The sequence below is a fragment of the Corapipo altera genome, unplaced genomic scaffold, assembly GCF_003945725.1.
Source record: "Corapipo altera isolate COAL_440 unplaced genomic scaffold, ASM394572v1 1, whole genome shotgun sequence".
Taxonomy (NCBI): Eukaryota; Metazoa; Chordata; class Aves; order Passeriformes; family Pipridae; genus Corapipo; species Corapipo altera.
This window is the reverse complement of record NW_020884873.1, coordinates 31,151,083-31,295,261: the sequence shown is the minus strand read 5'-3', so window position 1 is coordinate 31,295,261 and position 144,179 is coordinate 31,151,083. Positions and strand designations below refer to the sequence as shown.

The 144,179-nt window shown below is 39.2% G+C and overlaps 2 protein-coding genes across 4 annotated transcripts in view; both read left to right on the top strand.

The window, feature by feature from the left end:
• The window catches only part of TBC1D15 (TBC1 domain family member 15), a 39,182-nt gene extending 17,902 nt beyond the window's left edge, over window positions 1–21,280 (top strand). Inside the window, exons 6-17 of the mRNA XM_027654825.1 lie at window positions 2,813–2,912; window positions 4,505–4,702; window positions 6,244–6,372; window positions 8,184–8,287; window positions 8,572–8,666; window positions 10,084–10,200; window positions 12,910–13,010; window positions 13,711–13,810; window positions 14,090–14,187; window positions 18,379–18,495; window positions 19,106–19,192; window positions 19,870–21,280. Of these exons, the coding sequence (XP_027510626.1) occupies window positions 2,813–2,912; window positions 4,505–4,702; window positions 6,244–6,372; window positions 8,184–8,287; window positions 8,572–8,666; window positions 10,084–10,200; window positions 12,910–13,010; window positions 13,711–13,810; window positions 14,090–14,187; window positions 18,379–18,495; window positions 19,106–19,192; window positions 19,870–20,076 (1,453 nt within the window). The 3' untranslated portion in view covers window positions 20,077–21,280. The remainder of the gene's footprint in view (window positions 1–2,812; window positions 2,913–4,504; window positions 4,703–6,243; window positions 6,373–8,183; window positions 8,288–8,571; window positions 8,667–10,083; window positions 10,201–12,909; window positions 13,011–13,710; window positions 13,811–14,089; window positions 14,188–18,378; window positions 18,496–19,105; window positions 19,193–19,869) is intronic.
• Window positions 21,281–31,466: 10,186 nt separating this feature from the next.
• TPH2 (tryptophan hydroxylase 2) lies at window positions 31,467–117,912 on the top strand. 3 transcript variants are annotated; one of them, XM_027667600.1, is made up of 12 exons: window positions 31,485–31,603; window positions 34,513–34,665; window positions 37,020–37,203; window positions 37,312–37,412; window positions 40,203–40,270; window positions 46,230–46,426; window positions 48,681–48,816; window positions 53,751–53,877; window positions 74,668–74,763; window positions 82,800–82,933; window positions 83,022–83,151; window positions 117,863–117,912. In XM_027667600.1, the coding sequence occupies exons 1-12, from the start codon at window positions 31,499–31,501 to the stop codon at window positions 117,866–117,868; spliced, it is 1,437 nt and encodes a 478-aa protein (XP_027523401.1). In that variant the 5' UTR covers window positions 31,485–31,498; the 3' UTR covers window positions 117,869–117,912. The 3 variants fall into 3 exon arrangements, with proteins under 3 accessions (XP_027523390.1, XP_027523401.1, XP_027523409.1); XM_027667589.1 differs by lacking the exon at window positions 117,863–117,912 and having other exon boundaries at window positions 31,467–31,603; window positions 83,022–83,908; XM_027667608.1 differs by lacking the exons at window positions 74,668–74,763; window positions 82,800–82,933; window positions 83,022–83,151; window positions 117,863–117,912 and adding an exon at window positions 63,720–64,011.
• The last annotated feature ends 26,267 nt before the right edge of the window (window positions 117,913–144,179 follow it).

Genomic DNA, 144,179 nt, shown 5'->3' with positions numbered 1-144,179 from the left:
CTGGGGTGGCAGGATGAACTTTTAAATAAGAATATTCTCTGTACAGCTGTAGATTAAAAAATTCAGGATGACAACTTCATTTTAAATCCTGAGGGTTTTTTCTTTAGGTTCCAAATTAATTCTTCCTTAAGCCTCCTTTCACTTAGTTTCATAATTTCACAGCTTTGCAGGCACAGGGAAATACTGTCGTTGTGCCACCCCCCACCTCTCTCCCTTTCCTCCAGAGGAAATTGTTCCTTTTTGAGCAGACTGCTCTGTGTTTACTTATTTGTGGATACCTTCTGACCAGTTGCTGGTAGGCTGGGGCAGGTTTTTGAGGCAAGTGGTGTATAGCAACCTCTTGAAAAACACCTGTGTTGTATGGTGAGTCACTGAAAGCTTTATATCAGATCTGTGTGATCTGTTGCCTATGTACTGCAGCAACATATTTCAGATTTTCTAACCCAATTGCTAAAATGAGACAGGGAAACTTGAGGTGTTATTCAAGCTTGCAGGGTGTGCTGAGCTGCTTAGTTTAGTATTGTCACCTTGAACAGTTCTAAGCATTAATGAATGCAAGAGCAGATACTTCAGGAACTGTAAAGCAGAAAGCAGTGGCAGTATGGAAAATACATGAACTTCAGCATTGAGCTGAGCAGGAACTTCCAGTTTTAGTTTTCTTATCCAGTTAAAGTCTGCTTCTGGCACCAAATTCTTTTCTGGGGTCTAGTCATGAATTATGATGATAATTTTTTCTGAGGAAGGAGAAAAGAACCGAAGTTGTGATAATAACAAACTTAATCTGCATATTTCTGTTGTTTCCTAATGTTTATTCATTCTTTAGTGCATAATGCATCTAAGCTCACAATCTCATTTAGGAAAAGATGTTTACTCAGCTTCTTGGATGCCACAAGCAAATACTTGGCAGCATAATTACTTGTTATCCCAATTTCTAGTTTACAGTATCTGGGATATTGATATTAAGGCCAAAATTTTAGCTTATCTCTAAATTATCTTTCTATCATAGGTATTTTCTTATGTTCCTATTACCTCAAAAGTTTTTGCCCTTCTCTAACACCAGTCCTTATAAAATGTCACATCATTGATGAAATTAGTGGTTATGAAGTGGCTAAACTCACACAAAATATTTGTAATTTGTTGCTTTAAGGATTATGTGCCTCCTAATTTGGTTGCACTGGTCTAATATTGAGAAAACACTATGTGTATGGGTGACATTTTCTAACTCACAGGATTATGAGTAAGTTTAAGAAAGTGTCTAGCTCACAAATTTTTGAACATTACCAAAGTAGCTGTTGATGCCCACCTGACTGTCCAGAAAGAGTGTTTAATTAAAAAGGAGGTATGCTATAAAGTTTTCGTTCTTTTAGTTAAGGCAAACATAATACATGACTTGTCCTTGCCCCTGTGCTGCTTTTTAGCAAAAGCCAGTTCAGCTTCATTAACCGTTGCTGCCTCAGAACTATGACTGTGATGTCTGGCTGTCTCAAAATGAGATCTCTTGTTGCATTTCATATCCGTCAGTGTTAACAGTGTCCTGTCCTGTTGGAACAGGAGAGAGATAAGGCTTATTAAAGTTCTTATCTTTGACTTTAATAACATGGTAGATGATGCAGGTGCTAATAAAAAGAAAAGTAATTTTTCTTTCAAAGACTAGAAGTAGTGGATTTAAACTTTGGGAGAGAGCAGTAGAGAGGTATTTTATAAATGTAAGTCTGTGTGATGGATTAGAGTCAGATGGCAAAGTGCTTGGCTTTCTCGTGTCTGACTTCAAACTCCAAGGCTTGAATGTCAGCCTGCTTTCTGAGATGTTCTGTCTTCTGTCACCTATTGAGCAGTAAATTTGTGATTGAGGAGCTGGTTGAGGAAGTGATGGGGTGCCTGTGCTGAAGAAGGAGACAAAATAGGATATTGCACTGGGAGAGGGTGTGAGAACAAAAGAACAGATTAAATACCAGGAGCACCGTGGTTCCATTGTCTTTATTATTGTTTTCATCTGCCTGTGCAAGCCTGTCGAGAAGTAAATGTTGTATTGAATGAGAGTGAGCAAATACAGTGTTAGGCCAAATCAGGTTTGTGTTCCTTTAGCTTTTGGAATCTACACAAAAATACATTTGTACTGAGATGGTTCTGTTTCACAATACAATGGCTCTGGTGTTTTTTAAGCTCCTATCGGTATGAATCTTAGAATTATTCTGACAGTGTCTGTTGTAATACTTTTGTTTGGAAAGGCATAGATGTGTTTCCATACATTGAAATGCAGTTTGTATTCCTTGATGTAATGTAATTCCTTAATGTAAGATTGACTAACTAGTAGAAAGAATTCCTTAACTGTATAGGATGAGATAGGCTCTTTTCACTTCCTCTGTTACTTTAAAGGAGTTTCAGCATATATTGTGTTGGGGCTGACTGTGTCTCACTATATTTCCTGTGTCACATCTTCTTTTTGTCCATTGTCAAAAATAGAAAACTATCATTGAAGAAAACTTCTGTCACTTACAGAGTGACAGAATGGAGTTATCTTCCAGAGTAATTTCTCAAAAGCTTTTAAAAGCTTCATTTTTAAAAGAACAAAAAAGTACAATTCATAATGAATATGGCAAAGACTAATCTTTTGAAAAATTGAATTCCTGTTCTGTGTAGCATTAGCTTGTTAACCTGTGCTAAGGACTAAGAGTGATCTTGCATGAAATCTACCTTTTTTTTTTTTTTTTGCACAAAGCCTGAAATGTGACTTCAAAAGCAGTAAATGTTCTAAAAATATATTCAGAAAATAAAGGTGGTGCCCAGACAACGTTTTTTAATTTTATTGCAGATCTCCAGATCATGAACAGGTTCTTCTTGTGAAGACTCAGAAGTCTCTGTCTCAGTCTTTTGAAAATCTCCTTGATGAACCATCGTATGGTTTATTACAAGTATGTATTATCTTGCAATTTTTTATTCTGAAGATGCGTTAAAAAAATCCACCCTACCATGTCGCAGAAATATTCCCTGAATAATGATTTAATACCATTATTGAAGTAACAATGCCATTTATGGCATTATTATTGTTGCCGTGGGATTTAGGTGCTGAAAAAAATCTCCGTAGCAGTAAATTAGGGGTGAGGTAAGAAGGGGTTTATTTGCCAAGGCTAAGATGTTACAAGATGCGCGCGCGTGTGTTCCTGTGCCCGAGAGGTTACATTTTATAACACCATCCATCCAATCCCAGATGTGTCCACCCTGTGGCCTTTGCTCTGGACCGCCCCGGGTCCACCCCCTTAAAATGGGTCTGGGATGTATTTCAGGACCCCTCATTCATCCCATCTTCACCATCATCAGAGCACAAAGGGTACATAGTTACCTAATTCCTGACTTCATTCTGTGGTTTAGGCCCTGATATGCTGTTCTGTCAACTGTCTAGGCCTTGCCTTGACAAAAGACTAAACATTTCTGCTGTATTCAGAAACAGGATTGATATGGGGAGCATAGAATGGGGTAAGAGGGTTAAGGAATGTATAAACAAGGGTGCTGCAGGGAAAGGGATAGGGACAAGGGACAAGGGGTGCTGCTTTTAGAGTCTACCTATAAAACTTACAAGGCTTACCAATATTAGAAAAATAAAAAAAAACTATTAGGGGCTTAAGGCATCATTATTATTGCCAATAATAATGCCATTGTAGAAGCATTGACTGTATCCTAAACCAAATGCCTACTATAGAAAGTACACTTAATTATAAGTTGTTTTCTATGATCTAATAACTTCTCATTTCCCTCTGTCGCTATTTCAGACCTACTCATGTTCCCTGTGATTCTATACACTTGGGTAGAGAAAATTTTAGAGGAAAAAGGAAAAATTTTAGTTGTTACCAAAACATATTAATTATAATTTTTTAAGTTTTCTTTGACTAAATATTTTTTCATTGATATTTTCTGACACTTTTGAAAACATGCTGGAAATACAGCAGCAAAGAGGACAATACTGACTAAAAAAAGGCGCTTTTTAATGCTAAAACTGCTTATCATTTGGTGGGGTCTATTGACTTCTGAAAGTCAGCAGCAAAACTTTCAGTGACTTCAATGAGGCTGGAGTTTTGACCCAGTGACCTATTTAGTTAAAGAAAATCTTCATGAGTGAATTACATTACTTTCTGGATTTAGTTGTCAAAGCAGATTTTATGTGAGATTCCTAGCAGAGTACATGATGGCTCAAAGTGTTTTTTCTATGAAGGTAGGGAGACTGGGCGTAAGGATGATGTTTTGTGCCATTAATCACTGGAAAGTAAACAGGAAATCTGATCCAGTCCTATACATAGCTCAGGCTTACCAAGAACACTGGTATCCAATCTTCATACTTAAGATATGTTTTTTTTAATCATGTGATGACTGCTCTGTGTTACTACTGATACATGAAACTTCAGTAACTTTGAGACCTATGGGACTTTCCCTGATGCTTTGCTTTGAGTGCAAGAATTACAAATAGTCTGAGGCTTTTTGTGTTTTGCTTGTTTTTTTTGTTATAACACAGAAATTGAAGAGAGATCCATACACCGTAACAATGGGAAGATTTTCCAAAGTCACAAACTATATTTTTGACAGTTTCCGCTTAAGTGACCCATCAAATCAAAGGCGACCACCATCAGAGATGGCAGACCTTATCCATGATACTATTCCAGGGCTGAAGATAAATCAGCAGGAAGAACCAGGTTTTGAAGTCATTACTCGAGTGAGTGTATAAATGCACGATACAGAGGCATTGATTGTTTTTATGCACTCCTTTAAAGGAATGGTAGGACTTGAAGCATGGTGAGTTATACTGTTTATGCAATTGTGGTACATGCTGCATTGCCATTTATTCACAAGAGTTAGGATCATCATCAGTTACTTCTGAATACGTCATTTTTATTCATGCAAGTCCAAGTTTTGCTTTGAAAGGAGGTTTGTAACTAAGGAAATGGTGACTATAGTTATCTTAGAGTCACTCCCTTAAAAAGTGTCTGATTTTATGTTTTATATTTACTCTGATGTCAGAGCTAGGTTAAATAAGATTGGGAAATGCAGATTAATAACTAACTTTTTTACCTAATCACTTTTAACGTTTCAGTTTTTTTTAAGAGGACTAAGATTAAAACAAAGTATTTAATTGGATGATTAATGTCTAGGGTGTATAAATTACAGATTTATATATGATTTGAACCAAAGCTGGAATGAACTTATAATTGGATCATGAATCACTGTGGGCTCCTGTTGGTCTTCTACAGATAGGTGGAAAAGGTTTATTTTTAAATGCTTGTGATTATTATTTAAGCGGCTGACATATTTTCAAAGCATTATCTGTTTTATGCTTTTTTTTTTTCTTGAGTTCAGGGTAGTGTTAATATCTTAGCAGTAGCTGTTTGAACTAGGTAATTCTAGGAAGTTGCTGCCTAGCACTTAATTGGTTAATTTATCCATGAGAAAAAGTATAAGGAATGTTACATATGGAAAATAACACTGACCTATATATCTTAATCTGACAAATTTCTTGGACTTATGAAGAAAGAGTTGGAACACAAATTCATTTGGGGCTTGCTGTCATAAAAATATTTGTAGGAAGTAAGGAATTACTGTCTGCTGAATTCTGCTGTGCTTAAACATGCAATTTGGGATCTGAGAGAGACTAACCACAAACTGAAACTTTGGATGGGTGTTAGAAGTTCTGAAAGTACAGACAGTCTTGCGGTTTCTCACGAGGCCTTTAAGTGTACTGAAATGGATCTCTCAGTCACACTGTGCGGTCTGTGTGGGGACAACATCTCTGAGCACAAGTTGTTTTTCAGTTCTCTCAAGATGCACTAGTGTGTATCAGGAATGTGTTTTTGAAGTGAAGTTCTCTATTGTCCTTGTTTGCTGAGTTGCACATACCTAATACATTTCCACTTGCATAGAGGCTTTTAGTTTATGAGAAGCTAACTCAGAGGTTTTTGGGGATAGAAGGTTATTTAAAACACACATACATCCTCCAAAATCTGAAATATTAACATGTATAGCTAGGTCTTCAGTACAGAGTATCTTACTCTAAAGATCTGTTTGTGTTGGTCCACACTCCTGCTCATGTGGACACAGCCTTAGATCCTTAGAGTTGCTCCTGAGGTATGTGCATGTGAAAATGTTGTTGCACTGAATATAGGAAATTGACAAGCTTACTGCTGTTTGGGCAGTTTTCTGCAGTTGTTTGTAACTACCCAAGCACGTTGTTGGGATTAATATAATGTGTTTGTGTTTCAGATCGATCTAGGAAAACAGCCTGAAGTTAGTAGAAGAGAGCCTGTGTCAGCTGAAGAGTGGGCTAAGAATATGGATTCTGAAGGAAGAATTTTAGATGTCGACTACATAAAGCAATCAATATTCAAAGGGGTAACTTGTTTTTCGAAATTTCAGAAAGACCTATGTTATGATTCTGGCTCCTTTTACTTTCCTTCCCAAACCGTGGTTATGCTGTTTTCATTATGCTTGCAGTGCTTTATGCAGGACTTTGAGCATGACTCGGTCAGTATTGTTAGAGACTTCATAAAGCATGATTTCATGCTAACCTGTACCTCAACAGTCTTGCAGACATACAAAGTGCTCTACGAGGAGAGGGATTTTGTGGTGGCTAGCTGAAGTGAGTGACTTGAAAACACAGAGGCTTAAGTGATAAAGAAAAGAAAGCAAAGTGGCTTTCCAGAAAAGACCAGTGCTTTAGTGCTAGGATATTTGGTTTATTCTTTTCTTTTTAAAGTTTGTTTTTTTTTTCTTCTCCAGCAAAAACTTCTCTTTTTGCCCAGGAGTGTGCCTGGATTTGACCCTCATCAGAGCAGTCCTAAACACTTTTGCTGATATTTTTAATTGAACTGAGGGTTTTGCAATATGAATGTGAATTTAGTCTCAGTGATGGAAATTTTGAAAACCGTAGTTATGTCCTGTGGCTTTTCTACCTAATGTTTCTTTAATATTTCTATTTTTTGGTGGGAATCCAGCTGCCTTAGTGCATTCATTGTGTGTGTGTTGATGCATATTTGCAAGCATGCAGTCTGTTTGAACAGAAGTAGAGAATTATAGTGTTGATATTAGAGGTTTTTAAAAGACCTATATATATTAAGTAATGTATTGTAAAGGGGGTAGAGTGAAAAGGAGGCCCTTTTTGGTTTCTGTGACTGTTTCTTAATATTCATGTGCCTCAAGTACCCAGTTAAGGCCCTTCCACAATCATGAGAATTACTACAAATCTGTTCTTCCTGTAGCCCATTTTCCCATTATCTCTGCCCTTGCCAGAGGAGTGAGTGCTCTATTTTATTTGTGACTTAAGATCACAGTAACTTCCAGTACATTAAGTGCACATCCTGACTAAAGAAAAAAAAAAAAGAAAGAAGTTAAAGTGCATCTCTTAAGCTGTTGGCCTGTTACTGGAAAAGTTCTAGTTTCTACTTAGTTTTGCATTGGATGATGCTATTGGTAAATGAAGAAATATAGTGAGGAATCAAACCAGCCTTGGTCTGGTAAACTGGGGACTCTCATAGCAAAAGTACCTCATTCTTACGACTGTACTACATGAGTTGAAAGAAACTCCTTTGATGAGAGCGGGCTGTGATTAGCCAGTACATCTACAGCTTTGTTATCTACAAATATTGAGCATTAATTGGAGAGATTCCTGACAAACACTGTTCTTGAGTGGACACTGGTAGCTTTAAATGGAAGATTGGTCTGAAGGTTGGCCATGTCTTGTTAGGTGAAAATATTTATTTAAAAAAATAAATATATGGAAGCCTAGTCCTCATGATCAGTTTGTGGCAAGACCAGAAATTTGGCAGTTAAGCAGCGTGATACTTAAATATACACATTTTAAAGGTACTTTTTTTTTTCTTTTTAAAGTCTGTGCTGCCTGTAAGTTTTTTATTCCTATCAGTGAAGCAAAAACATAGGGGGAAAATTATTTTCCAAGGTTGCTTTCTTATCTGAGTATGAATCCAGTGCTTCTACAGTTTTTGCTCAATCATACTCTCTTCTGTCCATTTTGTCCAGATGTGATACCTAGTTAGCACATGAGATTTGGCTACACTGTAAGAAGAAACCAACATATCAAAATTCTATGAAGTTGTTACTTTGAGAAGTGTTGTATAGCTTTAGGAACTTTTCCTCACAATATGAAAATAGTCTTTTGTTGATATTTCCTATCCATTTTCCCCTAGGGTCTCTGTCATACTTTAAGAAAGGAGGCATGGAAATTTCTCTTGGGGTATTTTCCTTGGAATAGCTCTAAAGAAGAGAGAGCAAATCTGCAGAAAAGGAAAACGTAAGTACAGTGATTTTTTTGTTACAAAATAAATTTAAAAGCTGCATCTTAAGATAAAAAGCTTTTTGGAATGTTGAAAGAAGCTGCTAAAATTGTTGACTGCAAGAAGCATGTGAGACTTTCTTAAGAATTATTGTTATATTAAAGTAAAAATATTATATAACCAGGGTGATGTTATTCCATTTATGTCAAAGAACAAATGGAATGAATGCTTAAATTAAAAAAAATCAAAGAAATGTAATAATTGACAATGTTTTGGTTTCAAAATTATCTTTCTTCTTCAGGGATGAATATTTCAGGATGAAACTGCAGTGGAAATCTGTCAGTGAGGAACAGGAAAAGAGAAATTCAAGATTAAGAGATTACCGAAGTCTTATAGGTAAATTTGGATTCCCAAATATACCTAACTGGACAAATTCACACACTTCTGCAGTTTAATATGAAGTTGAAAAAATGTACCCTTTTGAGGAACCTGTATGTAGAAACACTAAAAACTAACATGTTTCTCTTTCCAGAGGTGTCCAAACTTTGTTATATACTTAATACTAAATCTTTTTTAACTAGAGTAATTCAGAGCTTTACACATTAGTGTTACAAAATGGCTGGATTTTTAAACTTCCTTTACTTGATAACAAAAGGCTCTTCATTTCCTGTTATGTTATTATTTGTTTTTACCAGAAATGTTGTTAAAATAATGACATCCAATAAGACAGTGAAAATGTGTCTGTCCATATTTTATAATTTCTTACAGGGATTTGTGTGTGTGCATTCTGACTTGCAGGGTTTTATATCTACTTGAAAAAATTTCATGAAATTATGCTGACTAATAGCAGTTTGTATCCTCAGTTCTCTTTGGTAGTGAGATCTGGGCACCAGTGTTTAGGATTACTAAATAGTTACTTCAGGAGGCAGGACAAGATTTTTGTGTTATTCTGAGATACAGACTAAATTTATTTCAGGTAGTTATTCAACAGGCAAGCGGAAAGGGTCAGAGTCTTGGTAGGTTAGTAAACTACATTTTCAGAGAGTTATAACAGAAAAAAATAATATTCAGAGTTGAAAAAAGGCCAGTTGCTTGTTTCTGTTGAAGCAATTTTTTTGCTTTTTAAGTATTTGAAATGTAGGTGATAATATTAGGCTTATATTGTAAAATAGATCCAAAACTACAAAATACTCCTTTTATCAAAGTGCATTCAAAATTTTACTGATTTCATGACATCAGTTTTGAATTTCAGATTATTAAAGAGTATACTGTGTGCTTGGTATGTTTGAGGCATCAAAACTGCCTGATGAAAGAGCAGTTTCATCTCGCTGTGAGTTATAGGAACTTGTTAAACAGGATTTGTTAACAATGCTGTCATGAACTATCACAGTGTCTTTGAGCTGATCGTATTGTAGTTTTCCAGCTATGGCTTATGCTGCATTGCATTAAGTATTCATAATTGGCATTGTATAGCTAGCTCACATCAAATTTTTCTTAATCCTCATAAATGTAAAACATTTTTGCTGAATTATAATCAGGAATTTTGCCATAAAATGTATTAACAAAAATAAAGGCAGAAAACTTTAAAATATGTTTATAAGAAAATCCTTTTATTGCAGATAGGAAGGATTTTCTTTCTTTTAAAATATTCTTTATTTTGCAATGATATTCAATTATGCAGTTGTCTCAAACACTTCAAAGCTTTGCAACACTTTGAGGAAGAAATCAGCAGCTTAAACATTCTGAATTCATTTGGTACTGGCTTTGTAGAACTGGTTTTGAAAATGTTTTTAAATCTGGACTGTTTTCTTAGAAAAAGATGTCAACAGGACAGATCGAACAAATAAATTCTATGAAGGTGAAGATAATCCAGGACTGATTTTACTTCACGATATTTTGATGACCTATTGCATGTATGACTTTGACTTAGGTAAGTTGTGTCCATCTGAATGTAAAAGCCTTTTTGATTTCTGATGGGCAACTTTGCTTATGTTAAGTCCTCTTAATAAAATTGGACTTGTATTGATTACAATGGTTTTTGTAAATGCCAAGAGTTGTATTTAATAATGTAGATAACTTTGTTCAGCTTTTCTTCCTCTCTTCCATTTGATGCTTATTGCAGATATCTGAATTCATCAGCTGAGATGGGATTGGAAATTAAGTGGCAGTTTGTCTTCGCCATAGACCTACTGTTGTGGGGGTTTTTTTGTTGGTTTTCTTGGTTTTGCTTGGGTTTTTTCCTTATTTCTTTTTTCAGAGTTTTAAATGGGTTTGGGTCTTTGGAGCTTGAGTGTTATATTCATTTTTAAGACTGATATATCAGTATAAATTATAAACAAGCTACCACTGCTGTAATTAAAGCTCAGCATGCTGAACCAGCTGTTTATAAACATGGTGTCATTTTGAATATTTTAAAAGCTGGTTCTTGAGGATTGCACTTAGCAATCTGTCAAAAATTACGCTTTAGTGCATGCATCTGTTGCAGAGGGAAGAGCATATAACATCTTGCTTTAATCATAGTGTTAATGTGATACCTAAATCTTGCTTTTTGTTAACTGTCTTGGGAGGGAGGGAAAACATACTTCTAGCTGGTTCCCCCTCCACTCATGGCATGACATTTTGCTGTTGTATACTTGGGAGGTTTTTTTGGTATTCTGTCTCAGAAAACTTTTGGTGTTCAAAAAGCCCACTTTGTGCCAGATTTTGAAGACAGAAAGTAGGAATAAATCTTTAACTGCTAGTAAACATGCTGCAGAGCTTGTTAGCTTTTGTCCTTTCTGAAAGTCTTTAGAGTGTCTTGATCTTTGACTGGAAAAAGGAGAAAACCGAAACTGATTGAGATGGTTTAAACATGTATCTCTGTTCCACATCTTTCCACATTTCAACCTGCATTAATGCACAGTGACATTTTAAGTGAAATTAAAGCAGATTCGCCACCCACTCTATTAAAAACAGCTTAAATGTGGGTATTTTGTTTTATGAGCAAGCAAGAATAATAATAATGGAAATATAGTAAATTTGGCATAGTAACCATCCAAGGCTTCTAAGCTACTCAAGTGCTGATGCAGTACTGCACTTAATCTTTTGACAGCAGATGTAGAGAGATCTATATAATGCCACAAACTGTGCCAGATAGGGAAGGGGACAGAACAGCTTTTGATACAATATTTTTCTGAATAAATTCCTTAAGTCTGCATTAATTGAGTTGTTTTTATTACGTAAGAGACTTTTCAACTGTCTTGAACAGAATTTTCTCTGAATTTATTTTTAGTTGGCCATAGTATTAAATGTGTGGGGAATAAAACTTTTTGAAATTTTGACCTTTCAGTTATTTATCTTTTTGCTGTTACTTGTTCTATTCTCACACTTGCTCTTCTCACACCTGCTCCATATTTTCAGTCATTAACTCTAATCCTCTTTTCAGTTACTCAGTTACCATTACTTCATTAAGAAATGGAGTCAGCCAACTGAGAAATGTCACGTTGAACCAACCACTGATGATAGGCATACACATTAATTGTCTTCTCTTACTTAGGGAGGTCAGCAGTAAGGCAGTAGATAAGCTGACACTAGCATCAGTGATAAGGTAATTGGAAGAGTCATGAAGAAGGGGAAAAATGATCTGTAAAAATCATTGTCTTCTCCTGGTCTTAATTGGACTGTTAATTCAAAACAAGAAAGCTGGAAGAGGCACTAAAAAGCTATAAAATCGTGAATTTTTACATACAACTAAAATGTTACAGGTGTTTGCAAAAATTATATGCTTTATTGGGCATTTCCTTCTTCTGTTAAGTGGAAGCTTTTTCTTATAAGGCATGCAAGTGCTTTTTAGGGGGTATGAACTTGATTGACCACTTCTAGGCATAGAAACGTAAAAGCACATCCTTGAATCAGGTCTATATAATTTGTGCTTCTTGCAAACAATACTTTGCTATTAATTCCCTTCCTTGCTTTGATACATAGTATTCTTTGTTGTTGTCATTACACAAATGGTCTTAGGCTTGGGTGTAAAGTACCATCCAAGCAGAACAGTCCCTACTTCCCTAAATAAAGGAATCCTTAAAGCATATTCAGTGCCAAAAAAAAAAAAAAGGCGTAAAGTGTGAAATTTTCTTCATAAAAGCTGTTGCATTTTGTATTCCTGGAATTGAAACTCAACATCTCTTTAAATTAATTTGAGATGAAAATCTTCAGTTGGGAGTGGGTGGAGGAGTGGGAAGACAGTAGGAAGTTTTAAATGTCTTGAAGAAGGCAACCAATTACAGATAGAAAGGAAACTATTTACAAGTTTGTATTTGTGATGGTGAAAGGTATATATTTAATCTTCTTAAAAATATCAATATATGTTCCTGAGCTCTAAATGGGAACTTGTTTGCTAAAAATCTATTGTGATGTCAGCTCAGTTTGTACATATTTTAACTACTACTAGAACAATGTGTTTGCTTCATGTTCTTTTTAGATTGGCAGAAATGGCTAATAAATGTTATTAGATCTTCTGGATTACAAAATCATTGTAGAATTACAGTATCTGTACAAACTTGGAATGCTTAGCAGTCATTGATCACACTTGAAAAATTACTATTTAACTGCTGATTTTAAATTCCTATCTGCTTTTTCCTCCTCCTTTTTCTCCATCAAGGTTATGTGCAGGGGATGAGCGACTTGCTGTCACCTGTCTTGTATGTTATGGAGAATGAAGTAGATGCCTTTTGGTGCTTCGTGTCATATATGGATCAAATGGTAAAATAAGGCTTTTTTAGTCCACATAAACACCTAAGCTACAGATACCATTTGGACTTGTAATTTATAAATTGCATTGGGTTTTTTGAATTCTTTTAAAGCAGTCATTTTTATGTTTGGAGTCAACATACTTCTTCTGATTGTTACAGACTGCAGTGGGTTTGCAATACTATTGCTGTGCAATACAAACTTGTCTCCTTAAGAATTCTGAAGTAACTCAGAGCCATCACAGACAAAGTTGTATTTATCGGGAGTCTTAAGCAGGATTTTGTTCAGGATAATTGTTCCCTGTCATACCTGCGTTTTGGTATTTATTAGATGCAATTTAGACTTTCCACAAACTGAAGCTTATATGTGCATGTGGCAAAACAATGTGACTGTAAAAAAACAAGTTGTCTTTTTGGTTTGAGTGCAGTCGTGCTGCTTGGAAGTACAGAGCTTGGACTGATTTAAACTAACATTTATTACATACAAAAGGGCTAGCAAAGAAAGAGAGTTCATTGCTTTAGTTAAACTTCTCAGTAAAAGGCAGACATTTCATTAGATAGAAGTATGGTTAAATATCCATATGTTAAATACCAAAAGGATGAGAATCACTGTTGCAATAACAAAACTTTTTTAAAATTTAAAAATAACTGCAAATCTCAAAATTATCATAGAGTTAATAAAAATGACAGTGCTAATATTTTATTCCATACAGCATCAGAATTTTGAAGAACAGATGCAGGGTATGAAGACACAACTAATTCAACTGAGTACTTTGCTTCGTTTGCTAGACAGTGGATTTTGCAGTTATTTAGGTAGGTGTATTATTCATGCACAATAACTGAAACAGCTTACTGCATTCTGTGTGCATTGATAGCACAATTAATAGCTCCATGCCTATTGAAAAACAGGGTCAATTTTAAAAATATGCCATCCTCCAGCAAATATCTTTGGTTTTGAAAAGGGGCTACCATCTTTAAAATAAGTGGTATGAATGTATACCTGTAAAGTGGGAGGGGTTTTTGTTTATTTTTTTTTCACCTGTTGTCTTAACCAAATTTGGTGCTTATGAAATGTAACACTCTTATTCCTAGAATCTCAAGACTCAGGCTACCTTTATTTTTGCTTCCGGTGGCTTCTCATCAGATTCAAAAGGGAATTTAGCTTTCAAGATATTCTTCGACTCTGGGAGGTAAGGAGATGTTTCATCACACAAACTCCAGCAGTTTTTTGACTTTAGAACAAAAAGTGTGTATCACTGTGAAGTGTTTAATACTCTGTTAGATTTTAAAAAAAATTCAAATATTTAGTGCAATGATCTGAGGACAAATGAGCATATTTTATGACTTTTTAGCCAAAAGAACAACTTGGGAAGTTAATTAAAAAATACTTATTGGAGCTGGTGGGGATAAATTGGCTTTTTCAAAGAGGTTTGGACAGGATCCTTCACATCAGACTCTTGAGTGTAAGTAGTAAGTGGAGAGTACCAGTTCACTGTTAATGGAAAACAGTCCATGCTAGAAGAAAGAGCATTTGTGTATGTGTGTTTGATTAATTCCTTGGTATTGGTAGGACTTTATTAGATTAAGTGGAGTAAAGCACTGTCAGGGTAGTTTGTGTTAGCCAAAACCATAAGGAGGATGATGTCAGAAGGTCTAGGTAATCTTGATGATAAGGCCCTATGATGCCAAAAAACATGATGTAAAACATGAAAATGTTGAAGTTCCAGTAAATCCAGGTTACTGAGATCCTTTTTGATTTAGGCAATATTGGGATAGGATGGAATAATTAAGATGAACTAATATTTTTGTTGAACACTTTTTAATTCTTTGTTCCAAGAAAATTGAGAAGTCTTGTCAGCAGTACAGGTTTATTGTTTAAGATGCATTTAGCAAGGGCACTGCGTCCACTGAAAACTCAAACAAGAGAATAAATGTTCAGATGAGTGGAAGGAGTATTTTCCAGGACATAACATCACACGTGTTGGGGAACAGAAGGGTAATGAAAAGAACAGGGCTCAGATGCATAAAGTTTGTAATATAATGAAAAATAATGTTGTTTCTGGTGGGATGAGAAATAATGTTGATGCTTTTATTCACTTTTTCCACTAATGAAAAAGGAGTCACATAAAGAGGAGGACCAGTATTTAAAACTGTCTAAAGTAAATATTTTTTTAGGTTTTTATCATCAGTTGGGGGAATTTACTATCATAGAATATTGAGGTGGTATTTTAACCAGATGGTGGAAAAGTTTACGAATAACATTCATAAATAAGGAAACCAGTATGTACCAAAAGAATTCTCATATGCCAGGGTATAAAGGATAATGATTCGGTGGGGAAATTTACTCATCCTTTATCCCCAGTATTATGTTATCTTCTCAGTATTTTTTTAAACAGTAATTTTTCTTTTTAAGTTGATGACAACAGTATTTTTATTTACAGTTTATAGTCCCAGGCTGGTTTGGTTTTATCACCTCTGTTTTATTGTGTGTATATGTGTGCATAGAGAAAAGAAACACACTACATTTTTCTCTCAAGCGTTTTTTTTCCTCTCTTAGGAAGATGATGGAAACCTATTGATATGATAGTCGTGTAGGTTCCTTCCTGCACATCATGTTTACTACAAGTGTTAAATTTCTGTGCTAGGAGATATAGAATGGGAAGGGGAATATCTTCTTTTCCTTTTTAAAGCAAACTAATTAAGACATTATGTTGATATTTTTATGTAAAAGCTAGTGTCACCTTTATCACAGTTGAAGTCCAGCTTACAGTGGGTTGTTTTTTTCCTGTGCGTAGCCATGCAGCTTCACTGGTATCAGGGATATGTATAAGTGGGATATATGCAAGCTATAGGCACAGGAGGCATTTTCGCATTGTAATCAGTAGGTATCTCAGTATTTTTTTGGTATCTCACTCTGAGCAAAACTCATGTTCTCTTTTGTAACAGCACGTGTATTGAGGGAATCCATTTAAAGGCGATATTATCCTGTGGCGTACTCATTTGTGAAGGGTAGAAATGGGAAGGAGAGGTACCATCTGAGGTTCCAGAACTTCTGGGGCTTTTTCTGTCTAATCTGGTAATTTCAGGGTGTTCTTGTGGACCTCCGTTTCTGTCCTCTGACTCGTATGTCCACATTGGACAGTTTTTCCCTGTTCCCACTGGCTTCATGACTTCCAGTGTTTTATCTCAAAAACGAATGAAAATGATTCTTCACTAGACTGGTTATTAGACATTCACCCTGGAGATGGGAGATACCAGTCCTCATCAGCTGGAGTAGAGGCTAAATCCAAGCTCTCCCGCTTGATGAGCAAGAGCCATAGTCAGATTGTGGTAGGAAATGTGGGTGGTTGTAGCAGCGCTCTGTGACAGAGTTGCACGCGATAGAGAGGTGGCATTCTACCTTGTGTGGATAAGCTGCGACGTGTTATGTGATTGCAGTTATTTGCAATGTTACGTGCAATGCCTTCTTACAGAAATATGAAGGTGGGTTCAACTGCTGTGTCCATGGGTGGGTTTACATTTTAGCATTGTCTCTCAAACTCAGCCCAGACAGACAGCATACTGACCTGCTGCTTAGATGTCCCAAGATTGAGAGCAGTTCAGTCCCTTCTTGACACTGGAGAGGCAGGCAATATCACCTGGTAATTCCAGCCAGCTCTTAAATCTTTAGATTGCACAGGGGGTTGCTTCATTCTCAAGATGGTGCAGGAAGGCTGGGTGGAAAAAGAAGAATCCCAAAAGAAAAATTCTGTAACAGAATGACTCAGCTAGCTCACACCTACCTCCAGTGTTATTCTAGTACTGTTCATAGTATAAAGCCAGAATGACCTGGTGGTGAGTTACTTTACATACATGCTAGTATTGATTACAAATATTCATGGATGCTGAGGTAGCTCTAGAACAAATGCATCCTTACTTGTACAGCTTTATCAGAAAGAAATAATAAGAAAAGAGTTATCACTCTTAAGTGGTATGTTTTGATATTATTTTATATTTATAATTTAAATGCTGCTTTTCTTCCATTCTTTCAGCACACTGTAATGCTGCTGTTATGTATTTATATGCTTAAGTGCATGCTCTGCACCAGACTTCAAAAGCTTTATCAAAAATGGTAGAAAAAAGTATGGATTTTTTTTTTTGGCAGCAATTTCATGTTGAACCAAATCAATGTACACCTGTCAATATTTCCTTATGAAGTAGAAGTTAAAAAACCCCAACACAATAGTGTGTAGACAGGCTGAAGTTGGTAGACTATAGGCATTTTTGTTCAATTGTTATTGTTAATCAGCCTATTTGCATTCCAGTCTTTTTGCTGGAGTGAGAATGCTTTAAGAGAATATTGGATGTCTGAAAAAGATGGAAAATTTAATTCTGGACCAAGGGAACTGAATCTTAATTGAAACATTCAGGATTAATTGCACCTTATTTTGGGTGAACCTGGTTTGGATGTCTTTCATATTGATGCAGTTCTGTTTACAGGCTACATAGTTCAAGTAGAAGTAAGCTCTTGCTCAGCTTTAAGGCTGTACTCCATCAATAATGATGAAAAAAGAGTTTTACTAATTAAGTAAAACTGAATCCTCATGAGTCTACTTTCTTATCTGCCTTTTTTGAGACTAAATCCATTGTCTTAAATCCTGCATCTGTTTGTCAGAGTGATTTGTGCAAACAGATTTTTGCTTCTTTCTGGTTTTGTTGTCAAAACTGTTTTCCAGCTTTCTGCCCACCACACACATTCTCTTCAAATACTTTTTAAAAAAAATTTTCCTGAATTTGCTAAAATAGGGTATTAGTACTGAGGTTGCACATTTTAGTCCCAGTGAACTTGAGAATGGTTATTTGTGTCCTTCACGGGACCAAAAGCTAGTGTGTCTGCAGTCAGCAAGTAACACCCACCCACCCCTAAATACCTGCATGTACATATCTTTAGGTTCTTCTAGTGGGGGGATTGGGAACAACTTTATCACCTTATCTATAACACATAGGAACTTTTTTAAGGCATTGCTGAGCATGACACACTTCTACTAATTCACACTTGCAGACACTAATAATTTTTTAGTTTTAATTACTTCTGTTTCACATGAGCTGAGGCAGAACACACATTCACAAGACCACAAGCTCAAGCAGCTTAATAGCATTATAGTGGACAATGTGGTAGACACAGAAGTCTTAAAGAACCAGATAAGCATTTGATGACTCAGACTTGCAGTTATCGCTAATGGGCCAAAACAAAAATTCCAAATAATTGTACAAATGCTTAATTGCTTTCAAAAACAGTTTATTGTTAGTTAAGCAACTCGACTTGAGGACTTATTTATTTTCTAAGAACTGCTTTTCTCAGAAGTATAAGCATTTCAGATGTGTTTTGTTTGTTTCAACAGGTCATGTGGACAGACTTGCCTTGTCAAAATTTTCATCTTCTCCTTTGTTGTGCTATCTTAGAGTCTGAAAAACAGCAAATAATGGACAAGCATTATGACTTTAATGACATATTAAAGGTACTGAATTCTTATGCATTATTGTGCTGGTTTTGGCTGGGGTAGCGTTAATTGTCTTACTAGTGGCTAGTCTGGGGCTGTGTTTCAAATATTAAGTTAAATATTAATTAACATTTTGCAGTTAATGCAGTATGATTGTGGTTTATGTCGGGGGAGGAAAAGATGCATACTATTTTCCGAGGGGTTGAATGTCAACTGATTGTCTATCCTCCATGCTTTCAAAATGATTTATTGGATGTCTGTTTAGTGATGAGATCATTAAATGGTTCTTCCCCTCAGACTACTGCTTAGTATGTTTAATCTTAACTTCTACTTTTTCTTCTGTCATCTAATTTGTCCCTGAAAATGTGAACTGGGGGAAGTATGTAGGAGGCCTAGATAGTTTGTCACATTTAGAAGTACCATGGATTCCTCTTGCAGATCTTGGATACTGGTGAAAGCCAGCTGTTGCAGACTATATCTTTGAGTAGCCATTTCTTAAAGCAAATAGACTATGTCTATCATTTCATAGCTTAAGGGCAGGCTTATGAGGTGATACTTATATGCAGTGTATTTTGCAGTAAAGCATACTTACCATTTATCTCACTATCCTTTGTGAATGAATTTTTAGCATATCAATGAACTGTCAATGAAAATTGATGTGGAATATATACTCTGCAAAGCAGAAGCAATTTCCATGCAGATGATGAATTGCAAGGTAAAGATATTTTGAATATATCTACTGTGACTATTTATAGACAGTAAAAGTATGTAGTTAGCTGTAAGTGTTCATGTATGACTTGTGAAATAACTAAATGCCTAAATAAAGGATGTTCTGTAGCTATGCAGCACCTGTATTCTGAAAGTCTGTAAGCAAGAGTGATTGATTTTTATAGACTAATACTGTTCACTGGTGGAAAGCTGGATTGTGCATTTTGGTTGTGATTTCTCAACTCTCACTAGATAACCTCATTGCAAGAAATTTGATGTTCAGTGTACTCGAGAAAACGAGTTCGAAGGTGCATTGGTGACTCATTAGGCGTACCAGACTTATTAGGCAGAAACTAATGGGTAACCTGATAAAACTAATTTCAATAACATGAAGTGTAATTATAATAGTTGATTAGACTTTTATTTTTGTAATGAAGATAATACTGTTAAGTGGGAATTGATTCTTGAGCCTGTTCCCTTTGCTGTCTTTTTGAAAAGCAGCTACAGAAGATGGTAACTGTAATGCAAGTAATACTGAGAGAGTAGCTTTCAGTACAGCTAAATTGAGATGAATGATTAGTTACTGGGGGTGCAGGACAGACAGAGGGGGACCTTGTCGTTATTAACTTTTTTTCATTTTATTACAGTGATTTTTAATATTTTCTCCTGCCTCCTCCTTTCCAGGAATTGCCTCAAGCAGTCAGTGAGATTCTGGGGATAGAAAGCAGTTCTGTAACACCGGATTCAGATACTGGAGAGGACGAAAGTGGAGCTGAGTTGAGTTGTCCAACGTCGTTATATCAGAATATCTCAACACCTGTAATTGCTGCCAATGGAACACAAGACAGCACTCAGCAGATGTCTGAGACGCAGAGCCTGACACCTGCGTAACTTCAGTTGGTTACATTGAAGAAAGACTTTTACTGAGCACATTTTTTCAAGCACTTGAGAGATGGATATTTAAATTTGGTGTTGATTAAGCTTTAAGGTTGTAAAGAAAATCTGTACTGTAATGCTCTTGCATTAAAGCTTTACAACATGACTCAACTTAACTATTTTTGTAGTTTCTTCTACCAAGATAGCCTTTTGTTTTCAATAACATTCCTTAATATTTTTGTAGCCAAGTGCATTTTGTTTTTGCTGGAAAACTGGAAATGGATGGTGATTAAGAATGGATTTGAAAATTCTGCATTTGCTGAGCTTTCACACATATTGATCTAAAGGCAGTGTGAGCTCTTTGATTTGAGCAGATTCACAATATGCCATCTGAAGCTGCTGTACAAAATTTTCAAGCTGAAGAGATGCTGATGTGCTAAAGGAAGATTGTTTTGTAAATGGATTTTCCCTATCTCAAATGTTTACAAAAATACTTCTAAGTATTTGTTGCTGGTTGAATGTAGATTTGAAATGGACATTCATACTTACACAGTTTAATGTCCAAATACCGAATTTTGTGTAATTGGGAGCGATGAACAGTATATTTTTACATTAACATATCTTCACTTTATATATACCTATATATATTTACACACATACACACACTATATACACAAATGTTTGTGAATAATAAAAAGGATAGTCATATTTTCAATATCTGAATAAACTTGACTGTTCATTCATATGAATCAGTTTGACCAAATTAATGCACAGCTCCAACCTGGGCTCTTTTTCAAAATTTTTCTAACTGCAGGTAACTTTCACGTGAATACATTTAGTTCTACACTTGAGGTAATTTTGCAATTGATTTCTTGCAAACTTTACAAATGTTCATATTTGCTAATATATTAACTGATTAATTAAATACTTACACTGTTTTGTATGGCAACATAATTTGGAGAATTAATAAGCAGGTTATAAAAAAAACAACCAACAAACCACAAACCAAAATAATAATCACAGTTAACATTAATGCTTTTTTTTTTGTATCTGCAAAAGGCATTGAGCTTATTCCATGCCATGCTGATGTCCTTTGATGTTATGTGAAATTTAACATAATTGATTAAGTGTATTCATTATTTGGTAACTATTGTACATATATAAAATAAAAGTCAAAGCTGATTTAGTGTTTTTAATTAAATCATATTTAGAGAAAAAAATCTAGTTGTCTGGTTGTTGATATAAGAACATGAGATAGAGGGGAGAGCTAATGGTTAGTCCATGGATATTATATATTTTGTTAGTAATGAAGGGCAGTGGGAGTATGTTATGGAGTGGAACACACCTTTCCTCTCTAGGCGGTTGATGTGTGGGACATGGCGGAGCTTTCTTTTCTTCTGAAGCAGTTTACTTTTACAAATGTTATTTGTGCCATCTTAAGCAAATATAAGTAATACAAAAAGGCTTTAATAGATAAATCAACTTGTTACAATAATTTGGGAGCTGATTAAACTCTTACCAGTTGTGAACAAACTGGACAGCTGAATCGGTACAGATTTTGGTTTTAATATTGTCAATGTGCTATCTCTCATCAGTTAATAAGAACTTGAATCTTATGCAGTGAAAGTCAGGGATTCACAGCTCAGCATTATCTGTAGCCTTTCATTTCCTGTTCAGGAAATTACTGTGAAGCATCATGCCTTTGTTCACTGGTAAGCATTGTACTTCTTGGCAGTTAAATTTAATATGGCATACAATACAGAAAGGCATTAGAACTTGGATATTCAACACTTTGGTTCAAAGACAGCAAGCAAGTTAGTTTCAGTATTTTTTGGAGCACCTAGTTTGCTTTGAAGTGTACTTGCAAAACGTTTTTATCAAAAATTATGTTAAACAAAACTATGGAAGGAGGAGGGAAATATCTACAACAGAAATGCAGTGGGCAAGCCTGTCAGCTAATTATGCATGGTTCTTTCTTATTCAGGATATGCAGCTATAAAAAACTATATGCAAGACACTAAGATCTTGAAGAAAACCATAACTGACTGAACATGAATATTCAAATGTTTAGGAAAAGCTTATTTAAGTGGAACTCTGTCATTTGTTAGAATTACAGCTATGGCTGCTAAGAAAGACTACCAGCCCTTAAAGTAAAGGTTACCTTTCTTTTTGGGGTATAATTGTTGATCTTTTCCCTTTGTATTAAGCACTCTGATGTCAAGATGAGAAAGTTGCTCCTGAATTAAGAGTGAGCAGCAGCTGCTGTGAAAGGCTTGGGTAGGTAGGCTTGTTCTGCTTCCCAACAATAAGATTCAATGCCCCTTGCAGCATTCCTTATCTGTAGTTTTCTTCCTGCTGACAAGCAGCCTTGCCAAGAGTTGCAAAAGGAACCTCATTGTCCACCAAATTATTCCTGATTGTTAGGGATGGTTTTAGTCTAAATGGAGACTACAAATGCTGTGAGAGGCCTTAATGAGGATCATGATGGCTGAAATGTCATGGGTTCAGGAAGGTTCAGGATGTGCAAATTTCTTTTGTATGTGAATGATCTAGATTACAATTGATACATATGAACCAGTTCTGAACACAGTTTTTGTTACAGTTGTCAGGCTATAAAAGAGGGAATACTTGTATAGTTCCTGCAAACCTGTTTTACTTTTTAATGCTTGACTTCAAGATAATTATCTTTTGGGGGCAAGTATTTAAAATTTAATACTTTTCAGGCATAGCAGTTTTCCAGTGTTATCTGTTCCAAGGGGAAAATAACATTGATGTAAGTTCTTTTTAAGACAGACCTTTTTCTTTTGTCTGTTTGGACAATTTTATTTGTTTTGAAAATACACTCTTGATGTTTTCTTCTGTTTGTGGGCAAGATGATAGCTTACAAAAAGGTGAATAGCTGGAGGTTTTTGCAAGTTTAGACTAATATTAATGTTTATGGAATGGTTTTGATACTGGGAGGTTGAAAACTATGAAAAGATGATTCTAAGTTGCCCACAGTAATCACTTAGGACTTCAGTTATGTTGAGTAAATGCCAGTCCTGTTCACCTGCAGTGACTGTGTGTGCACAGAGTGAATGTCAGAGCCAGGGGCCTTCAAACCTGTGTTGAGTGTGGAGGTTTCGTGTTGGTTGTTGTGGGTAATCTTCCTAAGGAATTTAAGACTATATATGTTTTATATATATATATACACGTCACAATGGGTCCTGATTGCTTTCAGAATCAGATGTAGAGATACTGTGATGTTTATTGTATTAGCAATGTGTTTGTTTTGATCTGTAGATTAATTACAATTAAGGTGTTGATGTTCAACAAAGCCCAATTTTGTTGCTAACAAGATTTTTCCTAAAATCTTTGCATTATTCTAGTGGACAATTTTAAGATGCTGATGGTGCCTCATAAATAATTCTCTCCAGTTTTTCCTCACATATTAATAGAAAAAATTCTTTGGCCCCCTTTAGCTAAAACAACGAGGAACCAGATTCCTCATTACTTTCAAGTATATTCTTAAGCACCAAATTAAAACTATGTTGATGAAACTTTTCAGAAACCCATAAAAAGTATTCTTCTAGCTTCCAGTTTTTGAAGTAATGTTTTAGTTCAAAATAGGTGAGGCACTTTTTCCTCGCTTTTCTAGATAATTTTCTGTTCCAAGACACTTGCCTAACTTGAAAAAAAGATTTTATGGGGAATGATTTATCATTCACAATTTGGATTGTGAACTAGTTTTGGTATTGCTAGCATGATTTGTGCATCCTGCTGTGGTGCAGATGAAGCCTTACCAAGTATGGGATTGAATTTCTGTACGTAGAAGCTATGTTTTCCTCAAACTTCCCTTCTGGACAACAGAAATGACAGTGCTGAAGAGGTTAGTGATACTTTAAAAATGCATCTGCATTACAGGATTCGAAAAAAGTAATTAAGTGGGCTATATTAAAACTGAATTTTGGTCTGTGGGCTGCAGAAGAGTAGTTAGTAACAATAATTCTATGTGTGCCTGTCAAAATACCTTAAAATATATTTTTCAAATCTATTGCCTGTTTTCTGAACATTTGGTCAGTGGCTGATGCTATCTCTGTATGACAGAAGTATGGCAGAGAGATCAGTGCTTGTTCTTAAAAGAAAAATTCCATGAGCTGCCCTATGGTGGCTGGGATTAATGCAGAAAATTCTAATCTTTGGTTCTCTCTGTGCAATTACGTAACTATGTCTGGCTCAATAGTTGATGTAATATGAGCATTGATAAGGTGACAAGACACAGATACATAACTGAGCACTTAACAGACAGATTTCATATATATGTGATACTGTTTTTGATTTAAAGATGCTTTCAAGTGTTTTTTTATGGTTTTAAAAGATGAGTTGTGCTTCATGTTTAGTGGGACTTGAAAATGTGCTATTCAATTAAATGATATTATTGCAGTGCAGGCCTTGTATAAATTAAGCTTGAATTTATTTCTTGTTCAAGTGAGGATTTTATTCTTAAACATTTTTTAGAGAATGTGTGCTATTTTTTCATGTTAAATGAGAATATCTTTGGCACATATTGAATTTTCTGATGAATGGCAAACAAAAAATATATTGTAGGATGTCACTTTTTTGCCTCATCCAAAATGAATTTCACAGTTGAATCAAATATATATTTCAAACTGTCTATGTAATTCAAATAAATGAAGTCTTCTAGATGGGTTTTGTTTTGAAAGAATTCAATTATAGTATATATTTTTGATTATACAGGCTCATGTGTACCCTACCTTAACATTAGTTCTTAGACTGTTTCTACAGATGTATCTTGTTATTAACCAACTAACTGCAGAGCCCCATTGTTCAGAGTTTAAACTGCTGCCCAGGCTCTGGCAGTCCAGCAAAAGGCAGTTTCCTCTTGGTATGCTGTAGTTGACACTGGCCAGCAGCCAAGCACCCACCCAGCCCCTCGCCCATTCCCCTCTCCCATGGGATGGGGAGAAAATAGCAGGAAGGCAGGAAGGTTCATGGATTGAGGCAATGACAGTTTAACAGGGAAAGCAAATGCTGGTCCCAGAAGCAAAGCACAAAGGATTTCATCCACTACTGCCCATTGGCAGGCAGGTGTCCAGGCACTTCCTGGAAAGCAAGACCTCACCACAGGTTCCTTGGAAAGATAAACACTATGACCATGAATGTCCCTGCTTCTTCCTCCTCCCTTCTGTGAGCGTTTATGGCTGAGGACAATGGCACATGGTATGGTATGGGCAATGAAAAAATGAGGCTGCATACACACCATTCAGTTTTCGGGATTCTCCGCAGATCTCTCTCTGCATTTCCCTTTTATTAGAGTTCTCTGGTAAACAGCACCTGGTAGTGTCATTCAGTTAACTAGAATTCCCAGGATCTTGCTAAACTGGTGTTTTGATTCCACACATTCACACTCGTATCATGTCGTGACTGTTTTCAGCCACGGGAAAAAACCATGCACGCTGTTATGCAGACCATTACGTGGTTTTCCACTTTGAGAACATGGCACTCTCTTTGTCAAAACACCTGTCAAGGTTGAAAGACTCCTTTAACTGAATGCAGGTGCAGCTTGACTCAGCTTGTTCCCACAAGTATGGAGTATCCCTTTGGTCAGTTTAGGTCAGCTGTCCTGGCTGTGTTTGCTCTCAGCTTCATGCCCAACCCCAGGGGAAGCAGCAAGAGAAGCCTCAATGCTGTGCAGACACTTCAGCAACAGCCAAAACCCTGGTGTGGTATCAACACTGATCTAGGCACAAACTCCAAAGCACATCACCATATGTCCTACTATGCAGAAAGTGAACTTCATCCCAGACTGACCCAGTTTGGTGTGATGACAGCCATTCTTGATGATGTCTGAGATCATAGTAGGAAAAAAATCCTTCCTGTATTGAAGATGACACATTTTATGTGCCCATCTAGACCTGGTGCAAAAAATAGTTGCATTACATGTAAGCGACTGGTATTCAGATATTCTGCTTTGCTTGCTGTAACTCAATGAGACGCAACACCAGAAACTTTTCTAAAACACTCTTGGGTGTATAAGTTGGTCCAGATGACTTTTAAGTTACATGAGTGCATGCTGCCTTTGGGCATTGGTCTTGGAGAGCTTCAACACACTCTTCTGGTTTTACTGTTAGAGTAACTCATGCAAGACACCAAGAAAACCCTTAAGGCACAAGTATTTGGGTTCAAGGACTTGATAATTCCCCAAGCTACAAAGCAGTACAACTACTGTGACCAAAAGTGGCAGTTCTGGTTCTATGGACTCTGCCCTGGGCTGCTACACCTTTTATGCTGTTATGGTTAATTTGTGCAGCGTATGGTGAACAACAGAAAGGAGCTGCAAAATTGTACAATCTATTTGTTTCATCTGTACCTGGTTTCCTTCTATCTCTTGTGAGAATGTTATGACAGACCATGCCAAATGCTTCCCTACCATCAAGATGAATGATGTGTATTGTTTTGCCTTGGTCCACAGGACTGTCATAGGAGGAAATGAGATTTGCTTGACTCAATTTGTTCCCAGCAAATCTGTCTTGACTGTTTAATCATCTGTTATCTTCTGGATCTTTACAAATAATTTTGGTACGTCTGTTTTCTCAAACAAATGAAATTAGACTGGTCCATAATTCTTCATCCCTTCTTTCTCCCTATTATCTTCTTGAAAAGTGACATTATTTTAGCCTTTCCCCAGTCTTTTGTCACTTGTCCATCCCCTGAGTTCTTAAAATAGTTATTGATGGCAGAGGTTGAGTGAGCCTACTCTGGAAGTGTGGTTACTGTGCTGTCATTTACTATGGTCAGACTTATCCCAAGTATTCTCCAACATTGCTTCACCTTGTTAAAAGAGCTTACCTCTCTGCCATTGCTATTAATTAGGATAGCTGGTCACAGATGATTCTTTAGCAAAGAATGATGTAAAAAGGGTGCATTAAATACTTAATTAATTTCAAGTTTATTTTCTGTTTTATCCTTTACTTATATTCAGTAGTTGTCTGATAGTTCAATTCTTCTGACTGCTGCTGTATTTATATTTTTAAAATAGATGGTTTTGATGTCCTGTACTAATTACTTTGAATTTTGTTCTACAGCCTTTGTATATGTGTTGCCCTGCCTGCATTTACTAGCTTGGTCCTGTAAGTACCTCTTTTGAACTGAAGGTAATGACAAACTAATGACTTTCGATACTACTAGTAAAAGTGTATTGGAAGACCACAACTCCTCTATAATGAAATAGTTTCCTGATGAAACTACTTTTTTTCCTGAAGCAAGGAAAGAACTGTCTTTCTGCTCTAGGTTTCATTTCCTTGGGACTTGTAATAACTGAATTTACTGAAGTTCTTTTTTTCTGAAATTGTCAGTTTTTGCTTCCTTCTCAGAACCTTTCTTTATCCAAAGATTGTGAATCCACTTTATGTTCTTCATATCATCTGTATTTCCAGGTCTTCCTAGACAGTCTATCATTTGGTAGATATCCTTTCCCAATAGTTGTTAATTGTGCTACTAGAGATTGGGATGGTTTTGCCGGCTGCTTGAAAATCTGTGCTTCCCATATCTTCATGACTTAAAAATTAAGTGTACATTCTTATCACAGATTTTTCAAGGCATCACTCAGAGAAATGGACTTTGAAGTTGATGTGGGTATGTTTGATAAACAGGAACAGATTGTATAACTTTCTTTCCTTATTGAAAAAGCTCCTTTGGATAGTCTATTTGTCAATTGTTTCACAAAGTTGTCATTTTGCCAACTAAGTTATGGTTTGATTAGGTATTGAAACTTCTATTTTCTGCTTGTGTTAGCATCTCTTACATTAATAATAAGCCCATCTGTTCTCCACCTTGTCTTTTTGACCTTACATTGAATAATGTTGTTGTTTTCACTTAAGATCCTTGTGGAGTCCATCTTTCTTTATGTTTTGTTTGTTTGTTTGTTTGTTTGTTTTAAATATCTTTTCATAGCTTTGTTTCTTTCTCTGTCCTGCCACATGATAACTTTAGAGTTCTCCTTCCTGCTGTAGTGCTTCTGGACAAAGACTTGGTGGTGATTTGGGAGAGCCAGAGGCAAATTCAGATAGTTTCCTGGTCAATACTAGCTGCTCTGCACTGCAAATTTAATCCTTCTGTTAAACTACAGTAAATGCTACAAATGGTTTTAAGGAAAACTATGCTGAAATGGGCCACCAGTATCTCCACAAGGGGAAATGACTCAAACATTGAAAACGTCTCATAGGTTTGCTTTAGATTTAAATTTTCACTTGAGAATTCAGCAATTTTTTAAGCTTAAAAAGTGCATAGCTAAGGATTTCAGGCAACAGTGACTCTACTGTTTGTGAGAAGATAGGAAAATATGTGTGTAAAGAGGACCTTGCAGTTTTTGAATTCTTATTATAGGTGAATAAGGTGCCTTTTAGTAATAAAAGTAAGCTTATCTCTTTCTTTTTACCAACATTAGCTCTGTTTCCCAAGGTGACAAAACATTGCTGTGTGCCACCCTGACATGTTCTAGAACACATATTTTTGAATTGCTTCAATACACTTCTAATTTTTTGCGTTTTGTTTTGTGATTTTAAGTGTTCATTTGTTTTACATATACAGCACTGTTAACTATAGAAAAAGGAGTTGAGCTCCAAACAAAATCTGTAGTTTAACAGTATTCCCAGAGCCATATACCAGCTCTATTGTACAGCAGCTAGAACAAAGAAGAAATAAACTCTCAGTCCATAAATGTTCTTTGATGTGACACTGATATGGAAAAGTCCACCTATAAAATACTTGCAATACTTCTCCAAGGAGAAGCAATCTCCCTGTGGGATACATAGGCAGACAGCATGGTTAAAATAGTTGAAGCACTTGAGTCTTCCCTGCCTGTTACATAGCACCTGCTGACACAATGTACCTTTGTTTGTTTTGCATTCATGAGTCATCCTGAAGGGGTTGAGAGAGACAGAAAACCTTCGTTGTGCTCCGGTTACTGCACAGAGCTGTGATAGTAGCAAGGCTACCGAGTAGTAGGGTCGTTGAGTTGTGTGATGTTCCAGCTGCAGAGCCAGCATCTAGGAGTAGATAAAATCATGCTCTGTCATGCCAGTAGGTGAAAAGTTAGCTCAGTAGTGTTCAGTTTTGTCACTGGAGCATTTGAAGAGTGCTAAGCAATCTTACTCTCATAAATTGTTCAACTGCTGGAATGGTGTCTATGTATCTCATGCATAGCAGGTACGAATATCAAAATCCAGACACTCCAACTTGCTTTCCTATTATCAAAAGTAATGAAAAAACAGGACAGGGAACGTATCTCGATAACTTAGGATACGACACAGAACTAATAATACATGAAGACATGCTTTTCTCTGACTGGGAAAATGAAGTAAAACTTTGTGGGCTAGCATAACAAAAATTATTGATTTGCACTAAAGGCAAATCATTTGGTTAGAGGAACCAAATATTATTACAAACTTAGTATCAACCAGACGAAAGGATCCTTATTGCATGCTACACTTGGGAAGCTCTGGAAAGGTGAGTCTAAAAGGGTTTACTTCAGGTCTCCCAGGAGTTCTGAGGCATCTGTGAACCTGGCCTGGTCCTGAACATCAAGCATGACCATCTGTTTTTAGAAGGGGGGCGTCTGACTGACAGCAGTCAGTTTAGTCTGGAAACTTTTGCTGGTTTTTCTTTGTTATGATAAAATATAAGATTCAATGCTACTCCATGGGAGAAACAGTCTCAAATCTTCTGTTGTGCCTCTGTCTTGGCTTGCAGAAGAACAACACAGATTCCCTGCTGATGCTGATATGTAAATTCTAGTTCTAAGGTGCTGTCTTGCAAAAGTAAGGGCTTTGAGGTTGTGAAGGAAGGCTTGTGAAGGAAGATGTGACATGAAGCTTCGTACTGTCAGTGACACTTCCTGCTACTTGCCTTGTGCAGCTCTCTGCTCAGTGTCCCACCTTCGGTGGATCTGATTTCAACTTTTCCTGCCTAATCTGTGTGATCTGTATGCAATACCAATTCAGGGCCATGTGAAGCCAGCTGTTGCATTCAGCTGAGCTGCCCCTCTTTGGGCAGGCTGCAGGGTGAGTCATGGATGGTGCTTTTCAAGTGGAAGTGGTGACAGTGTCCCCCACCTGGAGCATTGGAACAAAGAAAACTGTATGTATTTGAAGGAAACTGGCATAGTGCTCCCAATCCAGATGTGCTGTTCAGTGCTACATGCTGTAAGGTTTATTTAAAGGATGTAGTGGAGAAGTTTTGGAAAATGGCAGAAGTGAGAAGGAAGTGGGAGAGCAAGTGACAGTGGCAGGTCACAAAATGAGCATTGCCCTCAGAATGTAAGAGAGGTTAAAAATCCTAAATTTCACAAGTAGTTTTGAGAGACTGAGTACCTTTAACACTGCAGTCAAGTTCTTATTTCAATGGTTGCCTTCTGTTCACTTAAAATTTCTGAGCCAGTACTAATCTAAAATTAAGGAGTAAACAAATTCTTAACCTCAATAAATACATCTTTACCCCAAGACACGAGTATTTTAGAGACAAGTAAAGTTGTCATACATATAAAAGACCTTCAGGAGTGCTATGGGATTGTTTTACCTTCACAAGTAATTAATTGTTTTACTGATATTGTGGTTAGAAGAGAGTCTCATGATGAGCATCTGGCCCTTGCACAGCTCAGGCATAAACCACAGCCATTGCTGCCTCGGTTAAACAGCTTTCTCCAGTGAAGTGCTTCTTGCAGTCAGACTTAACCTACCGTTGATATATAAGGCACGTTAAGTCCTCCTTACAAGAGATTCTTACAAGATCTTTAGATCCTTACAAGATCTAATTTCTATCCCTTAATATATCTTTCAAAGCATTACTCTATAAAATGGAGAGAGATGAATTTCTGCATCGAAGAATTTCTCACATCACTATCTCTGCACAACTTCCCTGTGCAGAAGCTCAGCTCCCGCAGTGCTCTGCCCTGCTGGGCCCTGTCCCAGCGCCCCCATGCTGTGAGCCCTGCGTGGCCCTGCCCCGCTGCCCACCCTGCCCGCGCCGGGGCACAGGGCGGGCCGGCGCCGCTGCAGCCGCGCCGGGCATCGGTGTGAGGGGAAAGGAAGGCACCGCCCAGGGCAGACCCGGGGGCGGGCGGGGGCAGCCGCTCCGCAGCGGGACCTCCGCGGCTGCTGTGGGCACAGCTTCCCCCGGGTGCTCCCGCCGGCGTGGGGCGGCGGCGCCGGGCAGCGCCCGGGGCGGCTTCGCTTCCCGCGCTGTGCTGTGCCGTGCTGTCCCGTCCCGGCGGCGGAGGTTAGCGGGGACCGTGGGCGTCCGCCTGCCAGCGGCTCTCGTCACCCGGAGACGGGTGTCCCCTAATCGTGTTTCCATCAGCCGCGGCGGGGGCGTATAAAAGGAGCGGCCGCGGGCGAGGCGGGCAGAGCGCGGCGCTGCCCCCGTCCCGCCCGCCGGCCCCATGCAGCCCGCCATGATGATGTTCTCCAGTAAGTACTGGGCGCGGAGGGGCTTCTCGCTGGACTCGGCGCTGCCGGAGGAGCGCCCCGCCGCCGGCAGCCTCACCGTAAGTGGCGGGGCTGGGAGCGGGGCAGCCCCGACCCCGGCGGGGACGGGAGGGAGCCGCCGAGTGGGTCGAGGTCGGGTCCGCTGGCGCCTCCGGGACGCGATGCCGGGCGCTGTGTGTCCCCCGTCCGCTTCTTTTCGTGGTCAAGTCAGTAGTTTTTCAGTAGTTGCAGGGCCCGGTGAAATTAACTTTGCCTCGTTCAGAACACTGCCTTAAAAGTGTCTGTAAATAACAGAAAGAGTTTCATTAGTAATACAAGCCTTACTACAGAAAGGAACCATATTGCTACTGGAACAACAGAAAAGCAACGGGGTTTTAAATGCTTGGACTTTGGAAGTCTGTGGTAAATCCTGCGGGCTATTTGCATCAGAGAATCTGCCTTTTCAAGGCACTCGTAAACCTCACAGGACGATATATAAAGCTTTTTTGGTAAAATAGAAGTCGCCTGCACTCACACTGCATTGGTGCCGATGGCTGTGCTGCTGTGTTCCCAGCCTCTGCCTGCTGGCAGGGGTGCAGGGACAACTGGGAGCATCATGCAGAGACTGCTGAAAACCCTGTCAGGAGGTAGAAATAGTTCTCTGTAAGGTGATGGTATGGGTGCAACAGGTGCTTGGGTCATTTCAAGCATGGGATAAATTTCTGTATGCTTACAGGTAAATATATGTATGCCTGAATAAGAATAAAGAATGTTAATAGGGGCTAATAAGGCAACCTGATCTGAATGTGTGAAATATTTAGGATTACGAAGATTTTGCCTCCTATAGAATTTTGCAACATATGAAGATTTGGGTCAATTGAGTAGAACCAACGGAATGCACCAGTTTCTACCAGTTGTGAACTGGCATATTGTCTTTATATTGAAATGTGAAACATTGCTATTTGTACATGCTTTACTTCTATTGGAAGTATTGAATTAAACGGAATAAATCTGTTTTACTGTCTTTATATTTGAGTTACTTTCTTCACTGAGTTCCACTGTAGATGACTTTTTTTCCTGAGTACTTGCCCTTGCCCCAGATAATTAATTTTCATTAGGGAAGTTGATCTTTTACTTGTTATTTAATTATGAAATGTACTGATTAGCAGGGCTAATAAGATTTGAGTTCAGCCTCTTCTACTGGGCTCATAACAAATAGGTGTTATAGGTTTCAAATGCTTGAGAGGGTTTTGTCATCACTTTAGTTAATGATTTCATCAGAGTATTAGGGAACCTGTGACAGTCTTGGAAGGTGCCAAGTACCCTTGTTTTCCAGAGGAATTGGTGATATTGAGATTCTCAGACACTCAGTTGACTCCATGATCATCTGTATGTAGCTTCTAGAAAGCAGCACACATGGAAAAAACACAGATGCTATAAAAATGGCACCTTTGTCGCTTCATGTGGGTGTTGTGTGCCTGATGTATATGAAAAGGACTTAACCAAATCCCAGATATTACTGAAGTTGAAAGTGACCTTCTCCATAACTGTCCCTGGGCAAATCTACTGAGCAGAATCATATAAGCTCAATTGCTAAAACATAAACGTGTGAAACCACTCATATATCATTCTGCAAACTTAATTACTTTTCCAGATTGTTTCCATGTAGTCTAATAAATGGTGAGAAAAGACCACGGAGGCTTCTTAGCATGTCCCATAACTAGTTTAAATGTGGCTGGTTTAACCTGTGCCATTTAAAGGGTGTTCTAAGACCCGTTTGAAAAACTTCATTTTCAGGTTATTTTCTGTAAGCTGCTTTATAAATTAGTAAAATTAGTAAAAGACAGTTCAATCAATGTGAAATAGTTGTATATGATTTTAAATTTCTGTATTTGTATTTTTAGTGACTGTATTATGGATTATGAAAAAGCAGCATCTCACTGGAGATTTAATTTCTTCAGGAGTCACAACTCCTGAAGTTGTGACAGAGTATTGGAAAATGCAGGCTGTTTTTTGAAAATCACGGTCAATCTTATAAAAATTATCTATAAAAGCTGTACTATTGGCATCTCAACAAGATCTAAGCTGATAAAATTGCATTTTTTTTTTGAAAATGCTGGCTGAAGATTGGCTTAAAGCAGTCTTTGACTCCCAAATTGTGAGAAGAATGTAGGAGTCACCAAGGATGGTGTAATTTTCTGTATTTTTTTTTGAGTTCCTCAGCTAATTCCTCTTTTATGGGATGTACAGTTTTTCACAATGAGAACACTCAACTATTGAAATAATCTTCCCAAGGGAATGGTGGATCCCCCACATTGGACAATTTTAAGATTCAGCTGGGTAGGGTGCTGGGGGCTTCTTGTATAGACTGTACTTTTGTTGTGAAAGGTTGGACCAGATGATCCTTGAGGTCCTGTCCAACTTGATATTCTGTGGTGCAGTCTGAGCTTGTATTTCCACCTTGTTTGTATAATGAACAGATGTTTTGTTTTCTCAGGAAAAGTTACATGACAGCAAATTGTACTGCAACAGAGACCGTAAAATTTATGTTTTAAATTTAATGGTTAATACAAACGTACAGACCAATACAAATCTTCGTAAATTGACTGGTACAGGTTAGAATAGCATCCCTGCAATTTTGCAGCAATAGTCAGGTTAGAATAACAGAGCTGCTGGCTTTTCCAGTAAATTAGAGTGTCTTCATTTACTTCATATTTGTTACTAATTATAGTATTGCCCTAGTAATGCCATCATATTTGTATCCTATTTATATACTTTTCCTTAAACTTTTTTTTTAATGGAATGGCCTCTTACACAATCGTCTCTAGCAGCTGCCTTTGATCTGTGATTCTGATTTTAAGTAAACACACTACCTTTTGAATAAGTAAAGTCTGGATGAGTTCTGTTCAGTTATTTTCTAACAAAAATTTCTCTTTGTGGGAAATGCCCAATTTCATCTGAAGTGATCATGTTCTTTATCCATTTGTAGCTAAACAGATCGAGTTCTGGGAAAAATGAGGAAAAGAAAGGGAATAAGGGAAATGGGAAAAATGAATCTGTTTCTGAAGGTGGAAAGACAGCTGTGGTGTTTTCCCTGAAGAATGAAGTTGGTGGATTGGTGAAAGCTCTCCGACTCTTCCAGGTAAAGCTTACAAATCTCTACACTGACTGAACTGATGAAGGCTACTGAGGTCAGGCTCTTTGTTGGTATAAATCTAATGGACTGTGGCGGAAGGAATAGAGTGCCGTTACGCTCACTCTGCAGAACTGAATGAAAGTAACTTAAAATTTTATGGACCATTCAACAAAGCATTTTGGGCTGGTGGAGGGTTTTCTGGAATGAAGTTTTAACAGTGATGCTGATGTTTACACCATTCGCTTTAGGTTTCCGATGTGTGACTCTCAACACCGGGAATTAGATTTGCAGACTGTGCAGGCCACAATGAAAGGAGGCACTTGCAGAGAGCACTTTGAAACCTAAATTACACACAATCAGGTGGTGGTGGCGGCAGCCTTGCTGCAGGACAGTATTTGGTCACAAAGTTAAAGAGACCTTTCAGTACGTGCAGGGTAGGGGATGTACGTGTCTAACTGGAAGGTAAATTGTGAAGTGTTGTTTCCCCATAGATCCCAATGCAGTTGATACTTTTCAGTCAGACTGCTTGTTAGTACTGCATGTAGTCTGCTTGCCATGTTAATGAATGGAAGAGGGCTTGGAAGCACGTCTGAGCATAGCTAAAGCAGTATGATGAAAGTCTTAGGTTGTTCAGTCTGTGCAGTGTTGTGAAGAGAAAGTTAGGAGGTGGCCTGGAGCCTGCCTCTAAGGCCAAACCATCAGAGGGATGTAAGTGGAGGGGCACTGGATGTTGCCAGTCCTCACTCAGAGTTGCTGTCTCTGGGAGCAGATTCTCAAGGCTGTTGTAGATTAGATACTTCTATTCCCCAGCCTGGGAAAAGGGGTGAATAAGACCCATAGGAGGGAGGCTGCCAGGAAGCAGGGTATTTCATAGGAAGAGGGGAAGCCTAAGGGAGTGAACAGAAGTTTCAGAAGGAGTCATGTTTTCAATGCAGTTTCTTTGCAAGGGTTAAGTGTCTGACTGCAGCTCTGGCTTAATTGCTTGTGTGAGTTTGTATCTGAAATTTTGGATTTGCACATCAACTACCCCTTCGTGGGAATAGGTGTGTAAGTCACTCTGGTCTCTCAAAATATGGTTGGAAGATGTAGCAGAGATATCACCCCCATTCATGTAGTCACAACAATTTGAGTTTGCAGGGGGGAGTGTGGGGTTTTGTTCTCCACTTAACCTAGGGTAGATCAGAGTGAATTTGTTATGTGATTGAGTTAGCTACACTGTATACATATGTTATGGAGCATGCCAGTGAAAGAATTATGTATGTACAGCCGGAGGTGTAAAAGCAGAGACTGCTAGTTGGCGGTGCCAGAGGAGACCTTCACCTGAAATGATATTTATGTAAATTTATGTAAAATTGTATTAACCATTTTTGCAAAATACAGCAGGCAAGTGGAAGTACAAGAACAAAGTTCGTCCCATTTGGATATCAAAAAATGTTTTATTGGCTTCACTGAGTAAGTGAAAGGACAGTTGTGAAAAGTAACAGATAGTTTCTGTCTGACCAAAAAAAAGGAAAAAATCAGAGTCAATAGAAGTATTGTTTGAAAGCAGTCATCTAATCCAACTTCTGTTTAGAAGCAAGGCTGTCATAGCACTAGATCAGGACAGCCATAGCACATTATGGTTATCTGTATTACAGATATGGTTATGTGTATTACACCCTTGGCAGACCAGTAGTTGTGGTTGAGAGATACCCCAAAGGAAAGTTTTCATGCTAGAAGTACTTACACTCTCATCTTTGATGTATGATTTGTGTTTGCTGGGGACATTGTAATAGAAAATAAATTGAATTACATTTTAATTTTAATACACTTTTATTACTGTTAATGCTTTTTGCTGTCAATAATTGCTGCACAATAGATAGGTGAGGCTGATACACATTCTCACAAAAATATTTTCTTCCTCAGATGTTTATAAGAGAGACTAAAGTAATACATGTTTAATAGCATCTATTTAAAGAAGCACACTCAAGTCTATTTAAATTAACATTATTATTATGCACATTGTCTAGTAAAATTGCATTAGAATTTAATATAGCAACATAAAAGTAATAAAAAAATTGCATTGTTAAAAAAATTATGTTATATTGTCCTCTGTAAGAGACTGTCTTTGTAGATAAAATGAAATCATTAGTTTGTTTTCTTCATTAACTATATAATAATTTTATTTTTACTTTCTGTACACATTTTTTTTTCATCAGTATTTCTTATGTGTCACTAACTGATTCTATAAATACAAAAAGGGACTACTTTCAATAAAAAGGTCTTTTAATAACTGGAAAAACTTTCCTGAAGAATATGCTATCAATATTGTCCTTCTGCTGGTATGTCTGTATTTCATCTGTTATTTCATCTTTCCACAGGAAAAACATGTGAGTATGGTTCATATTGAATCACGAAAGTCAAAGAGAAGGAATTCGGAGGTGGAAATTTTTGTGGACTGTGACTGCAGTAAGAAGGAATTTAATGAACTAATCCAGTTGCTCAAGTTTCAAACTAATATTGTATCTCTCAACCCACCAGAAAACATCTGGACTGACGAAGAAGGCAAGGCTGTTTTCGTATCACTTGGTTTAGGCACTGACAAACGTTTTGCACAGGTATCTCCATAATCTTACTCTCCAGGACGTTCAACTTGCATTCTGTCTTCTACAGATCTCGACTGTGTCCCTTGGTTCCCCAGGAAGATATCTGAATTGGACAAATGCTCCCAGAGAGTTTTGATGTATGGATCTGAGCTGGATGCAGATCACCCTGTAAGTCTAACACAAAATTGTCCCGTAGATAATTTGTTCAGGTTATTTGCCAGTCAGATTAAAAGTCTGTTGACTGCTGATTGTTTTCAGAATGTGGGGACTACTCTCTCTTCAGTAGTTTCAGTAAATTAATTTTCCTTTTCTGTAGAAGGATACACAAGATGGAGGTCCTCCAGGAAACTTATTCTTTGTTTAACAAGTATGTCCCCTTTTGTAATGCTTGGTTTCAAACTTTAAAGAGTTTAGATCAATGCAACCTTCAGTTATGCCACGAGTAGCTCTTAGATAAGAACTGATATTGTCAATAATTGTCAGAGAAGAAAGAATTATGAAGGAATAATGAAGGAAATATGAAGGAAAGAATTGTGAAGGAATAATTTGTCACTCAGGAGGTAACTACAAAATAAAACAGAGCAATATGTTCCTGCTTCTGATGAATGCAGCAGGTGGGAAGGAGTCTCACATTGTTTCCTGACTGGTGGCAGGAGATGAGCCTGCATTTCACACAGGCTGTGTTTGAAGTGTTGCCAAATGCTCAGTGCAAAAGACAGAAAAATGGTTTTGTTATTGTTTTATTTCTTTCAACTAATTTCCATAAACGCTTAGCCTCTGAGTCTTTAGATGGCAGATGATTGAAAGCATTTGTGTTAAAGTATTTTCCCTTTTTATAAATCCCAGTTTCTACCTCTGCACGACTTGACTGAAAGATACTGGTGGTAGCTAGTTGTATTAATTCCTAAAATAGGCTGGATTAAACAAGTATTGTAGGAAACTTCCAGCTGAAAGGAAGTAGGCAGCAAACTAAGATATCTGACCATAAGACTGTTTTGTAATACAGTCAGATTAAACTGCAGCTGTAGGTGATAGTCTCCTTTGTTTTTTGTTGCACACAGTCTGTGGTCCAGTGAGAGTTTAGGCACAGATTCTCACGCCTTTGCACTCATACCAGGAGAATGCCATCACAATGTCTCCTGGTAGCTCCATTTCCCTGTCTGGTGTCACTTGCCCATGTATCAAACACAATAATAATCATCATCTCGCTTCATTCACAGCTACTTCTGCCATATGTGAGCCCTTCCCACATTTGTGGGCCCACAGTCAGGGAGCGTGTTTGAGGATCCTGGTTTCTGCCATGTGCTTCTTGATGACAAACTAGGATTTGCTTCACATTTTCTCAGAAAGGAAAAGCCTGTTGATTATCTTCATCCACTAACCATAATTTGGTTCAAACAGAGGTTGTAGTGACAGCTCATTCCAACTTTGAGTTTATGACTGTGACAGACTATTGGATACTGTTTATATTTTGAGCTGGTACCTTCATTAAGTACTGTAACACTGTGCTGAAAATTTGCCTTCAGTTTTACTGAAAATGAAAAATAGACATTTGCATTTTATGAATACATATTTTACCCTTGGGGGAACTCTTACAAACATAATTTACACACCATACAGTATGCTAGGTGTTAGAAATGGGGTAAAAACCTGTAAATCTGTGACTGGCTTTTAAAAATATCTGCCCTTTTCCTTAGTGGTGGCATTTGGTGCCAGAGGACCAAAGAGAATTTTCCTAGTACAGAACCTGTAAGGATAGTACTGCTTCAGCAGCATAGCCCTAACTCACTCCGTACTGGCTAATGATTTCAGTCTCAGTTTCACTACACTTGACAGGCATTTAAGTCCCCTGTGCTGTCTTCCATGACTTTCCAGGTCTTGAATGGTCTTCACCTGAGTAACTCATCATTTGTGTCAAAAGGTATTAAGGAGACAAGGAGACTCCCCCAGATTACAGCAAACAAGCTTCTTTGTGTAGGAAGGTTTTCTGCAGTCCTCTGAAATCCTCACTTACTCTCTCCCAGCAGCACAGCTTTGGTATTGGGCAGTAAAATGTCTTCTGAGGTTTATGGAACCTCATACAAATATTTCAAATCTAGCCATGTTATCTTTTCATTCCGTTCAGTGATTGCATTTGTATATGTGAGCAATAAGGAAAAAAGACATTTTAATTTTCAGCTTTGAATAAGGGAAACTTAAATGCACTTTGTGGGCCACTAACTGGGGAACTTAGATAAGTTTTTATCCTTTTTATCTTCAAGAGATTGACAGTTCTACCTTGAAAAAAGTTAACTCTTCTTGTAATGCAAAACCTGAAGCGTCTGCATATTTTATATGTGTAGAAGAGATCTTGTTCTAATTTTGAATAGCACAAAGAGCTGTAAATGGCCAGTGTGTATGTGCTATGCAACTCTTTTGCTTTTAATATAGAAAAGGTATGAGCCCATGAGGTAGAGCCCTTCCTTTGTAACTCAAACTGAAGCAATATGCCTATTTAGTACTGGATGTTGATGGTTCAATCTCTAATGTGTTGATTAGGATGGCAGCTGCTGAAATAAGAATCTTCAAAATGAGTTGCTTATGATCTCTAGATGCTGATTCTAGTAAAGAAAGATGTATTAAGGATAGGTAAATTCTTCTGCTATGTGCCTGCATGTAGATCTCCATTCAGATCAAGGAAAACTTGAATGAGATGAAATGACAAGAGAAAGTTTCCCTTATCAACATCTTGGATGAATGACTGTACCTATGCACAAAACTGTCTTGAATGGTCTCCTGTGAGACTTCGGTGAAGAAAAAAATGAAGAAATCCTTATTTTCTGTTGCAGTCCAGTAGACAGTGTTAATCAAAATACAGTGCAACTAAGTACTAAACAAGCACTGCAATGATTTATTTTATAATTCTCACAGCTAATTTTATGTCCTTATTGTAAATGACTCTCTTCTTCCTTGCTTAAGGGATTTAAAGACAATGTCTATCGACAGAGAAGAAAGTACTTTGTGGATCTTGCCATGAGCTATAAATAGTAAGTACTGGCATAATTCTTCCCTGTGCTGCTGACTAATTAGAATTCATGCTCTATTTAATTCTGTAGAATAAAGTTTAACGGTAGACAAAGTCATCTTTTAAACTTGGACTAGTTTAGTGTGGGCTATAAATTACAAACCTGATGCTTGAATCCTGTTACATTTTTGATACAGATACAGGTAAGTAAAACATTTGAAAGGCAAGCACTTTCTCTTCAGCATTTTATTCACAGATGCTTAGACTTAAGAAAATATTTTACAAATGTTTGCGTGTCTCACTGACACACTTCTGAGTACACATATCTAGCATCCCAGTGTAGTTGGAAGAGCTCACTAAAAACCAAAATTATTATTTCTTTTTTTGATGCATGTACTATACTGGGCTGAGGCCAGTTGTGTGAGGTTCAACAAGGCCAAGTGCCAGGTTGGGTTGCAACAACCCCTTGCAGAGCTACAGGCTGGAGGAAGAGCGACTGGAAAGATGCCTGGCGGAAAAGGACCCGGGGGTGCTGTTCAACAGCATCTGAACGAGTCAGCAGTGTACCCAGGTGGCCAAGAAGGCCAGTGGCATCCTGGCCTGTATCAGAAATAGTGTGGCCAGAAGGACCAGGGCAATAATTATCCTTCTGTACTTGTGAGACCATACCTTGAGTCGTGTGTCCAGTTTTGGGCCCCTCACTACAAGAAAGACATTGAGGTGCTGGAACATGTCCAGAGAAGGGCAGTGGAGTTAGTGAAGGGTTTAGAGAGAAGGGTTTAGGAGCAGCTGAGGGAACTGGGGTTGTTTAGCCTGGAAAAAAGGAGGCTTAGGGGGACCTTACCACTCTCTACAGCTACCTGAAAGGAGATTGCACTGAGTTGGGAGTTGGTCTTTTTTCCCAGATAACAAGTGACAGGATGAGAGGAAATGACCTCAGGTTGCACCAGAGGAGGTTTAGATTGAATATTAGGAAAAATTTCTTCACTGAAAGGGTGGTCAGATATTGGAGTAGACTCTTCAGGGAAGTGGTGGAATCACCATCGCAGGAAGTGTTCAGAAGATGGGTGGATGTGGCACTTGGGGACAAGGTTTAGTGGCAAATATGGCAGTGCTGGGTTAACAGTTGAACTTGATGATTGTAGAGGTCTTTTCCAGCCTTAATAATTCTATGATGATACTGGATGCTGCAAAGTGCCATTTATCAATTTTGCCTACACAGCTCCAAATTTCTTAGAATTCAGTCAGTGCATTTCTCTGCAGTGAAACTGGTGCCTGTGCACAAATGCACTGCATGTGTTTTTTCATTGTGATTTTTTTTCCCATTTCAAGTCAGTATTTTCAATTTCTACAGTCCCTGGAAGTTAAGAAACTTTCTGTTCTACCTACAAACACCTACAGTGTTGCAATTTTCTTGTCACAGAAGCGTTCAACTAATTCTAATCCTACTCTAGGTTTTATTTGCAACAGTCTTAAGCACTCATTCTCAAGGGAAAGAACATACTGATTTCATGATCTTTTTCATTTTACCACACTTCTTCAGGTTTTTAATTTTTCTCCTTTGAGATTTCTACCTACGTTGTTTAAAGAACATGAAACACACAATTTTTTTCTCCCTTTATAGAAGGCACGTCCTGTCAGGAAGCATTCGAATCTGGATTTTGGAAGGTTTTTCATTATAAGGCTAGTATAGGGCCTGCAGAAGGCTGGGGGGACAGAAGTATTAACTCTGCTTTGTGACCATATAATTCTGATTATAATTCTCCTTTACTTTTGTCCCATTCCTGTCATTAAGCTATTACCAATCTTACAAATGTGTAGGTGCTAGTGTTCGTTCCCCTTTCTGCCCACAGTGGCATTTGTTTAGCTGGATGCTCATGACATCCACCCAGCACACTGAGCTGCTGCCTGCTGGGACAGTGTTGCTTGGTAGAGAAGCTCTCTAGGCTGCCGAGGTAAGTCCTGAGTTTAACCAGCTTTCAAATGTAAATAGAGACAGTTTTTTTGTTTGTATATTTGTTTTCAGCTGATTGATTTTCTTTTTTTTTTTAATCTAATGCTTGCAGTGAAGTTAGTGCTAGCATTTAGTGCAGTGAGAAATGTCAAGTGGATACCTGTGGATGAGGGCAGGCTGTGTGTGCTCCTAGGCTCTTTCAGTATGTTGGGCAGTTCTCCATTTACCCATGATAGTAGCAGTAGTGTCATGCATTTCACACCTGCTCACTTGCTGGAAATATCTTCCTCCCTTCTTCCTCAGCTTAGTGCTGGAAAGGTCATGTAGCTGGCATACTAAGGTGTAGTTGGTCTTCTGCTTCAAAATGTGAGGTTTTTTTCACCCTGAAAGTAGTGAGAAACATCGTTTCACAAAATTGCATAAAGTAATCCTACATATTCCCGGAAAAAAACCCAGAACAACAGATAAAAAAAAGGGAAAATCTTTTCCTTCTTTGGATTTTGAAGGCTTAAGAACCATTTTGCAGGCACATTACAAAAATAAAATAACTAGAGATTATTTAGGGGCCAGATCTTGTATTTCAGCAGAGTTGCTCAGATGTACTTCTTTATTTCACTGCTCTTTCCAAACCTTTAAAAGATTTCAAACTTGTCCTATTATTGAGAGCAGAGAGAAAACAGGAGGCTTCAAATATTCTTAGCCAGGACCACAATAACTGGCAGACCAGTGCCTAGGGCAGTTACCTAACGTGTCAACATCTCATTCATAGTTCGGGTCTCCTGCAGTGGTTATCCTTAACCCCAGGGATATGCCATATGTGCTGGTATGTACAGTCAGGATGTGTCTGGGTATGTGTGTAGAGACAGCCCAGGGAGACACGCTTGGCATTCTGCTGCAGCACAGCCTAAGCCATACTGAGGAAAGGCGAATCAGCTCAGGGAGGACTCTGTGCTGCTACAGCTGAGCTGTTTCTGCTACCCCTGCTGTGGAACTCAGAGTTAAAGGTGTCTTGACACTACACTGCAGTTTCATCACACTCACCTCTGTGGTCTAGTGTCTGTTTACTTATTTATGCAAAATGACCAGCTCTGTTATGAGGGCTGCTTTCTTGGGGATAAACACCTGTCAGTGTCTTCCAGGTAAGTGACCTTCCTGATCACTTACTGAAACTTGATGTGTTTCTACCTTTCGTTTTCCAGCGTAAAAAAAACCCTAACCACACTTGTTTCCTTAAAAAAAATAACAAAGATATTTGACTGCAAGGAATTGGCTCCATAAAAAGTTGCTGAGTTGAAAAGCCCAGATCAGCGTTTTCTTTATGAATCGTGTCTGTTCTATAGTGGTAGATGCTCTGCTTTGTTTGAACATAAAGTGGCATCTGTAATGGAGAGAGAAAGAGAAAAACACTAAGAAGTGAGGTTGGAGGAGCAGATATTTGCTGGAGCTGGGTGTTAAAGGGGAAGACATGTTAATAGAGCACAGGAGTGAAGATAGCTGTATGAAATAAATGGACCAAAAAACTCATAAAACCCCATATTTCTCCCTCCTTCACTTAGCTTCTATCCTGAAGATAGTGAAAATGCATTAATCTTCCTAATTAGTCCTTTGAGACTGATTAGGGATTGGAAAAGTGTTGAGAAAATTAAATGTGGAGGAAACATACGATGTTTAAGACGGAATTCATAGTATGAGTTGATAGCTCATGTCCATGGTAAAATGGAAAGACCCTATTTTAATAAGGAGAAATAAAAATTCAGATTAGGTTAGCTTGTAGAGTCATCTTAGCCACAAGGAAACTGGCTATGCAGGCTGGCTTTTTCTGTGATTTATTGAAATGTTTGAGTGCAGGGTGGGTCCTGCTTGTTGGAATATGAGGGTAAGAAAAATGAGGTTTGCAGAGCTGAGGGAAAAAGGTGTAGATCCTCCCTCAAGTCTGGCTGCCTTGATTCTCTTGATAAAGAAAGCAGTATCATGATAAGCTGGAAGTAAGATCAGCTCTCCTATGCATAAATCCTATTAAGGAATTAATGTTCAGTGAACCTTACATTAGTACTAATGAATTAATTGAAACAATAACTAATTTATAAACCTTTTAGTGAGCTTCAGACCATTGATTATGTTTATACCTTTCTAGTGACAGTAGAAACATGAGTTTTTCCACTGGTGCATGTGTATCTTCTTGATGGGCCAGTGCTGACCCATACTGCAGTATCCATCGTAGAGGTCAGGCCTAAGGAAAAGGGATGAGGCTGGGTATTCTGGCACACCAAATGGATGGAGTAGCAACCTGCTTGTGCTGTCATGTGCAGTACAATTTAGAATAGCTGTGCTACGCTTTCCATGAGCTGGCAGGCAGTTTAAGGCTGATGAAGTGTTAAGGGGGAAGACCGATACTAGACCTGTAGGACTGACTCCCACTGCAGGATGGGCACGAACCCAATGCAGCTTCTGTGGATGAGAAATACTTCACTAAATGTGTTGCAATTCTTGTCACGTCTGCAAGAGTGGCTGACAGGACACAAGTGAATGTATTGGGTATTCAGTGAGACCTTAACAAGTACAAGTACCTCATACAAAGTATCCTTTGACTGACAGATAACTGCCATAGATCAAAATCCTTTGATATAGCAAAAGGCAGGGGGATTAAATGGTAAGTTTTCAGTAAAGATGAGGGGACAACCACAATGAATGTAGGGCAGGTGATCCTCTCGTGTGCATGAAGGGACTGCATAGCAGCAATCAAATGTGACATGAGGGCTCATTCCTTGTTACCTTGTACAGTGGAGACAGGACTGGGCAACAACCTCTAGCAAAATCCCAGCACTGCAGTTCTTCTGCTGCAGTGGAGTTCCCCGTACCCAGTATACCTGTTCAGCTGCTGTCTGGGATACTGCAGAAGCTGCAGTACTAGGCTGGAAGTGCCCACCTGTCCAGCCCTGGCACAGGGATGGGACATAAGAACTGATGAAAGGGAGGAGGATCATATGAATCCCTTTGCCAGTCTGTACATCGTCATTACAGTGCAGCAAAAGAAGATACCTGAGGAGAAGGCAGATGGCAGAGATGACATATTATAGATTGTGACTATTAAATCCAGAGAAAGATTATAACATTCTAGGGGGAATTAATGACATGAGATGATGCCCCATGACATGGAAAATTCCTTACAGCTAAATACAAGGCAGTGCAAGGTGGAAGGAACTCTTCGCACTGTTCACACTATCAGTCGGTTTTGAATTAGCTGTAACTACTCAAGGCAAATCTTGAATGTCAGAAACAGTTTAGCAGGTACCCTGGAAGGCTCCTGCTTTGCAATTTCTATACATCTTTGTAAATGGGAGAGGGCAGAGGAACAGTGCAGAATTAAAAAAGGAGAGATGTATTTACAGACTTAATTTCAGCTAGGCAGGTGAAACTGGCTCTGAGGTGAGCTTCCTGATGATGAATTTGGGGTTCCAAACATATCTTCACATGTAAGCAACAGTCTAAACAATGAATATATATTTTTAAATTGGATCTATACATTTCTAAGCATCTATGTAATTGCCTAATCTTCACAAAATGCTAGGTAATGATGCTGTGTGAATATTGCGTATTTTAAAGAATGTATAGAGCATGCAGTATGCTGTCTTACTGAAACTACACATTAGACTGAATCGGGATCTTCAGCTGTCTACTTGCAAAGGCATCATTGGCAATAAGTGGAGAAATACTAGCATGATATAGGAATATGGCATATAAGAAATGCATCTTTCTACTATGACATGTACAAAGATTAAGAAACAATGTGATTGTTTAAAAAGAAATACAGTTCTTAAGAAAATGGTAGAATATGTACATCATAACATCAAGAAATAATTCTGAGAAAAAAGTATCTAGTTGTCAATTTAAAATAGTTGAAATAGTTTTAGTAGTCTCTGTTTGCCTTTATTTAAATAATACTTTTTGCAGAAATGTTGCTCTCCATAATCTGTCTAGAACCTAGTTGTATTCAGATGTATTTTGTATTTAATTTTTTTTTTTACAGTGGTCAACCCATTCCTAGAGTGGAGTACACAGCTGAAGAAGTTAAAACATGGGGGGTGGTATTTAGGGAACTCAGTAAACTCTATCCCACCCATGCCTGTCGTGAATATTTAAAAAACTTTCCTCTGCTGTCCAAGTACTGTGGATACAGAGAGGATAATGTGCCTCAGTTGGAAGATGTTTCTATTTTTCTTAAAGGTAAGATTCGTATTTGGTTTATCAGTAGATATAGTTCAATGAAAACACTCTTTTTTCTTAGTATGGAATACAAAGCACATTAAATGAAAAGATTCTCAGCATTGTCAGTGGTCTTTGGTTTAGCCTGAAATATTCTGGTTTTGATGTTCTCCATGGCAGGGAGTTTTTTGAGTCAAGACAGTTTTATGTATGTATTGCATGTATGAAATTGAGAGAAGTTAAACAGCTGAACATGTAAAGCATGATGTGAGGCCACACCTGGAGTACTGTGTCCAGTTCTGGGCCCCTCAGTTCAGGAAGGATGTTGAGGTCCTGGAGCAGGTCCAGAGAAGAGCAACAAGGCTGGTGAAGGGACTTGAACACAAGTCCTGTGAGGAGAGGCTGAGGGAGCTGGGGTTGTTCAGCCTGGAGAAGAGGAGGCTCAGGGGAGACCTCATCACTCCCTACAGCTCCCTGAAAGGGAGTTGTAGCCAGGTGGGAGTTGGTCTCTTCTCCCAGGCAACTATCAGCAAGACAAGAGGGCATGGTCTTAAGCTGTGCCAGGGGAGGTTTAGGTTGGAAATTCTTTACAGAGGAAGTAACAGACATTGGAATGGGCTGCCCAGGGAGGTGGTGGATTCTCTGTTCCTGGAGGTTTTTAAGCTAAGACTGGATGTGTCACTTAGTGCCATGGTCTAGTAACCACAGCGGTGTTGGATCAAGGGTCGGACTTGATGATCTCAGAGGTCTTTTCCAACCTGGCTGATTCTATGATTCTATGATTATCTTGCACGGGGAGAAAAGCCCTTCAGCATAATGAAAAGAAAGAGCTGAGTTAGCTGTGTTCTCTCATTGCTACAGATTGGAAGCTCTCATAAGTGCAGTGGGCATCCCCCAAATATCCAGGAAAGTAAAAGAGGGAATCACATGCAAAGATAACTGAATTTAAAGAGTGAAGCAGGTTTAGCATGTTGTTTTATAGCCTGATGAATATGAAGTTTTCCTGAGTGCTTAAGACCTCATGAAGCTAGTTGTTATATTTGTATGTTGAAAAAAATATATCACTTTAGATGATCTGATACTTGTCTTTCATTTTATTTTTTAAAGGATCAGTATATTACATATTTAAATTTGAAAATAGTCTTATTTTTCATCTGTAGTGGAAATGTATCCCATATGGAAGATGTGGCAGACACAAACTTGTTGGGTTTAGCTCTAGGAAAAAAGCCACCAAAGAGTTAATTTAAGATTTTAATTTCTTCTCAAAGATCCCCTCAGATACATATATTTGTTCCTTAATCCTCTTGCTCAGGAACTAAAATATTATAGAGATGGGTGTTTGAAAAAAAAAATTATGTGCTGTTAAGAGAATAATTAGCAGAGCATTTTGTCCCAAATATATGTGGAAAATCCTTAGCTAAAAGAAATAATGAAATTTGTAATGACAGGGTAACTTTCCTCAGTCCGTGCTTCATCCATAAATCTTTTTTGTGAACACCTGCATTTACTAATAGCTGATTCATCATTCTTTGAATTTGACTGTGTCTTTCTGGGTCTGTCATATATTGTATTATGGTCTCTAAGGAATGATGCTAAATTCTTTCTCCCTAGCTAGAAATTCAAGATCTCACACTTCTTTCAGAACTATGTTTTCAGACTACATATAGCAGTAATAGTATCTGTTGCAGAAAAACTTGAAACATTCTCCTGTAAAAACTTTGAAAGAGTGAAGAATTAATTTTTGAGAGAAACGTGCTTTTTAAAGTCACTGAATCTGAAGCTGTTCTCCTCTGTGACTAATCTGACAAAGGAACACTAGTAAATGTTTAAATGAGGACCTCAGCTATAAAAATCGATATTTTATTGTCACAAGCAATATTTTATCTGTAAAAATAATGAAAAATTTGTTATAATCCTATTCTGTTCTGTTAGTTTTTAACATATTTTACAGAAGCCATCTTCTGATATGGAAACTTCTCTCCCGTTTGGTACTAGATATAAAAATATTAAGAACATCACTTACAGCACCTTAGCATTTTTTTCCAGACAGAGGTATTCAAACCAACTTTGAAATACTTCAAGCTGTTTTCATTATACATATACTAGCAATGCAAAATACTTCTTGTACATAATAATTGAAAATGATATGCGGTGATCTTCAGCCAAGATTCTTCATGTCATGCTTCTGGTAGAATAATTAACAACAGATCTGTCACCAGAAACTGATATAGTGATATATGTATAATGTGGTCTTTTATTATGTCCTTCACTTCAGAAAGGTCTGGCTTCACAGTGAGACCAGTTGCTGGATACCTGTCTCCCCGGGATTTTTTAGCTGGCTTAGCATATAGAGTTTTTCACTGTACTCAGTACATACGACATGGCTCAGATCCTCTCTACACACCGGAACCGTAAGTTGCTGCATTTGCTTTAGTACTGAAAAAATACACTCACTAGATTCTTAAAAGACCCAGCTGAATTTGCCAAGATTGAAAAGAGGAACCTTCCTACAAATGTGAAAATATACTTACACCATGATGGCATTGATGAAGGATTTGATGACAAAATACTTCATGTTGGTGAGCCAGAATTTAATTTAAAGACTTTTTTGGTGACTTTTTACAATGATCTTGAATAATTGGGTTATATTGTGGTGCGTCAAAAATCCTATTTGGATTATATTTCAGTGGAAAATAGAATTTTCAACTGGAAATTTTGAGAAAAATTTTGAGAAAGAAGTTGTGAAAAAAAGCCCTGAATCTCCTGAAAAAACATTGCTTTTAGAATTATAATTTGGACTTCCGTGTTCCCATTTTTCTCTTTTTGGGCCAGGCTTCACAGCTGAACTTTGTTTCTTTCCTGTAACACAATGCAAGCAAGTTGTGAGGCACTGGTCTCTTACCAAGAGAGAATATTAGATATGAAACCTGTTACAGGGAACATGATAGAAATAAGAAACGTTTTAATTACCACTTTCATGGGAGAGCATTGCAGCTTTTCCAAACCAGAATATTGCGAGTTTGTATGAAATATTTTGGCATAGGATCTTTTGATGATAAGTGGGGAAGAAGATCAAAGTGGCTGTAGTTCTTGTCTTGTGTGTTCTGTGCACTAATAACAGAACAATACATGTCAGTTAGATAGTATGGAGGTAGTTTTACCAAAGGCATCTGCTGATCTTGTAACCACAGGACTGACATTTTTGCAGTGAATCAGTCATCAGGCAGTTAGCATGAAATTGTAGCTGTGGTTTAATCAGCTCGGACTACTTGAGTGTATTTGATTTTTGCCCAAATTTACACAAAGGATTTATACATATATATTTAGCTCCAGTTCTGTAGATATTTGGACTCATGCCTAACTTGGATTTCATGAATCGACAGCCAAAACCACGGAGTAATATTTTTGTGTATAAAAGGTTTCATGGAACTGCATATTAAGCTGTATCTAAAAATGTGCTAGTATTATTCTGGCAGGAGTCACCAGGTGGTGCTGTTAGACACTTATCTACCTTTTTCGTCAGCATCTGAACTGGGCAAAGTATTTGCTGAAATGCTCTGAGGCTAGTTTTGTATACGTGTTTCTTTTGGGGAGGAGATGGTGATCCCTGAAGGAATTCATTCACTTCTATAACCTTTGTAATTAAACTTTAATCTCTTAAATTTGTAGCCAAATTGCTGCAACATAAAATCCTGAAAGAAGGGCTTGGATATGTGATGCTGAACCTCTTCCAGTCCATCTAAAAACATCTGTAGATATTTCAAAAAAAAAAAAAGATACTTAAGAAGTGCCAGGTTTTGCACCAATGATTTCTTCTCCTGTGGGAAGCCAGTTTCAGACTGCAGCATGTACCAATGTTCAGTAAAAGAATGATGACGTTTATTAACTTAGTACAAACTAGAAGAATGTTTTCATCTACTGATAGGCGATCTAGGTCCTAACTCCAACAGAATGAAAGGAAGAAATATTTTCCAAGAAACAATTAAGCGTGTCTGTGCTTTTACTGATGTTCTCTGGTTCACTGATTTGTGCATTTGAGAGCCCTGTAGTTTTCAGGATGCTGCTTACATTCAGAATTATGCAGTGGATCATAGCTGATCCCTAGTAGTAATGGCAGCTGCTTTTTTTGGTAACCTTTCTGGTCTAGATGTCTGGAAAGTCACATTCTAACTGAACAATAGTTCAGTTAGAATGAAGATTTTTATTCCTTATTTGGGCTGAACTTAAAAATCCAGGTTATGGTCTTAACAGCACTAAATATGACTAACAGAGGAATTAAGCTGTCATTTTCTAATGATGTTATACTCTCTTCTAGACTTACTTGTTCACATTAGTTAAGTAAAGTAGACTAACTATCAGGAACTCCTTAGGGAAAATTTGAAAACCCCTTTTAAAATGTTTAGGTTTTTTTGATAGCATAGAGCACATAGTAAGTGTTACCAGAAATGTAGAGTGAAATCCTGGCTGGCTTTTTTAAATCAATGGCAAAACTAAATTGAGTGGGGACAGCTCTTCATCTTCTGCAGTAGCTGCAATGCCCTGATATCTGCTGGTTGATATATGGGGTCATAATGAGGTTTGCTGCAGGTCCCTGGCTGGTGAATATTGCATTTCAATGATACAAACCTGGTGAAAAGACTCCCTTTGACTTTAGCAGGCTTTCTATCAGATTTAACACCCAGGCTATAGATACAAATTGGAGAGTTCATTTGGTTTGATCTGTATCACTACTGTATGCATTTTAAAACATTCCTTCCTGATTTTCATTATGTTTCTACTACATTCACAAGGCTATGTAGATTTCCTCTGCTCAGCTAATTTACTCCAAGAAAAATCTTTTGCTGTAAAAAGTGCATTACAAAAGTCTTATTTTCTCAGAGCAATGTGTGTGAATAAATTAAAGGAACTTAATTATTTTCTGAATAAAACAAAACAAAAGAATCAAGCTTTGGTAGTTAGGCAAAGAATTATATTGTTTAGACTATCTATAAAGGGCCAGACTGGCAGGAAGTCTGAGAGTCTCTAATGACAATCCCAAATGCTGGTTCATGTTTCTGTCTGAAAGATTTTCTGGGTTTGTTTTTTTTTTGTTCATACTCTTTTTGCTTCAAACTCCCGTCTTTATAACCACACAAGCAAAATACCACTTTGCCTAGTTTTAATGGAAGAATATATGAACTAAAAGCACGAGAGAAATATCTTCTGCCTCCTCATTCTCTTCCTCTTGCCAAGAGAGACAAATTAATAAGATTAGGCTTTGTCTGTTCTCATATTGTCCGCAAAGGTGGATGCAACAAAGACCACATGTCCCAGGGCAGAACTGGGAATAACACATCTTTGCTTATTTGTTTCTGGGAGTTGCGGCTTGAGCACAGGAAAACAGAGATGTAGACACTGGCTCAGGTATCAATAGCACTGCTGCTGCTGCAGAAGCCTGCCTGCAGACAAGCATGCTTACCTGAAGCTAGGAACTTGAAGCCAGTCCCACTGGATCGTCTTTGCTTTTGTTGTTTGAACTACTGATACAAAGCTAAATATATCTGGACTGATGCAGTGTAGCATGGGTGCTCAGCAATTACTGTCGATTCTTCAGTGAAGGCAAGAATTGGAGTTGGAGCTCTGGGCTTCCAGAGAATGGGCTTTTTGGCCCATTTCTGTGTTGAAAGATGATGGTTGGAGAAATCATGTTCCTCCAGTGAACTGAGGTTTACTTGGTACTGAGAATTCCTGGGGCGTATCTGTCAGACTTCAAACTACATTTTCCAGTGATCGTTTGTATTGTTAGTAAGCTAAGTCTTGCAGGAGATGATAGAAGAAATTGTTGTGACTGGAACTAAATTAATTAAAAAAGGGTCATTAACCTTTAATGATTATCTGCTCAGGTGATACAAACCACCTTGGGAACAAAGAAATGGATACTAGTGGAGCTAACCAATTTTTCAAGTGTGAGGTACAGTGAGAAAGGGACTCCTATCTAAGCTATGGGTCTCGTTGAATGAATTACTCATATATGACGTTGGCTCAAACTTGTCACACACAACTTCAGGCAGATGCTCGTCTCACCGAAAAGTGTGACTATAACATGAGCAAACGATGCTGCGCATCTGTCAGTGAGGCCATTGGGACTGATAAGGAAGCTTGTATATGACCCTCCAGCACTGGAACTATATTTGATAAGCTTTTGGTGAGGCAGACTAGGAATACCAAAAATTTTAATCTTCATTTGCATATTCAGAAACTATGTCTACTGCTCTCTACTTACACATAGTTGGTGTAGACTTTTTGGTGAAGATACTGAGTAAGATGATTTTAAATTATATAGAGGTTGTTTTTCTGTTCATTATTTAGCTGAAGTGGCAGGTTCTGTGACTTTTCAAACAAAAATAGTTTATAAAACACAAGTTGGATGATTTTGGGTAGAAGGCAGAAAACTTGATGTTTTCTCCTTGCCTTTAAAATGTTTGTTTACAGCTTAGGATAAAAAAAAAAAAAAGAGAAATGTCTTGGAAGAGACAAAAGCAAAGGAAATGTCAGATTGGATTTTTAAAGTGAACTTTACTATCAAGTCCATTATTTCTTGTGAACAAAAGCACCAAAACTTTCAGAATTGTTTGAGAGCTTTTGTAGATGGTGCATGTGCACTTTTGTTAGGAGTTTTTTGTACACTTATGTCTGCACTTTGTCATGACTAATAATGCACATACAGATGTGAACAGCTGTTCTTTCTGAAATGATTTGGGTTTCCTGCTTTTTCTTAAATCCGTTTGCTGAGAAGTGGACTGCATAACAACAGTAATTGCAGTAGGATCTCATGACTAAATGAGAAACTAAGCACACAGAAACCTCTGTGAATATTGCTCCAAATTTCTAGGGCCAAGTGGCAAAATGTTGGTGTGGAGCTCTACCCAGGTATGGAAAGGGGAATGGAGAAGAGGTAGAAGGAATATGTTGGATTTTGAACTTGATTCGTATGGAAAGAAATGCTGAAAATTATACTTGTGAAACACCTGGCTTTCTTGCCTTTGGGCAGTTCGGTCTTCATGTCACTAAGTCTGCAAGTCAGTAGTGCTCAGGCTCTCCCACTCAATGTGGAAATGATGAGAAAATCACAGAACAGGTAGGGTTAAATGACATATAACTTATTTAACAGAAGCAGATGTGTGTGTTTCTACATACATGCAGAAACCATTCACAGGGAAGAACTACTACACTAAAAACCGTGTTTCATTTTAAGACTTTTAAAGTAGGGGTCAGACCCATGTAAAATGGCTTATGTTAAATTAATTATGGAATTATTATGGTATTAATTTCTGTAATTACGTTCTTTTCATTTCCATTTCCTTAGGGATACGTGCCATGAACTCTTGGGACATGTGCCTCTGCTTGCTGATCCCAAGTTTGCACAGTTTTCACAAGAGATAGGACTTGCTTCACTGGGAGCATCTGATGAAGATGTTCAGAAATTAGCCACGGTGAGTCAAAATCTTCTTGTGGCATACTCTCTCATCTATCCTCCTCTTTGGTTGATGAAGTGATGGGCATTGTTTTATTAGAGCTGACTACATTTTCAGGTTCCAGGTGACAGAGCTTTAGGTGTTTTTCCATTGTTTCTAATAAGACAAAAGCTGGTCACACTAGGTAGCGAGTTTTACTTTTTAAGTGCAATAACCAGCAATTTTCAGGGCTAGCCGAGATGGATTTTGTATACTTTAAGGTGCTGAAAATAAGTAGGGAAGGTAACCTGGAAAAAAAAATTAACCTGAAACATTTTGGTGTGTGCTTTCATCTCTACGCTGTTTATTCCTCCACAGGTGGCCACTTTGGCTCATAGCACTGGTATTTCTGTACTCACTGTTGTGTTTTGCAGCTCTTCATTGTATTGCAGTGTGTGATGGATTTTCAGATGACATTGCATCCTTGCTACTGCTCCTGTTGGAGAATATGTAGTTAATAAGCCAAGGCTGTGCAGCAGTAGATCTAGACCAAGATCAAGTACTTCAGCCAGCAGCTGGGAGATGGATTCTGTATTACATCAAGTGAGGCACAAGCCAGTAGACAGTGTGAACTGGAAGACGTTGTGTGTTAAAGCTGTTAGATGCTGTTGTAACTGGAGCCTTCTTGGCCCTTGTGTGAGGGATCCTGTCAAAGTGTCAGAACTCTCAGCTCGTGACCACCTGTCAGCCCTGCTGTCTTGCCATATTCCAGTAACTCATATGCAGCCCTTTGCATTGTGACATAGGTTACTTACTCCTGCTCTATACCACTCACTCTGTTTGGTTGTGTTAATTTACCATATGCTTCCTTTTGTGGATCCTGTTAAAACTAATGCTGTAAATAATTTAATGAACTATATTGAATTAAAAACCCGCTCCATATGTAAATATTTTATCTCCTGAAAAATTCTGTGAGAATTCTGTTTACTTTAAACATTATCCAGCTTACTACTGCTTTTCTCCACAAGAAGCGCAGTGGGATTTAAAGGGTTGGGAACAACTGTGCTGAAGCTGGAGTGGAGTCAAAGCAGTTTCATTTAAACTGTAGAAGTTTTGGTGCACTGGCTTAGTAGAGACTATGAGTCCCATCTGCCAAAAAAGGTGTTTGTACCTATTTGATTTGAATCTTACAACCCTCTAGAAAAGGCCACTAAATTTAGTTATTCAAACTGGCTTCACTCCTTAGTTAGATATGCTCAGTGTCTTGGTCATGGCCATCTTCTCTCACATACTTCAGAGTGTTGATAATAGATGGCTATGGAGAAGAAAGTGGTGTTTGTAGGAGGGAATCATGAAGGTTGTGTGTCTATTTCCACGTTTGCTAGGAAAGGACTTAGTAGTAAGCAGACCTATGTTGACATGACACGGAGTCTCAAGAGAAACTACCTAACTGACCATTCCTGTAGGTACTTCAAGGAAAATGGCATGTCCAAATATTTTACTCCAAAATAACCTCGGATGACATAGGCCTGTTGCTGAGGACAAAGTTGATACTGATTTGTTTGTGTAGAGATCTTAATATAAAGTGACCTCTTAATATTATATAAATGCTTTTACTCCTCCCCCTCACAGAAGTTTCCAGTTATGACAGACTGTGTCATCTGAACAATGAGCTGCTCCTGAATCACAAAGCCAAAAATAAAAGAAGACAGCTGAATCACTTTCCCTTATCACACTGAGAATTTTATATCTGAGTCAAAGTTGATTTCTCCTCTCATGCTGGAAATAGCTCTTTCAGGTGGAAGAAACATCTAGAAAGAGACTTAAGGTAACCCAGGTGGTGTTATTTTTTGTAGAAGCACAGTGAGGGACTGTACTCTCCTGGGGCAGATGCTTAACAAATACAGAGATATTACTTGCCCTAAAATGTGCAATGTAAACAGCCAACTTGAGAGCAAGTAGAAAAAATATCTCTCAGTGGTGAGGGTGAGGAGGCAAAGAAATTCATTCAGCTGGGCACCAAATGTCACTTGAGGTGCCATTTAGTAGCTTTTGCAACATTCTGTCCCATTTCCGTTCTGGATAAAAAACAGAGATGCAGCAAGCTGAGAAATGCCAGCCAAGAGTCTTAACACAGAAAAGCAGTACAGGTTCCAACAAAGCGACTTCAAAGTAAATAGAGAAACAAATGAATGGAGAGAGAACATGCATATTAATGAGCTTGAATCAATATGCCTAAAGCAAGCTTGCCATTAGGGTGACCTGTTTCAAAAGACAGTGACATTAACAGCTGAGCCATTACAGGGAGGACAATGGCTTTAGGAAGAAAGGAAAACACCTCCTAGGAATTCAAACCAGAAAGAGAAGAATTATTATAGGTGATTTCATAATCTTTTGTTCCATTCTGGTCTCAAAAAGACACTGTGTATCAGCTTTGATAGATCTACTCTTTGTCCCCATCAGTCCTGAGCTGCAAAGGAAATGTCTGATGTTTTTGTCCCCACAGGGTTGACACACTAGATGTAGAACAAGCTGGAGTCTGGTTCCTTGGGCAGACTAGAAGTGTTTGGTAAATTACAATGGGTTACGTCTGTGCAGCCCCACTGAGGGCAAGAATTCAATGGGAGAGCATTGCAGAGGCCCTGGTGCTGGCCGGCTGGAGGGAGAAGGATGACTGCAGGGGACGAGGGCTGAAAAGAAAGTATGCAAGTCCCTTCATCTTCTTGGAGTCTGGTAGATAGGGAAAAGGAGAAAGGAATTGCTTTTGCTTTATCATGAGAGTGGAATATTGAAAGAGCCGAAAGGCTGTTTTTGTAGAGGTTTATTGAGAGATTCCATTTCCTTTACGATGTTTTAGGACAGTAAGAAAGAGGAAAAACATAAAGGAAAAAGTAACTGAGAGATATGTTACTGAAACAGAACAAAATATTTGCACAATCCACTTTTTTGCTTGTAGTGTGGTATAATGCAGTTACTGTTTGAGGAACACAGTTTTGCTGTGCATGTCTGGGTGCTAATTATTATCATCCTCATTACTCTGTTCTCTTTGATTTTCTAAAACCACTTTTGAGCTGCTTTTTCAAGCATGCCTGGTCTTTCTGTTTTCACATAGTACAAAAGTAAAAAAGGCTGTCTTTTTTGCTTGCCTATCAAACAATAAGCTGTAGAGAGGACTTGACATGAGGTGTTTCAACTAATTTATATAGTATATAATTTACAACACATTTAACAGCACATAACATAAGGTTTTGTCAGGAAAATTGTACAAAAAGTACATCTTGGTTTACATTTCAGTGTTACCTTGTAATTTGTGGACTTGGGAGCCAGAGAGCAGCTGTCTTTGTGAAGCTGCAAGTTGATAAGCAGGAACCTGCCTCTCTTGCTAATGGCAGAAATGATACCTGACTCCTGCTAAGTTGTTTCAGCACAGCTCAGGTTGCCTCTTTGAGATGCTGTATGAATAGGATGTGTTTGTATAGAAAAAAAAAATTTAGTGGGGCACAGTAACTGGTGGTGTTCAGAAAAGAGGATAAGAGAGTGTCTTTGTGTGCAGTTTATCACCAAATCTTTCCACCCAAGAATTTGGTCATTAGGGCCTAATTAATTGCAGCAAGTTTTTTCCAAATTATTTCTCACTGGAAGTTACATTTAAACATTAAGTTCTTTGGAGCTGTAAAACTGTCACTTTTTCATCTTTCTTATTAATATTAGTTCTTATATTTTAACAGCATGGGACAGTAGAAATCAAGAAATTAGTCTTGTGCTTGCTATCCTTTATGTGGAAAACCACAACAGTTGCTTCTGAATTTGAAGGAATTGTGTGTGATGAGATCTTTTAAATGCATTTCAGGCTTTTTATGGATCTGAGTGTTTTATCTGACCTGCATGCTGACTGAGGCCAGTGGTTCATTTCTAAAGCTGACTTGTTCACTTCTAAAGCTATGTATGTATCAGAAACAAAATATTTTAAAATTATGTGGTGGGATAAAACCAACGTTCAGAGCTGCCTCTTTGGGTGGTGGTAATTCCTGTGAGTTTACTTGCCTGTCTTTCCTCAGGATCTGTGTTATCTGGTCTTGTTTGCTTCATTCTAGTCCTATTCCCATGCTGAACAACTGGCACATAATTCAGGATAATTCTCCATTATGTTTGTTGAGGAGATAACCAGAATGGAAGAAACAGGAGCATTGCGGATAAAGACTGAATTGCATTTGGTAACTTTGGGAAGATATAGCATTCGTGGTCAGTTCACTAGACAGAACTGACTGTTGCAGTCTCTCATCTTCACAAACATAAGATTAGATTTCCCAGAGGGGCTAACTGGTAGTGCTAGGCCATAAGTACAGCTTGTGAACTGGATTACTGTCTTCCTCCATGGATGAGCAAATGGAGCTGAGAAGAAAAGTATGAAAGTAGGTGAGATTTTGAACATTCCAACTGTATGTCTGACAAATCAGAACTACTCGTGTGTTTCTCTTTTATAGTTGCGAAATGATAGAGAACTAACCACCATTGTAGGTCTGTGACCAGTTCCCCTGCTGAAGCTATTCTGACATATAAAAATACTTAGGTATTGGCCAACTGAAACCTGGTATTACAGCTCAAGAGCTGTGGCAGTCACTGAGCATATTGAAGTTTAACATTCAAATCTCTGCTTAGTTTTTTTTCTGTATCCCAGTAGCATGCCATGTATGTGTGACAGATCCCAAGAGTGAGTAGCAGGGGTGACGTAATTGAGTTTCTTACAAAAGAGTTACTTCCAGCTACACCTGGGAGTGAATATGACTTAAAAACTGCTTGAGAAATTTTGACGGGCTTACAGGAGACATATGAAATTACTTTGATTTTGGCTGTGTGTCCCTTAGGGAAGACTAATCAATTCCCACGGTAAAAGCTAGAACTATAAAGGTGCAATCAGGTATGATGGATTACTATAGCCAGACCTTGTCCTGCTACTCAGCTTGAGACTCAAAATACTATGATCTGTATTGTTCATCAGTAGATGGCCTGGACTATGTTTCTGTTCCTGACTTTCACCAAGCAAAACCACCCATATGCAGATGTATTTGGAAATTGCCCGAGTGGAAAACCTGAAACTTACAGAAGAAGCAGAAGAGGAACCTGATGAAACTTTGTGGCTCTCTTAACCATTACAAAGTCACACAGGTGTGTTTGAATCAGGAGAGAAAGATTACTTACTGATGGATTACTTTCCTTTGATTGGTGAGGTGTTGCTGGGCTCACTGACTGCTGCTCTAAAACCATTCCAAAATTTGTGGATTTGCTCTGCAAAGTGTTACAACAGAATTAATAAAAAGTAATGGTGTCCATTTTTAAGGGTTTCTTTCAGGAATACTTTTTGATAAAGTAGCTGAAGCACTGATGTGAAGTCCTTCCTACAGTATGCATAATCAAGCAGATGGGCAGAAAAGATAGTACATATATCACAGAACAGGACTAAAAGGGAAAAAACCAAATTTGTAGATTCCAGGAATCAATATTTAATATTTTAGAATACCGCGGTGTTCTCCTGCAGTGCATTTTCACGATCATCACATCAGGGATTCGTGGCACAAGGGAAAACAATCTTAGCAGAAATATCTAACCAGCCTTGTAGCTCAAAACCAGGTGGCTGTGTATTACATAAAAATAAGCTAGCACTCCAGAGAAGTTACTACAAGGAGAATTTGAAGAGTTTTGTTGCTAGAATGGGAGCAAATGCACAATGTTTTCTGCAGGAATTGTGATAGTCTGCTGAGGCCTTTCTTCCGTGTTTGAAGAGTCTGTTTCCAGGTTTGAAATCTGTAAGATTTACTGTGCTGGTCAGGCCCATGGCTGATGCCTTGTACCCAAGTCATAGATAGCTACTTAGGGGAGATGTAAGAACAGGATGACCATCTCTGATTATTTTCAAAGTTTTTCCAAGCTAGTGACCATTCAGAAACTTGGAAACCAAATGTAGTTTCTATGTATATAATCAACCTGAAAGGATTTCTGTCCAGAAACAGCTCTTTATGTTTGAAGACACGTAGATTTTTAGTACCTGTGGTAACTTTGGCAATGAGCTCTGTGGTTCAACTATTCGCTATCTGATGAACTCTCTCCTTTTGTTGTTTTTAACTTGATTCCTGCTAGGGTTTTTTGTATTTGAGGAGAGAATGATCAAATCATCCCTGTAGGCTTTCTGTATGCCATCATGACTTTACAGAACACATTTTCTTGCTTAGTTCTCGCCTTTTCTGGATTGAAAACCAATAGTTTGTTTAGTTATTCCTCATGCTATTGAGATATTATTCCTTCCCTGAACCCTTTCCACCTTTCCAGCTAGAACTGGAAAAGAGGGAGGATATCTCAATCATCAGTCTGTGGAGCAGGGTAAATAAGCAGTTTGAACCCTAATCTGAGTTTTTGTTAAGAGTAATACTGTGGACTTAAGCCAGTTTTGGATGTGCTTGCTGTAGAAGTGGGAACCTTTCGTATGGTAGGAAAAGTGAACCTGATGTTGTAGGTCTGACATGGTTTGCAGTTTAGAGATGGGAGAAATAGGCTGCATGCAGGAGAGAAGTAGGATTCAGTGGATCCATTGCTATTCAAGGATACGAGTCCCTTCAGTTTCTGATCAGCAGAAGGTACAAAGGATAGGTCAACGCAGGATGTATTAATATGAAAAATAAACATCTTGTGCTTTGTACTGTGTCACTCAAAGTTAAGGAGGTGAAGAGGGATTCGCCTGTTGCTGTGAGGGTGCCCAGTTGGTCAGGTCAGTAACCTGCTTCTTGAAAGGATCTCAGGTTTCCTTAAGAGACAAAATTTTGTGCTCACAAGTAGCTAGAAATAGTGTTGTTCTATAATGTGCTTGTAAGTTTGTATGCTTGGGCCCAGCCCTGTATATGAGGGAGCTCAATGCAAGAGAGAACTAATTTGACTTAATTGGGATCAGGGAAGAAATTAGAAATTTTACTGTAGAAATAATATAGCTCCTTTTATACAGGATGTGATTTATGAAGATCAAGCCCTAAGCACTTAGAAATGCTAAAGAAAAAGGCTCTATTAAAATAACAAATTGCAGCCAGACACTGGATTTGCTTTTACTTCTTGTAGCATTTTGTTTCCGAAAGTGGTTAGATCATAATCTGTGAGGTTACTGAACTGCAAATGCAAATTTGCATGCACACAAGTATACATTTTGACATATAGGTTAACAAGAGAATGGTGCAAATTTCACACAGCACTGGCTTACCAAATATGTTTGTTTATTTTCGGAAGCAACTTCATTTTCATTAAGAAATTGCAGATTCTGCAATAGTAATCTTTGCTGGTAGTTCAATAGCTCACACTCCGAATGTTTGCTCTGCTACAACAGTAATGAAAGTGAGCCTGAAAAACAGCTTTGAAAAAAATTGTGGAATTTAGGAGTGCATGCAAGTGGCAAACATCTGCTGATTTGGTGTGGGATCCAGTTGAGATAGGTTGAGGAATAGGTGAAAGGAGTCTATGAATTTTGATAGGGTTTTTTGCATATTTGTTTTTGCTTTTGACCTAGAGTAGATAATGTATTAGCAAAAAGGCATAAAGTGTCTTTTATACAACATATGTAACTGGGACAAAAGAAAGTACTCAGCATAAGCTTCCAGTGAACAACAATAGGACAAACATTTCGGGTAACAACTATAAACAAAGTGCTCATAAATTACATGAATAAAGGTTTAAATAATGGGGGAAAAAAGCAATAGAGGAAAGGTTTGGAATATATTGCTACTGCTGTTCCTAACTGCACCTGTATGTAGAAGGAAAGAGATAATCCTGGGCTCTGTGTTGGTATCATTCATACTGACACATTATTTGAGTCATTTGTACAAGACATGGACGTCCTCTGGCAGCAGCACACAGGTATATGGGGAAGTAAAGGAGTTCAGAATGTGGTGGCGCATTTCAGCCATTTCTAGGTCTTGCTTAGGGCCGAGGGAATGTCTATGCTGTGGGTGTGCAGGTGGAGGAGTTGGCTTTCCCCATGCTTTCCATGGAGCCATAGCAGCTGAGGAGTTCAGTGCAAAAATAGCTTTGGTGACTGCAGGTGGGGTTCTGAATGCGGGTACCTGGTTAGCTGACTAGGACCTACAGTGGTGTTGGGGTGGACTAGCTCCAGGTTCCCTGTGCTCAGGGATCTGTGCATTCTGCTGCGCTGTGTGGTGCAACCATGGCTGCCATCCTGCACTCCCCACCCTTCTTTTGGGGGTCGGTGACCACATCAGGAGAAAAAACCCAGGAGATTCTGCATTCAGGCAGAAACCAAACCAGTTATGTGTAATCACAGAGTCACAGAATGGGTAAGGCTGGAAGGGCCCACAGTGGGTCATCTGGTCCAGCCTCCCTGTTAAAGCAAGTTGATCCCAGAGCACATTGCACAGGATTGTGTCGTGACGGTTCTGGAATATCTCTGATGAGGGAAACTCCACCACCTCTCTGGGCAATCTGTTTCAGTGTGTGGTCACCCACACAGAAAAGAAATTCTTCCTAATATTCAGATAGAACTTCTTGTCATTGGTTTCTACCCACTGCCTCTTGTCCTATTGCCTGGCACCACCAAGCAGAGCAGTAGGTCCATGCTCTTGACACCCTCCCTGCAGATACTTAGAGATGTTGATGAGGTCCCCTCTCATTTGTCTCTTCTTGAGGCTGAACAGATCTAACTCTCTCAGCCTGTCCTCATTAGAGAGATGCTCCAGTCCCTTAGTCATCTTTGTAGCCTTTCACTGGACCCTGTCCAGGAGCTCTGTGTCTCCCTTGTACAGAGGAGCCCAGAACTGGACACAGTACTCCAGATGCAGCCTCACTGAAGTCCTCAAACCGTGCACTATTCCTTTTATTGTCTGGAATATTTCAGTAAATAATTTTGCTTCCAAAAGGGGACATTCATACGTGTAGCTACTATGCATAACCCAAATACTACCTTATGGAAAGAGTCTTCAAATACATATCTGTACGGAGATGAAAAAATCCTAACAATGTTCACAACCACGCAAAACACCTAAATTGTTTAAATATTGGTTCAAGGATTGGACTTGACTCATGCGTTCGGTCTAATTCTTTCATCCAGCATGTTCTTGGGTATTTTCTTTGTATGCAGAGATTAAAGTATGGAAGTAAGACAAAATATGGCTGGTATCCATAAACAGCTAAGTATGCCTAGGGCTTAATTACTTAATGCTGCAACTTTGGAAGTGGTTCTTGTGCCTGTCATCATCTTTCTATCAAATGGCATCAAAGTGCTGGATGGAATATTGTCCCATAAATTTTTAATTGAGATGTTTTTGGATGATCTACCATAATAATTTTGTAAGTATATCTTAATTATATATTTATAGGTCCAATGCTGATGCTACAGAGCACCGGGGGGGCTTTGCTGTTTCTTTCCATGAGTTTAGGTCCGTGGGCGAAATACTAACCTCATTTCTATGTGTACTGTTTCCTAAAAGTTCATAGAGCTGTACACAGGCAAACAAAAGAGAATTTGTTGCTGTAAAATTAATATTTATCATTTGCTTGCCCAAACTGGTTATTTAGGAGTATGGATTTTGGTGGAAAAAGAATTAACTCTGGAGGACACATGATTTTGCAGTTGTGTCTCTTCCTTTGTCCAAACTCAGACTTTGTCTAGCTTTGTGTGGTACAGCATGCAACAAAATTGTTAGCTACTCCTTAGACGTAGTAGGCCTTATGAAGTTATTGTGTAAATATTTTTGTTTGATTTATTGATGATTTTGGGAAGTTAAAGCAAATACTCTAAGCCTGAGAGCATTGTTGAAGCCAAAGAAAAGGTTACAGAGAAGGTTACAGCCTCCTTGTGACTGTTAATTTTGGTTGTTTTGGTTTGATTCCAGATGTTGCTGAAGTTGTCGAGGTAAACAGAACATCAACGTGACGCCCTTTCAGGCACACTTTGAACAACCCTTCCACTTCCTCATTCTGTTTGTTACGTTGCTTTTGCATCAGACAAAGCATCAGTTTAGACTTGGTAACCTTGTTTCAGTTGTTAGCTGTAAGTTTTATATATTCTGTAACTTACAGAGAACTTTCTATTGATCATCACTATGGCATTCATAAAGATGGCATCTGCTCATAGTGCTAGATAAAGCAGTTTGAGCTCAGAGCTTTTTCAAGACATACTGGAAAGAATGGACACTCACATATTACAAGTAAAACATACTACTCTTTTTTTCCTGAAGATTTTTCTTCCCTCCCTTGAATCAGTAGGCTGTAATTGTAATAATTATATAGTTTGACTACATAAAAGCAGCTAAGATTATAGTTTAACAAGACATTTTACATTTCTAGAATGTAAACACCTTTGTAGGATTAATTTTTTGACTTTGAGTAAGCATATTAGCTTACGTACAGATCCATACTATACATCTGCAATGAATTTAGGACCTATACAAGCACAGAATTCTTGCATATCAGTGGGAGCTGATCACTATTGACCATTTCAGAGTGATCTTCACATTTGGTAAGTTATTCCTGGACCACAGCCTCTGGAAATTCCTTTGACTTTGGTACAGTGAAGAACTGTGATCTCTCTGCTCACAGGTACTTGCTCAGTGTGACTTTTTTCCATGTATTGCTGAATGTGATTCACTTTGAATTTACACACTTTTGGCAAGTAACTCAGTGGTGACTCAGTTGACTATTCTGTGGTTATGATAGATTCATTTTACATGTCCTAACTGCTGAAAATCAGGGTGCTGCAAGGAGATGCTCAACTACACTTGAGAAAGATTTTGTTTGGGGCTGTGAAAAGCATGTTCAATTTGGATATATTTTTAGTAGCAAAATTAATAGATATTTAAAATTCCCAGAGCTACTTTTCTTCTTTGATCTGTCTGTCAGCTTGACATGAATAGAACTTACACTTTTGTACTTATGCCTGCTATCTTTTTTTGCTTCTTTTTTGCAAAGCAGGTTGAGCTAATGCATTAAGAATCACAAAAGCTTTTGGGAGTCCCTTGGCATTTATGTGATTAAAAGAACATTGAGTTTAAATGCAGTGTTGCTGTTAGAAACTGTGATGTTTGAAAACAAGTCTTAGCTATTAAATCAGTTTTCAGTAAATAGATGCAAGAACTTAATTTTCTTTTAAAATATTTAGAAAATAAGTGTGGATGCTGGTAATTTTGGAATGAAGTCCTACCCTTTTTTTCTCTTCAGAAATAAATTTGAAATTGATATGACTGTGAAGAAATAGTGCATTTTTTCTCCTTGAAATAAGAATTCTGAAACTTCACTGGCCAGTAGTTCTTGTCTCTTCAATGTGTTTTTTGTCCGCACAGGTTCAGGGCTTGCAAAATTCTGAGATCCTTTCAGCCCCAGGAGGCTTCTCCCCTTTCTGAAGATACTACTTTCTCTCATTAGTAGGTACATTAGGACTTTTAGAGCTGATCGTGTATACAAGAACCTCATAGTCCTCCTTGGCTAAAATGTTGTGGGAGGCTCAGTGGCTCTCCTGCATCACTCCCTGCAGTGCAAGTGTCATCTACAGTAACTGGCCTGTCAGTTAGAGGAGGCACAACCTGCTCCAGGGAATGGCATTGTGGGAAGCACCACATGAGCCTGGTGTCTTCCCCATGGGAATTCCAGTAAAGGAGGACACTGGGGTCTTTCTCTGGGCTGGCCAAGGGTAGTTACTAAAGAGGCCTTGTATCTTGCAGTAATCAGTTCTGACAGTGGACTGGCGTAGGGCAGTGATTCAGTAAACTCCCTGCTCATAAAATGAGGATTGCCTCTACTGTGATTAGTTGCTGCACCTTTGCTTCTTGATAAGCTGCGGATTTACTTTACCATTCTGTCAAAAGCCTGTCCCAGGATAAATGGAAGAGAATCCTGTGTCAGTTTTCCCCTTACTCAGTTTCCTTGTGGCATTGCCAGTTTTCCCCATAAGCTTTCCTTCTGGCATTGCAGCTTGTTCAAAAGAATGAACTCTGCCTCTGTAGTCTGAGGATGTTTTCTTGGTATTTCATGGAGTGTTGCAACTTTATGCCTTCTCTTCTGAGTGTCCTTCTTAGCATGCTTGCTGGGGAGTAGAAGTCGGTGTTTTTAGAGAAGGACAAACAATGTTGGACCAGTGCTGAAGTCTACAGGTAACTGTGATAAATGGATCCTGACGACTGGACTAGGCTTCTGTAGAGATGCTGGCTCTGGATGCTGTAGGAAGAAAAGTGAGTTTGTTCCTGTCTGTTCTCTGAGTGTTTTCCTAAGCAATGCAATTCAGTTTGGGCAACAGTCCTAGGGTCAGTGACCCATAAAATGGGCATGCTGTCAGGCAAAGGACAGACAAATGATCTCTTGTGTGTTTATTTGTTTCAAATTTTGCTCTCGGTTTGGTCATGCCTCCATGTCACACGTAAATGTTCAAGTTCCTGGCCCATGCTGGAGGAGTCATACTCTCCAAGCTGTAGCATAAGTTACAAGGCTGAGGAGAACACTTATGGGGTGCCAGCCCTTGTCCCTGTAACCTATAAAATCAGGACTGTTGTTGCTTTGATAGGTTGTGTTTATGCCAATTCCTCACTTGTAAGAGTAGCAGGACAAAGATCTGGAAAACAGGAATGGCAAAGCTGTAAAGACAGTGCCTGCTTGCAGTCTGCGAATTGTGAAGGATTGTAACAAACTAAGTGTGTCACATAAGCAGCGCAGACTGAAGACTGTGGTTGGACAGCAGTGAGATGTGTTTACTCAAAAATTTTTTTTTTTTATAGTTTGACTTTCAGAGGACCCCATCTCTTGGAGTCTCAACTATCATGTCAAAACTATCATGTTATAATACCTGTGTGAAATCTCTGCTTGGCTGAAATTTGAAGCAACAGCTTGAAAAAGAAATGGGCAAATACTCACTTAGCTAAAATGTAGGGAGTGCTGAATGTGAATTCATGTTATCTGTAGTAAAATAAAGTGGAATGGGTTATTATTGCACATCATTTTTTCTTCATAACTCCACATGAAATTAATAAACCTTAAACCCCTAGGTTTTAGAAGTTGTTCAAGATAAGAGTCAAATGAGATAGAGAAGGGGAAATAGGAAGAGCAAAGCATTAGGGCTTCATGGTTAACAAAGCATTAGACCTTATGTTTAACAAATGACCTAAGCAGCAGTTTACAGTTTAAGTGGTCTTGTCTCCTTAGCTGCATATTAAGCTTCAGCACTATTAGTTATGTTGGAAAAGCTAGAAGTTCTTTCTCTGGCCATGTTGAGCAAGTTGAGGCAAGTGTGCTTTTTGGGGCATTCATTTTTTGCACCACCTCTGTGACAGCTAGCTTTGGTGGAAGGGAATTTACTGCCTTGCCAGGAAACACAGCCTTTTGTACAGAAAGACTTTCTGTGTAAGTGTTGAAGTTCCTGATTCTGCACCTCCAAAGGTTTCCAAGGTTTTCAACTGAGATAAAATGAGAAGGCTGGACAGACATCATCTTTGTGCAGAGCAAACCTAAATTCAGATTATTTTGAAGTAACTCAAACATGGAGTGGGATATCCAGTGGCTTCAACTGTGTGGGACGTAACTTTTTGGAACAGCAGAAAAATCCCAAAAATGCTTCATCCTCTGCTCTCTCTGCTTGCTCTTCAGAGTAGCAAGAGGGCCTCCTTCATATGAGAATGAACAATAGAAAGATACATTCTCTCAGGAGACACAATATGGTTAGTAGGGCTGTCCTTCGGATCTTATTTCAGAAGTTGTATTGCACCTGCAAGGTTGGCAGCTGCCATAGACATTGTCTTGTCTTGTCTGGGCTCCCCAGTGTTGGAGGTATAGAGTTACCTCCTTACTGATACTGTTGTAGCATTGTGTTGCTTGAGGTACACTTTTGCTTCCTTACAAACTCATGATGATAATTTTATTTGGTTTGCCATTATGAGTTTTTCTCCAGTAACTCCTGAAAAAAGAAACATAATTTCAAAGTATTCACAAGGGCTCGAGTCCCCTTGTACTCACTGTAGGCCATGCTTTCTCTGAGTATGTCAAGCCTCTGCATTAGAGGAATTTGCATGTGGTGATTCTGAGTGCTGTGGCTGTCAACAGAAATGCTAAGGCTGGTGTGTATCTATACCCCAGTGCTCCAATGAGCGGCACCACATCTACCCAAATGTCTGTTTATAAAGAGATTGTTCCAAGCATTCACCCTTAGTGAAAGGTCTGAATGCAAAGCAGTCAGATGAGGGAAAAAGGATAATATTGTTAAATATATTCACTTTGAAATCCCCAAAGGAAACCTCATTTCACTAAGCCTAAATGCATTTCAAAGTGGCAGACTAAACAAAATAGTTTAAGAAGGTAACTCTGAAAAATTAAACTTTGTTTTCTTATTTAGAAATGCTGTTGGCTGTGAATAGGGTCACTGCCTTTGTTGGAGGTAGGTGAATTGTCTATAATGAGACTTAGCTATTGAATTTTACTTCTTTTCTGCTTTTGATCTATTCACAAGCTCATCATGAGATTTATTTGTTGTTCAAAAATCTCCCTGCATTTCTACTCAGTAATGTTCCTTCATGAATAGCTGTCAAATAGCCAGTATTGCTTGATGTCCAGACTCTAACACTGTGCTGTATTGGCTAGTTGCCTGGGTTACCTGTGTTACATCTATCTGTTTCTTGTAGTGGAGCACTCCTGATACTACTCAACAGACTGTGAATTTTGAATAATTCAGTCAAATGTGAAATGCCAGCTCGTTTTTTTTGGAGACTATTGATGTCTTTGAAAAATAAGCAACTATTCAAAAATTTATTTGCACTAGCTCTGAATGAAGAAAGAAAACACAGATGAGAGTCACAGATATTTCTGAGTCAACAGTTGGTTGCGATTTGAACAACTTTTACAGGGGGAAAGAAAACACCTTTATTTCATTAATCCTTAGGATTAATTTCTAATAATGAGAGTTAGAAAAAGTCTTTCAGCTATATATAACTATTTACTTATGAGATAATTACAACTATACGAGAGATTTTATCTCTATGTGAATGTTTTTAGAGCTAAAATATCAAAGGACTCCTAAAGAAAAAGGATTTAATCTTTGCATATTGTGAACATATCGCATGCATTTGAATTGAGTGGTCTATTCAAATATCCTTTGAAATCTTAAATCCAGTAGAAACAATGTAAGGATGTTTTCTTAAGGATATTTATTTGGCACTGGTCTTGCAAGTACTTACATACATTAGTAATTATATTGTCTTCATGGCAGCTAATTTTCTATATGTATAACGTGATTGTGCTACTACATGTCAGCTTGGGGTTGTAGCCCTTTGCCACTGGCAGTTCCTGTAGTGGTGATTCTTCCTGCCCACGTGCCAGGGTTGCAGTCATGCAATTACTCAATCTCTCATTCTTCCCCCCTCGTGACAGGGAGCACAAACAAATCAGTCCTTGACATGTTCTCAGGACTCATCCTGACAACATTTTTATAAGATACTTTTAGAGAACAGATAAAATCTCATGCTATACATCATGCTGAAAATTGCCAAGTGAACACAAGTATTGGTCTCTAAGCTATACCGTAAGAAAATTAGGCAAAGTGGAAAGGCTTGAAAGGCCTTTTTATGGACAAGTCAGATTTTGAACTACTGACTCTATGACACTAGCATCCAATACCATACACAAGCTCTTTGCACAGGTCCCAAGAGGGAGATTCTCAAATGCAAAATTATGTGATGTGAGAAGTGATTTTCAAAGCCTTAGAAATCAGACAGGTGAGAAGAGTTGAGCTTTTCAGACCTTTTTTCCTGCCTTTGAAAATTTCTAAGCACCCTCAAATAACGATTTTTTCTGTTAGCTGTCATAGCTGTCACTGATTTTTTCTTTTGGTAGTCCAGTTTATAATGCAGGGCAGTACCTGATTGTGAAGAACAGACATTGTGTTTACCCTGGAAGCCAGCTTTGGAGTTTGCCAGGGCTTGATCTTCCCTGTATCTTTCCTGTCAATAGCAGGACAACTGATCTGACTCTTAAAATCACACATATACTTTGTCAGACCAGCTACCCCAATATCTTGTCTCTGACATAGGCAAATTGCAGACATCTGGAGGACAGTGTATGTCTAAAGCCGTACGGTGATATTTTCCTGATGTACTGCTTTGGCTGCCAATGACTTTTGTTTCAAGGACTCTGAAGGAAGAAATCTGTATTAGTATTTTATAGCCCTTAATAGGATTTTCTTCCATGCATCTGATTAACAGTTTTTAAACCCATGTAGACAATGTTTTATGAATAGGACTGTAAAGTATCTTTCACATATTTTTGATAAATAAGAGAAATAAATTAAAATCATACTGAACACTCTCTTGTGCTCCTGGCGCAGTCTTGATCATTACATTGATGTCACTTGGCATAAAAATTGTTTCTGATCCTTCATTTGGCACTTTGATTCTTCATCTCATTTTGCTGATTTGGCTAACAGAGCAGCACTTTAGTGTCATCATCATCATGGCTAGGCTTCGCGAATGAAGATTTGGGAAGGGCTCTACCCACGTTTGTTGCAGGTGCGCAGGTGGCTAAAAAGGCCAATATGATATAGACATATCCGGTTGCAAAAGGTACAGCAGAAAGACTCCTCAGATGGTGTATTCTGCAAGGCACGATTCTTTCTGTGTTGTCTTTTCTCCTCAAGAGTGATCCTGCTTGTGTTCTCAAAAGCATCCACAGCGTTATAGATGGTGTGTCTCCAGACCTCCCGATTGGAGGCCAGAGTAGACCAGTTATGTTGATCAATATGGCCAAGGCTGAGATGTTGTTTCAGGGAGTCCTTGTATCTTCTCTTTGGGGCTTCTCTCATGCAGCAGCCGGTGGCAAGTTCACCATAAAGCAAGATCTTAGGGAGGCGGTGGTCCTTCATCCTGGAGATGTGTCCTGCCCAACGCAGCTGTGTTTTCAGCAACATGGCCTCAATACTTGTGACTGCTGCTTATTCTAGAACAGATGTATTGGTCACATAATCTGACCAGTGAATGTTTAGGATTGTGTGGAGACAGCGTTGATGGAAGCGTTCTAGGAGTCGCAGGTGGTGGCGGTAGATGACCCATGATTCGGAACCATACAAGAGAGTAGACAGCACTATGGGTGTGTAAACTCTGATCTTTGTACTTTTTCTTCAAGTGTTTATTTCACCAAACTCTTTTACGAAGCTTTCCGAAAACACTGTATGCCTTTGCTAACCTGTTGTCTATCTCTCCGTCAATCTTACCATCCGAGGAGATGAGGCTGCCTAGGTAATTAAACTGCTGGACTGATTTAAGCTCTGATTCAGCAGTGGTGATATGGGGATGATGGAAGACTTCCTGAGGTGCAGGTTGATAGAGAACTCGTCTTCTTTAAACTGACTTCCAGCCCAAAGAGCTCAACAGCGTCTGCAAAGCAGGATGTTAAACGCTGCAGAGCTGCTTCTGTATGTTCAACAAGGGCGGCGTCATCAGCATAAAGCAACTTCTGGACAAGATGAGCACTTTAGTGTAAGACTCTTCAAAAACTACAGAAACTTCAAGAGCCTCTCTATAGGTTGTAGCAAACCCACACTTCACCCCAAAGATGAGGTAGAACTGAATGTAAAGGCAGATGACAGGATATTGCTGTAGTTTGTAGAGGAGCCAAATGTCTGGGGCCGCAGTCTAGGAAGTATGCCAGAGACAGATCCAAGATTTGAAATCAGAGCAGGAAAGCCTGGATGCCCCCATTTGTGCTTGCATTCATCAGCCTATTTGTAACAACAGTGTAATACCCAGTTTTTGTCTTCAGGTGAGGCTTTAAAAAATGTATTTATCTCAACAGCCATTTCTTTGTTCAGTCATTCCCACTCCAGAATGGTTATCCTGTGTGTAAATATAGAGTACCACAATTGTGGTTTACCATACAAAGAGAGTCATCTAGTGGGTATCTCTGTGTCTGGTCTATGAAAAGTGGCTCTATATAGTTAATATTTAACCTCCTTATCAGTATGCCTTGATGTTTGTAGACTTGAGAGCACAGCTTACCAAGCCTGCAAACTCTGTGGATGCACTGAGCCATCTCTGCATGTCTGTGGGAAGGTGGGAGGGAATTGTGTATCACTTACTAATGATCTGAAGATGGCAGCATTGGGTGAACTATCGCATTTTCTTGGCTAAGCAGAACTCTCTTAAACAGTAAATTGTAATTGCTCCATATGGCAAATTTATAAAAAAATCAGCTTTTCTTTTGAAGGGCTTTTCTCAGTGCTATAGTTGGATGCCACAAGTTAGTAGTAGGCAGATGTATTGCCATTTTGTATATGTTTTACTTGGGTTGGTTATACTGAGAGTACAAGTCTTGTAAATAATAAAGGTTGGCTCTCATCAGCAAGTGTTGGCTCATAAATGTAACTCCCTTTTATAATAGTAACAATTATAATAATTTTTGAACTAAAGTAAAAGAAGCTCAAGGAGGAAGTAGAATTTAGGTCTCTCTGTCTTGCGAACAGGATACCCATTCACCCTGGATAGCAGGAATTGCTCTCTTCTGTGGCTGTGTTAGCTCTCTGCCTTCTGCCCCTTTCATTCCCTGGAGCGCACATCCTCAGGGGAGTGGAGAATGTTTCTCTTCCCTTGCTCCTCTGGCCCTATAGATTGCTAAGTGGGCATTGGACATTCTCCAGGGACCAGCATGACATTGATTTGGTCTTCCTCAGCCTGAGAAAGGTCAACAGGAAAGGTGTCCCACATATTGGGACAAAGTCATGGCTGCTCTTACAGGTCTTTAACAGACAAACACTAGACTTTTTAGCCACTGTTGCTTTTAAGAATGAAAATGAGCATGATCACTGTGTTTTATTGGGAGCCAAATCCTGCTGTGTATCTGTCAGAATGTTCATGTTTACAGCATATGGCCTGATGGGTTCCTTTAAAGGATTTGGGAAGGAGGGGGCAAATTCAAAGATGGGATTTAAGTGTAAAGCTGAGTAGTTCATTGCTGACAGTGTCAGCATGTAGAGAACAAGGACTGTTGCCTTCTGAAGGTTTTTATGGCAAAATATTTAGGCAGGAAAGCGGCATTTGTACTCTTGGTGGTAGGTCTCTCAGCTTCACTCATTGCTCCTACAGCCATATCTTTGTCATTTTGTGTATCTGGTGGTTTGTCCCTGAGATGCCATTTTTGGAAACGAGTTGTCTTCTTCTAAGTGGGGACATTAGCTCATTGCATGTACTGAAAAATTTTATGCCAGCTTGACTTAGCTGAGTCAATAGCAAAGCCAGAGGTGGAAATGTGATTTTTTTTGGTTCTCTTTGATGATGTTGTGTTTTCACCTCCCCTTGTGGATATCTGTGCCTTTGACTGCTGTGATGGAATCTGACTTAAAACATTTGAAATTTCTGCAACTGATTCTTCTTCTCAGCTTACTTAGCAGGTTTGGATCAGACACAGGGCTCATGTTTTTATTTTTTCTTTCATTACACCCTTCTGCACAGTGCCATGCTGCATGAATCACTAGCCCTGCCTTTGATGAGGCAAAGCAATTAATAATTTCTGAATTTCTAAACATTTGTTGAATTTAAAAGCGGTGTTAATTTCTACTCTTTTACATATAGTATGCTAAATACTGGAAGAGTGGGGTATTAAGGAGGACCTGTATGGGAAAAGATCATTGTGTTAGGATCCATTCTTAAGTTATTTGAAAAATTCAAGATTTAGTACAAAATACTGGGTTGGTTCTTATCTTAAATTCATGTTTCCTGCAAAGACAATTAAATCTGCTAGGTTCAGTGAAGTTATGTCTCTTTACACAAAACCTGAAATTGTCAGATAATGTAAAAAACCTCACGTATATACAGATGTGTGTGTATATATGTGCAATATTTTCATGTAAGTTAGAAATCAGCTTCCTAAAATCTTTATATGTAGAAATAGTTATTGTCTTAATCTCAACTGTTTGATCTAATATCAAAAAGCAGTCTTGATGTCTCATAACAAAACCAAACTAAAACTCAGTACCATAGGAGCAAAAGATACTGTCATCTTCTGTATTTAGTGGACAGTGGGCTATCTGTGCTTCTTAAGGTCTTCCTAATGTTTAACTTTGTTGGGTGGCTACAGCAAAGGTAAATACCACAATGTTATTCTCATTTAGCATATCTCTTTCACAGCTTCTCATCAATTTTACAGCTCAGATATGTTACCTGATTGAATGTAGACCTAAAAAACAACTGTAATGGATTGGTCAAGTAAACTCATTTGATTGACTATAATTTTCTTTCTGTAATTTAAGAAGCCAAATGCCATATTAGTTCTTCATTTATGACAGACATTTATGACAGAGTAAAATCTAGTGAAGACTAAGACCTGAACTCAAGAAGGCTTCTACGCACACGGGTTTAAGTAAATTCACTATGTTGCAGACTTTAAAGCGGTATCAGCTTGAGTGTAAAACTGAGCTAGATCCCAGAGATCTTGAGAGGTTCCTAGACAGTCGGACTGACTACCTTGCAGAATTTTATTTTAAGGCATCTCATTTGTTTCAGAAGGTTTCAAAACTCTCTGCAGATTCCAATCAATGCATTTGATACCTAAATGATCTTGCTTGTCTATTCCTAACTGGCCATTCCTGGGAACTGCTTGGTTGCCCAGAAAAAAAGCAGAATCTCACATTTTTGTTCAAAGCTCCCTTACTGCAGAACATGACATTTAAATTACCTGGCAGTAATAATGTACCGTATCTGAGTTTATATTCAAGACAGGTAATTCTGAAGAAGTGGGGCAAGTGAATGAATATGGTATTTGTCATTGCTTAAGTGCCCATTTGCAACTACACTATATGTATCTGAATATCTGTATATTTTACAGTGCTATTTTTTTACGATTGAATTTGGCCTTTGCAAGCAAGAAGGACAACTACGCGCTTATGGGGCAGGACTTCTGTCTTCTATTGGAGAATTAAAGGTATGTACCATTAAAGCAGAATCAACCTTTAATCTTAACAAAATAATAGTTGGATATAGATATATTGACTCTCAAATAAGAGTTAAAATTCTCAAGATAAAAAGCTGATACTTAAAATGTGGTATTGACCTAAAAGCTTTGTTAGAAGTATCAGCTGGCACTTGAAGCATGAAACGGACTTATAAGTCCCAAAGTACCAAAACAACTATAAACTACAAAACTTATTTCTGGCTGAATTTTCATTTCTTGTAAAAGGAGGCTTATGGTTTCTAACAGGTAAGGTTGCCTTGGGCCTCTAAAAGCTTTGTTTGGATGAGAAGCATATATTTTTAACACCCACAATAAAGTGTCAGAAATCAGACATGATTGTGTTGTAAGTAATCCAGTGTATTTGAATGGATTCATTATTGATATGAAAAAACCAACATTCATTAGTGTCCATTCAGTAGATTATTCATATTTACAATTAAGAATGTGTATAAACTCATGCTAGACTTGCCTATTAGACAATACATAGAGCCCTATTCTTATAAAGGTGAAACTGTTAACCTTGCATGGTGTGATTAGTTGTAGCAGATGATTTATTGCCTCTTTTTATGCCTACAAAACATAAGAAACAAGCAAAAGGTATTTTGTCACAAATGTAGTATTTTGGGACTTAGTACATCTCTCTGTTGGCAAGATGGGAGGGAAGGGTAAAGAGAGGTAAGAGTACTATCTTCAGGGACCCAAATGACCTCTTGGTGGCTTTGCAGGTAAATATTTGTTTTTCAAAAGCATATATGGAATAGTATTTCAAACTATTTTGCAATATATCTATTGTTTATTTGTGTTAAAATATCTTCCCAGCCTCCTGGGCTGGCTTTCAGTGAACTATCTGGCAGTTTAATAGAAATATGCCAGTCTCTTTTTGCTGTTTATTTCACCTATAACAGAATATTTGTGGTGAAGCTCCTTAGTCAAACTGCTGTTCTTTCAGTAGAAGGAAAAAGGTTGAAGAAAATTACCTTTTCCAGTATTTTTTCCTTGGCTGCATTAGAGATGCTCTGAGTTCTGTGCATACTTCAGCCAAAGAAGCATTCTTTATCTGCCTGGCAATATTTTATACTCACAGCGCAAAGATGGTTAAACGCAAAGATATGAACATGTTCCACTTGTTTTCACCTGGCCCAGCAACATTCAGTGCCGAGCCCCAAACCCTGTGCAGTATTTTGCAAAGAATCAGGCCTTTTATTTAAATTAAGAGATATGGTCGCTAGGTTATGACCCTGAAAATACCTATCACATAATTTACAAAATCTAAGGACATAAAAATGAGGAAATGGATAGTCAAGAACATAATAAGTCTTCTACCATCACTGTTATAAACAAACACATTACTCTTGTCAAGTGTGCATATTTTGGTATCACACATTTGTGATCCCAGATCTGTATTCTTTGCTCAGCAATAATCTCAGAGTTTAAGTGCAAAGAATAATCCTTTTGAAAAGCAACAGTATAAATTAAATAATTTGCCCATTAATGGACTATACTGATCTTCTTCAAAGGTATGGCCATATATATATAATAGTAATTTTGCCATAAATCAGTAATATTATATACTTTCCTATTACACTACATATATATCTTGTAGATATGATGCCTGAAGGGACTATTAGACCATTTGGTTTGATCTCTTGTGTATCATAAGATATTAAATTTCACCAGATTGTACATATGCTTAGAGACTTAAATGAGACATTTTGGTTACTGAAAATTTGTGTATTGTGGGAACAGAACAGCACTATACCACAAGTAGACACAGTCTCCATGAAGGGCCTGATAAGGTGAAAAATGTCCAAAAAACCTTTGTGGGACTGTGCCCCAGAGTAGAAAAGAAAGTAAAAGGTAAGGAAAAAAATGCAAAAAATTACTAAGTTTTCTGCTAAAGTGACCATGGGAGAAGCTGTTTTTAGACCACATTCATGCATGGGCATGAATGTGCTTCTTGTCAACAAGATACATCAGGCAGGTGCTTAGGTAGGAGAATGTCTAGGCACCCATGACTTCGGTACACAGCCTTGCATCAAGCCATTGCCAGTCTCTGCTGTTTCGTGGGAAAGCAACCTCCCTTACCAGCCTTTTCTCTTTAGCACCTATTGGGAGGGAAAATGTCTTCTTTGATCTGAAGGTTTCTGAAAAATCATGCTAATAGACTGTTCTGGAGATCCTGATTATATCAATGTCCTGATTATAACCAAAATCCCAATGGATGGCAGCAATTGTTCTGAAAATGATGACAATACCAGCTATTTCAGTGGTGAGTGGGGATGAATAGGAGAGTCAGATTGCATGGCCAGGAAGCCTCACCTTTGTGTGTGCAACACACGTACTTCTCATAGGTGTCAGAGTGAAAATATGTCAGAAATAATTACTGCCGTTCTTAAGACGGGGTGTTTGTGGGCCCACAGTCACTTCTGTGAAGAAGTTCAAATACTTAAGTATCCTTGTCACTAGGAAGGCGGATCTTGTTCCAATGTTGAATTTTTATACCTTGACTTTATAGAATCATAGAATAGTTTAGATTGGAAAAGGCCTTTAAGATCCTTGAATCCAACCGTCAACCCAGCACTGTCAAGTACCATTAAGCCATGTCCTCAAGTTGCCATATCCACACATCTTTTAAATACCTCCAGGATTGGTGACTCAAGCACTTTCTTGGGCAGCCTATTCCAATACTTGGCAACCATTTCAGTGAAGAAATTTTTCCTAATATCCAGTCTAAACCTCACCTGGTGCAACTTGAGGCCATTTCCAATTGTCCTGTCACTTGCTACTCAGGAGAAGAGACTTACCCTCGCCTCAGTACAGCCTCCTGTCAGGTACTTGGAGAGAGTGATAAGGTCTCCCCTGAGCCTCCTCTTCTCCAGGCTAAACAACCCCAGGTACCTTAGCACTGTCCTTCTCTGGACATGCTCCAGTGCCATAATGTCCTTTTTGTAGTGAGGGGCCCAAAACTGAACACAGAACTTGAGGTGTGGCCTCAGTGCTGAGTGCAGGGGGACAGTCACTGCCGTGGTCCTGCTGGCCATGCTATTGCTGATACAATCCAGGATGCCATTGGGCTTCTTGGCCACCAGGGCACGCTGCTGGCTCATATTCAGCTGCTGTTAACCAGCACCCCCAGGTCTTTTTCTGCTGGACCACTTTCCAGTTACTCTTCCCCAAGTCTGTAGCTCTGCATAGGATTGTTGTGACCCAAGTGCAGGACCTGGCACTTGGCCTTTTTGAACCTCAGCGATTGGCCTTGGCCCATCAATTCGTCCTATCCAGATCCCTCTGCAGAGCCTTCCTGTCCTCCAGCAGAACAATAATCATTCCAGCTTGGTCTTGTCTCCAAATTTACTGAGGGTGCATTCGAGACTGCAGAGGCATTTGTTATTAATATGCTTTTGTGAGCAAGAAGAAAAGGCTTTCTCCAACTGCTCTCCCCATCAGCTCTCTTTTCAATGCAGTGGTATTCACAGGAAATAACATGGTGACCAATTTTATGTATAATTTCTAGAGATTTCTAGAAATGAATAAGTCACACATGTAAACGGCCAGCAGTATTTGGTCCTTTCAGTGCAGTGAATGGCTTGTTCAGTCTTCTCTGTTTCTGTATTACACTGCTTCACTCTGCAAATCTGGTCAACAGTTTTAGTAACAAAGAACTGCAAAAGCTAGAGAAATGTGGGCACCAACCTATCCATATAGGATTCCCTTCAAATTTTTTTCCCCACTCAGTATTTAGACTTAGAATTTCAGATACTGAAAAGTGCAGTTCCTGATGTGCATGCTAGGGAAGCATCAAGTAAAAAAAACTTGGAAAGCACAACAAAATAAGAAGAGAAGATTAAAAATGGAGCCTAGGGGAAACAAATAATACAGTAAGTAGTTATAAAATTTCTGCTTAATATAGTCAGGTTAACTCTAGCTAACACTATTACACAGTATGTATTTGGGGCTTAGAGATAAGGTGGAAATAATGTACATTTCCATTATTAAAACTATTTCTAAAAGGCAGTTCAAATGTCTTTGGAAATTTTAATCCATTTACTTTGTATGATGCTCTCTTGAACTCTTTCATTAAAGGAGTCTCCTATCCATTTCAGTTGGCTGTAGATCAAGTCATATATTCCTGTTGTATGCTTCTATATTAAACGGAGAGGTAGTCTTCAAATCTTTCTGTATAAATTTTTAAGGTCAAATACAATATCTAGTTGTATTATTTTGTTTTAATGATCGTTTATTTTAAGAAGAGCCAGCATTAATTAGCCTTTAACACCAAAAAGATTCAAATGCAAATTTTGGCTCGGTTTTCTGAAGAGGATGAAGAAAACAACTCCTGGATCCCAGATGTTCATTTTAGTACTCTTTAGAAAGTCTTTTCCTTATTTGTCTAGACAATATATAAAACTGTACCACTGAAAAAGAATTTCTGGTAATATCAGGACACTGTCAGATTTGCAACTTAGGTTGTAGATAAGCAGAAAAACATTTAAGAGCAGGGTTTTCCAAGACTATATGTACTCTACCAGGAATAACAAGGCGATAAAATCAGTACTGGTACACACACAACTTCTCAACTCAAGTTTTCCCCTTGCTAGCTGAAACTTTTACTTTTTGGGGTTTGTTTTGTTTATTTTTCTCAAATCTGAAAAGCTCTGGGTTGTATTATTACACTCCAATTTTTATACTCAAGAGAAATTACAAGACCAAACTTTTTTCACGTGTCAGTGATAGTGGTCACTTAAGAAATGATTCACTGTTGTGCAGTGTGTAAATGCCTGGTGCCATCTGACATGCCCCAGTATTTCTGACCGGCTGCCACTGCGAAAACATGTAAGTCTTCTTTAGGTCTTGTGCTATATCTTCCATCTTCTGTACAATGCATCAGACAACCTAGACCCGAGAGACCTGTAATGAGTAATGGTTTAATTCTTAAGATGTCCAGTTGTCTGATACTGCTGCTTTTCCTCAGAATCAGTGATGATTAATTTGGAAGTTTCACTCCAAATTCTTATTTCTCGAACTGAAGGAGAATCACCAGTAGTTTTATTGGCATAAACAGTTATATGATTCATATGAATGGGCCATTAGGGACAGTTATTACAGATCCACAAGATGGTAAGATGCTCTATTTTACCAAAACCTGTTTTCCTTGTGTTAGCCCTGACATCTCATAGGAGGGGGATAACAAAAGACGTTTCTGTTGGAGAAATCTACTTTCTCATTTGAATTCACTGAAGAACTGAATGTCCAACCAAACTGTAAGTGAATAGCATGAACTTGAAAGCTTTTGGACTCACCAGACCAAGTTTTTTTGTTGAGATTATGTACTTCATAATGTTGAGAGTGCCAAGGACTATCATTTTTAGAACACTGCAATGTTTCTGTAAAATGCTCTAGTCAGCTTTGAGTCAGTATCCTGACCCTTCTAGTTCACACTAAACAGTGTGATCCCTCTGAAGGTTTGTCTGCAGGCTCAGTTCAGTTGCTCAGTGTCTCAGGCTCAGTTGCTGAAGTCTTGCATTGCTGGTGTCAGCATATCAACTCAATAGCAGATGTTACAGATGCCAGGTTGTGGAATTTGAAAGCAGTATCCAGACTTGCAAAGATGGAAACATTGCTTTGGTAGCCATGACAATGCCTAATTGATCCAAGAGCCGAAGACTATGTCCTAGAAGGGAGACAGGTGACTCAGTGGGAATTCATCGGAATTTAGGCACTTCATTCCCAAACTGCAATCCTAAGAATAACTGATCAGTTGTCACCTATATTTGAAGGCATGTCTGAATTCTTTACCCTCTGTTTCCGGGTTGCACATTCTCTGGTGTCCTCACATCCCAATCTCTGCAGAGTTGCTTTGTGAAGCAACAGCTCTGCTCATATGTAAACTAGCCTGGAATCCAGAATGTATGAGTCATTTCATGTGGTTAATCTGAGGAGAATAGCTAGAAAGGCTTTCTCAGAGGATGTCCCCTGTGATAACTAATCAGCTTTTCCTCCTCTTTAAACTCTCTCCTTTTATAAAATCAGGGCTCAGTGACTAGAGGAGTTGTTCATGATGTAGGAGCCACAGGCTGAAACCCTTCTCGTCTCTGATTGCTTCAGTTCCAAGGACTAGGCCTGGCCTGGCAGAGGCCATTAGTAAGTAGAGAAGATAACACTGTCAACCTTTCTGTTGAAGCTTTCACAGTACAGGAAAGAATCCATAAACCAGAAGTGGTCACCTACTGATTCATTTCCTAAGAAATCGTGGCCTGTAATCATAATCTTGATTCCAGGCATAGGGCTTCACTCAGTCCTGTCAGAGTTTTAAGACTTTGTGCTTTAGACATTTGAGGCATCAAGTCTCACTTGGAAGTACAAAGACACCTTAAGAGGAGATTTTTTTAATCTATAGTTAACCTCCCAGGGAATCTATTATAATTTTCAGTGAAGAAAAGCAAATTCATTTTGATAGAAGGAGGTAAGTGCCTAAATTTACAAGCATCCACTTGTATGGTGGCTCTGCAAAGAGAAAGTGACAACAGGGATATAGGCAGTAGCCTAATAAGGTGAGCCTGGTCTGCAGTCCATTTAGAAGAGGATGCTGGTTGACAGACCATTTTTAATATTTGTTTTCAAACCTGTTCAACTGATGGCTGGCTAGAAACAGCAAACCTTGTGAGAAGGAAAAGATACATGTACTAAAGAAAGGTAATTCTCTGACAATTCATGATTCCATACATTAATTTTTCATGTATTTATTTTTGGAGAGAGAGGAGGTGGGAGGAAGAGGCTCTTGTTCCAGTTTTCTGTCCTGTTATTTGGAGACTGCAGGTTGAGAGCTGATGTGATATTTTCAGTGCCTTTCACAGGGATTTAGGAATGAGCATAAGCAAGAGCATGGATAAAAGTTGTGGTGAATACCTTAAGGTTAATACCTTACTCTACTATAAAGAATGTCCATGCAGATAGAAAGTAAAGAAATCAGAGATACCTTTGGACATCAGGGATCTGCCTCCTCACTGTCATTTCTTTATGCTTTTTATGCACATCTTCCACTGTGTATAGATAAAAGGGGACTAAAGAAGGTTGAAAAGTGACCTAAATATGCTCTCCTTCCTTACCTTGCACTGCCGTAACAGAGCACTGAGAATGAAAATATGTATGCTCTGGAAGATAAGGTAGGTCCAAAAGCTAACACAAGTATTCAAGTCAAAAGGGGAGCTAGAAAAGATTGTGTTGGAAAATGTCTCAGTACCTACTTTCCAGTTTTGAAACCTTCGTGTCCTTCTAGTGGCCTGTGCAAGTCATTTAAAGAGAAAGGCTAATCAGAAATCTCTATTCTGAGTAGCAGCATTTGATGCCTCATCTGCCCAGTGTCTGCCCTGTACTTACCCGTGTCTGTTTAGCTATTTTTTCTTTACAGTACTATATGGAGCATTATTGCTCAGGTGTATGTGGCAGAAGGGCAAAGCATTTCATCGCTATGCAATACACTGGCATTATTTAATGGGTTTTCAGATATATAGTTTCACTTTCGCTGTCAGGAAAATAGTATATGATGCTGTCCTGAAAATGTAAAGCACAGATTGTATGAACTGTTTGTTGAGACTCAATTTATCCACCAAGACAATGATGAATTCTACCAGTTAAATGACATTTTGGGGACATACATATTTGCAGTTGTACAGATAATGTTTCAAGAATGGTTATTTGATGACTTTCCTGTTTCCAGCTGAACATTTACGTCTGTATATCTTCATGGCAGGTGCATTTCTAATCTCCTCTTTATTATTTCATTATTAGGGCAAAAAAATTTTTCCATAGAAAGAGCTCTTTTAAGTAGCAAATTCACCATGTTCACTATTCAAACTGAAAAAAACATTGTAGTAAAACAAGAGGGGCTACCAGCTCGTGGGAAACATACAGCACAGCGATATAAAAGCTGTATATATGAACAGTTGTATGTAGATGCACAGCAGTATCAAAACACAGTTTAAAAGATCCTGTGGTATATTTTGCAGCATGCTCTCTCTGACAAGGCCAATGTGAAAGAATTCGATCCAAAGACAACCTGTTTGCAAGAATGCCTTATCACTACTTTCCAGGAGGCTTACTTTGTTTCAGAAAGTTTTGAAGAAGCCAAAGAAAAGATGAGGTAAATTATTTCCCCTGACTCAAAAATCCAAATTTCTCTTCTTTAGCAGTTAAAAAAAAAGTTATGTTAATTTTCTTTTTTCTTTCAGGGACTTTGCCAAATCAATCAATCGTCCCTTCTCTGTGTATTTCAATCCATATACGCAAAGCATTGAGATTCTGAAGGATACCAGGAGTATAGAAAACGTTGTCCAGGACCTCCGCAGCGATCTGAACACTGTATGTGATGCTTTAAGCAAAATGAACAGATATTTAGGGATTTGATATGTCTGGCACTGTGATTTTCTGTCAGTTACGCTTTCTGTAGCCAGTTACATCACATGAGATGGCTGACTTCTCTTACCCATCAGTTTTCCCTCTACAGCTTGGCCTGTGTCTTGCATTGTTGTGTACCTCTGTCTAGATGTAATGTGCAGACAAACCAAGGCAATGCTAATTTGTAAATGCAGCACGGAATGTGGCAGAATATAATCATCAATTCCTCAACACGATGCCATGTACAAGTATACCATTAAAAATTTGACTGGCAATGGTTTCGTTTCTGTAAGATGATTCACTTCAATGTTTAAGAAATGATGTTGTTGATTTCATTAAGTCTGAGTTTATTTCTTTATAATCCCTTTCCTTCCATAAGAATCGAGAAAAAATTATTTATGACACTTTCATTTTCTTTGTAAGAGAATCTGTATTTCTTTCTGTAGTGGTAAAGACACTGTTTTGTCCATATATCTGTAACAGAACTGAGTGTCTCTTGTGACTGAACAATACAATTTGTGTCCCAGTTCTGAGATCAGGAAGGCTGTGTATTGGTACTAAAAGGTCTCGGAGATTACACATTATGAGAACTCTCAACTGACTAAAGTTCAGTGTGGCTGAGTAATTGCAACACAATAAAAGAGAAACCTCTGACAATTCACGTAGAAAGATAGTTCTGATTCACGCTTGCTACCTGTGACAGTCCTGAGCATGCTTCCTCTGCGAGTGCTGTCTGGGAATACGATTCCACAAGGCCTTCTACATCACTGTGTGCCTTGTGCATTCCCTTGTGTTTTGAACGTACTCCTCTTGCATTTCATGCATAATTTACTTTTCCTCATTATTCCCCATTCAACCTTGACTTGTCCATGCATGACTGAGTCTACGCCATGTTAGTATCAGAACATATAAAACGATGAATATGGAAGTTGTTATTTAATTATAGCCAAAATTATTTTCAGTTAGTAGAATACTTGTGGAGTGATTAAATCATGGAGACACCCAAGCTGCCTTGCTTGTATTGGATGGATGCAGGTAATGCCTGAGTTAATAAACTCTAAGTTGTCAAGCTCTGACAGATGTACAAGCTCTGTCTGGGGAGCACAGTGCAGAAATATTTGAGCCAGCTCTTATCTGGAAGCAATAATTATGCATGTCTTTCCTTTATCTGGGTTATTCTCCTATTAGCCAAGATAATGGAGAATTGACTATATTGTATGGACCCTTCTTAATGGAAACCACATGGCTTATGTGGATTATGTCAATATGGGTGAAAGTGTCACAGCTTGTCTACATATATGGAAAATAGGTATCTATTGAAGCTGCTCTCCCAGATGAAAAAGTCATGCAAAGACTCTTAAGTGTTTCTAGCAATTTCAGCATAAAAAGAGCACCACTTGATAGTGCCAGCATATCCTTAAATAAGAGGCAATCTATAAGGATAATTTTCACAGGGAAATCTGCCACCTTCTCAAAGATAACTATGAGATAACAGAAAAGGCTCTTTTCTCTGGATGGTCCCTGCTGCATTCTAATGCTGCTGTTAATAGGGTGTGGAAAAATCTAGTTTTAGATTTAACTGTGACTGCCATTTGTACAAATGGATAACTGTTGAATTATCCCATGGGAATCAGCATGCCAAAGGAGTTTTTAACCTCCCAACATTAGTGCTGACTGTTTGCTAGCACTTAGCACAGAGGAATTGCTGGCAACCTTAGCAGGAAAGTTTGCACCTCTTTCTACACGTGAAATCTGATGAACCCCTTGTAGCCATTTCTGGAGAAAATGAACTGTACTGAGATTTGCTTTAACTGGTCTGAAAAAATCATTGTGCAAGAAGTAGTAGATCTTATTTGATTCAAGAACTGACAAAGTATTGTTGTGTGCTTAAGTAAAATAGAGCCACAAAGATCCAAAGCTTCAAAGTTGCTGAGGTTTTCCCTTGAATCAGAATTATGCAGGAAAACTTTAAATACTTATAAAATCTGGATTTGTACTTGAATTTTCTTAATAGCTTAAAGTAAGTATTCAACAGCAGTAAAATAATAGAAGCATATCTTTGTTTTGTTTTGTGCTGTTAGCAAGTAAATCTTATTATGGATTAGGGAGAAACCCTTGAAATCCAATAGTCATTTTAGGACTAATGATGGCAAGGAAACTGTCTACAGTGAAGATATAATGTCAATGAAACAGAACATTGTCAAAGGATAATGGGCTCCCGCTGCTAGATATATGCTTAATCCAATGATTTTATTTCTATTATACAACATGATTAAAAATAAATTAACTATAATGGGGTAAGGAATAATAGTGATTTAGAGAGACAATCACTCATTGTTCTTACGTAACAAAGCGGCCTTCTTACAGGCTGCAGAGCAAACTGGTTTTGGGCTTCAGCCAGTCAGGAGCCAGGACTGGGAAGGAATGCTTTAAAATGTGCATTGTTGTACTTTTATGAATCAAATAGTTCCAGTTTAGCTGAAATTCTTCTCTGCAGTTTTTATTAGCAAATTAAGATCAGCCATACAGCAATCTCCTTGGATGACAAGCTCATTTAGGCATAATGAGGGAATTATTGACAGTTATCAAAATTACACTAACATTTCATTTAGAATAGGCCATATTTATCTAAGGTGCTTGTTTAGCTTTAGTGAGCTGGACTCTGGAAATTGGACTTCTGGCTTAGTCTCATTTATTTCCTGTGTAATTCTGAACTGATGCTTTATGGGTCTGAGATATATGCACTTGCTTTGCCTGCACAGACTAAATGGGCCCAAGCTTAATGAATGTAAAGCATTGCAGTGTTTTACTACCGTGCAAAGTCTAAAATGAAAAACAACACTCTGAGACATGGCAGCAAATACAAATACCAGGTTTCATTTGCCAACCGAGACATGGTTCATGCATTTCATTTAATTTGCTTGATAGAGGGGGTGGAATGGGGAAGGTATTAGCACAATATATTGCATTTTCCCTCTCCACTCTTCAAGACCTGTTGGGAATCCCGTTTTAAGTTTGGCCCTAAAATGCACTTTCGTGAAATAAGGTGTCTTTTCCTTTCTTCTTGTTATGATACCCTAATGTGATGGAGAAAATTCCAGAAATTTACTGTACTGTAATGCATATTTACTGATACACTGTATTAGATTACAGAAAATCGTTTCACGTCTTTGAACGGACAGCCTGGCTCAGAGAGCTAAAGCTGCTGAAGGCTTTCACCTACAGGCTGCTGGTGCCAATCTAGCCCAGTCAGCAGTTACTGAAAGCTATCACCAGCCAGCAGCAGCCTGGCTTCTGTGTGATGAACTGGGAAGCTGTGATTGCTTAGTTTGGAATAGAGGAGGCTGAGTGGAGACACGATAACCTTTTTCAAACACATAGAAATAGTTGCAAAATGGAAGGGACAGGCTGTTCTCCAGCCTCAAGAACTAATGGACTTAAGTTGCAGGAAAGGAACATTAAGTTATGTAACAGTGAAACATGAGGGGTAGATTGCCTGGGGAGACAGCAGAGCCTCCATAATTTTTTAAGTGAACAAGGTTAGGCTGCTGTCTCTTAGGAAGGATGCTGGCACAGTCAGTCCCATCTTGAGACCAGAGGAGAGGGAATATGACGTCTTGAAGGTCCCTTAGAGCAACAACCTGGAAAAGGCTTTAGACAGCTCATAACAGCAGTAATGGTCAACAGCCACCATTGTAGAGCATTTATATGGCACCTGCACTTCTGCCTCCTCCTTCAGTCTTTGACCAGCCCTAAAGGGTGATTCTTCATCTTTCCATCTTCGCTTAGAGAATGAGTAGAATGCATGGTCAGAGTGTACCCTTAAAGACTGACTATGGTGTTCTATTTTAAGTTCATCAACCATTTGAGAGAGCTTTCTATGTGGTTTACCTGCTAGTTACAGCTACCCAGAGTCAGAAGACTGAGATGCAATCAGCATTTGTGGTTTTTACAAACACATCCTATCTGTGCCTGCATTTGGGCTGTCAGGAAGACTGTGCTTCCTTGGACAATGCAGAGAATCTGGAGGTCTTCCAGGCTGCTGAACCTGAGTGCTCCAGCCAGATATAAGCCTTGTGTCTTGGTGAAATGTGGGCGCAGAGCAACCTGTTCTCCCTAACTCCCCTGATGTCCAAGGAAAAGAAACCCACTGGTGTAGTCCAGAAGGGAACTTTGGTTTAGGTCCAAGTTCCCAGGGAACTTGGGGACTGCACCTGCTGTCCAGGCTAGTGTCACATTAAGGGCCAGATAAGGATTGATGCAATGCTCTTCCTTTCAGGGAATCAGCTTCGCCAACGTGGAAACTTCTCTTCTTGTTTCATCTGTCAGTGTCTTGCTTTTTAGAAATATGACAGCTTCCCTTCTATCTCAGTAGGAACCACGATCATATTTCCAAATAATTTGTGAAGAGAGCAATCTGCTATTGTTATATAATGACTATGCTCTGTGGTATTGATTGCTCCAACTCTGGAGATGTTTCACAGGCAAATTCTCACCTTCTCAGTGAAGAGTTGGACAGCAATGACTGATTCCTCTTATGGGTTTCAAAGTATGTTTGGGACAGGGCATGAAGAGAAAAGTTCTGGTTATACTAGGACATATTTATTAGAAATGAGTCCCTCTAATGACATAGTGAAGTCTGTAGAGGTATCCTTGGCATCCTTATTGGCAATTTTCTCTAACTGAGCTTGAAGAGTAAACATTGTTCTCAGTTGAAATGCTCTATGAAACCTCTTTTATTTCATTTTGCATCTGGTCCTAGAGAAAAGGTAACTAAACACAAAACAGTCAGGATTCAGTGATCTCTATTCAAAAGAGCTACATTTAGTTTAAAAAGGCCCTCCAACATCTTAGAGTAAGACTTCATATTTCTTTCCAACAGCTGAGGTAGGGTAAGACTAAAAATAAGTGTTGGCATCTTCTTGGAATTTGGCCCGGAGTGGACTATTCAGGTGGAATAAGTGTGAAATGGTTACATAGTCACATACTTTAAAATGCAAGTGGGTGGTGGATATTCTGGTGGGCATTTTTTTTAATATAGTCAGAAATCTCAAATGTCCAGGAAAATAATGGAGAAGAAACCGCCACTGCCACACTCCACCTTTGGAGGTAAGAAGTTGGGTTTGTGAAGCAGCAGGATTTCAGTCTGTGTTAAACTGGCATATGACCTGAAACACAACCCAAATATGCCTGCATCGCCGGCTTCTGTGAGAGTTCCAGCATGAATACAGTCCTTATAACAGAGCAGCAATGAAGCACTCTAGAGCCAAACAGCCCTCCTCTCCCACAGGAGAAAAAGTGAGTGATTTGAGACCAACAAGACAGAAGTAAAATCACTTTTATTTCCTTTTAGAACTTTTGGAATATGGTACTATTTTATTTTTTCATAATGGTTGTAAAGAGATGTTAATTATGGAATGGCTGATGCTCTTAGCGTTTTCTGCCGCAACCTTTTCTAGTTGTCACTAAAACCCAGTCTTAATACTTTATGTGAGAGTAATGCTGATTATGTGATGCTGCCATTTCCCAGGGCTTGACAATTGGTGGGTATATCTAGTGCTACCCTCCCTCACCGTCCCTTCTTGCAGTGAATTACAAACCTCAGAGATGTGAATAAGGCCAGATAATGGTAAATGAGTTTAAGGTTATACACACAGTGGTTTTGCCACTCTAGCAGAATTTGTCAGGAGGATCAATCTGAGTTCCCTTTTAATGATCACCCCTGATAGATCACTTGCCTGTAGAGTTATGAAAAAACAAGTGTCTCTCATCAAATGGGAATCAGGGAGTCAAAATCTCAACTGCGGCAAAGCCAGCACATGTTCCAAGAGGCGTTCTAGTGCCGGCGCCAGTCAGTTCAATTAGAAATAGCTTGAAATAGAAAGGCTAAATTTTACCTACAGGTCTCAACTCAGTCACTGTTTTCTGAAATAGATCCATGTCTGCTGGAGCAGAGCTAGAGTAATAAGTCAGGCATGCAAAGGCTGTTCCTTATTTCATTTGCAGGTATTTTAAAAAAGAAAATGTTAACTCCAGAATAAAAATGCAGTGTGCAGAAGATGGGGAGGCAACATGGTCTGCTCTTGTCTGAGATCTCATTCGTTGCTCCCTTCCAGTGCTGGTCAGCACAGTTCATGCATCCAAGGGAAGACTCTTAGTCCATGCTAATTGACAGGCAGAAGTTACAAAGCCACCTGAGTCCCAGAGAAGAGCTCCTACCCCAAGCTGCTCCTGTGGTCTCAAATAGCCACTGTTTGTCTTCCTGTGACTTGAGGAGCAACTCCTCAGGCTTTGTCTGTGCATGTCTGTGTAGCGAGATCAGTTAACACATGCTGTCTTATGTGCAGGAAAAGTAGTAAAGAGAAGCTGAGAAGTGCCAAGAATTTTATTTTGTAGATCTCCTTTTCCAAATCTTTTCTTCTCAAACCTGGCTTCTGCTTTAAAAAAAAAGGCAAAATAGAGGCCCATGAGCACCATCCCTCCATGCTTCCTTCCCACTGCAGTCCTCCTGCAGAACTTCTGCTGTGCAGAGGTGGGCAGCCTTGTGCAGGTCTGCGCTGAGTACAGTGTGGTAGTGTACAGGTCTGTCTGAGATGCTGAGCCCAACCTCATTGCTGGAGTGAAGCCCTCCAAGACAGTCGGGGGTCTCAGTGTCAATACAATCTTCCTTGCCCCATTTCAGGGAAGAATTACTTTAAATAGCTTGTTTAGCAAGCCTAACTCTTGAGACTATTAAAAATGTCAGTGGCTCCCCCAGAGTTACAAGGAAAGGACATGGGCAACCGTGTGGTACCTGTAGGCAAGTATGGATTTTCTCATTACAGTGTCAGCACAAAATCTGGCACACACATGACATGAGAGTCTTGTGAATTCAGTTGTGTTACACCATCTCTCAAAAAGCTCAGGAGAAACAAAAGATCATCTGTTTGCAGATGGGTAGGCATAGAGGCCTCTATATATCCTCTGTTTTCCTGCCATTACCTAATTTCCAAAGGGGAAGAAGAGCACTGTATGCATGAATGCTATGTAAAAGCTGGTGCATTTTCACTGAGCAATAGCTTGGTTTGTCAGAGTTAGGAATGAAAACGTGGGTAGAGGGAGCAAATTAAACCTCAAATGTAATGCTTCTGATTTGCAGAAGGGAGAGGGGAAGTGCTAAGTGAATATAGGAAATTGCAGCATTATGCGTTGTAAGAGCAATTCTTTCCGTCCTTGTAGCTAATGGACTGAACAGAAAGTGAACAATTTATTTCATACAGTGATTCACCAACACTCTGACAGGGTTTCCAATTCTGAGCTCAGTTTCATGTTCACCTCCCTGTTTACTAGTGAAATAGTACAATTATCTATCTACCTCTTACATTTTATAAACAGGCAAGGCTGTGATATCAGGAAAGAAGAAAAGTAACTGTATAAATCCTGCATGTTTAAGGCTGGAGGGAAGGGAAATAAAGCAGGTGTTATCTTTCCTGCAGTCTATTGGAACATTCCTCTAAAATTAAAGTTAAATTCCCAGGGAAAATAGGTACAAAAGAAAAATGCTAATGGAAGTTGGTTTTCAATTTCTGTTTAATGTTTCCCCCATACAGGTTTGTGAAAGGAAATCACAAAAAACTTCTCATTTGAGTCCACTTGTCAAATTGTCAATAGTAAAGTAGCCAGAACTGTTACAGCTGAATTGGTCACATAAAACTCTAGTGAAAAAGGGATGCTTCTCCCAGAGGCATTTGGTAAATGTGCTAAGCTGCTTTAAAAGACAGGAGGATATTTTTCTGCCTTTAACCCCAGTTTTACTGAGAACAGAAATCATTTGGACTATGAGGAGTTTCAGTTTTTAAACTTGAAATGTTTGTGAGCCAGCCCTGACTGCACATATCTCTTGCTCGTGGGAACAGTGTGTTTGAATGGAACAGCCTCCCAGAAAAGTGTAATTAGTTGCTTGTTAAGTTTGATTATTTTTGATATATTAGTGTTTATCAGGGTTATTTGGAAGGAGATTCTGGACAAAGATATTGTAAAAGGGAAATCCCTGTCCCAAATTATAAATTCCATAGAGCTTTTAAAAAACAGTGAGAATCAGTGGGTTTAGTGGAGGAAGGTTATGGCTATAAAGATGGATATGAAAAAGTTATTGATAAGGGTAACAATTTGAATGGTTGAGGATTTAGGAGTCTTATTTCTAATTGCAGAGGTAAAATGGAAAAAAAAATAGAGGTCAGTTGCAGCAATTACCTGTTGCAGCCCCTTCTGCTAAATGGTGACAAGATTGTCACTTCATGGAAGAACCTGAGACTCCTTATGCTTACCATAAAATATCAGTATAAAGTTGATGCTAAAATGCTGTTAGTCCGAGAGCCACTTAAATTGATGGCACCGGCAGCAGCAGCAGTTGTCAATATGGGTGCTGAAATCTGGGATCTGGTTGAGGAGGTAGGGTGGGCAGTAGAAGTGACCTGCCCTTGTTGGGAATGGCATCCACCTGTGGCTTCAGAGCACCTGAAGAGCATGCATTTCATAGCACTGTTTTACACATTGTTCCTGGAGACCCAAGGGGGAACTTTGCAGAGCAGGGGGAAAGTATGTGCTTTTTTCCTATAGATATAATGGAAAAAGGATAGAAGGTCCTACATGACTTTTGTAGGGGATTATCAATACCAGAAGAGTTATCTAATGTTAGCCTATTAAGGAAAATAATATTTATTAAAAAAATTCTTATAAATCCTTAAAAATTCCTTACAAGTCCTAAGGTATAAGTACGTCTGTCCAAGCACAAGAGGAGAATCCTCAGTTCCAGGGCTGCCTTTCTCAATGACACTGGGATAGAACTGCTGGGTTAAATGTGCGCTGAGTCTCTGGGTGATTTTACTGCTGCCCTTTCTGGAAGCAGTGCACTGGGCTTGGGTTAGCTGGGCAAGCCAGCAGTGCTGGCAGTGGTAGAATTAATGTGGTGCTGGAATTTGCAGTGGTACAATTAATCTGCTCCCTGTAAAACAGAGAAATGCAGCATTCTCTTTGGATTATAGGACAACAAGGACAAGTTAATTTTACGAGGTGTTTACCACAGGGTGGAAAGAAACATAACCTGTGAGTGCTTTTTTCTGTGAAGTTAGTCCTGGGTAGTTTCTGCAAATGTACTATTACTAGGTACCTCCATTCAGTTGGATGGCTCTCACTCCATAGCTTTCTGACTGTAGCAAGTTCTAGGCAAACCTTTGCAGTGTTCTGAGTTTAAGTGAAATCTGCCATTTTGTTAGCTCTGAAATAAGTCACGTATCTGGAGGAGCAGGAGGAATCTGCCCAGACAGTTACCATGCTGTGGTGGTCCTTGGCAGTAACTCTTCGAGCTAAGAGGATCATGGTGGCTCCAGGGCTGTCTGGGCAGAATTTGCACAAAACTATTGCTTTGACTAAGGAGCTACAGCAGATTTCTCTGGATTCCCTTAAATTCTTGAGTTTCTGCTTTCTACTGGGCATAGCATAAAGGAATGAAACCACAAACTGGGAACAAAGTGTTTTCCCTCTGTTGTTAAGAAACTGGTACCAACAGAAAACTTCCCTTTCCAGCATCAGCAAGTTCAAGAGAGTGCTCCACTTCCAGCCTCCCTGGCACTCTCACCTCAGAAGTTGTTGTAGGCAGCATTTGTTCCCTGTGATTCCCTCTTGCAACCTTATTTTCAGTTGACTGGAGCACTACAACATGGTGAAAGATGACTTGTGTTTCCTTTTCAGAAGATGGCTTCATCTTTGGTACTGCAGAAAGAGACTTTCTTTCTTGCAGATTCCTGAAAAATGTTTTTTGTTGAGATGTCAGTAAATCTACTTTCACACATTTGCGTAAGTGCTTCACTGTTGGACATTTCACAGTTCTGGGACCTGTAAAACCCTAAACAAAAACTAACCTATTCTGGTCTTTTTAGAAAATTAAAGCAAACAAGCAAGCTGATATTTTAGTGCCATTTGTCCTAATTAATCTTGTGTGGCTCCTCAATTAGGCAATACAGTTTTTCAGTGTGTGTATGTATGTACATGTAAATTAAAAAGAGGCCAGATTATTTTCCGAGCAGATTTTATCATGGTCTTCTGTATCGCAGTTGCTGCCCAGGGTTCTGCAAAGCTGCACGTGTGGTTCTCATGCAGAAAACAGAGCAAACATAACGTAACTAACCCGTATTGACTACCAGATGCCTCAAAGTGTTCAGGACTTGTAGTAAACTACTGTTTTCTTTGGTCTGTCTCCCTTCTGCCTTCTGATGCTTTTCCCTTTGATGCCCTGTGACCTCACTGCAAATGCGGTGCCTTCTGCTCAGTGCTCATGGACAGATGGATGATGGTGCCAACAAGGGATCTCAGGATTCAGTCCACTAGACTCTTGCTTGTCATTTCTCAGAAGAACGATAACCGATTAGCTAAAGCTAATGGCTTCTGACAAGTAGTTAACTAGACTTAAAGAAATAGTCTCTGTGAAACGAGAATCTTCTAATAGATATGGAAGACTTCACTTCTCTGCTAGATGCAAGTGTTAGTAACCATACTTTGCCAGCTGATCACATCTCATAATTACAATTACTATCCTAGCCCAGGGAAAAGCTCAGTTCATTTGTCCAAGTATTGATTAATTGGTGTACTCAAGATTACTTCACAGAGGAGGGATAACCATTAATAGTGTTACAATTACAGCCCAGAAAGTACAGTGATGAGGGGCTAGATTGGAACTTCAATAGATAAGAAGAGAGACATTGTTTATGTAATCCTGAAAAACAGTTGCTGTGTTAAAGGAGGTAATTAACCCTAGGGAACCACTGATGACAGGTTCATGTCCTCACTCTGCGTGAAGGGGGCTCTCCTCATGGGAGTCCTCAGAGGTCAGTCACCATCTTGGTGGCAAAGCTGGGAAAATCTTTGCCTGAGTGATGTCTCAGAGCTGATGCATGTGTGGAAAGTGTGAGGAGGGTGTATTTTGTTACTGTGACTCGCACAAAGGATGGGTGGCATTTTAGTTTATGCTCCCTGTCTGGTCAGGCAGGAGAGGGAAGGAGAGTCCATAGCACGAGGTGGCACCAGGAGATCCTTCTCTCCTCCTTCTCATGTGGATGAAAGAAATCTTAAATTTTCTTTAAAACAAAGTTTTGCATGGAGCAATGTGATTTTGCAGAAGAAAGCAGCAACTTAGAGCTCATTAAATATATAGTGCTGCTACTGGCTTATTCCTAAGAGTGAGCTGCAGCTTTGGTTAAAGACTCTAACAGCCCCTTCAGATCAGCAAAGAATTCTTGTGAAGCTTCTCCCACTGTGGACAAAGATCAGAAGAATTTTCTTAGCACTGTGTGTGTCAGAGCCCAAAGTCCAAAGGCCAGGTCACTTTGTGCCAGGTTACACCCTCCACACTGAGGGTGTTGGAAATCTCTTGGGTTAGAGGAGCTTCCAGAGAACCACAGGTGGAACCTCATTCTCCTGAGCTGCTGGAGGTGGTGAAGTAGGACATATAGCAAGGATATTTTATTGATGGAAAAATTATTATCTAAAGTCTGTAAGTTCATATTGTCAATCTCTTCGACCTCTTTATTTAGACTTCAGCTAATTTCAAGATTCTGTTCCGAAGTTAGTGCCAAAACACAGTCAGTGTTCATCGATCACATAGCACAAACGTGACTGTTCCTGCTGAATAGCAATTGCCTATGGCAGTGTGTCTGTGCTTGTATTTCCTCATACAGCCCACTCTTCCACACAGGTCCGTATTCTTTAATGTAAATTCATGCTAATCTCAGTCTCTATACATGTGGGCATATTTCACCCATCTGATAAGGATCAAGGGACTCACCCCTTGCTATATACTTAATATTCAAACAACCTGGGGTTAATTTGATGCCAGGAGAAGAGCTTTTAATTCTCCTTCTCAAGGCATTAAACTACCAGCATTAACTTTCTGTGCTCAGCTCTCGAGGTCTACAAGGAAATGGTGTGAGCAAATTTGATAGCAGGTATATTGGCATGTGAATGTAAATCAGGTAGGGAGTTGCAGGCAAAACCAATATCAGGTTGTGTGGTGATTTTCATAGGAAAAAATTGAACCAAATTAAGTTCAAGCTACATTTTTTGTTCTCACTACATGGATAGTTTGGGTGTTTGATCTGTATGCTGTGGGCGGATTGTTCAGAAATAGTAGGTCATGAGTTCTTTTGTTAATGAAAATGTGGAGGGTTCTCATGACCCACTCTTAAATGTAAAATTTCTTTGCCAGTGCAAGTCTTACCATTAATTTGATTTATTTTTTGTCAGTGCCCTATTTTCCCTTCCTTCCTTCCTCCTTAAAGTTCTCCAAAAAGAGATTTGGATGCATAATCCAGTGGTGTCCTTTTTATTTACAGACTAAATGCTGAGTAGTAAAATGTAGATAAACAATAATCCGCCCAACTCACACATACTGACTGCATGCCTCCTTTTTGCCACTGCTATCAGCATTACAAAAACTTTGTTAGGTTTTATGGGGTACTTGTAAAAGTCAGGAGATTTCAGGGAATTTTACCTTTCTGTTTAAGCTAAGGAAAGTGTCTCAAAGCTTGGAGCCCTTTCCAGCAAAATCATTGCGAACAGGTCTTGCCCTTTCTTAAATTGGGAAGGCGACAGCTTGAGCGTGTTCACTGAGTGCCACTGTGACAGTCTGATCACCTGGGGAGAGAAGTGTCTTGCAGACAGGCAGATCCCAAGCCATTTTGGTAATTATAGGTGAAAACTAACAGCTTGCCAGTGCAGATTCCTGGGTGCCCAAGGTGTGTGCTTACAGGAGGAGCCTCCACAGTACAACTGCTGCATTCAGTGGTTCTGCAGCAGCTTGTCCTGGAGGATCCCTGGGGAGAACATCTTGTAAATAGAATAATTGGGAGATAATGGACAGTAGTTTTGCAAGCTCCTGACCAGCTGGAGTTGAGAGACCCCATGCTAGCTAATGCAACTACATGATTGTCGGGTGCTGGCTGGGCAGCTAACCAGGCCTTTCAGGTGCAAACCAAAGTAATGCTCCTTCTATTCAAAGATTGTTTATAATGTTCCTTGATTGATTCTCCCAATAAAATTTTCATCTTCTACCAGCCTAATCCTGCCTGTTCTCCAGCTTTCTTGAGGCAATGAAGTACCAATCTCATTATGGAACAGAGAAGCACTTACTGTCAGCACTTACTGTCAGCCTTAATGTCACCAGCATTGACAACAGGCTGTCAATTTTCTGTCCACGTAGGAGCTAATTAATGTGGCAGAATAGCTGTTTCTTCCACAGGTCTTTTCCTGAACTTAGGCATCAGTGTCAAAACAGAGGGTGTAAAAGTGTAGTTTAGGTAAAGTGTAGACACCTAAGTCGAAACACATGAAAAATACCACCTCCTTTCCTGTTTACACTCGAAAGGTGTTTGAATTCCTTAAGGGCCACAAGGCTTGTCTCTGGTATTTCCCAGTGCCTAAATCTTGGGGGAAAACCCAGAAGTGCCATTATTAGGACTAGAAAACTACCTAAGTTCAAATGGGATTTCCAGTCAGGCATTTCCCTTAGCAAGTCTGAAAGTCATAAACAAGTTGATTTGAATCAGGATTAATTTCACAAAATTAGGAATGTGTGATCTTTCTGTTTTAAAACTCAGGCAGGGAAAGTCTCTTCCCTCCTCTTCCAAAATACAGGAACCATCTGGAAGCAGAATTGACCCAAGGCATAAGAGGTTTTATGCCTATAAGAAGAGAGCCCAGCATTGCTCGTCAGCTGGACATCCCAGCCACGAGTGCATGGTCCATCTCTTCCAAGAGATGGTCCATCTTGGGCTCTGTGCATTAAGAACTGGAGGGAGCAATATGAAGCCTGGTGTTAGGACATAGTTACTTAGGTTTTACTACTTCTCCTTTAGCTTAACTATTTAGAGTCAGTATTCCTCCCAGAGCTACAGTGGGAATTTGAATTAGCATAAAAACTCTCTTTCCCTGATTAAAAAAATAAAGAATTCTGGATGTTGTTTTAACTGCAATGTGTCCAAGGCTCAGCTATTTGACTGACATGACTGCATCACAGAGTACCAAACCTAAGCTTCTATTAAAACAAATGAATTTCTAACTGTTTTGTTTGCCAAGAGAATCTTCCTTCCCACAGTCTAATTAATGTTGTCTGTCTGAGTCTGCAGACAGCCTTATCAGAAAACGGTGACCCTTTCCACCCCATTCATCTCAGCAAAGTACCAACCTCACTCTCCTTAGTTTCGCTCAATGTCGGTGCCGCTTGTTGTATTGCTGAGTGTTTTATCTGAAGGTTTGAAACAGCATGCTGGGATATGCGGGGTAGGAAAAGCACAAGAAAGAAGAGCAATGACATAGAAAGGAAGAAGGCATCAGCTGTCCTCTGCACATAGTTGTTGGATTGAGCCCCTCTGGTGACAGCAGAACAAATGGGAGCTGAAGCTCTCACCAGCTCACCCGTCACAAACTCTCCTGAGGGCAGCCCCTTCACATCTTGTGCAGCTGCCAAAGGTAGAAATCTTTCCCCAAAACCAGCTGAGATTGTCCCTCGAGCAAAATGGGCTGTTTGCCTCTTGTCCTTCTGCTTTGTCCCACTCTTTCTGGTGTAATCGGAGCCATCACGGAGACCTGTGTGAGTACCTGTATTGTGAACACCCTGAGTGTGAACACCCTGAGCAGAGATATTGGCATTGGTAGTGTCACCCCAGCAGCTCCATGAAGGCTCGAGTTTTCTGTCTTCCCTATATCCAAAGAGCAGTCTGCTTTTGGCCGTGTCTACATCACAGTGGTTCCTTTCCTGCTCAAGGTTCTTCCACCTCCCCTTCCCTGCTTTCTCTGTGTTTTCCCTCACCTTTCCCCAGAGGGTTTTCAATACTGCAGTCAGACACTCTTCTGCATCTCACTTGAATGGGACTCTTTGTTTTTAGTTTCAGTTTTTTTCTAAGCTGTTTTCTTGATCTATACCCAGAATTAGAAAAGTGGCCACTTCTAGGGGCTATGACTTCTGAAATACCTCTAATGCTTCTGGTGGGAATACTGTAGCTTTGTGTGCTCCAGCTTTGGTACCTTTGTTCTGGATGCATGACGGAGGAAAGTTCAAGGCTATGCTGCAAAATGTTTGTCTTTCTTCTTTTAAAGCTAAGAACCAAACTTCACGAGTTTTTTCTGCCTCTCTTTCTATGCTGTAGCTTTTTCACACCTCTCCACTTAAGAACTGCTTCAGAGGCACTAAAAGGAGTCCTTATTTCTTTGGAGAAGAGATAGTTAAAAAGGCACAGGATTGTGAGGGGAAGATGGGAATACGGGAGCTGAGGAGGGCTGAGTCAAGACAGAGGAAAAGGCAGTCGACCGAAGTCACGGAGAGGTAAGGGCCTGAAGGGATAGGCAAGGGAGGGCTGTTGGAGCCTGTCCTTCATCGACTGAATAAACAACCCACATGGCAATAACAATAAATCATTTTATGAGGAGCTAGATAAGATTTTAAGGGAAAAATGGTAGAGGGAGTAACTGCAAATTGAGGAGGAAAGCAGCTGAAATGAGTTTCCTTGTTGCCGTCTGTCCTCTATTTGGCAGCAGCTCATTTGTGAAAAAAGCGATCAACACTAGTTTATGATGCTAAGACATTTCAATGACTTGCACTCAGTGAAAATCAGTGATATTTCTCTTTTAGGTTTTGCTGCTTGCAGTTGAAAGCATTTCCCTGCCTGAAATACTATTTTGTTAAACCTGGCAATGAGTAAAATCACAAGTTCCTTAAGAAAGTCCTCTGGGCTTGAAAGGGGACGTGTTCATTACCCTTGTAATTAGCAGGAAAACTTCATCTTGACAGGGCACTCAGTCCCCTCTGATACTCCTCCTCACAGCTCCCTAATCACCAGATGCCATTCAGATTGTAGATTGCTGCTATTTAATACATATTGTAGAAAACTCTGATTATGTTTCAGTGTGAAACACTTCGAGAGCTGGGCCATAAATATTTCCATCAACTTGTGTCTCTTACACCCCCAGGGCTCCACTTTCTGCAATACAGCTAATCTCTCAAAATGCAGTTTGAGTTCTGGTTTTTGTGGAGCTGATCCTTATGCGAAGGAAGTGTTACCTTGGGAACAAGGTTAAATGATAGGCTCATGGACCTACTCTCTTAATTCCCCTTTATTTTATGATGGAAATGTAAGATGTTGTGAATGCTTCATCATAACATATGCCAGCAGAACCGTGCCAAAAATAGCAACCTGAAGCAGCACACGGTATGTAACGCTTGCATACTTCTCCGAGAGTTAGAGAGATTATTGAAACAACACATGTCAGATGCTATTACTGTCATATTGTTGGGGCCATCTGTTGGAGGCCAAGATCAAGACCTGCTGCTTTCCCAGGAACAGCAGCTCCACAAAGGACTGTGGCAAATAAAACTAGATCTGCTCAGGCCTGGGGAGTTCATCTAAGGGAGGTTTCTTGTTTTGTTTCAAGATTTCATCAGGAATAAACCCAACAGTATATTTTGGATATTGCTCCAGGGGAAGTCTGAGGAAAAGCTTTTTAATTCTTTTTGTTTGTTTGTTTGCTGTTGTGGGCTTTTTTTTTATTTTGAGAGACTAAGTAGCAGATCCAAGATAAGGACTGAATTGTCAGGACAGGATGTGTACATTTGCACCCACAGCTGTGCTTCTTGGAAAACATGTTCATAAATAAAATTCATACAAATGTGCACATGAAATCATTTGCAATTAGTGAACAATAATTTGACAGCAACCTGGAGTTGTATATGACTACTGATTAATGCAGTAGACTACATAGACACAAAGCAAAGCAAAAACTTTTGAGATTCCATATGGAATTTGGATGCCAATTCCTCCTAGTGGTCTTCAAAATCTCAGCTAGAATACCTATAAATTTGTTTATTAGATATAAGATGAAGTTCTATTCGGATCCACAGGGAATTTTGGTACTGACAGCACTAGGCTGGATTTCACACATACACTTACTGTATCAAAATAGCTACTCACACATACATGTATCTATTTATTTACATACAGATCTGTGTTTTCAATAGTATTAACATAATGGCACAGCTTTTAGTACCACTGCATTCATAGAATTTACTTAATGGGCATATGTTTTACTGGCATGTTTCTTAACAGTTTTAAACGATGTCCTTGCTGACACCAGAACACTAAAGAATTAAATGTATTGATGTGGAAGATGAGAAGTCTCTGTTATGAAGACAGACGTGGTTCAAATGCCACGGAGTGGGAGTAATTTTCAAATGTAGGAAAATGATATCATAGATCTGAAATACTTTTGTGGAGATTTTGTTTTGCTGCATGTTGGTGAAAGACTTGGACCCAGCTCCTACCCATTCTGCACTTTTCACTTAGCAGAGCCACAGAAAGCCTCCAAAGCTTTGCTTCAACTGCTGCAGAAAGAATTCTTGATTTGAAATCTCAGGCTGTGCTACAGCATATGGATACCTTTCCTATGGACTTAAGATGCACAGGTTCATAGTGAGAGCCTCCTTCTCCTCCTGGAGGAGCCCAGCGCAACAAGGTACAATAGCAGGAGAGACCTTCCCAGAGTGGAGGAGGCTCAAATCTAGTACTGAAATAAGAAGAGAGCAGTGGGGGGATCCCTGTTAATCTACAGTGCAGGAGGGAGATGCATGTGGAAGAGGGAGGACTGCTGGAGATCCACTGCAGGCAGCACCTTGTTGTTCTGCCAGCTATTTCCATGTTTTGTGCAATGACTGCTTCATGTAAAATCTGTGGATGGTCCTGAGATTTGGGATGGGATCCAAGTCCCCGTTTCCAGGAGAGCAGTCTCACTGGCAGGACAGAGACTTGAAGTTTATTAACTGTAACTTCAGGGCCTGGGGAGGGAGGTTTTGCATGTGGAGGTCATACTCTGGGGAGAGGACAATAACATTATGCTCACAGCAATTTTATAATCTACCGCTGTTCTGTCCTCTGGGTCTCTTGCAGAAAACCGGTGTCAGAAAAATGCTGCTGCAGCTGTTGCCAACGAGGAGTAATGATCCCAACTGCAGCATCCTCTGTACACATATCACTGTCTGGGGATGTTAGCAGTACAAACTGATTATGCAGTGCAAAAGTATCTTACAACCTTCTATTTATTTCCTTTGCAGGAGAAATTTCCCAAGTAGATCTCTGTCAGTCCTCCCAGCCACTTTTATTCATTGCATTCTTTAATCAGAAGTGTTTAAAATACATTTTTGGAAGCCTTGTTTGATTGAAATTCATTGTGTTCAAATTAATTCAGATGAGTTGGAAAACTCTTGATTCCTTGGGGGAGGGTATCAAGGTGGAATTGAAAGATGGTGTGGCAGTTTTGGAGCCAAGCAAAGAACATGTTTTCAAACTACCAAAGATATTTGTTATCCTTGAGAAGCGCCAGCCTAAAAGAGAAACTTTCATAATATGAAATAACTTCCCCTTCCCTCCCTCTCTGGGTTTGGTGATAGTGTTATTTGGGGTAGAAGCAATTGTCTGATTTTGAAATTTGTGCCAAGTGACAAGCTCCCAGGACAGGCATTTCAGCTGAGTCTGGTGTTCTTGTCACTTTTACTGCCACTTCCAGCATGAATGGGCAGCGATGCCAATTTCCCTGAGCAGCTGCCAGTGTCTGCCACAAAGAGGTCCTCTGGGGGAAGCCACCAGCAGACTGTCTCCAGGTGAGGGACCACACAGCTTTCAGCATCTCCAGTCTGGGCCAGGTGTGCCAGTAGTCGGGATGACTGATCTCAGAGGACTGTCTTGGATTAAGCAAAAACTTGAGGTGCATTGACTGGCACATTTTAGGTATTTTTTGACTAATATTTGTTCAAACCATTCTGAAGCCCCTCTCAAGATTTCATAAAATTTAATTGCTCACGTACCCTCTTTGCTGGCACTTCAGTGTGTTCTCCAATTTCACTTAATATCCAGCCTCCACATGACCAGAAAAGCTCTCAAAAATTGGTCCACTTTTAAGGTCATGGGAAAAGAACAGCCAATTCTTCTCCAATCTGTATATTTCATTGTAAGTAGTAATAGAAAACTTTCATAAAGCAAACCCTAAAGCATCCCAAACTCTGCTTTCCTGAATGAATTCCAGCACAAAAACTGCCTGCCTGTGGTCTGCAGGACTTCAAACACAAGGTGTGTTAACATGAGTGCCATGTCCAATCTCAGTCATAATGACACAGAGAGAGACTATTGCTAGTCCCACTGCCAGACACTAAGTAATTCCATGCTGCAAGAGTTTGTTCAGTGCCAGCAGAAAAAGAGACAGCTCCACTGTAGAGGCTATCCAATTATGTGTAATTTTTCAGGAAATGCTGTAAAAATATTTTCCTTCATGAACCTGTGCTTGAGCTGTGTATCTCTAGGGATAAAATATTTTTGTTCTGCATGGCATTTTTTTTTTGGTGTTTCATGATGTGACAGGTTTCAAATATTTGGTGATTGAAAGATTAAAATGCATAGGGTAAAGGTGGCAGAAGGATGATGTGTTTGTTTGCCATTTTCTTGCTTGATTTTCCTTAAATAGGAAGAGGGCAGAAGCATTCAATGAAACCAAAGCAAAAATGTGTTTTTTCAATATTGAGGAAATATAGACTTACTTGTTTACACTGGGAATATTCTTTAATGAAGGCAACCCTCGGAGTAATAGTACATATGAGGGAGGCTGAGGCTGGAGCTATTTCTCCTAGGGGAATTGTGAATTAATATTTGTTCCTCTCTTTTCCTCTAATTTCTTTCTGCTTGTAGGAAAAATTATATCTGCACTGTAGCTTCAGTCCATGTCATTTAATATCCTAGACTGGTCCCCCCTTGGGATGTAGGGGAAGTAGGAAGAAGGAGTGTATTTAGAAAAGGAGATAGTTTGTCAAGAATTCAAGAGCAGTTTGATCAAAACAAGACCCTTGAAATGCAATGGATTCAACTGAGATTATTTAAAAAATGTTTTCTAGCAATTCTGCACTGCTTTTGCTGCCCGCTATGGTTTCTGGATTCAGAGATGGAAAAATTACAGTTTGCCTTACCAAGCCGCGGTGTTGTAAGAAATGAAGAGTGCCAAATAACCTGTCTGTGCTGATGGCTGTCAGTGGGTCCTCAGGGAGAGAGTAAGAGAAACTGAACAAACTCCTAGGGAGCCTTGCCAGCACTCAGCACTGGGTGGCCAGCTGGTGGCCCAGCTCCTGGTGCTCTCCCTCCGTGGCAGGGAACACCTCTCCTCCCTGGGGAGCTGATCTGGTGGTACACTCTGGCCTCTTGGGTCCTCTGTCCCTCAGCAACTCCCCTTTCCTCTGCCAATGCAGTGACCCTACCCAGGAGCTTTTCATGCCTTTGGAAATGTGCTGCTGTGCTACCCCCTTGGAGGGCAGCACCTAGGGAGGAGGCAGATATTGAGCCCCCTTTTTTGGCCTAAATTTTACCTGGTTTAGTTCAGAAGAGTTTATCGCCTTCTGCTGTGCCGAACACCTGTTCCTAGAAAGCACATAGTCACAAAGCCATCTAACAGACTTCTCACATCACTAAGCGTAAGCCATGTATTCATTTTATCAGCTTTTTCCCCTGGGGAAGTAGTCCAAAGCCTGAAGTGTCATTAGGAAAAGCTAGAGGAATACTGACAGTTCTTGTTTTGCAAATTGTCAAATGAACCCATTTTCCACCATTGCTGGTAATGTCTTTCATTATGCCTTTAATGAAATTGTATTGACATATTTATGGTCTAATAAAAGAAAAAAAAGATAGCCTGGAAAAGCAGTTTTCAGAAGCTGAAATGTTTTAATAATGGTTTCATAAATTATTTTGACTTTTTTGGTCATAAACTTTGGCAAAAAGAACATCATATTATTCAAAACTGCTAATGAAATGGTCTCTGGACTGTGCCATTTAAATCCTCTAAGATGTATTTTCTCCTACCTCTCCTTTATATTCAATGTCCTTTATTTCTGACATCAATGGGGAGCTGGCTACAATGTGCTGTATCTTCTTCCCACACAGACCATTTATCCGCTATTATATTTTCCTATTCTCTTATCATTGGGAAAACAGCACTTTGACATACCATTTTATGGTTTATACTTTAAAATACCCACCTGATCCAGTTTTATTATGTCCTCAGTTGTTGAATTCAGCATGAGTTAAACTAGGGACTTTAGCATCTGTTTTGAAATTGTTAGGGATTAGCCAGAAAATTTTGTAATGATTCTGATGAGCATCTGTCAGTTTTTTTGTGGGGCAGTGGTGAGAGCTTCCAGATAGACTGTCATGTCTGATGGATCTAGATCTGGACTCTTCCTAAACCTGTGATCCAATCTGTTAATTGGACTCATTTGCATGAGTGCAGTTCTGGTTTCAGTAGTAGATGATGTATAATCTTTCTCAGTGCTTTTTCCTTTGTAAACTCATAAAGTGAGTGTGACTGAGAGCTGTGTATTTTCACTTCACTTATATGAGTCAGCTAGTTGCTGAATCCAGCTCAATTAACATCTGAATTGGCTTTTATGAAAAAAAAAAAAAAAGACTATTGGTTCTATCCCAGAGGTCACAGCAGACTAAGAAAATAAAGGTCATATTGTATCTTGAATTCAGGATGTACAGATGTTATAAAAAGATAAAATCTGAAACCCAGAAGGGAAAGGAAGATGTATTTGCAGCTATGCTATGTATATGTAAATGGTAACACATGATTTAGTGGTAGTATCTTTTTTTTTTCTTTTAACAAAGAAATGTCATAAAAATAGGCAAACAAGAAAAAAACCAAAATGGACCAATGCATATCAATACGTACTCAATCTCGCTTAAATATGCAACTGGGGGAATATATGCTAGTTTCTTAGGATATGGCCAGTAAATATATGGAGCCTTAGTGGCAACTCTGGCTTCTTGGAACATTAGTTCCTATATCACAGATGAAAATAAGGATATAAACATCAAAAATAAAGAAGAGAAACGATACATATACCCATGAGATCTCTGTGTAATCCAAATCAGTTGTCTGCAAGAGAGTTAGAAAATACTTTATGCATTCAGGGAATACAGCTTTCCATCAGAGAAATAAAATAGATATATCTAGAATGTATCAGCATTGGTCTCATATTTCCTCTCTTTGAGGTTTATTCTGATGTGATTTCATAGTAGCCATACTTTTTTCTTTGAAGCTCACCATTTTGTCCTGTTTCACATTTCCATCTCCTTCACTGCCTGCTGTGACTTCTGGCTTGAGCTTGGGCTGAGCAACTGCAGAGTTCACTGTGTTTGAGGCATGTCAAGTGCTGAGCTAATGTATAATTTCATCCTCTGTGGGGTGGTGGTGGGGGACATGTTGGCACAGAGTACAAGGAGTTTGGCCCATTTTGTTTTAGCAAAGATGTTTATGATAATCTTCAAAGTTTTAGGAAGAGGTTGTCATTTAAAGCTGTTTGTGGCTCTTACAGATGTATTTGTCTATCTGCCTGTTTGTTCAGGCACACCTGTTCTATCTGCCTATTGTCTATCTGCCTATTTATTATCAGTAAACATCAGGAGTGGGGCTGCAATGGCTTACCTACTTATCTGTCATGCTTACATATGGGCAACTTGTCATTTTATTTGATCTTCTGAGAAGCTCTGTCCCTCTGTCCCTTCAGGAGGACTGTGGACAGAGAGCTGTGTCCCTGTAACCTCTTCTCTGATATAACTGCTGCAGACAGACAAGCAGGGCACAGAGTTTTACCTAAGAATTAAGGCTGCACAAGCACTTGTCTTGAAAAAAACCCACAAAATCTGAAGTGCAAAAAAATCCTAAATTGAGAAAACATTCAGGGCTCTTGCTAGAAGCATCACCAAACATTAGCCAAGTACAGCTGCAGCTCGGGTATACCATCACATCAGTGACCTTTAGTGCAGTGATAATGCACCACTAGTCAAAAATCATAAATTTTACCATAAAAGAAAAAAAAACCAAAACAAGTTGATCTCTTATGTGTATTCTACTTTACCTAAACTCATGCTTCTAATATGTTTTATTAAAATATGTAATGGTTTTTAGACCAAGGGACGATTCACCATTAACTGAGACCACATACAAACTCATACTGAAATCTACCCATTCCCTGTTTCTTGTTTACACTTGTAATATACACAGCACTTAAGTGAGTGTGGTCTCCAGGTGTTAGTGTGGGATGTCTTGTTCAGTCTCACAAAAGAGAACTGTAGCCAAGGTGGAGTAAATGAGCTCCTAAGGTCACATGTGATGCCTGCAATAGGAACAGGAGCTGCACTGAGTTTCTCTGGTAGATCATTAGATGTGAGACTGTCCTTGCCAGAACAGGCCAGCATCCAATGAGGACAGACTATGAGGTTGCTTGTGGTTTAGCATGTGCATGTATTTGAAGACTAATTTACAACATAATAATTCAATTCACTTATGGAAACCATTAGTGATTTTCAGAGGATCATAAGAGCATTGGAGAAGACTTAAGTTCTGTGTCCTGTCTTCTGGTCTCAAAATCAGAAGCAATTCTGCAACAAACAGGACTTGGCTTCCACATGATATCTCATCTGAATCTCAAATAGAGATCTGTATGATCTTAAAGCAACACCTTACATGCTCATAGAAGAATAAGTTTTTAACTGAGATATATGCTTAACCTCAATTACAGGTTGAGATGCTGAATTTCTCGTCTTTATTTTATAAAATGTCTTCTGTTTCTTGTGACATATGTAAAACATAAACCAGAACACAAATGTAATTTAGCATAATGTATTAGAAACCTATACAAACTAGGTAGGTCAGTTGTCACTTCTAAAAGACCTGGAATTGATTTGTTTGTCAGAATGGTGTAAATATTCCTAGATGTATTCTAAGGATGATTTTAAATGATGAATTCATAAACTAACAGACCTCGTAATGTATGTGCAAAAAATGTACTCCATATGTAGTGTATTTCTTACTAATTCGCAGAGGCTGTTCTATTTCCTTCTCAGGAAACACAGAGTTTTGAACTTAGTTGTTAGCTAAAATTTTAGTGCAAATTTTTAATTGATCTATTCTAATGTCTACTAAATTCTATATTGTTTATTACTTTTTCTAAATAATTAGTGATCTGATAGTACTCATGGTCCATTTTAGTCCTGAGACTAATGACATCTTCTGTTATTGGTATCTTAAATGTGCCTCAGGCTATATCAAAGGACAGTACATTTTTCATTTAATGTGAAAATGCAATAGAAACAATCCCAAGGTTTTCACAGGATTGATCATTATGTTGGTTAAAAAGAAGTATCTTTTTCTTGCATGTTATTTAGTTTCAAGAGATGATAACACAAGAAAATGAAGATTTTTTTTTTTCTTACATAGAAGTAAATATCAACCATTTGATGGATCATTGCCACAGGTGTAGCAATTAAATTTCACTCCTCAGTCAGTTTGTTTTGAATAAAAATCTTGCACAGTTCCTTACCAGTGTTTCCTATATAGCTTTGGCTTTTGTCAGGAATACTGGAGAGTTGGAAATGCAGGTTTGTTTGTTCTCCTGATCCATGAAAGACGAATTGTGCTGTGAGGGAATTTGGAAAAGAAAGGTAACAGTGCAAGAAAGCCAAATTTGAATCCATGCCCGACTCTATAAACTTCACCTTTATTCTTCATTATCCACCACAAAAGGTGAAGTGTCTTTGTGTTTGTTAAATCACTGGCCTCGGTCTCACAATTGCCATTCAGGATCTGCAGCTCTCTGTGAAGCTGAATTCAAAACACCCTCACTCTGACTTAGAGAGCAAACGAAAAGCTTAGGTCAACTAATGGCAACATTTGGAACAAGAATTTAACTGGTTGCCTGAGGATAAAGGGATTTATATTTGCTTATTGATCCCCTGAGACTCCCAAGCTGGGCCACATCTCACGGTGATGGCTAAACTTTGCTATGGATCTGAAATAATGTAGCTAATGTAGCTGGACCTCATACCTCTGACCTTTCCTGATCCTCCTTGTCAGACTGGACTGGGTATTCTCCAAACTGCATTTGGGGCTGCCTTTGCCAAAACCCATGAGCCACTGCTTATTTCGTCAATCCTTTTTAAGTACCCCTGCTTTAGACCCCTCTGCTTATATTTACAGCCCTGACATTACAAGTGTGAATTCTCAAATAAGAAACAGTTTTCTTTCCTTGTAGACTTAGTATGCTATGGCATCTGTAAATATCTGCTCTCCCCTGTGAGTCTAGAATAACACTGTAACATGTACAGGTTAGCTCAGGGCACAAATAACCAAAACTGCCTACATTAGGAGTTCTCTCCTGGTTTCGTTTTTGTTTTAGTGGAACCTGTATTTTTTTCTAAAGGAATGCCTGCTCCTCACAACTCCTCTAAAAATCTCCCTGAGGTTTTCTATGTGATAAGTTGTCTCTAAAATAATTTCATGAGTAAAGTTGGTAGAGTATATTAGATATGTTCCTGCAGAGAGAGTAGGACCATTCCAGGAAGGGGGTTGCCTCAATCTGCTGTCTAATAACGCTTTATCTATGATAGAACTTAGCACAGCTATGAAAGGATGAATAAATTGTTCTCAGTCACCTACCAGTGGAAATTTCTCTTCACAGCATCACTTTAAAAAGGAAGCAGTTCCCCTAAAATGTTAAATTGATGTTCCAGCTGAGAAAAATAACAGTAACTTTCAAAAGAGAATTTGATTTTTAAAGTCTTCTGCTTTACTAGCTGGCAGCCTTAGGTATCCGCAAGTATATCCTGAATACATAATCAGCCTAAGCTGAAACCAGCACAAGTTTTGCATCTCTCTTGTAAATACAATTCCTACAAAGGGTGCTTGCACTAGAGCAACACACAGAATCACTGCACAAACTTACAAAGTGCTCTTAAACCCTTTAAAGCGTAGTGCTTTTGAGTAAATGACATTCTCCAGTTTTGAAATGTCATGTGGATAAATGCCTCATTTACTAACTGTGAGGGGACCACAAAGATCTGTTGTTGTAAAAGTTTGATTTTCCATTTCTTGGGACTGGAAAGTAGAATAGAGATTTGTCCTAGCCTTGTTGCAGAATTGACAAATCATTAATTCCATTGATTCTCACCGTAGTGCAATTTGTCGAACCTAAGTCCATTTGTATTAGCAAAAATTACATGTCATGGTGAGGAAATCCCTCTTCTCATGCTCTTGCTTTTATACTTTCACCTTTATTTATTTATTCTTTTAAGGCACTGTTACACACTGTTGTGGGCTTAGAAGCTTCAGACAAAGATTATCAGGGAGACCCTTCTGTTGAATCATGAGGTGAAGAAAGGACCCTCCTTGCTTTCTGAACTCCTTCTCAGAGAGGAGGCTAGGTGCAGCTGGATCTAATCCTAGTCCTAGACATGGTTAACGGTTTATGTCTAATGGATTATGTAGGTGTAATTGAGCCTTTGTATGACTTTGTCTTGCAGGATTAAGGATGGCGAACCAATGAAGTATTTAAATTGATGATAATAATGATTAGACTAAAAGACTTTAATCTGAATCAGTTACTACACAATATAGATATTTACAATTACAAGTACAATTACTTCATGATTTTAATAGTGAACTATTTATTAAATCAATAATTTCAAAGCTAGCAAAATATTTAGTAAGTAGAGATTGATGTTACTCTGTACTAATGACTGTGGCGAAATATCTTTCACTCAGCCTCCAGGTGTAACCTTGAGGTGTGTCCTTACAGGGACGCTAGAAATCCCTGCCATTAAAAAGTGGGACTGTGCTTTTTGTAGTATAAAGTGATTGACTGTCAGTCATATGTTTCTAGCCTAGCTGTGTCAGCTCAGCAGCCTTCAGCTCAGCAGCTTTAGATAAGTTATCAGTACTATCTCTTGTTGGTTTCTTTATCAGGAACTTTTTCTTCCACATCCTCACCAGTGACAGTTTCTGTCAGGAAATGTTGTTTTTTCACATTCTCAGTGTTTAACTTGGGGATTGTTGAGTTAGGCTGGTCTCAGCACTCTTCAACAACAAAAGCAGTATGACCTCCCTTCTCCATCCGTTGATGCAAATAGGGTAAAGTTTGAGCTGTTTCACTCCCACCTAGGCAGAGCAGCCTGTTACACATACCTTGTAAAGAACCTGGAGTACTAGATTATGGAGCCTTCTGCTTGTTCTTGTCCATTGAACTCAATGCACTTTATGTCAAAATTGCAAATACATCAAGTGGTGACTGAACATTTGCCAGTGTTCATTTGGATTTGGAAGGAGCAAAGGACTGCATGCAGCAGGCAGACCCACTTCACTTCCACCCCCCACCTCCCCCAACCTGCAAACTTCAGTGATGAAAAGGGCTTTTGAAGGGTGTCTGACAAGGAACAAATTTCCTTTTTCTTGATTTAAAGAAGAAAACACTTTCCCCACCCCAGCAGGTTTTTGGCCCTGGCTGGTGTATGTCAACACAGCTGCAGCTGGAGTGGTGGTGATGTACACCACTGGTGATGCTGGCAGGGGGATGTTGCTGTGGGGATGTGCTGCGCTTCCACTGGAGCTCAGCCACTGGATGCCATGGAGGCACATAAAAAGAGGAGGGTTAAGGGAGAACCTGATTAAAGTTCCATTTACTGATGCTCCTCACCAATTTATATCCAAGTGCTACTTTGCTAATTAATGACTGCTCATGAAGTGCCATGTGTCAGCAATGAATCACTTATTTTTGTTGCACTGCAGTAGTATACTGCTAATGAGCAAGGACAACTCATATAATTAAAGTCTAAAATAGCCCTGTCAGTAGGACACAATCAAGTGTTTATATCTTGCTGCAGTGGGTGGACCAGAGTATATCACTTCTCTGTCTTTGCTAGTTTTACAAGAAAAAAAGATGGAGAGTTGAAAAAATTTGGGGTAGTAAATATTTTTTCAACTGTAGTAGTACAAGGAATTGACTTTAATTTTAAAAGAACTAAAATTCTGCCAGTTACCTGTATCTGGCATAATCTTAAAATAAGAGTGTCTTAATTATTGCCTCTAATGGGCCTCATCAAGCTCAAAACTAATTAAAAAAAAAATAAAATGGAGAAACAGCCTGGATGAAATGGGGAAGATTAGTGCAAAGTTACAGCAAAATCTGTAGTTTGTTTCTTCACAGCTGCATGCAGGTAGGAAAACTGAGAAATGAGGACAAGCCAGCTGTGAATGTATGTAGGCAGCTGTTCATACTTTAAGCAATACCTAGAAAAACCTGCCATTGAACCAGTAAACCAGCAAATAACATTTCTCCTGTTTGACCTGGTCAGTGCTAGCACAGCTGAGGTCTTCTATTTTCATTCATGAGAGGTAAGATCAAGTCTCTGGAGAACATTTGGTCCATCCTTGCACACTGCATCCCTTTCCCCATGGTGTTATACATCACAGTCTGAACCACTGATGTAGTCCACTAGTTTTCCTCACAGGAGGGAAAAAAAATCATATGTCCGAGAGAACAAGTAGAATCTATTAGCCAAAGTCCTCCATGTTAGTAGTGACATGCACAAATGACATAAGGCCATCTAGGTTTCCTAGATGCAGCAGTAGGAAAACTGTATCCCATCTCCTCTGTCAAGGAATAAATCCGTCTCTTGTGGACCCAGTTATTCTGATCAGGAGGGAAGGGGAGGGATATATGTAGCCTGTATTGAAAAGATAAGACAAAACAGAAACTTTATGGAAGGCATGGGAAGAAGAATGGACCTTTTATTTGGATACAAAATATTTCAATGTTTAGGATTTTAAGTTTGTAATGAAAAACAGTTCTATGAAAAATTGAAACATTCCTTCCCACAACAGCCCCTATGATCTCTCCACCACTCCCTTTTACACACACCTATGTGTGAACTCGAGTTTCTGTGAAGGAACAAAAAGCCTAACCAACAGTTGTGACCACTACTGCTGAAAAAGAGCAATAAAAATGAATATCCATTTTCCTTGGAACAGGTTCTGAATACTTTCTCAGTGTGAGCAGACCTGATCTTGCTGCTCAGCAGTAAGAACAGCTACAGCTCTCCCATTACTGCTAGCATGACAGATCAGCACTTGTCCTTGGTGTTGTCTGTAGCAAGCACTGGGTAGACCCTTTGTGTTGGCCCCATACAGCTATTTAAAAAAAATCCCATGAAACGAGAATCTTTTCTGAGATGACTTCTACAAATTCTCAAAAAGCTTTGTGAGTGCCTGACAAAAGCCCTCACTCTGGGGTATAAAGTGGGATTGCCAGCTCTGTGTTTTCACAAGCTTGTTTAGGAAAAATACTCAACTTGGGTTGAGTAGGGAAGACCTTAATCTCCTTATTCTTGAGAACACTGCAGCCCTCCCCACCTAAACTTGCTTGAATGTTTAGCTATGAAGGCAGATGTGCTGCCTGTATTTTATCCCCTTCACAGTCCCGCTGTGATTTCCAATGACATCCTGACGCTGGACAGTTCCCCAGTGATAAGTGGGGAACAATTCCTCTTTTCAACATCTGCTCTTCCACTTTTGTTTAGCTCTTCGAAAACTGTTTGTTTGCATTGACAAGACTGTGGTGAGATCGTGAGAGAAAACTTTGGGTAGAATTAACTTAGATATTTCTGATCTCTTGAGTTTGCTTTTGGGTAAGTCAAGGTTCTGTATAACGGCAGAGTGGAGACAGGGATAAAAGTATGAGGCTGTCAGAGCATCTGCAAAATGGGCACTTCATGATTTTAAAAAACATGCACTGTTGTGGAACAGAAGTGTAATATATGCCATTAACATTAGTGTATTTGGACAGCCTCTAAATTGCAGATTGGTGGGAAAATATTGGTATGAAAACAAGAGAAAATGAAAACTGTAATAAGCTCTCTGCATAAGAAGGGTGATCTACAGTTAAATATAAAGGCTAAACTGAAAAAATGTGAAGGATGAGACATATTTCCTATTTTAAGGCTAAGACTGATGCTCTGCCTCTAACCCCCAAAGCTGTGGCAAAGACTTAGTGGTGTGAAGCAGAGACACCACGTCAGATTTCACTCTGCGTTCCTGGCTCTGGATGATTTACCACTTGCAGCCATTCTGTTTGCTATTAATTAAGTACAAAATTTATTTTACTTTTGTAAAGTTATTATATACAAAAGTTAGTAAGTTAGCTTGACTGTCCTCCATCCCCTATTGAGCTTAGTTGAAAGTGAAAATAAAAGGTCTGTATTTCAGCTGCTGTAAATTCAGGTTCCAAATGTATTTCTTTGCATTTGTACACTCATAAAATTAAAACAGGCAGCCTGAATTCTCTGCTGTAGGTGCTCCAACACTTGTTGTAAATGTGGTTATAAAAACTGATTACTCCTTAACAAATAACCTGCATCTATTATAACATAGCCAGGAGGATGGATATGATCTGGATGGTATTATGACAGAATTCCGTCATTTTTTTCCCCCCTGACAGCAGATATATGGGCTTCACTTTACTCTTTGGAGAACAATGAACTATTGACCACCAAATAATGGGAGAGCAACGTTTGATGTTGAGAAAACTGTGCTAGAAATGCCCTCTGGGCGACAGTACTCAGCACAAAGGTGGTTCTTGAAGCTGACTGTCATCCAGGCTCTGTCTGTAGCTCTGATTGCTTTGGAAATGTCAGTAATGTCAGCCAAAATGGGAGGCTTGTGTGAGAGGAAGACAGAGAATCTTGCTGAGCTATGGCAATAACGAGTTTGTTGCTAAATGTGAGCTATTACTACCCACAAGCACAGATTTCAGAGAATGCACCCCTAGACACAACTTTCTTGGTGACATGTCTGTGCTCTACTGGGAACTCAGATAGACACATACCAATGGCAAGGAGCCTTTTTTTTTCTTTATCACCTTCTGTTTTGTTCCTCTTTTCCATCTACCCAGAGAATAATAGAGTATTTCCCCATTTTCTTAATGGCAGGTAGAAAGAATGAAAGATAAACCCCAATAAAGCAACCCCAGAGTCTCTGGGCAAGTGGATGTCTTTCGGTTCAAAATACAATGAAACACAAAATACAACTGTGATGACTGATGTGGCTTTTTATTCTCCAGTCAGATGATTAAAAGGTCAATGCTTCCCTCTTTCAGTGATGTACTTCAGTACAGTGATGGTAAATTGAAGACAAGATGTGTTTGGGTGATGCAGGGGACCAGACACTATTCAAACATAGGATGGAGAGGATTTTGTCCCTCCGGGAGTCTGAAAGTCCCACCTGTTAGAGAGTTCCTGTATGAGTGGAGATGTGCAGTGTGGGTGAGCTGAGAAGGGATGTCAGGGGCATAAGAGATGGCGGAAGTTAGAAACCACATGTGGCTGCCAGTGCTTTTGTCTGGGCTGAGAATATGCATCTTGTATCTATTCTTTCCTATGAGAATCTCAAGGGTTCTGCTGCAACACTGCTCCAGCATAGTGATGCTGCACAAAGGAGAAATCTATTTTTTATTCAGGATAGAGATTTAAGCATTCCTGTCTAATTCCATTCTGAATGGCTGTTTGGCAGTTTCTTGTGCTGAACTTCTGAAGAACCAGTCCATACAAGGTGCTTTGACTAACCACTCTGCTCCTGAAGCCATCCTCAAAATTTAAATAACCTGGACCATCCTTCAACTCCCAGTTCAGCTCATTAAGAAGTGTGGGTCCCTGGGACCAACAAACACAGCACAGGATACCTTGTATGCGGTGCTATCTGTTGTATGCTGATTTTAACAGCTCTCTGAAAAAGAGGTTCAATTACAGTTTGCCTTGGAAGAGGCTTTCTTATGAGCTGCTGAACCCTCCCAAGCACCATTTACAGGCCAGTGCCTCCCAGACTTTGATGTTTGCTGGAGAAAGTCCAGCCCATGGACAAGTCACCAGCTCTAACTCCTACTGGAGGGGCCAAGCAGCAGACGTGCCGTGAGTGCAAAGAAGCACCTGGGGGCTTCAGAAAGATGGCACGCCACCCAGAGAGGTAATCTTAATGCCTAAGAGAGTTTCCCATGGCCAGATTTGCTTGCTTTAATAAAGTAAGGATTTTAGCTGGTTGAAATGAGGATACATGATGGGAGAAATTTAGTCTTGATGGAATATTCTTATAAACATTTTATTATTACTTTTTGCACTGAAGTGTTCATTGTGTCTCGTGAGAACCATCGTTAGACATTTTGACATACTTTTTATTCAATTCAGAAATTAACAGTGTAGTTTTAATGAAGTTCAAATAAACCCAGTATGAATACTGAAATACAAAACAATTTTTTTGTTCAAAAATCAAGAAGAAAATGAAGCAAAAGCATATCTGAAGATTACAAAGATAATTTAAAAGAAAATAAAAAGATAATGAATGAGCACAACTATCATTCCCCTGAATATAATGAAATGTGTTTTATGACATTTGGCTGTAATCACAATTAGCAATACTCAGGGCTATTTGCTTGGCTGTGTGTGCAAATCTGAATGTGTGTGTATGAGGAAGTAATAGTGGCTGTACAAATTAATTTCTTGTGAAGAGCTGATTGCTCCACCTGTTATAGTCTGTCTACATCCTATATTCCCATCAAATGTTGCTGATTAGTTCACAGAATGTAATTGAAGAATGAGAATAGAGCGCAAAATGTCTGATTTATAGACTGAAATGGTTATGCCCAGTGATTTTTTTTTTAATGCTGGTTTAAATATTCTGTTATTAAATTGATTAAATAATTAAATGCTGCTATAAACATGTCAGATGGTACTGACATCAATTTTCTACTGCTGAGTGCGACTCTCATTTACTTGCTAATATAGTGAATATTACTAAAGTTGGTGCTAGTCTTGAACAAGATTGCTAAAGAACACTAAGGAAAGAAGGAAGGGATGAAAATACCCTCTGTAAACACTTGTCAGTGAAAAACATAGCATGGACAGATCATGCTGTTTGTATATGCTTTATTTGTGTTAAATAAAAGAGTTTTCTTTTTTAGGTTGAGCAGAGCTGAAAGAATAACTGGTTGTAAAGGTAAAAGACGATTTCAATGATTCCTTGTTTTCTTTAAAAATACAATCACCAGACCACAAGCTGCATTATTTGTATGTTTATTCAGTTGTAGAACTGAATCTATATTTGAGAAAGCATGAAAATTTAAGACAAGAAATCCCTAGATCGAAACAAAGCCACTTGCTGCAAATCACAATGTTAGTAAAGTAGATAAAGTAAAAACTGTTTTTGGGGAAAATATATAAGCTGATAAAATCCATGTGGACCTGCTGGAAATTAACATAGCAAACTATTATAAATATTGTCAGCTACAACAAGAGAAGAGGAGATCCAGCTATCTCACTCCCCAGTCAGAGCTGAGACACTGCAGGTTTGGAGCATCAGAGCTGACTCCCTTTCTTCATATCTGATGGGAGCTGAACTGTATCTGTATTCAACCCTTTATTCATTGTTTGCCCTGAACTTACTTGAAGTCTATTTATGCTGTGCTAATGGCTGTAGTCTAATTTAATGAATAATCTCCTGCAGATTCACAGTTGTTGTCTGGGTTTACAAATTTTTTAAGGAAGAGAAAAACCTGTACCTGCCTTTTTGATGGTGTTTGGACTTCGACATGTTGTTTGGCCCACTCACTATTCTCCACCAATATGCAGAGAAGAGGGGGTAGCAATTTGTATATCATGCTGTGCTGTTTTTGTCTGGGGCAGTGTTAGTTTTCTTCACAGTGGCTAGTATGGGGCTGTGTTTTGGGTTTGTGCTGAACACCATGATGATAATACAGAGATGTTTGTTATTGCTGAGCAGTGCCTGCACAGAGCCAAGGCCTTTTCTGCTTTCTGTACTGCCACACTGGCAAGGAAGTTGGGGGTGCATGGGAAGCTGGGAGGAGACACAGCCAAGACACGTGACCTCAACTGATTCAAGGGATTTTCTATACCATATGACATCATATTCAGTATATGAAATAGGGGGAAGAAGGAGGAAGGAAGGGACATTTGAAGTGATGGCATTTGTCTTGCCAAGTAACCACTGTGTGTGATGGGGCTCTCCTGGAGATGGCTGAATACCTACCTGCTTGCCCATGGGAAGCAGTGAATTAATTCCTTGTTTTATTTTGCTTGCATGTGTGATTTTTGCTTTTCCAGTGCCTAAATATTAATCAATGTATAAAAGAAGGTTAAAGTGAAGTTCATTGATACACTGTTGTCAAGAATATAACTATCTTGTCAAAAGAAGATGGTTCCTTTGCTGACATAAGTCCCCTCTCAAGAGGATGTATTTCTTGGAAAGAGATACCATGGTCAACAAATTTTTCAAAGTGAGTTGAGAATTTTTGTTGCTGTCCTTTGCTATGATTCTGGATTTTGTATATCTCAGTTTTTAAGGGCATTCTGGATGCAGCGTGTGTATTTTGTCCCTAAGACTTCTTTTTCTCGATATATTCCGTTAATTTAAAAGAAAATCTTATAAAAGTAACAGGTCAAATACTGAAAAATAAAATTATTTTTCAGCAGTAAAGAAACTGTAGAAAGCCATTAGATCTCAACGACAAGTCATTGATGATCACTACAGAAGATACACTTAGAATGGACATTCTCACAATTCAAGTGACTGTCTTTTCTCCGAGTCTTAAAAATAAGTGTCTATATAGCTGCAATGGTTTGGGGGCTTTTTTTTTTGGTAGAAATTGCTGTAACTAAAACCAGATATGTATGGAATTTGGAAGGCAACATTTGTCATTACTAAACATGTTTGCTTATATTTACAGTTCTAGAAGAAGTAGCCAGCAAGGAAGGTTTCATCTTGAAACAAATCTGCTGTGTTGTTAGAAGACATCATAGTAGGTCCTCTAAGATGCTCTTTTTTTGTCTTATAAATACACTTTGGCAATTTTATGTAGTACACGCAGAGATAGACGTAAGTGCCTGTGCATCTCAGTTCATTCAGCACTATTCGGTCTGAGAATTGTACTTTGGGGTACATTTTATTAAATTAAAAAATGGAAAACAGAGAAAGCTTCTAAGCCCCGTATCAGTGAACCACACAGTAAAAGTACAATTATAAAACTATAATAAATATTTATGTGCTTAGTACATATGAGATATTCTAAGATTCTATATTGTAAACTGCACATGCATTGAATAACAAAAGACTGAATAGTGAGGCATTTTCTGCTTTGTAAATTACTTTAGGCTACCACAACTCATCTGCTTTGGAAGCAAGATTATTTTCTTTTGCTAAAAGTGAGTGTTTTAAGATTCTCGTGTGTATGAAGAATTAAACACTTACTTCTATCTGACCAGGATATGTATATGACATGGTGTATCCAGAGTCAATTTATTCATGTGGTATATAATTGTCACTTTTTAGCAAGTGGAATTTCCAGTCCTTCTATGTCTCTTTTGTACTGTTTACTAGGCTCACCCTGATTCTTACTCTGTCAAAATAAACTCTGAGATATAAACTCTATTCTTCTGCGGAAAATAAAAACCCTGCAACTTTTTTTGTTTGTTTGTTTGTTTTCTTTTTGTTGTGAATGAAAATAAAAAAGGTTGAGAGATAAGTCTGGGAACTATAATCATAGAAATGTATTAATGAAACTCAAATAATTCCTTTGAAGACATTTTTTTAGCATATATTTCAGAAAAGGAGCAATTTGTGTGATGCCAACCAACAGTAATTGAAATTTCTGTGCCTCTGCTTTAATAAATTCGCTTCACTTACTTGATCCTTTAAGTGGCTCTCCCATTAAGTGGCTGCACTTTTAAGGGAATGGTGTGAAGCTTGTGGTCTCTGCTGAGTTCTGTTTATATGCTGGGTCCATTGATAAAAAGAGAAGAGCTGCCCATCCACTTATGGTGCAAATATGCGGCCTCCTTTCTGTGAAAAGTGGGTGGAGAAAGAAGGCTGGAAAGGGTGGCTTGGATATATATTTCTGTAGAGCTTGGTCATGCCATTCTCCTAGTAACCTGATCTCGTTCACGCAAGGACCTGAGCATGTGCATGACTCCCATATGGCTAAACAAGGATTTTAGGGTAAAAATGCGCATTTTAAGTGCAGAATCAAGTCGACAGATACACTAAGTACATGGTAAGCAGTGGCTTGGAAGCAGCTGACAACAGCATAAAAATACATCAGGATATGCATCACTGGCAGGAATCTTTCAATTGGATACGGTTGGATAGGGTATTCTGAGGGGATATCTAGCCCCTTGTCATCACAAACCAGGATGTGTTTCTATTGTGTGGGCAGATTGGTGGTCATTCCCCACACGACAGTGAGATCCCTGAACCTCAGCCATGTATTCTCCTTATGTAAGTTGTGTTACCAGCTGGATAAGAGGACACCACATAGACCTGGCCATACAGTGCAGCAGAGAGCTGGCACCTGCCAGCCAGCCTTGGTATTTCAGTTATGTGGTAAAGGTGCTTCCTTCTGGCTATGTGAAGACATAGCATGGGGCTATAGGGAAAGAGGGCATCAGGGCTGGTGAAAAAACTTAATATCCCAAGAGAAGGGGTGGGATGAGGTCTGACACCCAGGCCCATTGGTGAGGCAGCACTCTCCCGAGTGGCAGCTTCACTCACCTTTTTAGATGTCAGCATAGTTCCCTAGGCATGCTGTGCCTGCAGAAACACCCAGCCTGTGTCCATCATCACAGCTTCTTTCTGTAGGTATCAGTTGAATGAGGTCTTGGGGTATAATTGCTATCAAAAAAAAAAAAAAAAGCAAAGAAAAATGGTAGCAGGGCTGTGGTCTATGCCAACTGTCAAAACAGTGGGGCCTTAAGGAGTTACCTCAGCCATAAATTGAAGCTATCTCTATGGATAACTTGAGGGAGTCAGTTCACACTGGGTAGCAGGGCTTTTGATGTGACTCATAGTTGAATGCCTACAGAATATGATCTCTTTTCCAAATATGTAATACATGTAGAATTTTACACTATATATAAATCCTATAATTGGATGTCACCTTTCTGAATGCAGCAACAGTTAAAACTGTTCCTGAGCATAATTTTTAATGCTTTCTCTGAAAATCACAACTACTGTTGCAATTCTGAGCCCAGTTATGAAACAAGTACCTACCATTCACAGTAATATATGTCAGAGGGAGGCAAGAAAAGGATTAGTGTTTCATGCCAACCTGATTCAGTAAGTGAACTCAAGTTACCTAAATCACATGAAATCCTAGGGTAGCTCATATGCTTTAAGCTAGGACATCCAAATACCTTGCTGGGCTGATAGGCTTAGGCTTAGAGAATTCCTAGAAGAATCTGAAATAATTTCTGTTTCATATAGTGACTGCTGACATTAATTATTTATATCTTTATCTTATACTGAGAAATAGAAGAGTTTCATTTTCAGATTTGTGATCTGTGTGTTAGAAAAGAACATGACTTAAATAGCAACGGGGAATCTCCCTGAGATAGGGACATATCTCAAGAACAACCACTGGTTGATGAGGCTTCTATTGTGCAGAAGAAGTGCCAAATTGGCTCCATTAAGAGAAAAAAATCTACAAAACCTACAAACATCTTGTCAAAATTAGATAGATTAAGAATTTATTTACCTCATCTGGATTTTCACATTTAAACCCATTCTGTTTGATTATCTATTAATTGATAAGCAAATGCTTTCCCCCCACAGGTACCTTTCCTTTCCATATTCTTCCTTCCTGGCTTCTCAGAAAAAAAATAAAAAAAAAAAAATCACAGCATTTGAACTCCCCAGTGCCAAATTTTAGGTACAGAATTCACTAGGAGCATATAAATTATTTGCCAGTAGTGGACATGACTGGTAAAGAGTCAGGTACCAAGCTGCAAACTTTTTGAGTATCTGGTTACCAGCTCCTGAAGTGAAATACTTAACTCTCCCATACACTGTGCCTCAGAGTGGTAAAGGAAGAGCACTACACTGAAGTGGAAAAGGAAGCAGTTAGTCACAAGAACCAGTTCAGAATTACTCAAGAGGAACCCATTCAAAGCTGCTTTTTCAGCATCAGTTTGGAGCTCTGGTGCTGAATTCAAGGTGATAGAAATGCACCACCATCCTCAGCCAAAATTTTTCTCTCTTGGATAGTCCCTGGCACCCATTTGATTAAAGAAGGGGACTGACGGCTCTTTCCTTGAAATTCTGAATTAACAAGACACATTTATGTAAAAGAGAAAGTCCCAGAGTCAGGAACTAAATTAATGGCGTTGTCTCTCTTCTGAGCTACAGCCCAGGCAGAGCTGCACCATCATAGAGATCCCTGTGACTGCCATGCCCTGCTGTTCTTCCTGTTGGCTCCGAGACACACCTGTGGGGGAAGTGCAGCAGAACACCCACTGATAGCAGCACTTATTCTCCTCTTATTTGAGTAAAAGTGTCTCGGTTTCACTACTTTTTTGTCAACATTCTTGAAAAACTGTTGGTTTGAACTCTTGCAGCAGATGTGGACTCAAGTCCCTTCTGGGTGAGGAAGTCCTAAGCTGATAAGGATTTTGAAGAGGAGGATAATAAGTGGCTTTTTATCTTTCTGTTAGAAATTAATGGCAGGAGAAGCCCTGTTTGACATTTTATTAACCAGGTGCTGGAGGGTGCCCTCTGTACTTGTGCACCTGTGCAGAAATAACTTCAGTGGGAATTTTGCAGTCTTAGTTTTCAGGGATAGACTCTTATTCACCTACTCTTGTACACCTCTGCACTTTTTTCTTCCTTTTTTTTTCTTTTAGACATATAGAGAACATAATTTCAGAGGTTTATTTCTGTCTGTATTTATGTACTGTACCTTTTGCATAATTTGCATCATTTGAGGCTGTTTAAAAAAAAAGTGCTTGCATTACTTTTGGGAATTGAAGCATGGAAGGAAAGAAAATTACATGTTTATCTTTACTTGATTTCTTAATTTGAGATGCAGGGATAAGTTAATTAATTGACAAAGAGGTTTTAGATTTATCCCATTAGAACTTAGGGCTGGGACTGCTGAGCAGTTAACTGTTTTTGACATGTCAAGAACCTGAGAAAATTGCTTTTTGTTACATATTGGTTTTTTCTCACTTCAGGCTAAGATACTTCTATATTTGTTTTAATATTTTACTAAGTAGTAGGAATGCTAATGGCAGCTAACAGGAAAGGATCTCTGCTTCCAATAGCTTACACTGACTGATTATTTTGCTGAGAAAATATAGCGATGGTTTTGTACTACAGTTACATAGCTCTGTTTCCATGCCTTCTCAATGGTGTGGAGATTCAGAGTTCTTGCTAGATTCTGGTACAAGGCAGGTAAAGGTCAGGTGATAAGAACTAGTAGTAGTATCATAGAATGCTAATATTGCCAATAACTAATAATTAAATTTTTGTCTGGAGATAATTATTCAGAAACCCAATCAACAAGCAATGACTCTGTTGTGCTAAGTTCTGTATCTGAAAATTTCAGTCGAAATATCCAAGTCAGACAGATAAGACATTCGTGCTTAATTCAGTGTTCTCTCTGCTCTATATGCTTGGCAGAGACACTTAGTCATAGACAGATCACTAAGTTAAAGCATTTATGAGATGCTCTGAGGTTCCACCCTAGCCAAACTCTTGCTCTGGCACAATTCTCCTTGTGTCATTCAATTTCTAATCCCTTTCCAGACCAGTAGTGCATTAGCTATGTGGTAGAAAAAATCAAAAGTATTTTCATATTCCATTCAGGTATCAAGTTATTTAATCAAAACCCTAAAGAGTGAAGCCCAGACTTGGTTTGGCCCTTTATACTTAACATAACCTAATACTAGGGCTTTATTTCCTCCTCAACTATCTGATTGAATGTAGCTGCAAATTATTCTGTTTTTAGCAAAGCGTTATTTCATCTTGGGCTCATGCTTCATATCTTTCAGAATGAAAAAAAAAAGGAAGAATTTTTTCAGCTTATTTTAAAGACTTGCTTAGGTAATCTTTATGACATACCTGCAAAAGTTGAAACAATACATGTCTTGAGGAGTAAAAAGACATCAGTGACATTTCATATTGACCTAATCACGAAGGGAATATATTGCATAGTCTAATTCCTCTCCAACACATATTACAGTGTAATTTGGACTGGAAGAGGTCTCAGTAGGCTTCTAGCCCAGCCTCATGCTCAAAAGTTCAGAACAGATTGCTCTGGGCTGTACCTGGAGCGTGTGCTTCAAAACCTCCAGGGACAGAGGCTGCACATCTCTGGGCAGCCTGGGTCCTCTGCTTGGTTGTCCTCATGGGAAACATTTCTTCTGTCCAGCTTGAACCTCTATAGTTTCACTTAATGTCCTTTGTCTCTCAGCCTCCAGACACACACTGCTGGGAGAAACCTGTCTCCATTTCCTTGACAAGCTCCCTGCAGGTGCTGGGGGCTTCTCTGTGGTCCCTTCAGAGACATTTCCTCTCCAGGTGAACAAGGTCCGGTCCCTCACAGCCTGTCCTCATAGGACATATGCTCTGTTCCTGATCATCGTGGAATCCCTCCACTGGACTCGCTCTGGTTTATCAATGCCTTTCCCATACTGTGGAGCCCCAAACTGAATGCAGTGCTCTAGATGTGGTCTAATAGCTGCTGAGTACAGGGAATAATTGCTTTCCTTTGTCTGCTGGCTGTGCTCCTGTCAACACAGCCCAGGGCACTGTTGGTCTTCATTGCTGCCAAGGCTCACCCTGGGCCTGGGCTGACCCACTGGCACACCTCCTCTGCAGAACTGCTCACCAGACTGCCTTGTTGAAAGGGTTTATTCCTCCCAGCAGAACCACATTGCATTTGTCCTTGCTGAATTTCACAACATTCCTGTTGGGCCATTATTTGAACTTGACTTCAGGCAGGGCTGGAAATATACGGGGAAACAATTGAAAGGATATGATTGAATTCAGAGGTTGCTCTTGAATCATTCAGGACAGAAATTTAAATACATTAAAGGGAAAAAGGATGTGCAAAGGGATTTCAATGAAATTTTGAAATACCTTGAAATACAGTGACTGAGTCTTTTATCAAGCTGTATAGGGCGTTAGTGTAGTGCAAAACCTGCTGCTGTATAAGCAGAGCCCACAATCCTTTGACCAGGAAAAAATTCATTAGTTGCCACAGCCTGGAGCCCTATATCTAGCAGCAGAGAGATACATGAAGTGCACATCAGGTGTTTGAGGCATTAGGAGATGCTGTGTATGTACTCACAGATACGTACATACACACAGCGTGTTAACAGTAGGACTGACAAACTGCTGATGGGACAGCCCTGCACATGGGTGGGAGCATATGCCTAGAAAATCCCCTACTTGTTATAGCATTTCATTAAAATGCAAATGGAGGCCTGAATATCATATATTTTAGGTCCTGAATATAAACCAAGTTACACAGGCATAACCTGTATAACCTCACTGTTCTACTCAATCCCTGAATTAGACCTTTTTGAGGGTTATTTAGGCTTAAGGAAGGACATGAATTTAAAATGAAATAGCTGTTCTAATTTTTCATGTAAACAAGCTCTTATTTGATTTTTTCTGTAATTATTCAGTAGCATGAAAATTAAAGACTATATTCCCTTTCAAAAAACTCTATTAAATATTTCACCCAAATGACTCGATTATATCATTTTAATGAATATAGAAAAAATTCATCAGCACAAAAAGTCATTAATTATAACATGGCAGAAAACCACTGAAATAGACAACAATGTTTTTTTAACATGTTAACTCAGACTATCACACGGTCATCTTGTGGGCAATGTAGTTACCAGTAATTCATAAAGGCCTTTCAGTGCTTTACATACCCCCCTATGTATTTCAGTAGGAATCAACCCTGCTAAGGCTGATTTGTTCCACAGTAGCCTGTGTACACAAAAGACAGAGGAATTTACTTTAAAAAGTGGTTCCTGGTTTCAGGAGTCATCTCTCTTTTCATAAATGCAACTTGATCAAAACTGAAGACTTCGTGAAAGGAGATATTGCACTCAGAAGAAAGTCAAAGAGATTCTGAAAATGGATACAGTTTAAAGCCACATTGGTACTACCAGCTACTCCAGTTCTTACAACTGAGGATTAAGTTATATGTCTGTGTGGATGATGCATTTTTAGCTCTGCAAAACTTTGGACATGGAGTTTTTTCCTTGAATGCCATCCCTTTCTTGGTCCATTTGTCCAATAAATGGACAGCAATCAACTTCCAAAAGAGAATCTCAAACAATAGGTAATATCAAGTGCCTGAAATCTGAAATGCTCCCAAATACTCAGAGAAGAGAAATTCTGAAGAAAAAAACTGTGACACTGTCCGGAAAAACATCCTGGAGAATGAAGAGTGCATGCTGATTTCTTGCAGAAAATGTGAAAGCAGCATGATTTTTTGGTCTTAATATCTCAACCAATTGAAACATAGTAGCAAGACTGTGTCATGTCCAAAAAATAAGTAGGTGTGGTTTAGAAGTTATGAGATTATATCTGTAGTTAAAAATTCCCAAATAGCAGTATCATTTTATTCACCTTTTGATTTCTGGGGGTGTTTGTTGGGGTTTTTTGTTTGTTTGGTTTGGTTTTTGAATTTTTGTTTGTTTTGGTTTGGGGATTTTTTTATTTATTTATTTTTTTAGTTTGGTTTGGGTTTGTTTATTTTTTTTTTAAGATTTCCAATACCAATCTTCTTCAAGCATTTAGGCTATAAACAGAATATTGTTTTTTTCCACATGGATGCTGAAGTTTTCTATCAGTGGTGCCACTGCCTGGAAAGCATCAGATGAAGGGAGACCTAGGCTAAGTCTGAGAGAGGCTGGAATGCTGAGAGTACAGTGGACACTCCTGCACTTGTGTGTGACAGGAAGACCTACTGGAGATTTCCCTGGGCTATGTTTTTGGATGGTCTAAAGTAGTTTAATTCTGCAGAAGTCAATGGAATGGTGTTGATTCACACCATATGGGTATTTGGCTAAATCATTCTCTGGCAGAATTACAGAGCTATAAAGGTGGCAGTGCTCTGCCACTGTCACTCTTTGTGGGTTGATTTGATATTTACTGAAAGGAAACAATAATTGAGGCACCGATATTTGCTTGACAGGTAATACTCATGGCAACCCTCTCTCAGGCATTTATTGTGTACACAGCTATTGAGAACACTGATAGTTTTCCTTCACTTGATGACATAATAAAATACTACAATTAGTACAAAACGCACTCAGCATTCAAAATGTCATCCTCCAGTGATATTTATTGTTCTTGTGACCAACAGATTTTAGTGGAAAAGAATGAATTAATTTAAGTGATATTTGCATATGTTTTAAAATTGTTGCTGATTGATTTGAATTAGATAAAGCAATGTGATTTCCAGATTTTTGTTTTCTCACCAGGACCACTTACTTCTTTTTGAGGTTTTCCATTAGTCTCTATAATTTATTGAGTAAATTGATATTTATTTCATCATGGATAGGTGCATTTCCTATGACATTTCCTATGATAAGCAAATGCTTGGTGTTTTGTTTCAGCAGTATGTCACTGAAAGGAAACAATTTCTTGTCTCTGCATGCTTTGCTGGCCCTAGGGTCATAAGAATAGGAAGTAAGGTCATCCTTCTTACAGAAGGAGGCTGCACTAGCATGATGACATTCAGGGGAACAAGGTTGCTTTTCTAATTTTGTTATAGTCAAGTGCTGTGATGGTGCAATGGTATCTAACAGAATCAATAGAAGGAAGAGGACAGTGTTTTTGCTATGGAGACAGAAATGATAAAAAGAACCCCCAAAGAACTAGTGAGGGAGATAATGACACACAAGACCCTGGTAACTCTGCCCTGTTACTACCTAGCAGAATATTTGGTGAGTTTTGATTGCCTCATTTACTATCAGACACTTGCCATAAAGCATTAAATTATCACATAAGTCTTTTGGCAGATAGACAGATAAATAGCTATAGAACAAATGCATGCAAACCTTTATCAGCATGAACTTGGGATGCTTGCTGAGGCACATCCTCATCAGACATTAAACCCAAGTGAGAACTCAGCTCTGAGCCTTGAAATTTGTATAAATCATTAAAGCTACCCAGCATATGCAGCAACACCCCTTACCTCAGTGCCCGCTGAGGTTGGAGCGCAATAATGGTTACATTTACTTCTGTATTGAAATAAGATAAAGTCAGTAAGAAACTCCTGTTTGCTGCAGCTAAATCACATCTAATTCTGGAACTGAAGAAGGGCAGAGTGAGGAAGGGACTTCTAGAGGTCATCTGGTCCAAGCTCTGGCTTGAAGCAAGTCCATTGAAATCACACTGCTCAGGATCTTGTCCAGTCAAATTTGGAGTATCTCTGTTGATGAAGATGCTATATTATCTCTGATCAGACTAATTTAATGTTTGACTGCCCTGAGGGGCAGTTTTTCTCTCCTAATTTCTAATTGAAGTTTCCTACATTGTAACTTGTGTCCCTGTCTCTCATCCTGTCTTTTGGGAGAAGTCTGTTTCTGCCCTTTCTGTACACTTCTATTAGCTGTCTGAAAACAGCAAGAAGATTAATCTATTCTTAAGATTCCATAACCCAGCTGTCAGCCACCCCTTGTACACCCTGTGCTCCCAACCCCTGCTAAGGTCCAGGAAAAAAAGGGGAAGCACAAGGACTCTTTCCTTCCTTCTCTTGTTTTCTTCTTCTGTTCCTAGGTGCTCAAAGCAGATATTGGTGCTGATGCTGGAGGTCAGCGGGAACCAGGGGAAGAGGGATTACTCATGCAGGTGTGATCTAAGCAGGCTGCTGGGACTAATGACTGTGAATGCAAGAAACTGAATTGCAAGCCCAGGCTAAATGGGAAGCAACCAGTCAGGGAGAATTACATACAAGCGTTATCCTGATATGGGCCAAAGTCTCAGCTCAGAGTCCACAAGCTTTTTGAGGAAAGAGCTAGTTCCTTTGGTGTAAGATTTCTCTTCAGCACAGCAGATACCAATAAAAATTTTGACCACATGACACATCATGTGCAGGTGCTGTTTATCTTCAGCACAGGTATTTTTATAATTTAAAGAGAATTTTAAAAGGTGATATCATGGGAGAATACGTGCTTGTATTCTTCTACCTGAATGTCAATACTGAGCAGTACAAAGTATGCACCAAGCAAAGAGGAGTGATGTGCATTGATGGTACACAGACTCATTCAGTTCACCTCTGACAAGGTTGGATTCAGTGAGGCTGGCTATTTTCATAGATAAATTAGCTGTGCATGCTCATCTGGCACAGCAAACCTTTCTTCCAGTCACCGCATGACTGCATTGTTAAATACAGAACATCTGATGGTGTAAAATGAGCTTAGCTTCTGAGGGTAGGTTTGATTCTACCAGACTCATTCCCATTCCTTTAACTACCATAAGCTTGAATGGGGCAATGGAGTGGAGAGGAAATGATGCAGTAGCTCAGTTCTTCCCTGCCTCTTCCCCCATCCTGCACAGCTGGGTTTGCAGGATGGGAACTGCACATTCTCTTCCTTGAGATTTGTTGGAGACGCTCCATTCCCTTGGAGATCCCACAGCTGAGTATATGCAGATTGCTGGTTAACACTTTTTCATTGTACTCACAGTAACTGCTCCTGTGCAGTAGTACCCAGCAGCTTTCTGGGGCTCATCTACTTGTAAAAATCCAATGAAATCTGAGGGGACATGGCAATTTCTTGCACCTGTCAAAATCTTATTCCATTGCCAATGCACAGCATGTCACAGAAGCATTTTCAGTAGTGGGAAATAAAGTCTGGTTAATCTCTATAAAGCCCAGAAATAGTGATTCTTACGCAAGGATAGCAATGTCTGCAAATTTAAGGTAGCTGTAGATTCAACAGAGTACTGACTGAGATACAGGGTCTTTCATGGCACAGTCTAGTGAATCATAAAGATGTGCATGTACAAACAGTTTTTAAATTTCAGTTTAAACATCGAATTGCCATGCAACATCCACATAACTTTGTCACAATGTTTAGTGGGAAGCACTTAGAGCAAAATATAACCCTCTCAGCCAAATACTTGTCAAAGAGAAATATTCTTGTCTTTCGGTATGGCTATAGAGGCAAACTGCAGTTAAGAAAAATGACAACATTTTTAATAGAAGTCTTTTTTTAGGTTGATTTTTTATGAAATATTTCACAGCCCTGGAGTGCATATATAATTATTTACTGCAGGATTTAATTAAAATACAAAAATTAAAAAAAATACAAATATTTTTTGGGGAAAAAAAAAATCTGTCCTGAAATACCAGTGCTACAGTATGCAGGCAAAATAAATAGAGCGACGCAATTTTGAAGTTCACATTTATTGCATGAATGCTTTGAAGTCCTATTTTTGGGCCAAATTCAAAAACCAGTAGAGGAGATCCCTGTGGGTGAGGAATTTGTACTGTGGGGTGGGAGAGGCAAGTAGGATCCACATGTGACTCCTGTATCTCTCAATGCCACCTTCTTCTCTCCCATGAGGGATGGCTGGTTGCTCCACGTAGTCATAGAATTTTATTTAAAAACCAGCAATTTTTTTTTAAATTTAAAAACCAGCAACAAAACCTCTCCTGCCTTACCCTATAACTGATTTCACTGCTGCCGAGTTAGTCATCTATATGAAGAGATTGGCAGGGTTTGGCCCAAAACAGTTGTTGCAATAACCTGCCTATACGTAAGTGGGTAACTGTAACTTGCACTCAGTTATGGACAGATGACTTATTATGGTTCATCGAGCTTTGGGTTGGGATAGGAGATTACTGTGGGTGTATAGAAGATTCCATTTGTGGGAACTGGACCTCTTGGTGGATTTGTGTTGTGAAGGAAGGCAGAAGAAGGGAAAGCTGTACACATACTCCCAACACTGGATGTCCTAAACGATAAACCACATATTTCACTGATAAGATAGTGAAATTGGCTAGCATTCATGGGACATGTGGCTCTCTCAGAGAGCAAACCTGTTCAGCAATAATCTGGGGAAGTTCTCTGCTTATGTTTTTAAAGGGAACTGCTGAACAGAAATGTTTGTTATGCAGAAAAACCAGGTATGGTAGAAAAGAATATATGCAACTCACAACTTCAAATAAATTTAATGTATCATATGTGATGTACATCTTCCCTTGAAAATAATCATAGTATCATTTAGACTGGAAAAGGCCTTTAAGATCCTCAAGTCCAACCATCAACTGCCAAATCCTCAAGTGCCACATCTACATGTCTTTTAAGTACCTCCAGGGCTGGTGACTCAACCACTCCTCTCGGGAGCCTGTTCCAGTGCTTGACGACCCTTTCTGTCATGAAATTTTTCCTAATATCCAGTCTAACCTCACCCGGTGCAACTTGAGGCTATTTCCACTTGTCCTGTCACCTGTTATCTGGGAGCAGAAACTGATGCCCACCTCACTACAGCCTTCTGTCAGACAGTTAAAGAGAGCAATAAGGTCTTCCTTGAGCCTCCTTTTCTCCAGGCTAAACAACCCCAGCTCCCTCAGCCACCTCTCATATAACTTGTGCTCCAGACCCTTCACCAGCTCTATTGCCCTTTTCTGGACACATTTCTGTAAGTCAATGTCCTTCTTTTAGTGAGGGGCCCAAAACTGGACACAGGACTTGAGGTGTGGCCTCACCAGTGCTAAGTACAAGGGGGCACTGTCACTGCCCTGGTTGTGCTGGCCACACTATTGCTGATACAATCCAGGATGCCATTGGCTTTCTTGGCCACCTGGGCACCCTGATGGCTCATGTTCAGCTGCCCAGGTTCTTTTCCGCTGGGCTGCTTTCTAGCCATTCTGCCCCAGTCTGTAGTATTGCAAATGCCATGCTGCAGGTGTGCAAAAAGCCAGTGTTTTCGAACTTTCCTGATCAAAGGGCATAGTTGCAGGGGTAGGCTGTACACATGCATGTGGAAAATGTGCAACACTCCCATCAGCTACAGGAGAGTAAGGGCTTCCCAGAACTCCTCTCTAAGTGATCTTAATGGATGAATACAACAGATTTTACCCTCTGCTTCTTCCAGGTGGTTTTTTAATAGCACTGCTAGAGACAATAGCTTTCGTTTGCACAAGTGGCCTCAGTTTCCAGTAAACATCATCCATGCTGACACCCTGAAGAGGAATCTGAAAGAAGAATCGATTTGTACTCAAGACCAAGGTATTCTGTCTGTCCTTGGCTTGCACATGTGTTGCTGTCTGATTCAGGTTAAGAGAGCATAAAAATGCTACTGACAACTACCCTTAGGGATTCTTACCATGTGGAATAATTATCAGGGCTCTGGGGAAGCTGGGAGGGAGCTTCCTTTCCCCTTCAGGGACTCTGTTGTTTAAGTCAAGCTCCCTTGGTATTTGCACAGATCTCTCTGTATGATGGACCAGAATTTAAAGCAAACAAACAGGTAGCTATGAACAGACAAAACCAAACAAAAAACCATTTATCCAACAGAGAATCCTGCAGCCAGACCTAGACAAGAAAATGTTGTTAAGGGCACGTGTTCCCAGAGCAGCTGCTGGCATGTTCAGTGGGAATCACTACCTCCTCTGTGTGACGAAAACCAGGTCATTTACTGAGTACCTGAACATGAATTTAATAGCCTCACTGGGGTGGATGTGGTTTTTCTCTGAGGAACTCTTGTCCTTATGTTACATCTTTGGAAAAGGACACACTTCTCCCTGCCGCATGCCTAAAAAGAAAAATAAAAAAAACCCCCAACTGCTGTAAATCAAGGAAAATTCATAACTTGCTTGAGGTATAACAGCTGTTGATTTAAGACTCAACATCTTTGGGACCACATTGCTTCTAGGAAGATAAAAATCTTTCTGACAAAGTTGGGACCATAAAAATCATAAGGCTTTAGTCAACAGTTAGAGAGGATTTGCATCTCCCTTATAATAAATAACAATAATAATAGCTCACATTTATATGGTGCTCCCCAGATTCAAAATGTTTTATATACATCAGGTAATTAATCATATTGAAATACTTTTTCTTGCAATACAGTGATATACAGTCCAAAATGTATCTCATAAAGGGGGCTGATGACTCATAAAATGCAGCATTTTCCTCACTGTGTAACTATCACTGATTTTTAAAATGGTAAATATAAAAATCACACACTTTTATATTTATGCAGCCCATTCTTCAATTATTACATCTGTGCATTGGCCGCTATGGTTAATTTGGGCTGGGAACATGACTGGAATTTGGATCTCCAGTCTGATTCTCTGGTCCCCTCATTCCATTCCCTGGAATTTTTTCACCTTATGGGGGAATTGTGTCAGTTATCATCAGCCTGCTAAAGTTGATGGTCCTCAGCTCCTGCTTAAGGTCTGTGGGCAAAATGGGCTCCATCAGGGGGCAGGTCAGAGCAGGTACCAGTCTGTGGGGCAGAATGGGAGTTACTCCCCTCTCTGCAAGGTCTGCAGAGACCATGGAGGGAGAACAGCATTGGCAGCTCTTGTAAATACACCCTGAAGTCCTTTTTACTGTGTTTTGGGAATGTAAAGGAGACCTGAAAGGGATATGTCCCAAATTTTCTCTCATCTTGTATCTCTCTCCTTGTACATCCCATCTCATGCAATGTCCCTGAAGGAACAAATCAAACCTATAGTGCAAAGGGGTTTTTGACAGCACAGTTTCTAGCACATATTTCTTGACTGACAGTGTATTTGGTTTGCATGGCAAGATTTTGGTTGCGGGGGGTCTGCAGGGTTGGCTTCTGTGAGAAGCTGCCAGAAGCTACCCCCATGTACGACAGAGCCAAATCCAGCTGACTCCAAGACCGAACTGCTGCTGGCCAAGGCTGAGCTCATCAATGATGGTGGTAATGCCTTTGGGATAACAGATTTCAGAGGGGTGAAACAAAGCCTGTGCAACAGCAGTCAGAGAGCAGAGCGAGAAAATGTGAGAGCAATAACCATGAAGACATCGTGGTCAGTGGAGAAGGAAGGGGAGAAGGTGCTCCAAGTGCTGGAGCAGAGGTTCCCCTGCAGCCCAGGGTGAAGACCATGATGAGGCAGGCTCTCCCTCTGCAGCCCATGAGGTCCCCACACTTGAACAGACTGAAGCCTGAAGGAGGCTGGAACACTGGGAGAAGCCCATGCTGGAACAGGGTTGTGGCAGTACCCATGGCCCTGTGGAGAAAGGTACCCACTGGAGTAGGTTTGCTGGCAGGAGATGTGACCCTGTGAGGGACTCACGCTGGAGCAGTTTGTTACTGAGGGACTTCACCCTGTAAGAGAGATCCACACTGGAGCAATTTGCCAAGAGCTGCAGCCTGTGGAGAGGACTCTGGTTGAAGTCTGTGCAGGACTGTCTTTCCATTGAGGGACTCCACACCAGAGCAGGGGAAGAGTGTGAGGGGACCTCCTCCCCCTGAGGAGGAAGGAGCAGTTGAGACTCCACCACTGGAGTGGAGGAGGTAGAGAAAATTGGAAATAAAATTAAACCTATGAAGAAGGGAGGGGTTGGAGGAAGGTGCTTTAAGATTTGTTTCTATTGTCTCATTATCCTGCTCTGATTTGATTGGTAATAAGTTTAATTACTTTCCCCAAGTCAAGGCTGTTTTGCCCATGATGGTAACTGGTGAGTGATCTCTCCCTGTCCTTATGTCGACTTGTGAGCCTTTTTTTGTATTTTCTCTCTCCTGTCCAGCTGAGTAGGGGAGGGATAGAGCAGTTTTAGTGGGCACCTGTTGTCCAGCCAGAGTCAGTCTGCCACAGACAGTCAATGTTTTGTGAGACTCCTATGAGTCAAAAAATACTGCTGACTTATTGACAATAATGAGAGTTTTCCTGCAGTTTCCTAGCAAAAAAAAAATCCTTGTGTCCCCAGTGCAGAGGACATGGCCTCAAAAGTTGGAAGCACAAAATAGGGTTGTAACTAGGGATTTCTCCTATCATATGCAGTACTTTTATTCAAAAAGATTGGGTAAGTTTATAGCTTTCACCATTGTTTACTGCTTCTTACTTGCAGACGAATGTAGGCAAAAATCCAATAATCTTTAAACTGACTAAAGATGAAGCCAAACTCAAGCCAACCTTTGCACCAGGTGCATATACTAATGACTCTTCATGCTAATGTATTTTCCTTTTTCTTTGACTTGCTAATTACTGCCACAACTATGGTGGCATTTTTTCATAGTAAACGGTAAGGTAATTGCATAGCTGTGGAATTATCTTCTTGGATGAGATTGTTGTTAAGTAATTTTCTTTCTCTCTGTAGAAATTTTGAAAGACTGCATTTTAGGTCTTGACTCTTATTTATATGAATGCTACTTTATATCTTATAAGTAATATCAGAATCATTACAGGGAATGCAGAAATAGTTTACTAAGTCTACAAGGCCCTTTTAAGCTGACAGAGTGGTACAAAGTGTCATTAAACATTTATGAGAATCAGACTGTTGGGGATTTTGTTTAGCTCAGATCCACGGTTGGTTTAAATCAGTTTGTTGACAGAAAAGGTGTGACAGCAAAGGAACCCAAAACCTGTGGAGTTTTCTCTCATCTTAGAGGTAGGCCTTTTTGCACAACAAATGAGATGATAGCATCCTAAAAAATTTTCAGCAGCTACCAGTATGTGTCTTTCAGGGCACGCAATTCTGCCAGGGCCAACACATCACAGACCCTGAGGCAGGTCTGGATTCAAAATGTCAGCAGCCCTAAGTGACTTGCTGAGACCTCAGGAGGGGAGCAGCCACCTGCAGCCAGGAAAGCCTCTGTAAGTCAGCACTGGGGGAGGAAGGATCTGGATGCATCCAACCATGGCTGTCAGGTGCTGGCTGGCATGTAGCCCTAGCCTGTCCCTTTCCTCCATCCCTATTCTCCAGAGTCCTGCCTCCCGTGGTGTAGCTCAGGGCTTTCTAGCAGAAACCCTTACTTGAATAAGCATGCTTAGAGGTATTTGAATGCTCTAGTGAGTCTTGAAATGCTTTGCCTCAACTGTGAAAGGCCACTTTGAACAAAGGGGATAATTGACCTCCCCTTATGATGGGGATGATGATGACTCCTGACTACTATATCTGCTTGCTGCTTTTTCCTTTTGTTACCACTGATGAGCCACCATTACCATGGAAGCATGAGCCATATAAATCTCTGGTTTGTGCTTTGTCAGAAGGGAAACTGCTTGAGTTCAGGCTGCAGCATCCTTGTCGCTGATGATGCCTGACGTCAGACACATGGAGCCAGTTTTCTGCTTCAAGATCCACTTTGCAAGATTGCCCAATAGCACAACATAACTTTTCTTTGGAACTTTATCAGATTTCAGCTGACAGTTGTCAACATGTGAGATGTGAAGATGGAGCCTTTATGGTAGAAGTTATAAATAGTTTCTTTTTAGGCCAGAAACTGTACTTTAATCAGTAACATATAATACTTCAGTGAAAGGTATACCTTGCTTCTAGGAAAGTATTTTTTGTACATTATTGTATCACATGAACAATGTTTATATCATCACTGAAAGAGTACTGTCAAGACCTCATACTTACAGAGTAAACCCTGTGCTTTTTTTGCACATTTGAAAATTATTTTGTTTAGCTATAATTTACATTTAAGACTGAAAACAAATGTTTGAGATATCTGAGCATGAGTTTTTTGAGCTCTTCACATTTTTAAACTGAGCAACATTGTTGGCTGAGTGAGAGGAAGACTAATGAAAGCTTTGCTGGTAAACAGGGATGAGCACTGTTCATCAGCTTTTAATTCATGTAATTGCTAAGGAATTGACAATAATATATGTGTAACCACTTAGTGATAAGCAGAAAACAGGTAAGGATAAGGGTATCGTATGTCTTGAAATTGCCATGAAACTAATACATAAAAGTACTCCCACATTGCAAATGTCTATGTATACAAATGCTCTGGATAGATGCTCAGGCTACTATAAAAAGGATAAATTCTCAGAATCTACAGAAGACCTCATAAGAAACAGGTCAGAATGTGGAGCTAGCTAGTGAGGAACTGTGCAGGAGAGGGAAGTCCAAATGGCACGTCTCACATCTCACAGTTCTTTCAATGCTTGTTTTTCTTAAAACCAGGACAAAAGTGGATAGAGCCTCCAGCCAAGGTGTGTGAAACAGAGGGCCAACCCTCCTCTCTTTGGAGGTATTGAAAGCCATATGTTCATATGCAGGGAGAGAATACTACCTTATGATTTACTTTGGGAGATATGGATCTGAATCCTTTTTGGAAAACACATGCTCCAGGGAAGTGTTTAGTATCAAAGTTTTGAGTATAAGCATATAGTCTGCACTTAAATTAGCTCTTCGGTACCCAGGCCAGAGTCCCATGACCACAGAGATAACAACATTGCTAAGCTGACTGTAGCAGTACTGCAGCAAATCTATGGTTTTGACTGTAGTATAGTTGTCTTACTTCCTCTGACACCTCTTCTGGAAGATCTGTTGAAGAGAAGTAATTTTTGGTATTGTCACATGAGAAGAAAACTCTCTGTGCAGGAAGAGTTTTGACAAGAAATTGTAATGTCCATCCTCAGCCTTCTCACAACCTCTTCTGTCAATTCATATATTATTAATAGAGTTGTTTTAATACATTTAACACATTTTTCCTTTCAAGACTTTTATATCATTTTGATTGACATTAAGGCAATTACAGAAAAAATTCTAAACCATTTCTTAAACATAAAAGAAAGTTCAGCTCTTTTTAATCATGCCTACATATTTGAAGATAGATGAGCAACCTCTCCATAATCCTGGAAGCCCTGTAAAACATCCCTTTCACTGCATTCTTACAGATCTGTAAGGAATAGTTAGGATAACCCTGTGTAGATTTAAGCCTTTGGAAAGAGTTTATTCTCCCCAGACATTACTGTTATTTATTTTTATATTTTTAAATTTCAAAAGGAAAGGACTTGTTATAGTCAAGTATAGTTCTTCCAAGCTAAACCTGACTAACATTTTACATTGTAGCACAGTGTGGAAAGAACAGAAATAAATAAATCAGCTGGTAAACCATTATCATTCATTTTACATAGTACAAAACAAATACAGCTGCCATTTCCTAACTTTCACTGAAAATAAATTGAAAAAGTGTATCATTCTTTAACCTAGCAAAGAAACAGAGAATTGCCTAATATTCCACAACGCATATTACTTATATAATATATATTACAAAGGGGGAAAAAAAAGAACAAAGGTGTGAGACGAAGTTGTAAAAGTGGATTATCATATCCCAGAATGATAAAAGACTCATTTGAAAGAGAGAGAGAATAAAGAGGAAGGAAGAAATCAACTAAGAGTATTCAAAATAAATAGCAGTTGTTTCTGTCTTCCTACACTGCTTTGCAGCTACTGTATCAAGCTGATAACAGGGTAGGTGGGTGTGGGTGTTGTAAAAGTCCAATATTGGAATTGGCTCAAAATCTCAGATTTCTGAAATACTTTATAAAACTGAAGCATTATTTTTCAAGGATGCCAACATAATTATGTAGACTTTTCATCTGGAAAGTAAAAGAAACTTACTATCAATTTTCTTCCAGCTTGGTGGATTAAAGTTACAAAAGTAAAGCAGAGTAAGCCCCATGCTCTTTGTCAGTGTGTTCAGGTGCATATGAAGCTTTGGTAGTCCAGGTGAATGAGCAGGGTTGTGCTTCATAGAACATCATAATTTTTCCAGACACCTGACCTGGAAGTCAGTCATGCTGAGGACAGTTTCGATCTTCACTCCTCATTGATCAGACTAAGCACTAAGCCTGGTAGTTGGATGAGTACAACTACATGATTCATGCTTGCCCTCCTACAGTCTGATCATGCCAACAAAACTAATTCCAAAAGCAAAGAGACAATGATCAGTTTACAATGTCTCCTCTGACCCACAGAGTTTTGGACCAAGCAGCTATGCAGAAAGATATCTTAATTATTTTCACTTGACCCTTCTACCACTCTGGTTCATCCCAGATTCTGTCACTTTGTGACTGGTTACTACTGAAATCTCTAAGAATTGCATAATCACTATTTTGGATTTCAAAACCAGCGCAGTTGAGAAGTTGTCCATCTTAAGGGCTTCAGATAGCCTGTGCCAAAGGATGGTTGATGGCCAGCTGACATGTCCAGAGTGCTGACAGCTAGTGAAATGTGCACTAGTGAGAAGATAAAAGGTATTTAAAAGATAAAGGGTATTTTATGCAATTTGCTTATACATTAAAACCACTGTCCAGTTTTTCTTGGAGCAGCTACTGGTCACACATTAATGGCCCTTTAGAAAAGATCATTACCAAAGGTTAATAAGGTTTAATGCTGCTGAGGAGAAAACACTTCCTGTAAAATATTTTTTGATAATCAAGATATAATAACTTCCTTTGGAAAAAAAATGGCAGATTCTGTATTTAAGGGAAAGTAAAGAGTTGCATAGTGTTCAGGTTCTTCAGAGGACCTCAGGAGACACAGGACACAGATTATATTCTACTTTGTAGTATCCTAATTGTGTCAGATTACATGGAGAAATAAACAAACATTTTTTCATATTATATACCTGACAAGCATCTATTCTAGCATCCTCCAGAAGCAATTTCCAGTGATCTGTATGTTTGTGCATAGTCTTACTAAAAAGTAAAAGAAATTGGAGAGTATATTTGACAGATAAAATTAGAAAATTAATGGACATGGATAATCCCCTCAGATGTTCAGAAAAGGTTTATGAAGAAACAAATACAAAGGCGCAGGAGAGGAAATACTTCAATTTATGAAGAGAAAAGTGAATGGTACTACTGGTTTGCTTTTGTATTCCTTAGCATCATATAGTAGCTCCAAGAAGTCCTAACCAAGTCTGGAACAATTTTATGTCAAACCCTTTGTATATACTAAATCTGACACAGTTTGATTCTCCTTTCTTCTCCCTCCTCCCCCAAAATATCTGTTTATACATTGTACTCAGAATTAAAAGCACACAAATTTTAATTGAATGCTAAATACAATTTCCATTACAATAATACTGCTTTGTCCATAGAGAGCTTTATGGTCACATAATGTGAATATTTTCCTGGTTTGTGAACAAAGGCATAGAATAATTTTGTTTTCACTTTAAACTGTCTGCTATTCCTTGTAGCAGTCTTGGGAAAGTGTATGATATAGTTCATACTTTTCCTCAATTCTTTTCAAATACAAGATTTAAAGTGTGTGTGAGTTGGGTGTATCTGTGCACACTTTAAATGTCATTATATGAAATTATGTGCATGACTGTTCATTTTGGAGCCACCAACAAAGATCAAATTGATTTTGAACTTTACATCTGCCATAGGAATGCATTTTAAAAGGTGATGGAGAAATCTGCAATTTAATTTAGTGGCTACTTTGTAAGTGACAGGTCTTATATCTGCTGGAAATGATGGTGTTCAGGATTATTGTCAATAGAATCTGTCCAAAAGGATGCATTGTTTTCTTTGTATTTAGCATATTCTACCCAAGAGTATATTTTTTACATAATTTCCTTAATTAATCTTTATCAAACAAGAAGTCATTTGCAAGAAATTATTTTTAATATTTGGCACTGGGTAAAATACTCTTTTAGATGATGATTATTATACTCATCTTCAGTTTGGGGAGGTAGTACAAGAAGACAGCAATAAAATAAACTGCAGTCTGTGATATGCCTTAGATGTGGCATTGATTATGCAGCTGTGACTTTTCCATTGTGCCCCTGTTCCTACCACCCAGTCAAGTTCCTGACAATAATGATTCAGGTTCTCATTCTTATTGAGCATCCCTTTCTATTTCTACAAAAAGCCTTTTGGCTCATCTGGCTTCTAAACAGGTGTAACCCTTTTTTCTGTACCACATTATGCACCTTGCCAAGGAGAGAAAGGCTGATTCAACTTTTCTGTCAAACCATCTCTTTTAAAGTGGCACCTTTGAAAGTGAGATCCAATATTTTGCTCATGTGGCTGGTCTCAAGTTTGGGAGGCAACAGAGCATTCCTGGTTATCCCAGGAATAAAATTCTTAAGCTTTAGTGCTGACATGGGAATATGGAATTTTTTTTCTGAATATCTCACTGAAAAATACGTATTGTGTTTCAGGTATTTCCAGTAAATTTGACCACAGATGAATAGACCTGTCATGGTTTTATTAAGGTGGAATTATTGATATGACAGAAGCTTTTCAGAAGATCAATTCTGAGGTTTTTATTTGGGAAACAGATTTGCTTCGAAGTAAAAGGAACTTCAGCCCATGCAGAAACTGAAAAAGCCAGATTCTTCCTGTTGATATGTGTTTATCTTCTGTGTATTTGGGCTGAAGCCCTCCTCAAAACCTGCTGGGAAGTTTCTGCTCTGGGGAGCTACCTCAGTGTCAGTGCCTTTCTGTGCAGGCCCCAGTAATGACATCCTGCAGTGCCATTGCCCACAGCCAACAGAGCCACATTTTTTTGAGGAAGGATGCCTTGTATGTCCTCTGTTTTGGTTCTGTCAAGGTGGCTTCCCAGGATGTTTTGGATTCCTTCTGATTCAATGACTTACTGATGGACAAAAGGCCATCTCATTCTATTTTCAATCTTTCCATAATATTTTTGATAGCAGAGGGCCTAGGGACAAATGTTTTGCATTGGAAGTCTGGCCTCTGAACTTGTTGCAAGTTGGTGTGTGTGGATTTTTACACCTGCATAGACCACAGCTAAATATGATGAATGCTAAGACTGAGGCTTATGGAACCAGCTACAAGGCTTAGCTGGACCACTACATGCAGAATGAATAGTGATTACACAGATCGTTCTCTGGTTTTAGTCTAACTGTTTTTGATTACACAACGTGCGTGCAAGTATGGATGTGCTGAATGGATAGATAATAATAATTTAAAAAAATCACCAGTTTATTCTTGCTTCTTTTTAGTTTGTTAAATCTCTACTGTAGCTGTCATGAGCCAAGACTGTGTGTTCAGTACACCACATAGGATTTCAATAATCACTTCTTAAGCTTAATCTAGGCCTATTTTGCACGTTTGATCATAGTCTCAGCCTATATTTGTGTTCTTGCTTGCCTGTTTTCCACTCAGCCAGCACCTTCACTTTGCTCCTCTCGCCCTGGACTCAATCTCCAGTGCTTATGCCATGAGACTTGCACATCATATGAACGGTGATTGGCTGCCTCCAGCCAAGGCATGGGGGCCTGACTTGCTACCCTATGCTCCAACCATTTGGTGATCAACCCCATGGTTGTAACCAACTGCCCAGGGGTGTCACATCAGGAAGCATCCTGAGGGCTGGCAGGGGTCTTAGCTAGAGGCAGGGGACTGGCGGTGGTCATTCCCTGGCAGTGGGGCAAAGGTTGGCTGGCCTCAGCTGTGGGGCCTCCCTGTGTCCAAATCTTAGCTCAGCATCATGATCCAGCTTCCTCAGCTCCCAGCCTCAGCCTGGCCAAACAGGCTGTATGGGTACATCCCACTCATCTGAGAGCACATGTGGTTATGACACTGTAACACCTGTGCCACTACAGCCTCCTCTAGGCTTCTACCAAACAAGCTTAAAAATTAATAATTTAAAGAAAACAAGGGAAAAAAATAATTTAAGGAGCTCTTGATGAGGCCAGCTAATGTGTTCAGCTATCCAGAAAGAGAAGATTATATATGCAAGCTACAGAGAATGTTTGCAAACATTGTCGTTAATGCGCACACCTTATCAACATACATTGATTTTATATGCATCCTTTAATTTAAATAGCTTTGATTTTCTGTCTGGAAGACAAAAGAGAACATTAATAGCCATCGTTTACTGAATTTACAGAGCTGTGCATTAGTTCCTCTAAAATGATCTTCTGTTTGTTATGCTTTAACTATTAATATTTAAAAGAATATTACAAATGCTGGAAACCTGAGTCATGTAGACATTATAGAAATAAATTGCATATTTGATATTAATTTACCCCATTACTTCCTATCATCCTCCATAAAATTGTATACTTCTTGCAAAGCTACCAATAGCAATCTCTGGGTGCCAGTTTATTACCTGTATAGATATCATTATTCCCCTGTGACAGCAAAGTCAAATTCAAGGCATTTTTCATAAACTAGGAAAAATTACCTTTCCAGTGACATATGACATAACCTTCAACTACTAAATGGATTCAAGAAAAACTCTCCTTTGGAAAAAGACCTTGCACATGATTTGTGAGCCTTAAAAATATTTCTTGAGAAAGTTAATTCTGAGAGACAACTGAGCAGTGTTTTCTCTTTATATTTAAACTGTACTCTGGTATGATGCATTTCAGAATCAAAACTACAGAAAAAAATTCGCTTTGCTATTTTTTTGCTGTACAAAGACGGTTAGGTGAGATGTGCTGAGATGTCATTGGAAATCTCACATAAAAATTTTATTTGTAAATGTCACATTATGATTTTCAGCACTGAGGTGTTCCAGGAGATTGATGCTGTGATGAGTCGTCTGAGGAATGGAGACTGAAATTGAGGTGAGATATCTGGACACTGACAGGGGAGTTAAAGTAGGATGAAGTGGTTGAAGCAAAAAGCATCAGCTTTGGAGAGGAGAGGAAGACAAAAGGGTATTTGTAAAAAGAAGACACCCCTTCCAAAATCTCACCTGGATTTAACCTTCCTTCTGCTGTTGGTAAAGATGTGTCTGTAAAGCCCACCCGGACTCCTTCGTGCTGGCCCATATGTGGGATGATAACCTACAGATGCTCCTAAACCTCTCAGTTACTGAGATGCAATGAGTACACCATGCCTGCCTGTAGCTTAAGAAAGGGTTAATGAACGGCTTCATTACCTCCGCTAGCTGAGATTAAGCTGTGGATCTAAACCAGCTGCTGTAAGAGACAGCTGCCCGGGCATCATGGAGCAGCAAACAGTGAGGCTGCAGGCTGCCCTGGAGAGGCTTCAGGGATACGGGCTGACAGGACTGGTAGGAAAAGCTGTGTGGAAAGGAAGACTGCCAAGCAGGGAACTAGGAAGTTGCAACAGAAGAAGGAGAGGTATGGAGGGATGATCTGCTATTGCTTGCTCTAAAGCTAGCAGGAAAGAACAGTTATGGAAATCCGTGCTCCCACTTGAATGGGCTAGGCTAATGTCTGAAGTTAGAGTAGGGGCTCATAACTGTGTTTGCAACCCCTTGCATGTAATGGGTGTGGCTTTGAGCTGTTTGTTATCTGTGAGGGATGGTACCGCTATGGTAGGATAAGGTGGCATGGGTTGGGGATGCTTGTCTTCACTGCAAGCATGTACAGCAGGCTTCTGCTGCTCAGAGTAGGCTTACGCTGTCTTAGTGACACTGAGCTGTGCAGTACAGCTTGGTGCTCTGCGCAGACCCTGAGGCTACCTCTGATGACAGCACTGTGTGACAACTGTGTGGTGCTTGCTCTCGCACAGGTGATCTTGCTGAAAAACATGTTGGAACAGTCTGAAAGCATGGTATTTGAAGCAGCTAAACCTGCTTACCCCAGCTGGATCACAGCTCTTCCAGGTGATGCTGTGCTATATAGACGTATTAAAAATACTGCTAAGGTAAGGCTCTGGTGTTTGCTGAAGCAGGGTGACACTGCTAGTCTTCTCTATCCTGCAGTCTAGGAAAATTAAGTTTGTCATCTGCATATCTATATAATGTTAAAATTGAAATTTCCTGGGGTCTGGAGAACTCACATTTCAAATAAAACTGTACGAAATTGTTTATGTACATAACTTCTCAAAAGCAAATTGAGCAGCTTCTTCAGGAAGGGAGGTATATGAGAAAACATCTGTCCGAGGAGTGGGGCAGGCAAGATGGACACATCCCTGAAAACTGGGGTCTGGATTCTGTCACTGTTTGACTCGTGGGACCTGGCTAGTTGTGAGCGTAGCTGCTGGTGAGATGGTCGGACTGCACCCAGCTGGGGCTGAGGGGCATCACACTTGGTGTGTCTTCGTAGGAGACTGGCCTGGCAGAAGCATAGCTGGTGGTGCATGTATATTGTTTCTGATGCAGCAGAGGCTAAAAACCCCTCATAGAAAATGGAATGCGGTTCTATTAAGTACTTCCCCAAAATAGTACAAGGACCTTCTGTGTGAACAATGGTTGCAGTCCTGGATATCCCATTACTTTTTTCTTTAGAGTATTTGTTTTATGCCATTACACTCACTCTCATCATTTAAACTTCACTGATGCTTTTTCAGAATTTCAAGATTCCATGTGTATAAAAAAACCCCCAAACATATATTCAAATCCCATTTC

What these genes read in the sequence shown, in the direction of transcription:
- TPH2 (XM_027667589.1), top strand. Translation starts at nt 31,499, where the DNA reads ATGCAGCCCGCCATGATGATGTTCTCCAGTAAGTACTGGGCGCGGAGG. An exon ending in CTTGCCATGAGCTATAAATA is followed by an intron (nt 40,271 to 46,229) that starts GTAAGTACTGGC and finishes TTTTTTTTACAG; the next exon opens with TGGTCAACCCATTCCTAGAG. An exon ending in CTTCTATTGGAGAATTAAAG is followed by an intron (nt 74,764 to 82,799) that starts GTATGTACCATT and finishes TATATTTTGCAG; the next exon opens with CATGCTCTCTCTGACAAGGC.